The 143,233-nt window shown below is 45.7% G+C and overlaps 7 protein-coding genes and 2 long non-coding RNA genes across 11 annotated transcripts; 4 read left to right on the forward strand and 5 right to left on the reverse strand.

Annotated features, from left to right (window-relative positions):
* Positions 1–24,078: 24,078 nt before the first annotated feature.
* Positions 24,079–33,889, reverse strand: LOC124670867 (receptor-like serine/threonine-protein kinase SD1-8). The gene is made up of 7 exons (XM_047207335.1): positions 33,260–33,889; positions 26,359–26,962; positions 25,954–26,255; positions 25,627–25,873; positions 25,321–25,535; positions 24,508–24,654; positions 24,079–24,384 (listed from the first exon to the last, which is right to left on the reverse strand). Exons 1-7 carry the CDS (start codon positions 33,887–33,889, stop codon positions 24,079–24,081), a joined length of 2,451 nt encoding a protein of 816 aa, XP_047063291.1.
* A 16,785-nt stretch (positions 33,890–50,674) lies between these two features.
* Positions 50,675–56,352, reverse strand: LOC124670868 (receptor-like serine/threonine-protein kinase SD1-8). The gene is made up of 6 exons (XM_047207336.1): positions 55,041–56,352; positions 52,550–52,660; positions 52,315–52,439; positions 51,935–52,151; positions 51,337–51,574; positions 50,675–50,678 (listed from the first exon to the last, which is right to left on the reverse strand). Exons 1-6 carry the CDS (start codon positions 56,350–56,352, stop codon positions 50,675–50,677), a joined length of 2,007 nt encoding a protein of 668 aa, XP_047063292.1.
* A 19,270-nt stretch (positions 56,353–75,622) lies between these two features.
* LOC124669977 lies at positions 75,623–76,180 on the reverse strand. Its single transcript, XM_047206501.1, has one exon. The coding sequence runs from the start codon at positions 76,052–76,054 to the stop codon at positions 75,764–75,766; it is 291 nt and encodes a 96-aa protein (XP_047062457.1). The 5' UTR covers positions 76,055–76,180; the 3' UTR covers positions 75,623–75,763.
* A 688-nt stretch (positions 76,181–76,868) lies between these two features.
* Positions 76,869–82,234, reverse strand: LOC124675005 (diacylglycerol kinase 1). Of its 2 annotated transcripts, none has more exons than XM_047211067.1 (13): positions 82,161–82,234; positions 80,469–80,682; positions 80,227–80,349; positions 80,013–80,141; positions 79,457–79,542; positions 79,100–79,223; positions 78,902–78,950; positions 78,641–78,723; positions 78,443–78,510; positions 78,017–78,094; positions 77,764–77,851; positions 77,551–77,667; positions 76,869–77,479 (listed from the first exon to the last, which is right to left on the reverse strand). In XM_047211067.1, exons 2-13 carry the CDS (start codon positions 80,679–80,681, stop codon positions 77,150–77,152), a joined length of 1,488 nt encoding a protein of 495 aa, XP_047067023.1. In that variant the 5' UTR covers position 80,682; positions 82,161–82,234; the 3' UTR covers positions 76,869–77,149. The 2 variants fall into 2 exon arrangements, with proteins under 2 accessions (XP_047067023.1, XP_047067022.1); XM_047211066.1 differs by lacking the exon at positions 82,161–82,234 and adding an exon at positions 81,764–81,849.
* Positions 82,235–88,333: 6,099 nt separating this feature from the next.
* On the forward strand, positions 88,334–88,959 carry LOC124678814. The gene is made up of 2 exons (XR_006994651.1): positions 88,334–88,384; positions 88,465–88,959. It is a non-coding gene; the product is annotated as an uncharacterized LOC124678814 (long non-coding RNA).
* A 220-nt stretch (positions 88,960–89,179) lies between these two features.
* LOC124670020 lies at positions 89,180–89,851 on the reverse strand. The gene is made up of 2 exons (XR_006992372.1): positions 89,598–89,851; positions 89,180–89,500 (listed from the first exon to the last, which is right to left on the reverse strand). It is a non-coding gene; the product is annotated as an uncharacterized LOC124670020 (long non-coding RNA).
* Positions 89,852–106,056: 16,205 nt separating this feature from the next.
* On the forward strand, positions 106,057–109,861 carry LOC124670869 (protein FEZ-like). The gene is made up of 6 exons (XM_047207337.1): positions 106,057–106,243; positions 106,489–106,790; positions 106,884–107,082; positions 107,164–107,489; positions 109,319–109,399; positions 109,856–109,861. The coding sequence occupies exons 1-6, from the start codon at positions 106,057–106,059 to the stop codon at positions 109,859–109,861; spliced, it is 1,101 nt and encodes a 366-aa protein (XP_047063293.1).
* Positions 109,862–109,984: 123 nt separating this feature from the next.
* LOC124670870 (G-type lectin S-receptor-like serine/threonine-protein kinase At1g11410) lies at positions 109,985–114,769 on the forward strand. The gene is made up of 6 exons (XM_047207339.1): positions 109,985–110,129; positions 112,379–112,572; positions 113,495–113,705; positions 113,816–114,053; positions 114,213–114,363; positions 114,455–114,769. Exons 1-6 carry the CDS (start codon positions 109,985–109,987, stop codon positions 114,740–114,742), a joined length of 1,227 nt encoding a protein of 408 aa, XP_047063295.1. The 3' UTR covers positions 114,743–114,769.
* A 10,038-nt stretch (positions 114,770–124,807) lies between these two features.
* LOC124675713 (receptor-like serine/threonine-protein kinase SD1-8) lies at positions 124,808–130,618 on the forward strand. Of its 2 annotated transcripts, XR_006993388.1 has the most exons (8): positions 124,808–126,172; positions 127,622–127,732; positions 127,842–127,966; positions 128,127–128,343; positions 128,511–128,751; positions 128,831–128,963; positions 129,167–129,537; positions 130,206–130,618. XR_006993388.1 is itself a non-coding variant. In XM_047211789.1 (7 exons), exons 1-7 carry the CDS (start codon positions 124,852–124,854, stop codon positions 129,470–129,472), a joined length of 2,454 nt encoding a protein of 817 aa, XP_047067745.1. In that variant the 5' UTR covers positions 124,808–124,851; the 3' UTR covers positions 129,473–129,774. The 2 variants fall into 2 exon arrangements, 1 of the variants encoding a protein (XP_047067745.1); XM_047211789.1 differs by lacking the exon at positions 130,206–130,618 and having other exon boundaries at positions 129,167–129,774.
* Positions 130,619–143,233: the final 12,615 nt, after the last annotated feature.

A 143,233-nucleotide genomic window follows, 5' to 3' on the forward strand; every position in this document is an offset into this window, starting at 1 on the left:
AAGCAAGGCCAAAGAAGATTGACGAAGGACTTCATCCTTTTCGGCTGCTCGAGCCTCAGCCACCAGCCTGGATGCTTCTTCCTCCTTCAGCTTCCCTTTCAGTCTGGCCAGCTCCTCCTTCAGAGAATCAATCTCTTGGCGAGCCGCGGCAGCTATCTTGACTGCGCCATCCAGTTTTGAGGAGGAAGATTCGACTTCTTCTTGCAGTCGAACTTTGTCAGCCTCTAGAGAAGTGAATCGGGAGGCGAAAACCTCCAAAGAAGAGATAACGCCACGCAGGTCCTTAAGAGAGAAAGAAAAGCAATTAAACAAGGCACGCTCCAAGAAATTTGTATTAAGATCAGAAGAGGACTTACAGAAAAAGGAGCCGCAGTAGCAGCAGTTGGAGAAATATCCTTCCCTTTGGAAAGGGAGGACGCAGTCGATGCTTGAGCCATGGGGGCAGCCTTAGGAGCCGAAGCTCCGGAAGCCACCACGACCGGCGAAACGGCATCAGATTTGGCCTTTTTAGGAGGAGGCTCGATAAAGCCCTCGTCACTGCAAAAGTAAACAGTCGACTGTGGTTATAACAGGAGTATGAAAGATAAAAAAGGGCACAGTATAACTTTCAGAAAGGAACTACTTACATGTCGAAGAGATCATCTTCATCGGCGAAGCCGCCGGTTGATCTCTTCGCAGGAGAAGCTCTGACCCCATCCGCAGCTGCATCAGCAAAAGTATCACGATCAGTGTCGACGTTACGCACTGATCCATCTGCGATACAAGTGTTATCGGCTGAGGAGGGAAGATCAGCGTGGGCAACTTCAAGATTCATCGGACCATTATATTCATCCTCTAAACCTGTTTGATCGGTGGTGTGAAAATCTACGGGGATTGAGGAGCCTCTCCCCTCGAAGTATCATCCGGTGAATCACGTGTATTTTCAGAAGCCATAGGGATCTGGCAAAGAAAAATGACAAGTAAGAACAAAGGTAATCATGCCGGCTAAGCAAGGAGCTATAATAGAGATATGAAAAAAGGAAAATACCCCTGATGGTGGATGATCAACGTCAAGGGGAGCATAAGAAGAGATCAGCGGAATCGAATCTTCCTGGTTGAAGGAAGTAAGACGACGAACTTCATCAATCAACTCTTTTTCTGATAGATCGGCAGCATTAATCCTGGTCTCATCCTTTGGACCTGAGTATAACCACATCGGGTGAACTCGGCCATGACCGGCTGGATTCGGCGCTTCGGGAAAACTGCGGCCACCTCCGTACCAATCATAGTTTGGCCGTCGGCCTCTTTGATTCGAAGGAATTTGGCAAACAATTCTTCGGCTGAGGCCCTTTCGTCGGCTGAGAGGATGTTCTTCCAAGAGTCCTTGGGCTTGGCTTCAGTAACGTCGGCATAGCAAGGGAGTCGACATTCGGGTGACGAGGAATCTTTAACGTAAAACCATTTCAACCTCCATCCTTGCACGGACTCTCTCATTGGGAAATTAAAGTAATTAACTTCTGAGCGAGCAACAAAACCTACTCCTCCGGTGACAAAGTACCCATTACTACTGCTGTATCTTTTCACATAGAAGATCTTCTTCCACAGCCCGAAATGAGGTTCAATACCCAAAAACGCCTCGCAAAGGGTGATGAACACAGCAACATGGAGGATTGAGTTGGGGGTAAGTTGCCATAGTTGGATTTCATACGTCCGCAAGAGATGGAGGAGGAATCCATGAGTGGGGAGCGAAAGGCCTCGATGAAGAAAAGATAAGAACATCACGAGAAAATCCAGCAGGAGGATCAGGCCGAGAGATCGCACCTGGAAGGATCACATCTCCCGCGTCGGAGGATATCAATCCTAAGCTTCGGGACCTCTTTTCTTCACGCTTGGTGACGGTTGAAGCTACCCAGTCCCCAGGTTTGACCATCGAGCCCGACGGCGCTGGCGGCGCCGGAGCTGGGGGAGGGGCGCTCGGAGCGCTCCCCTTCGGAAAGGAAGAGGAGGACTTGGCAGCGGCACCTTCGCTGGAGGAGCCAGCAGCGGCGGCGGTATTCTTCTTCTTCACCATCGCGAGATCTGAGGAAGATTGAAACTGTGGCGGCGGCGCAACAATGGGGAAAGAAGGAAGAAGAGGGAGAATGACGAGGTGCTGCGGGAACCGTGGAGAAAATTGAGAACTTTTTGTCCCTTGGAGATTTTAAGGAGAAGTTAAAGTAAGCACGTGGCGCTTGAGGAAGGGAAGGAACTGACGGCCAACTACGCCCACGATTGCGCGAAAATCGAGGAGCCACCTCGGTCGTTACGCATATAGTGGTCAAGCCCTAAAATACTGATTAAGCAGGGCTAGGGCTAGCTCGTCATGATGGACCCGTCAAATCAGCCTGCAGCAGTTACACGTCAGCAATGACATCATGATTTGGAAGCATTCGCAGGAAACATAAAAAGTCATCGGATGAAGGATTTGAGTCCACGCACGGATTTCGAAGCATCCGTACCTAGACTCGGGGGCTACTCCCATCGGGAGCGCTGACGCACACCCGATAAAATAAAGACTCGACAGAATGAGCAGTCAAAGGGAGAAGGTTTGAGTCAGCACTCGGTTCAAAGCGCTCGCACCCAGACACTCGGGGGCTATTACTCCCATCGGGAGCTCGTGATGCATACCTGATAGAAGTTTTTTGCACTCCAGGATCATGCCCGGGGACTTGATTCTGTGTAGGGTAACGGTGTTTTGCCATCGGCAGTTAACCAAACAACAGTTGGGCACGTCACTCATTATCCTTTGCATAAAGAAAATATATCGGATGACTTATGAAGATCTCGGCAGAGGAAAGTATTCGAGTAGTACAACTTGAGTCTATGCACGGATTGCAAGCATCCGTACCTAGACTCGGGGGCTACTCCCATCGGGAGCGCTGACGCGCACCCGATAAAAAGAAGATGAAGCATAATCAAGATAAACAAGGGCAGTGAAGGAGAAGAATGTCAGGAGAAAACATGCATTAGTCTCTACCCGAATTATCTTCGGCTAGACACTCGGGGGCTACTGACGTGGGCATTACCCTTCGGGTAACCAGTATTGCCCTATCTGGTATTGACAAATTGGAGGCCCATGAAGATACCTGAAGGCGAGATGGGCCACTAGGTCGGCGCATCAGAAGATTCCTTGACGGGCAAGACAAGGAAGCGAACAATCAAGGAAAGATTGGATCTAAACTACTGTAAACTTAGTCGTCCTCGGTTAGGACCCTTGAGACCTGGCCTCCTATATAAAGGCCAGGAGAGGGGCTGCCGAAGAACACGAACAATCTTAGCAACCTTAGCCAGGAAAAGCTTAGAGCTAGGTAACCCTAGCAACAGCAATCTCGACTAGATCTCAGCCGAACTATTCGGCACCCCATTGTAACCCATTATCTTCATAATCAAAGAACAGACAGGCAGGACGTAAGGGTTTTACCTCATCGAGGGCCCCGAACCTGGGTAAATCGCTCTCCCGGCTTGTCTATGAACCGATGTCTCGTGTCAGCCTAAAGGATTCCATCAACCCTAAGCCCCTATCGGAGGGCATTGGCGAGGAGTACCCTCGACAACAGACACGGACCACACTCTATCGTAGAGCACAACATGTCAAAGATACCGAACAAACACGGCGACTCGTCGCCTCAACAGAAATTCCACCACCATCAACTCCTCGCGATGTACTGCTTCAACACCAAAACTTCGTCTGATACAAGGGATTTGGGTTTTCACTCGGGGGGGGGGGGTGTGAGGGGAGGAAGCTACACCTCAACGTCGCCTCCAAAAAGGGGAATGACACACTGTGTCGTCGACATCATGACCGCCACCACCGGTCAAGGGTTTCCCACGGTCAGAGCCCCCATCCTCGACACCACTAGGGCTCAAGCAACAAAGAGACCGCCGGGATCGAGCATCATTCGATTAGGAACAAGACATAGAGGAACAACCATCCTCAGACCCGAGGTAGAGGTCGGGGGATACCTCCACAACACGACCAGTAGCCTCCACCCCCACGCGGTGGAGGGGGATGGCCCACATCACCATCGAGCGCCCCTACCGCCGGTGACGCTCTTGATGCTCCATGCTTGTTTTACACCAATTCATATATGTTTTGTTTACACTTCGTTGCACTTTTACATGATTTCCGGCACTAACCTATTAACAAGATGCCACAGTGTCAGTTCCCTGTTTTCTGCTGTTTTTGTATTTCAGAAAAGTTGTACAGGAATATTGTCGGAATTGGACGAAATAAAAGCCGAAGTCAATATTTTACCGAAACAAAGACGAAGTCCAGAGGGGGGGTCGAAGAGGCGCAGCAGGGTGACCAAACCTGCCCTAGGCGCGACCTGGACCTAGCCCGCGCCTAGGGGTGGTCTTGGCCCACCAGGCACCCTACCGACCTAAATCCTCTGCCTATTTATACATCTTCTCGGGAAAATCCTAGATACTCGAGCCTCCATCCACGAAAAGTTCCGTCGCGGCCGCCATCGCCGAACCCATCTCGGGGGGTTCTGAAGCTCTTCCCGACACCCTACCGGAGGGGGAAATCATCGCCGGAGGTATCTACATCGCCATGTCCTCCTCCGAAGTGATGCGTTAGTAGTTCATCCCTAGACTATGGGTCCATAGCAGTAGCTAGATGGTTGTCTTCTCCACTTTTTGCTTCATGTATCGATCTTCTGAGCTACCCTACATGATCAAGATCATCTTTATATAATCCTACATGTTTGGTTTGTTGGGATCCAATGAATATTGTACACTATGTTGAGATTGATTATATATTCATGACATATGTTATTTGTGATCTTGCATGTTCTCAGTTGCTAGTAGAAACTCTGGCCAAGTGGACACTTGTGACTCCAAGAGGGGATATTTATGCTCGATAGTAGGTTCATGCCTTTAGTTTTCTGGGAGAGTGACTTTATAACTTCTAAGATTAAAGATGTGTTGTTGCTATTAGGGAGAAAACAACAATGTTTTATCTGAGGGTAATTCTATTATTTAGTTTACACACATTGCTTAATGCGATAGTCTGTTGCTTGCAACTTAATACTGAAAGGGGTTCGGACGATAACCTGAAGGTGTATTATTAGTTCTAGACGCATTTGGATTAAGATCTATGTATTATGTTGTAATGCCCATATCAAATCTCATAGTAATCATCTTGTCATGTATTGATCGATATTCTATCAATTGCCTAGCTGTAATTTGTTCACCCAACATGCTATTTATTTATGGAGAGACACCTCTAGTGAACTGTTGACTCCGGTCCTATTTCGTTTACTGATAAATTCAACTACAATCCTATTTTGTTTACTTTCTTCAAACAACTCTTTCCACTCGATACATCTAATCTTTTGTGTTCAGCAAACCTTTCTCCTACTGGTCGATTAAACCTTGATTTCGTACTGAGGGAAAACTTGTTGCTGTGCTCATCACACCTTCTTCTTGGGGTTTCCCAACCGCTTCCACAACAACTGCCAACAAGATTGTCTGGCGCCATCACCGGAGCACCATCAACGCCACCATCATCACCCGAGGCCGCCACCTCCATTGTCAGAGCTTAACCCGATGAGCAGGAGCAGGGAGATCCCCACCGCCATAGTCCTTGGCAGCCGAGCGCGAGCTATTGCCGCTCAGCGGTGGCAAGGGAGAATGGGACAAAAGGGGAGGGGTTGGCTAGTTAGGGGTTTTTCCTCTGCCCGTGTTGCCCCACAGCGGAGTAATGCGGGGGCTATACAAGTTGTCAATTTAGATGACATAAACAGGAAAGAAAATCTCTCTTAGCAAATGAGATCACAAAGCATGCTAAGAGGGAGTTGTGTACTGGGGTTTTGCGGTGTCAGAATTGGTTGTGTGTGATTGTAAGAAGCTTTGTCTGCTTATTTTATACACAACCCAATGAAAACCCAGACTTCTCACAGCATTCCCCCAAAGCAAGAGTTCAAAAAATACCACCAATCTTGGCCGATCAACTTTGATCAGGTCGACGCACGCATGAGCGGATGACCGTCGCACGCGATCGCGCGACGGAGGCCGTAATCCCTCCGGCTGTGGCGGCTGAGCGGCGTCGACGCAAGACCCTCACCCTCGGCGAGCTGCAGGGACTCCTGGCCGGTCGCAATGGAGGAAGCTCCGTTTGAGTTAGCCATGGAGGTGGTTGGATCACCGGAGGCTCCCACCTGGTCGACAGTGGTACAGCGGGGGCGACGCACGGACGATGAGCTGGCGACCGACTTCTGGTCGGACTTTGGGTTACCCACGTCGTCCTCGCGAGTCTGGGAGAAGTCTTCGTCGTGCCGCGCAGGTATGTCACCGTCTGTTTCTTGTAGGAGCTAGGAGGAGCCGGCGTCGGCTTTGAACGGCCATGGTTTGGCTCGGCCGTCCGTGGGAGCTCGCCGCGAGGGTGCTCCATCGACGCGGGGTCTACGCGTGTAGCGGCGGGATAGGGCGGGCACCTTGTGGGGACCTTGCCGTCCTCGTCGTGTCTCACATTCGGCCATCCTTGGGCAGTTCATGCCTAGTTCGGAGGTGGCCGGGCTTCCGGCGAGAATCAAGCGATACAGTTTTGGAAAGGGCGAGAATCGGGAAGGACGAAGTGGTAACTGAGCATGCAGGTGGGCACGCCACGTTGACCTTCTCGTGGGCCGGGCTGGACAAGTTTTGCGGTTCCTGTGGAAGATTCCACGATTCGATCACCTTCCCCACGTGAGTGTTCGCAGCCGACATCGTCACCCGCTTCCGTTGCTGCGTCCGTGTCGTCGCCCCTGGACGCTGCATCGCCCGCGTACGCCGCCACATTGTCGTCGCCCCGGCCGACCTTGCCTTTGTCGTCATTGCCATCACGGGAAGGGTCACTACTTGGTTTGCCTGCGTTGCCCCGAAGTGCGTCCCTGACTTCAAGGGCTCCGTCATCGTCTGCAAGGTGGCCGTCCACGCCATCCGAGTCAAGCTCGCCTCCATCCTCATCGGATTCTCCAAGGGTTGCGCCAAGGTCTTCCTCATCTTCGTCCACCGGGGTCATCCCATTGACGTCCCCGTCAAGTTCGTCACCGTCTAGAGCCGCTGCTGCCCCCTCACCATTGTGGTACACTCCGGCGGCTCCACTTCGGGTTCTTCGGAGGGGCCGGGCACCGCTGCGTCCCTCCTTCGTATAAGTGGTGGCCAGGAGGTCTGTGTTGATGACGGGGCTGCAACAGCAGCAGCCGGGGGATCCCTCCATCCTCGTCCGCCGGGAGGTGGCGCACCTGCTGCTCCTGTTCGTCCCACGGTGCAGGGTGGGATGCTGCTCTATCGGCCTCTGCTCATGGACGGCCCGCTGGCACATGCTGCGCCGCGCCCCATGTGGTTGTGGCTGGCGTTGGGCAGACCATGGGCGGTGCATTTCCGCGTGACTACGCCCCTGCCGCCGGTGCACCATCCAGACCATACTTCCCGCTGCATACGGAAAAACTTCAAGTGGGAGCATGTGTGCTGATGCAGCCGCAGCCGCAGCCGCCGCCGATTCAAAATGCGGCACCTAAGCGCAAGACCAAGAAGAAGAAGACGGCGACACCACCAGTTGCTCAAGGGTTGTCATCGGCTGGTGTGGTCACTCCTAGTTTTGGCCATATTTCAGGGTAGCAACAGAGTATGGGTTCGCAGGGGGGAGGTGCCTCCGTTGCAGAGTCAACACCATATGTATCAGTTCCCATACATTCCGTCTGGGTTTCAGCAGTAGGGCAGTTATAATCCCCAATTCCAACAGCCGCCTGCTCAAGTGCCACCGATGCAGGCCTTATATGCGTCGCCTCCTACTATACAGTCGCATGGTCAGTCTTCAGCTTCAGTGTCGGGGCTTTGGTGGAGAGAGTGGAGCCATCTAGGCCAGTGGGTAAGCAGAAGAAGGGAGTTTGGTGCTTGAAGTGTTCAGATAACTCGCACGCGGCCAAGGATTGCAAGGTGAAACATTATTGCTACATTTGTGACAAGAAAGCACACCGCACAATTCGATGTCCGATTCTGAAGATGCCGAGGCCTTCTGATTTTGTGTCTGGGTCTGGTCTCTTGGAGACGTACTTCACCGCATTCCCAGATTCCGTGGTAAATGAGGATCTTGCTCCGAGTTTATCTCCCATAGCATTGGTTACGGTCACTGGTGATGTGGTTCCGGCTGATGTGGTTGCTAGACAGGTGGCTCGCCGTTGCTCGGATAGTCCGAATTGGAAGTGGGAGGCGGTTCCTCATGTTGACATGCAGCTTCTGGTCTCAGTTCCTTCTTCTGATGATCTTGACAGGGTCGATGTTATTCAGGTGGGAGTACCTTCTTTTAGTTCTTCTAATTCTATTTCAGCGTGGCGGAGAGTGGAGGTCCCACATAAGGCAGAGTTAGAAAAGGTATGGCTGCATGTAGAAGGTGTCCCTCATACCCTTCGACACTTTCTTGAGCTATGGGCAGTTGGTTCTCTGGTGGGCAAGACGATGGATGTTGATCTGACGAGTCTGAGACGCAGGACGACAATGCGGATTCAGATGGCTATGCTGCAGGCCGGGGTCCTTGGAGACCCATCGGATAAGTCACGTCCCATTGCTAAAGCAGATGCTGTGGTCAAGTTCAAGGCCTTCGAGTTCAGTTTTCATAGGGAACAAGCTGATTATGTACCTGAGCTAGACTTTGTTCCTTTGGTCTGGGTGAGGAAGGATGATTCTGATGAGGGAGGGGATGGTGCGGCTGAGGGCGATGATGGTGCGATGGATACTTCCGAGGCTAGGATGGGACCGGACATCATGTCTACTCAGTCGCAATAGGCGGGTCCTGGCACCTCGGCGCCCGTCACAGCTCGCACGGTGGCATCGGTTATTGTGATTACGCCATTTAATCCCAACCCGTAGACTCCCCATGCTGTTGAGGCGGTGAAGAAGCTACGGGCGATTAGCCCCTCGCTGGAGGGTCGGTCTTCGGCTTTGCCTTCTCCTCGGGTGTGAACATAGGCCTTTGCATGTTGCCCTCGATGCTGCGGTTACTGAGCACTCTAGGTAAGATAGACCGGCGCGAGGGCGGATTTGGACCCTAGGAGGCCTGCGGCTTCTTTGGTGGTTTCGTCTTCACCTCTTCCACAGGCAGGGGCCGATGATGTCCGGGAGCAGCGACACCTTAGCGGGGATATGGCTGGACGAGGGGGTCTTCATCACCCGTACCCCCTCGTGAGTCTGCGTCCCCGCCACCTATGCTACCACCACCTCGGACGGTCGAGGGGGTTCTTCTTCCACCTAGCCCCCTCGGTCGGTGGCGCCGGTTGGTGCCTCCGGGATAGACGCGGCCCTGCGTGGAGAGTTCGCTGCGGCGCCTCCGAGCGTAATCCCTCTGGTAGCTTACGACTCTGCTACTTCTCCTCCGGACGCAGTAGAGCAGGGTTGCACACCGAGGGAGGGTACCTGCACTTCCGACGAGGAGATTGGAGGGGGCTCTTCGCCACCACGGGCCCCTCTCCTCGCCGGCCTGCGCTCCCGGCCTTCTTCGCCGAGCCTGGGAGTGTCGACAGTGCCGCCGGTGGAGGCAGCTAGGGGAGGCTCTACCTCGACACATTCCCTCCCTAGGGCTGCATCTCCTGTGCATCCGAAGAAGCCTGTTGGTTGCTATCAATTCTTCTGTATGCCGACGATACAATTATATTTATGGATCATGATTTGGCAATGGCACGTAATCTGAAGTTAATTCTTTCAGCATCTTTCAACATTCGAGCAATTGTCAGGTCTTAAGATCAACTTCCATAAAAATGAGTCGTTTTGTTGTGGCGAAGCCATAGATGATGCCAATATTTATGCCGAGTTATTGAGCTGTGGTCTTGGTTGCTTTCTAATTAGCTATCTTGGTATTCCGATTCATCATCGGAGACTAACTTTGGCTGAATGGAAAATCGTCGAAGAACGACTTTAGAAATGCCTTACTAGTTGGAATGTAAAGCTCCTATCCCTTGGGGGAAGATTAGTTCTCATAAATTCGATACTTACAAATATGGTACTGTATATGATCTCTTTCTTCCAGCTACCCAAAGGAGTCTTGCATCGATTGGATTACTTTCGATCAAGATTCTTTTGACAAGGACATAGTGAAAAAAAAATCGGTTAACAGAATGAAGTGTTGTATGCCGTCCAAAAGATCAAGGTGGACTTGGTGCTCACGATGTAGAAGTTAAAAAGAGGGCCTTGCTAGGAAAATGGCTGGCTAGGTTATTAACGGAGGACGAACTATGGCAACAATTGCTGCGAAAAAAGTATGTAGGTTCAAAGGCGATATCCCAGGTTATTTGGAAACCGGGGGATTCACACTTCTGTGCTGGTATCATGGCAACAAAGAAATACTTTTTCCCGTTTGGATCCTTCTCCATTAGGAATGGGGCGGAGATACGTTTTTGGGAGGATCAATGGTTGGGAACAACCACTCTCCGCGAACAGTATCCGGCCTTGTACAATATTGTTCGTTATAAAGGGGACACCTTGCAGAAGGTGATGGAATCTTCTCCACCCTAGGTAACGTTCAGACGAGATCTTATTGGTCCCCGTCTTGACACTTGGAATGAGCTGCTTCATCGGTTAGATTCAATACAGTTATCTACGGGGTTTGATAAATTTCATTGGAGTCTTACCAAGAACGGTGTTTTCTCGATAGCCTCAATGTATAAAGCACTTTGCATTCCTACCCAACCGATTTTAAATAATAAGTCCATCTAGAAGATGAAGATACCATTAAAAACGAAGGTCTTCGCATGGTATCTTTTTCGAGGTGTGATTCTTACTAAAGATAACCTTGTAAAATGCAAATGACATGGTAGCAAAAATGTGTGTTCTGTCACCAAGATGAGACAGTAAAACACCTTTTCTTTAACTGTCGGGTTGCTAGATCTATATGGTTAATCATTCAGATAGGTTCTACCCTGTATCCACCCCGTAGTATAACCAATATATTTGATACTTGGTTAAATGGGGTGGATTCAAGGTATAAAATGATTATCCGAGTGGGAGCGATTGCACTTGTATGGTCGCTTTGGCTGTGTAGAAATGACAAGATTTTTAATGACATAGATTCCTCTCACTAGTGGAGAAGAGGCCTTTGGACCCAAGCAAATGACCCACTGCTGAACCAAACCGGGTCCACTGCCCCCATTGGACCCGGTTCGTTTCTGCCCAGGACGACCCCACCCGCTGGCGCCTGTCCTGTAGCGGCCTTTGGACCCGGTTTGTCATACAAACCGGGACCAAAGGGTCCACCCGCAGGGCGCGGCAGGCCGTGTCAGCCTCGGGGAACCCTTTAGTCCCGGTTTGTATGACAAACCGGGTCCAAAGGCCCCCTCTGGCTATATAACCTTGCCCCTGCCCAAGTGTGAGCCACACTTAGCCATTTTTTCACTATCTTCACAAGAGGGTGTATTGCTCTCCTCTCTTCTTCACATGCACAAGAGGTGTTTGATGAAATGCTTAAGAGGATTTGCCACTTGAGTTTACACAAATCAATCCACACTTAACTTGCTTTTTTCTTCTTCATCGAGGTTAACAACTTTATCCTTTTCATCTGCAATTGATAAAATGCATGTGTATATATACATCGTGATGTTCGTAATGGTTTTGATCAGCTTAATTATATCATGCGGATGAATCGGCAATGGATGTACATTGACCGACGGTTTGACGAGTTCATCATGCGGGCCTGGATAATTTTATGGCCGTGGCGGAGGCAAACAAACATGGTGGCTTCATGTATTGTCCATGTGTGGACTGCAAGAATACCGTAAATTACGCTCGCTCGAGTCTCATTCACAGCCACCTTCGCGATCCGGTTTCATGCCCGGCTACTATTGTTGGACCAAGCACGGAGAAAGAGGGGTTATGATGGAAGACAATGACGAAGAGGAAGAGGATGATGACGGTTATCCCAATTTCCCGAATACGATGATACTGCGAGAAGGCAATGAAGACAATGAAGTAGAAGATCAAGAGGCACCGGATGAGCCCGCCGATGATGATCTTGGCCGGGCCATTGCCGATGCAAGGAGAGAATGTGAAACCGAAAAGGAAAGGTTGGCCTTCGACAAGATGATAGAAGATCACAACAAATTGTTATACCCAACTTGCGAAGATGGCCATAAAAAGCTAGGCGAGCACACTCGGAATTGTTGCAATGGAAGGCGGAGAACGGTGTCACCGACTCAGGATTTGGAAAGTTGCTGACAATAATTAAGAGGAAGCTTCCAAGGGGTAACGAATTGCCCGCCAGTACGTACGAAGCGAAGAAGATTGTCCGCCCTCTAGGATTAGATGTGCAAAAGATACATGCATGCATTAACGACTGCATCCTCTACCGCGGTGAGTACGAGAATTTGGATGCATGTCCGGTGTGCACTGCATTGCGGTATAAGATCAGACGAGATGATCCTGGTGATGTTGAGGGCGAGCGCCCCGAGAAGAGGGTTCCTGCCAAGGTTATGTGGTATGCTCCTATAATACCACGGCTGAAACGCTTGTTCGGAAATAAAGAGCATGCTAGGTTGTTGCGATGGCACAAAGAAGACCGTAAGAAAGACGTGATGTTGAGGCACCCTGCCGATGGCTCCCAATGGAGAAAAATCGATAGAGAGTTCCCAAACTTTGCACAGGATGCAAGGAACTTACGGTTTGGTCTCGGTACGGATGGCATGAATCCTTTTGGAGAGCAGAGCTGCAGCCATAGCACCCGGCCTCGTGACTCTTTGTATATATAACCTTCCTCCTTGGTTGTGCATGAAGCGGAAGTTCATTATGATGCCGGTGCTCATACAAGGCCCGAAGCAACCCGGGAACGACATTGATGTGTACCTGAAGCCATTAGTCGAAGAACTTCTACAGTTGTGGTCCCTAGCAGGTGTACGTGTGTGGGACGAGCACAAGCAGGAGGAATTTGACCTAAGAGCGATGCTTTTCGTAACCATCAATGACTGGCCTGCTCTTGGTAACATTTCAGGACGAGTCAAACAAGGGATACAATGCATGCACACACTGTTTACATGAGCTCGAAGGTGATTATTTGGAAAAGGTCGGAAGGTCGTGTACCTGGGGCATCGTCGATTTCTTAGGCTTACCCATCCCGTAAGAAAGAAAGGCAAGCATTACAACGGTGAGGCTGATCACCGGAGGAAGCCTCCCATCGTGATGGTGTTGATATATTTGGTATGGTCAAGGATCTAGATGTAATATTTGGAAAGGGTCTCGGCGGACGGTCCATTCCGAATGACGATGCCGGGACACGCGCCCATGTGGAAGAAGAAATCTATATTTTGGGATCTACCCTATTGGGAAGTCTTAGAGGTCCGCTCTTCAATCGATGTGATGCACGTGACGAAGAATCTTTGCGTGAACCTGCTAGGCTTTACGGGTGTGTACGGGAAGACAAAAGATACACCGAAGCACGGGAGGACCAGACAACGTTGGAAAGACCCCAAAAAGCTGCATGAGAGAGTTAAAGGACGTCATTTATCCAGCTACGCTCTTACAAAAGCGAGAGAAGGAAATATTTTTTGAATGTCTTAGCAGTATCAAGGTCCCGTCCGGCTTCTCCTCCAATATAAAGGGAATAATAAATATGGAGAAGAAAACATTCCGGAACTTGAAGTCTCATGACTCGTCACGTGATAATGACACGGTTGCTTCCGATTGCATTGAGGGGCTTCTACCGGAAAATGTTCGACTGCCCATTGTGAAGCTATGTGCATTCCTCAATGCAATTTCTCGGAAGGTAATAAATCCAGAAATTCTACCGAGGTTGCGAGAATGATGTGGTCCAATGTCTCGTTAGTTTTGAGCTGGTGTTCCCACCATCCTTCTTCAATATTATGACACATCTCCTCGTTCACCTGGTCGATGAGATTTACATTCTCGGTCCTGTGTTTCTACACAATATGTTCCCCTTCGAGAGGTTCATGGGAGTCTTGAAGAAATATGTTCATAACCGTGCTAGGCCGAAGGAAGCATCTCCAAGGGCTATGGAACGAGAGGAGGTCATTGAATTCTCGTGTTGACTTTATTCCTGACCTTAAGCCGATTGGTGTTCCTGAATCGCGGCATGAAGGGAGACTAAGTGGAAAAGGCACGCTAGGAAGGAAATCAATGATATGTAGGGACGGGATTTCTTTGACTCAAGCACACTACACAGTCCTACAAAGTTCCACCTTGGTGGCTCCGTATATCGGTGACCACAAGAACTTTCTACGCTCCCAGAACCCGGGGCAGTCGAACGATTGGATTAGACGTGAACACATGTCGACTTTCGGCGGTTGGTTGCAAAAACATCTCCTGAATAACGAACATATTGAAGATCAGTTGTACTTGCTAGCCCAGACACCATCTTCGACTGTAGTGACTTTTCAAGGGTACGAGATAAATGGGAATACATTTTACACGATCGCCCAAGATAAAAAGAGCACCAACCAAAACAAGTGGTGTCCGCTTTGATGCAATAATGAATGAAGGCCCAAATGACACATATTATGGTTACATAGAGGATATATGGGAACTTGAGTATGGACCTTCTTTTAAGGTCCCTTTGTTTAGGTGCAAATGGGTCAACAAAACAGGAGGCGGGGTTCAGGTAGACAAGTTGTATGGAATGACAACGAGTGGATCTCAACAATCTTGGGTATAGAGACGAACCATTCGTCCTAGCCAAGGATGTGGCCCAGGTTTTCTATGTGAAGGATATGTCTACCAAACCAAGAAAAAGGAAACATAAGGAAACAAATACATCAAACGATGAGCCAAAGCGCCACATAGTTCTTTTACGGAAAAAGAAACATCGTGGGAGTGGAGGACAAGACGGACATGTCGGAAGATTATAATCGAGTTTGATGAAATTCCACCCTTCGAGTGAACATTGATCCAAGCATCAAGTTAAATGATGAAGATGCTCCATGGTTACGGCCGAAGAAGATTAATTAAATGATGAAGATGCTCCATCATCAAGTTAATTGAAGAATGTTCATGGCACAAATGAGTATCTCAACATGGCAATCAATTTCCCATTTATTTTTGTGTAATCATGTAAGCTGTATGTAAGATATTAAAAGTGGAGATGCGCCACGGGAGATTTCCCAACCCTTTCCCCAACACTGTTAGATGAGATGTAGTCGTTCAGGGGCTTGGCAAGGCGTATCGATGCTCCTTTTATAGGCACGGCACCTCTTCTACTTTGTCTTGTTCCTTCGACGGGCGTCGTGCGCTACATGCTTTATCTCATCGAGCGGTGCGTCCACCCATGCGTTCTTATCCTGCCGACATCTTTAGTCCCGGTTGTACCCACCAGCCGGGACTAAAGGTTACCCACACGTCCTTATCCCACCGACGGTTTGTTAGATGACACAAAAAGGATCTTTAGTCCCGGTTGTACCCACCAGCCGGGACTAAAGGTTACCCACACGTTCTTATCCCACCGACGGTTTTTGGCGCCACCTTGCGTTCCCGCCTATTTTTCTTCCCGCGCTTTCCACTTGCTTCCCGCCTCCGTCCTCCCGCCATTTTTTCACTATATATATGTTGGCTTGGCCTCCATTTACATATCACATCTAGACTCATATCCGCAAACCTCATCACCAGGTCACATGGCTTCCATCGTATCTCTAACCCTCCGGGAGGCGGAGGCGCTTTGCGCGTCGAACTACCCCTGCCCGCCGGGCTACCGCGTCCCTACCGGCTGGTTGCTCGAGCGTCGGAGGGGTACCGGTCCCTCCTGTCCCTCTAGGTGTGGCGCGCGAGATGGCCATCACGAACCACTACTACTTCGAGCTCACGCCGGAGCAGCGGAGGAATCCCCGGTGGCATCCCGACTACGGCCCGACTTGGGAGAGCTTCTTCATCAATCGGCGTGAGAGGGCGCTCGCCGAGGCACGAGGAGGGCGGCCCGCCTCCTTCGAACTTCAACGAGGCCGGCCGTCGGCTGTGGTGGCGTGACCGAACTCTCCGAGGCGTCATGGCCCACCGTGGCCCCCGCCTGCGCTACCCTCGGTCCCAGCCCACGCGTGCTCTCCCGCCGAGGTTTGACTACCGCGACCCCGATGCCGGCGACGATGATGGCGGCGACTACGACGACTACGGTGGCGAGTACTATAGGGCTAGGCACGAGTATGGCTCGAATGACTCGAACGGTCGAATCCGGCCATGTATCTTAATTAATTTTCGGTTGAGCTAGGCACGAGTACTATAGGGCTAGGCACGAGTACTATCTGGCCATGTATCTTAATTAATTTTCAGTTGAGTTACGTACTTTAATTCCACATGTAATCCGGCGGGAAACTTTTCTCATCATCGGCGTACGCCACAACGACTTTATTGAAAATACAATAAAATAGATAAACAACTAGTCTAGTCGATCTACTCGTCGTCGGAGGTTGTCTCGGTCCAAATGTCGTCCCACCGAGGGTCGTTGTCGGCCCAAGTTGTATTCGGGTTATCGAGCTCGAACACGGCGACGGCCCGACGATGGCGCCTGTTGGACCTGCGTTGTGCCCGGAGGTCAGCGAAGAACGCGGCGGTGTTGTCGACGTCGTTGGGGAACTGCGCCCTCCACGGCGCATCAACTCCTCGTCGTGCTCGGCGATTGCGATCCGGCGCTGCACCCGGCGGTGGCGGCGACGGTCCTCGTCGTCGACGAGGCACGGCGTCGGCGCGAGGAACTCCGCCTCCTCTAGCGATTCGACGTGTGGGAAGTTCATGTCGCACCGTGGCCGCCGAAATCGCCATGCGGCCGCGTCGTAAGCGCGCGCCGCCAGCTCCGGGGTGTTGTACGTGCCGAGGGTGAGCCGGAAGCCACCGGCACGCATCTCGGCGTAGAACCTACCGTTCGGCCGCGCTCGGACGCCACGGAAACCGGACGAGCCGCGACGGCGCGGCGGCATCCCGGCGACGAATGAACGGAGGCGACGGTGGCGTGTGGTTCCGCGCGCACGCGGCGCTTTATAGCACGGCGACGCGGCAAGTTTGGCGACAGGTGGCGCGGGGAAGCGGCGGGGCGTGGCACGTGGAAGCGGCGGCGACAGGTGGCGCGGGGAAGCGGCGGGCACCGGGATCTACACGTCGCACGGCGGTGGCGGCGGGGCGAGGCACGTGGAAGCGGCGGCGACACGTGGCACGGGGAAGGGACACGTGTGGCGGTGGCGGTGGTGGGCAGTACACGGCGGTGGCCCGTACATGGCGGTGACGGTGCTGGCCGGGCGGTGGCGGTGGCGGTGGTGGGCAGTACACGGCGGTGCCGACGGTGGTCGGTACACGGCGGTGGCGGTGGTGGGCGCGTACACGCGGTGGCCCGTACATGGCGGTTGCAGCGGGGCGAGGCACGTGGAAGCGGCGGCGACACGTGGCACGGGGAAGGGACACGTGTGGCGGTGGCGGTGGTGGGCAGTACACGGCGGTGGCCCGTACATGGCGGTGACGGTGGTGGCCGGGCGGTGGCGGTGGCGGGGGTGGGCGGTACACGGCGGTGACGACGGTGGCCGGTACACGGCGGTGGCGGTGGTGGGCGGGCGGTGGCGACGGTGGCCACTACACGGCGGTGACGGTGGTGGCCAGGCGGTGGCGGTGCGGTGGCTTTTTTTCATTTGAAATAAGGCGGGAATGAAATTTTTAAAAAATTGGCCTTTGGACCCGGTTTGTATTAAAAACCGGGACTAAAGGCCTTTTTGCGCGCGCAGCGAAACGCAGCAAAAAGGCCTTTAGTCCCGGTTTGTTTTACAAACCGGGTCCAAAGGGTCTTTGGACCCGGTTTGTAAAACGCACCGGGTCCAAAGGGGGGAGTATAAAGAAAGGACTTCGTCTCCGCGGCGATCAATCCCGCGGAGACGAGCGCCGAGCGCCGCCGAGGCTGCCCAACCGCCGCGCGCCCACGCCGGCTGCCGCCGCCGCCGCCGCGCGCCATCGCCGCCGCCCTCCCGCCGCGCCCGCCTCCGCCGCCGCGCCATCGCCGCCGCCCTCCCGCCGCGCCCGCCTCCGCCTCCGCCGCGCACGTCGGCCGCCGCCTCCGCCACTCCTCCTCGCCGTCCGCCGCCACCGCGCCCGCCTCCGCCGCGCCCGCCTCCGCCGCGCCCGCCTCCGCCTCTCCTCGCCGTCCGCCGCCATCGCCGCCGCCGACCCCGCCGGCCGCCACCGCTCCTCTCCCTCCGCCGGTAAGCCTCCTCGATCCGGCTTTTTTTTTTTTCATTTGTTAGATTATAAAAGAAAGGACTAATTTGTTAGATTATAGTGTAGTTAGTTTTACCCCGCAAAAAAAAAATAGTGTAGTTAGTTTTAGTGAAAATTTAGTTAAAATTAGTGTGTTAGTAAAATTAGTTAGTGTGTTAGTAAAATTAGTGTGTTAGTAAAATTATTAGTTAATGTGTTAGTGTGTTAGTAAAATTAGTTAGTGTGTTAGAAAAATTAGTGTTAGTAAAATTAGTTAGAGAAAAGTTAGAAAATTAGTTAGTTAGTGTTAGTAAAATTAGTTAGAAAAAAGTTAGTAAAATTAGTTAGGAAAAAGTTAGAAAAGTTAGAAAATAGATTCATTTGTGTCGGCGCCGCCCCCCGCGCGCGCCGACGACTTAGACCGTGGCGGTGCCGGTACTGCCGGCGCCCCTGCCGACGCCCCCAAAACAGGGTCGTGGAACGCGGCGTTAGTACAAAAGTAGTGAAGTTTTTTATTTAGCACAATATCATGTTTTTTATTTATATTAGTATACATATATGATTTGTTTTCGTAGCTACGATGCCGCGACGAGCGACAGCCGGCGGGCCGTGGTCCGACTCTCACCGAGGAGATGGAGCGAGATGGGGAGGTCCGGGACTCGGGCTCCGCCGGGGTGGCACTCGGGAGGTCTTAGCTTCCGGGTCGCGCACCTTGGTGCGGAATCCGGGTCCCGTTGTCGACCCGGATATTCTTTGGTGGAGGTCTTATGGGCCACGGTCGTTTCGAGAGGGAGCCGGCCCCGCCGGAGGAGGTAGCTCGGCGCATTGAAGCGGAGGACCAGCACGTTCGCCGTTACATGTACGCGTTAGACAACATGTATAGGACCGGATGGAGCGTTATGCGGGGATCTCATGTTAGCTATGCTCCCGTTGTTGTTCCGTGGCTTTGGGGGCACACCCGGCGCGGCTCGGGACCCGGTCGGCGCCCTCTAGGACCCGGTCTGCGCGGTTGAGTGGTTGTAGTAGTGATTGATATGTATTAGGGTTAAATAAACATGAACCCGATCTATGTATGCATGTAAGCTGCAGTATCCGCTTTCAGCACTATATTATCGATCCTTAGTTAAGAACTACACATATGTAACTCCATTTTCAGTTTTACTGCATTATCCTTAATTTGATCATATGATGGTTCCTATGTATAGCTTGCAGGTCGTTGTAGAAAGCATGGAGAGAGATGAAATTCAAGAAAATTTCATGGAGGAACTCATAGCAAATGGTACTCTGGATGATCGCGACGACGACGTTATTCCAGATGATGGCGGTGACGATGTCACCGCAACTTATTTGAATGACTCCGGTGAGGGAGCGGAGGATATTGAGGAAGAAGATCCTAGTGGCGCCGGTGAGGAACAAGATCATCATAATGGCTCCCGAACTGTAGTTATCACCGAGGTATATAAATTAATTAAGCCGCTGTTGATCGACTAGATGCATTAACTAATGAAATTGTACCGACTATGAACTATTTCTTTTTTAGCCCTCCGGATCGAGCACTTCTTCTGTAAAGTCGAGGAAGCGAGGCCCGGCCAAAAAGTTGGATGACGGTGTTAGGCACGACATCACCCACATCGACAAGGATGGTAAACCGATTGCTCCGAGAGAAAGGTGCAAAGGCATTTATAGCTCAATGCGGAGTGCTTGTTAGGGACCACGTCCCGATCACCGTTCGAGAATGGCACAAGCCGAAGGGACTAGTGCTTGTCTGCAGAGGAAGAAGCTCAAGGTCTTTATATCGATGATGTAGCCAAAAACAGCATTATGAACAAGCTCATGGCACATTTCAACATAGTACCCGAAGAGGGGGTGACGCCGAGAAGGCCAAGATGGAGCAGGCCCTCCGCGAGTTTGGCAAGAAGAAGATGGCCGAACTATTCAAGAGCCACAAGAAAAGATTGCGCCGCCTTATCAAGTTAAAGAAGACTCGGACGGTGAGAAGGTAAAAAGTCAACTGGGACGAATTCGTGAAGTACAGCATGGAGTCGGAAGAATTTTTGAGAAGGTCGGAAATAAATAAGGCAAATGCTGCGTTGAAGCTATATCACCAAATTCTGGGTCCGGTGGATACGGGGCTAACCGTCCTAAGTGGCAGAGCGGCTGAGGCGGAACCGACCGATAAAGGGATCAGATTAGGGACACACGGTTGGATCGAACGGTGCAAGGAGTGGTTCTACGGGATTGGGGGAACGTTGGATCCGGAAACAGGGAAGTGCATCTATAAGAAAGCTCATCCGAAGGTTCCCATTGATGCCACGGAAAAGGCACATAGGGACGTGGAGGCGGGGTTGTTCCAGCCCGAAAGAGAGAACGATGAGCTGACACGCACCCTTGGGAACAAAGAACACGGCGGACGAACACGAGGCACGGCGAGGCTCCGTTCCGTGGAAGTATGGCTTTCTGCGGAAAGGAAGAGATTTCACGATAAAAGCCATGAGAGGAGGAAGGCAAGGGAAACAGGACCGCCTGGCTAACTTAGAGGAGGGTATGAGCACCATGCAAGCCCAATTAACCATGGTAACCCAAGTACTTACATCTCGGATGGCTCGGGGGCAGGCGTAGATCCTGCACTGCTCAATGCCATCGCCCCGCTGCAATCTCAACCACACCGGAAAAGCAGCGTGGCTTCCTCTCGACGAGTGGATAATGATGATGATGATGACCAGGTGGTCGAGCCTCCTCGCTACCCCCGTGGATGATCTCACCGAGAGCCGTCCTTGTGAGCTGCATGTTAAAGTTTTCAACCTATCCTTCAAGGCGGCGGTCGGCATCCTCTTACCTACAAGGTCTTACCATTGCCGTCCGGTCCAAGACGACTTTCTTTGTTGTGATGGTGGATGAAGTGTTGAGAGAGTATGAGGGGTTGGTGCTTGAGCACCACTGCAGGTGAAGATGGGGAAATCAAAGAAGCTGGGAGAAGCCCGTAGAACCACCGTGCAATGGCGGAAGGAGAACATTGTGTTTCCGGGTGAGAAGCCAACAAGCGAGGCCACCTCCGCCTCCTCCGCCACTCGTGCGGTCTCCTCCGCGTGATGATTCTCCTCTGCGCGATGATGATTCCCCTATCCATGACCCGGTCTCCTCCGCGTGAAAATACTCCGCCGCCTCCTCCTCCTCGTCGGGGAGACTCCGCCGCTTCCACCTAAGCAAAAGAGGAAGCGGTCCGCGGCACCTCCTACAGCTCCGAAGAGATCATCAACTCCAATGAGGGAACGAGACTCCGAGTTGTTGCCACATGAGCAGGCCGAAGAGCAAAAGGCGTTTCTTGCAAGCTGCGCCGAAGAAGATGTTTATTCCACCGCAGACAGGTGAAGCACTTTGCCGAGACGAGAATGAAGAGACCTGAGCTGAGAGCTGATTATGACCGCTCTCTTGGACAGTCCTCTAGAGCGATGAAAGAAGCAAAAAAAGTCGCCCGGCTTGGACGAGTAGGACATTCGGGCCGCACCCCACTTCATCGTGGAGCCATATCATGATCCGGAGACGGCATCGATGATCGAACGGGCGGCTAGAGCTCGGGGAGCATCGGTTGAGTACGAAGATTACTATCCAACGGCTCAAGTGGTAAACACGTATAGATACGGATCTGATCTCGTCAAACACTGGCGAGCTCGCGCGTCTAGGGACTCGGATGCGAAGGTTGCATGAATGGTACCGAAAGCCCGTCGAAGAAGTGAAAGGTACCTCACGGTGTATCTTAGAGATGAGCATTACTTCCGGGGGGAAGACGAGATAAACATTGAGTTAGAAGAACTGTTTCAGTTATTCAATCAAGACGCCCTCGACAAAGCTGTCATCAGTTGCTACTGCCTGTAAGTGATTTATTTGTGTAATTAAGTTTGTAGCTCATTCATTTGCACTAACAATTATCCTCATTATATTCTTTGTGTACGCTATACATTTAATTATGCGGAATGAAGAAGCTGGAATACAAAAGAGGCAAGCTCCTACCGCTGGGGTTCATAGACCCAAACACAGTTCATGAAGTTACGGTTCGAGACTTCGCCAAGGACACGAGAGGACAACATCGTAATGTTTTTAGAGAAGCAAGCAGACAAAGAGGATATATTCTTTCCCTACAACTTCAAGTGAGTGTTATATATAACATACATTATGCTTGTGCACCTTCCACTTTATTCTCGTAATCATTGAGCTATGCTTGTGCAGTTTCCATTTTATTCTCCTAATCATTGATCTTCACCTTGGAGTCGTAAACGTCATGGACTCGAAACGTAAAGAATATGCGGAATGGGCGGACATGGCTGCCATCCTCCGGAGGTAGTTTCAATCAATTTCGTATTGGCATCTTCATCTGCTCTAATTCGAAGATATCATCAACTAATCAATTACTCATTTACTCATTATTTTTTGCCGGGCAGGGCTTGGAAACGGTTCATCAATACTGTTCCGGGTGAATGGAAACCGGAGCTTACATTTAGAGATTACCCTGTAAGTAGTACTATATATATAGCTATGTCCGTGAAACTTTATATATGATATTTACTTTCAATACGATGCTTGATTATTAGTTTGATCGAACTATTTTTTCGTAAAGTGTATGAGGCAGGAAAAAGGGAATAACTTATGTGGATACTACGTCCGCACCTTCATGCGTGACATGTCCTGTCCCAAGGGTGGGGATCCCCAAATACACCACACTCGTGTACGATAACAAATTTTCACAATTAATCTTAATTAGTACCATCTATTGTATTGAGTTCCATTCATATATTGATCTCCTTTTTTAAATATAGATGACACGCCTGCGGGACACTCTCATAACAGCGGATCAAATAAAAGCAATTCAAGAGGAAATCGCGGGATTCTTTATTACCGAGGTCCTTACCCCGAGTGGAGAGCACTATCGGAAGATCGTGACGTCGGACGATATTCGTTCGAGGAAAAGTTGTATTGTAAATATGCATGCATTACGTGTACTTGTGTTGACTATGTCGTGTACTCGTTGACGATGTCTATATATATTCATGACGATTTTTTGTGGTTTCTTGAATGATATATATATGCATTGCTGAAACTCTGCCGCGGCAAGGGAAACAGACTGTTTCTCTGCCGCGCGGCAGAAACGCCGGTACAGCCCAAATCTGTGCCGCGGCGAGAAATAGCAATTCTCGCCGCGGCAGAGCAGCTATAGGCCCGGTTCGTACCACGAACCGGGACCAAAGCCCTTCCAGCCGCGAGCTCCCTGGTCGCACCACGTGTTGAGGCCTTTAGGCCCGGTTTATCTTTGAACCGGGACTAAAGGGTACCCCCTTTAGTCCCGCCTAGTTGGTCCCGGTTCGGGAACCGGGTCTAAAGGCCCAAATGGACCGGGCCTATTGCCCCGTTTTCCACTAGTGTCTATCATGCAGGTTATCTACAGATGTACAACTATGCTCCGTTCATGGTCACCGCTTCAACGCTCCGAGGACCGAGACCTATTTATGGAGGTGTCTACACGTTTGGAGAATACGGTCAAAAACTTTATTACCCAACATGGGTGACAGCATAACCGTAGGATAGAAGCCAATGGAATTGTTGACTAGTTGGCTTTTTTTCTTTATCTTTTATGTACTCGTTTCTCTTGGATACTGGATTCATAAATGACTGTGTGCATCTTACCTATGGAGAAGCTGGGTGTAATGTTTGATACTTCGTGTAATAAAGCGCCCTTTATCGAAAAATATACACAACCCAATTTCAAATAAGATGGTAAATTCGAGTAAATCCTTCTTTAGGGAAATTGTATAAACATCCGGGTAGCGTGTTTTACTAACTTCTGGGGTCTACTTGCAGCTTTGAAGACCCGTAAGCAAGCCCAAGGATAGGGAATAACATCAAGTTGCTCTTGTAAATGGGTTAAGGCAATCACTATGTGAGGTTGACCACGGTAGATGGTTCCGAGTCCAGCGACATGCCACCATTACACGTCGGCCCTAGCTGCTGCTCGGGGCCCTTGGGCTGCTCAAGCAGAGAGTCTTTGCTCCTCAGCATGGCCAGAACCGCGGACATGGCAGGCCTATCTCCGGGCGACTGCTGCACGCAGATGAGGCCAATCTGGATGCACCGGCGCAGCTCCGACGAGATGTCGTCTGAGCGTGAGCAACGCCGCGCTGGCGCCACCACCGAAGCGTCCAGAAGATCCATCACCCTATGCTCCTCCCACAGTTTCCACGCCTGCGACAAGTGCAGATGGTTACAACAATGCAGGCCTTATCTTGATGATTTCATCGGTCCTAACTAGACAATACAGTATAATTAATCCGGCGCTCTGCGTATACATGTGTGCTCAATGCTCACCTGAGAAATGACGCTCGGTGCAGCGCTGTTCTTGCGGCCACTGATTATCTCCAGCAGTACCACACCGAAGCTGAAAACGTCACACTTGGGCGTCATCTCGCCGTCCTTGGCGTACTCAGGCGACGCGTATCCCCTGCACCAGTAACTCTACCGTGTTAGGAAAAATACATTTTTGCCGTATTAAGTAGTACCTCCGTTACGTAAGCTTTTTTTAGAGGGAAATTCAATTCGGCTCCCGGGTGCGTATGCTCCCTCTACCAAAAAAACATATTTCGAAATGTCAAAAAATTTGGATAAAAAATTCTACACGTACATCTCCATAATGTATGTGCATTCGCTAAGTTTCACGAAAAACCAATATTTTTTGCGGTCTATGTAAAAAGGATAAACTTTATCTTGTGAAAAGCATTATTTTTAGCACTGAATTTTGTCTTTTTTACACACGTCACATGATAAGTCGATTTTTTATGAAACGACTTTGTGAGCGCGTAGCACATGAAGATGTACGTACAAATTTTTTGTTTCAATTTTTTTAAAATTTAAAATGTTCATAACATGCATTTCAAAATATAGGGAGCATATGCACCCATGTTCCAAAACACCACTCCTTTTTTTAGAAAGCTAAACTAGCTTTCTGAAAAAATTATACTCCCTCCAGTTCAGTATAATTGCTAAAAATGTATGTATCTACATACTAAAACATATCTAGATACATCTATTTTTAAACAATTATTTTAAACTGGAGAGAATATTTTGAAACGTAGCTTAGGTAATAGCATAAATAAGCTAGAGTGAGTGTGCGGGGTTTCTCACGGTGCCTGTCTGGTCCTCATGGAACAGCTTTAGTGTTCCGAAGTCTGCGATCTTGGGCACGAACTGCTGATCAAGCAGTACATTAGACGGCTTGAGGTCTCTATGGACAAGGTTCTCCCCTGAGCCTTCGTGCAGGTACCAGACGCCCTGAGCAATTCCGCGGATAATCTGCAGTCTCTTCGCCCAGTCAAGCGAAGCACGCACGCTGGGTTTACCTATCAATTCAACAAGTTCCCAACCGGTTCAGTCATGACTATTGTCTGCAAAAAATATACCGATTTAGTTGGTAGCACAGATTGTACTTACCAAATATGTACAGGTTCAGGCTCCTGTTCTGGACATACTCATACACCAGGATCCGCTCGTCTCCGTCGTTGCAGTAGGCGAGGAGACGAACAAGGTTCTGGTGCCGAAGGTTGCACACGATCTCCACTTCCCTCGCGTAATGACTCAGGACTCTGCCTGGCAGACACGACGACAGTTTCAGCCTCTTCACCGCGACCTTCCTCCCAGGTAACCCTTCCGCCAGTGGATGATCATTCGGCAGTTGGCCCTGCAAAAGAAAATCCTATTGTATCATGATTCAACGCCTATGTTCCTGATGTGTTGCGCTGAGCTGAGTTGTATTGTGACCTCGTAGACGACCCCGAAACCGCCTTCGCCGATCACGTTCTTCTTGGAGAAGTTTCTTGTGGCATTCACTAAGGTGGCAAGATCAATGGAGGCGACGGCCGTGGAGACGTTTGGAGGCTTGCCTGCTTCGACGAGAACAGCGTCCTTGTTAATATGAACTATCCGTGCAGCACGCAAGATCTTTCTTCTGATATTTCTCCAAATTATCAAGGCTAGACAGAGCAATATGGTCGCGGCCGCGCACACTGTGCATATGGTCGCCATTATTGCCACGCTGATCCTGCCGCCCCTGGCTTCTTCAGCTAAGCAAAATTGCAAAAAAGTTAATTTCACGTCAAAAAAAATATGTCAAATTTGAAACATACATACTTGCCCTGGAACTGAGAATTTGATCCTGTTAATTACCTAGTTCAGATTTTGCAAGCCTAAGGTAGAGATCATGTCCTTTGTCCATGTACCGGATGTCGACGATGTCACCTGACCAAATGATGCATTCATGGCCGGCGGAACCTCCTCGCATGTCGGAAGCGGCGTAGGCCACGCACGAGCAGTTGGCGAGGCACCTCTCCCGGCACTCCTCTAGCCCGATTCCTCCGTCCACCGTCACATTGTGCGTATCCGGGAGCTTCACGCCGTGTACCACCGCGAACCCGTCCGTTGTGTTCGTGTTCGTCCGGTCGCCGGCGGTGCAGTCCAGCGCCACGCTCCGCCGGCACCCGCCGGATGTCTCCCGCATGTACCAAGCCGACTGTGATACGGGCGTGAATCCCTTGACGCAGCTGCAGAATGAAGTGGACGCTGCGCCCGCGTCGCACAGACCGAACGCCCCACACCGGGCGTACGCGTCGCACACATCCCTCGGCGCGCTGTAGAAGGTCTTCCACGCCCGGCTGCTCCAGTCCCAGGCTAGGCGCTGGAGCATGCCGGTGTCGGTGATTATGATTCGCGACAGTGGTGCGCCGGCCTTGGAGTGGTACCCGTAAGTGACCTCGCCGGGGCTGACCGTGACCTGGATGGTTTTGAATTGAGAGAAGTCCATTTTATCCCCTAAAGTTGTTTCAAAGTTCAGTTTATAACCCTTTAATCTAATTTAGTTCAGCATACACCCTTAAACTCTGAAAACCGTTCGGAATTACACCTTTCAACGTTTTGATAGGTTTTGATCCAGTTTTTCTTGCCATGTCACCGGTTTTTCTTTTATCATCCTCTTAGTAAAATACGCACAAGGATCGTCCTATATGCATGCGCGATAACGGAAGGAGTCTGCCTCCTCGTCGCAAAAATAGGATCGGAGTTTGGTCTTCTCCGCCGGCCAACCAGCTCACGGCGCCATCGGGGGCCCCTGCCCCTGCTCAGGCCGCAGCCGACCGCCCGTGACCGTGTCCAAGTCGTCGCCCACCCCTACCTCTTCACAGGTTGTTGCGGCGTCCCCCCGCCTCTACCACTAGGTAGGACTGGGTTAAGCAGCTGCGTTGCCTCCATCCGGTCTTGACGACGAGCTGCAAAACTGCAAACTACTCTATATGCGTTGTCTCCTTCCGTTCTCGGTGAGGAACTGCAAAACCGCAAACTGGTCTATATGATTGTTAGACGTATATATCTATATATTGTAGTTTCTCCATATGTTAGGGGGATTCCTGCATATTTGCACCTGTATATGTTGTGGCCTTTGACCCCCGGGTAATACATCAAGCATATTGCCCTAACATGGTATCAAAGCAAAACTTGGTCCTCTAGTCTGTACGTTGCCCCGGCCGTAGTTGCCGCTCGTCTCGTTCCGGCTGCCGCCCCTCCGGTCGCCGTTTCGGCTCGCCGCCGGCCGTCCGTCGGCCGTCCTCCGGCTGCTCTCCGGCCGCCCCCAGGCCGGCCCGTCCCCGTCCGCCTGCTCCTCGGCCGATTCCCCTTCTTCCCGGCCGCCTCCCGCTACTCTTCTTCTCCACCGATCACGGCTCGCCGCCGACCACCCACTCCTCCCCAGGCCTCTCCCCCCCCCCCAGGCCTCTCCCTTCCTGGCCGCCTCTTCGTCGGCTGTGTTTCGATCGGGTGTTCCGATCCGCTGGTTTTCGATCTGAGTTGAGAAAAAAAAAAAGAAGAAGTGCTGATATGTCTTCCTCGTCGGGCTATGTGGCGATTCCTCGCTGCTCGGTGATCTTTGATGGCGCGAATTATCCTGATTTCGCTGCCTTCATGCGCGTCCACATGCACGGTCTTCGTCTTTGGGGAGTGCTTTCTGGGAGGTCTCCTGTCCGCCGCGCCTCGTTGCTCCTACGACGCCTACTGCATCGACTCCCGTTGCCCTTGCCCCTGATGCTACTCAGGCGGATAAGGATGCAGCCACGAGTGCTGATGATACTGCTCTGGCTGATTATGACCGAAAGGTCCAGGACCACTTTACTGCTGTTGCGACTTACCGGCTGGATCTGACTGACTACACTCAGTGGATAGATGAGGATGCTCGTGGTGCCGCTGTTCTCACCTCCGGTGTTCCGCCTCGGCATGTCGCTGAGTTCATGGGTCTTCCCACTGCTGCTGCTCAGTGGGCTTTTCTTCGTCAGCGCTATCAGTCGTCTAGGGATGCTCTTTATATGTCTGTGGTCCGCCAGGAGCATGCCCTTCAGCAGGGAGATTCTACTATTGATGAGTTCTACACTCAGAGTGCTGCTATTTGGCGTCAGCTTGATTCTTTGTCCCTGTTGTTTCACTATGCGCGCGGATCTGGAGTTTCAGCGCGTTTTTGAGTTCTTGTCGCGGCTCCGTAAGGAGTTTGAGCCGCGCCGTGCACAGTTGCTTGCCCGTGGTCGTGTTCCTCTCTCTGAGGTACTGGCTGAGCTTCGTGCTGAGGAGACTCGTCTTCGTGGTGCTGGTCTTCTTGAGGTTCCCTCTGTGCTTGCTGCTCGTGGCCCTCCTGTGCCGTCTGCTCGTGGACCTCCTATGCCGCCGGTGTCGTTGCGGTCTGGAGCACCGCCGATACTCTCTACTCCTCCAGTCCAGGGCCAGAGTCAGCCTCAGCAGCCTTGTGGTACGACGGCACCTCCCTGCACCTACTGTGGCAGGTCTGGCCACACTATCTCTAGCTGCTGGCAGAGGGATCCCAGCTTACGTCAGCGGCACTATACTCGTCGACAGGCTGGTTCTTCAGGATCTTCTGCTGTTGCGCTATCTGATCAGGACATTATCCGTGGTCTTCGTGGTCTGCTCGCTGCTACAGCCTCTTTCTCGACGGGTACTGTTGGTTCTGTGTCTGGCTCTTCTGGCACCGCGCGACCACCACCTTCTACACAGTCAGGTACGTCATCCCCGTGGTATCTGGGTTCTGGAGCTTCTTTTCATATGACTTCTGCGTCTTCTATTCTTTCTGCTCTTCGCTCTCTTGTTTCTCATGTCCGTGTTATCACGGCTGATGGTACCTCTCTTCATGTTTCCAGTCGAGGCACCCTTTCAACTTCGTCTTTCTCTGTTCCTGATGTTTCTCATGTTCCTAGTCTTAAGATGAACATGTTTTCTGCTAGTCAGCTTACTTGATTTTGGTTGTCGCGTCATTCTTGACGCTGATTCTTGTGCTGTTGAGGACCGCCGTACACATGCCCTGGTTGGAGCTGGCCCTCGCAGCCTTGAGTCTCCGGGGGTCTCGGAGTTAGACTGGCTTCGCGTTCCTTCTGCTGACACTTCATCTGCCAGTTCTCCTGCGATTGCTGCTTCTGTCACTGGATCTTTTCAGCAGTGGCATCATCAGCTGGGTCACCTCTGTGGCTCCCGTTTAACGTCATTAGTTCGTAGTGGTCTTCTGGGGTCTGTCTCAGGAGATGTGTCTTTGCATTCGTGTCAGGGTTGTAGGTTAGGCAAACAAATTCAGCTTTCCTATCCTACTAGTGCGTCTGTAGCTCAGTGACCTTTTGATTTAGTTCATTCGTATGTTTGGGGTCTGGCTCCCTTTCCTTCAAAGGGGGTCATCGATACTATATTTTGTTTATTGATGATTTTTCACGGTACACCTGGTTGTTTTTTATGTACTCTCGCAGTGAGGTGCTCTCTATTTATCAGCGTTTTGCAGCCATGGTTCGTACTCAGTATTCCACGCCTATTCGTGTGTTTCGTGTTGATGCTGCCGGAGAGTATATCTCCCAGCACCTGCGTGGTGTTCTTGCCGAGCAGGGTACCCTCGCTCAGTTCTCGTGTCCCGGTGCCCATGCTCAAAATGGTGTCGCCAAGCGTAAGCATCGTCATATTCTTGAGACTACCCGTGCTACGATGATTGCTTCCTCTCTTCCGCCGCATTTCTGGGCTGAGGTTGTCGCTACGTCGACTTACCTCATTAACATTCAGCCTTCTGCTGCCCTTCAAGGTGGCATTCCTCTCGAGCGTCTTTCTGGTAGCTCTCCAGATTACTCGACTCTTTGTTTATTTGGTTGCGTTTGCTATGTTCTTCTTCCTCCTCGCGAACGTACCAAACTGACCGCTCAGTTTGTTGAGTGTGTTTTTCTCGGATACAGTGATTACTCGACTCTTCGTTTATTTGGTTGCGTTTGCTATGTCCTTCTTCCTCCTCGCGAACGCACCAAACTGACCGCTCAGTCTGTTGAGTGTGTTTTTCTCGGACACGGTGATGAGCATAAGGGCTATCGCTGTTGGGACCCTGTTGGTTGTCGGATGCGCATCTTTCGTGATGTCATGTTTGATGAGACGTGTCTCTTCTATCCTCGCCCCAACTCTGTTACTTACCCGGTGGATGATATCTCTTTTCTTGTTTTTCCGGATGCACCACCTGCTGTCCTTCCTTCACCTCCTAGTTCTGATGCAACCCTTTCGGCGCCATCCTCTCCTCCGTCTAGTTCCCCTAGTAATCCTCGTTCTCCGGCTTCGGATCCTTCCGATGTTGTTCCTTCTTCCTCTTCTTCTGATGAGGTGTCCTCTGCCGATGAGCTTCCCCCTTCACGGCCTGTTCGTCAGCGTCGTGCTCCAGCTCGTTACTTTCCTAGTCAATATGGTCTCTCTGTCGTCTCCGAGCCGACTTCTTATCGGGATGTCGAGCGTCATCATGAATGGCAGCTTGCCATGGCTGAGGAGATCGCTGCGCTTGAGCGCACTGGCACCTGGGATCTTGTTTCTCCCCCTTCTGGTGTTCGTCCTATCACGTGTAAGTGGGTCTATAAAATTAAGACTCGCTCTGATGGATCTCTTGAGCGCTATAAAGCGCATCTTGTGGCTCGTGGCTTTCAGCAGGAGCACGGTCGTGACTATGATGAGACTTTTGCCCCTGTGGCTCATAGACCACTGTGCGTACTCTTCTTGTTGTTGCTTCTGTTCGACGTAGGTCTGTGTCTCAGCTTGATGTTTAGAACGCTTTTCTTAATGGCGAGTTAAGTGAGGAGGTTTACATGCAGCCTCCTGCTGGGTATTCTGTTCCCGATGGGATGGTTTGTCGTCTTCGCCGTTCTCTCTATGGTCTGAAACAGGCCCCTCGTGCCTGGTTTGAGCACTTCGCCTCTGTGGTGACTGCTGCTGGTTTCTCTCCTAGTTTCCATGATCCAACACTTTTCGTTCACACTTCTCCTCATGGACGCACTCTTCTTCTCAATGTTGATGATATGATCATTACTGGTGATGATCCTGAGTATATTGCCTTTGTCAATGCTCGTCTTCGAGATCAGTTTCTTATGACTGATATTGGTCCTCTTCGCTATTTTCTTGGCATTGAGGATTCCTCCACTTCTGATGGCTTTTCTATCTCTCAGGAAAAGTACATTCAGGATCTTCTTGCTCGTGCTGCTCTTGGGGATGAGCGCACGGTTGATACTCCTATGGAGCTTAATGTTAAGCTTCGTCCTACTGATGGTGATCCTCTTCCTGATCCCACCCGTTATCGCCATCTTGTTAGGAGTCTTGTTTATCTTGCTGTCACTCGTCCTGATATTTCTTATCTTGTTCATATTCTGAGTCAGTTTGTCTCAGCTCCTACCACTGTTCACTACAGTCATCCCCTCTGCGTTCTTCGTTATCTTCGTGTTACGATCACTCGTCGCCTTTTCTTTCCCCGTTGCAGCTCTCTCCAGCTCCAGTGCTACTCGGATGCTACGTGGGCGAGTGATCCTACGGATCGTCGTTCACTTTTTGATCACTGTGTGTTTCTTGGTGGTTCGCTTGTTGCTTGGAAGACGAAGAAACAGGTCGCAGTTTCCCGTTCGAGTGTTGAGGCTGAGTTGCGGGCTATGGCTTTGTTGATTGCTGAGGTGACCTGGTTACGGTGGTTGCTTGCAGATTTTGGGGTCTCTGTTACGACACCCACTCTACTTTTGTCCGACAAGTACAGGTGCTATCGCATTGCACGTGATCCGGTCAAGCATGAGCTGACCAAGCATATTGGTGTTGATGCTTTTTATACACGTGCTCAGGTGCATGATGAGGTTGTTGCGGTTCATTATGTGCCTTCAGATTTGGAGTTGACGGATTTCTTTACAAAGGCACAGACTCGAGCGCAGCATGACTTTTTACTCTCCAAACTCAGTGTTGTGGATCCACCATGAGTTTGCGGGGGGGGGGGGGGGGGGTATATATCTGTATATTGTAGTTTCCTCATATGTTAGGAGGCTTGTTGCATATTTGCGCCTGCACATTTACTATATATTGTGGCCTTTAACCCCCTGGTAATACATCAACCATATTGCCCTAACAATGATTACATCCCACAAGTAGTACTAAATGATTTGAATCGATTTGGGTGTGATTCGATTTGGATCTTGTTTTCTAGCTTGTTCAACGGAGGAGCAGGCACGATCAGAGAGGAAGGTGAAGAAGGCACGCATGTAGTACTCCCTCCGTTCGCATTTAATTGACGCGGGACAAGCAGAAATGCTCTACTAGCTAGCCTATATCCTGCGTCAATTAAACAAGAACTGAGGTAGTACAAATTAACGTGTACTCTGAAGATATAGTACATGTACTGATTACTGAATGTTCTGAGATTAAGAAAAAAAAAGGTGATGTGGTAGAAAAACAGGTCAAAGTTAGAGAAAGGGGCAAATCTGAACAGTTTTCAGAGTTTGAGGTTGCATGTTGAACCAAAGTAGACTAAAGGGTTGTAAAATGAACTTTAAAACAAGTTTAGGGGGTAAATCAGACTTATCTCTTTTGAATTTGGTTTCAGAAATATTTATGCAATATCCCAAATGACTTGAATTTAAGCGAAATTCAGAATTAAAGAATTCTAAAATTCGATTTTTAATAGCTGAAATATTTTGACCGATGAACGATTATTTGACATCTACAAAAATGTCTGAAAATCTTGCAATTATTGAACGTGAGAACTCACCTGGTATGTGAACATGTTGGCGTACGACACCATCTCCGGGACGCCGTTGAAGTAGAGGCCGTTCCACGGTCCCGTCCGGTACGTCTTGACGTTGCCACGCCACACCGCGTTCTCAGGCAACCCCTCCGTCTCCGTGCCGCGCCGGTAAGGCCCAGGAGACGGGTCGGTGGGCGACCACCATGACGTGATGTACCACTCAGCACCGGTCCACAGGTTCTTGCCCGTCTTCATGCCGGGAAGCAAGGTGTTCGACGGGTGGTCGAACGACTGCCACAGATGGAGGCTGCTGGCCCTGTCGCGAACAACGAGGTTACCGGAGTCGAGCAGCTCCGCCACGGCGGAAGCACCAGCGCCTGTCTCGTTCGACGACCACATGACCTGGCCGCCTCCGTCCAGCAGGAGTAGTCTCCCGCCGTCGCCGAGCACCAGCACGCCGGAGCTGTCATTGATCGGCCGGTCTCGGTTGGCCACCCAGCACATGGCGTCCTCCGACACGGAGAACCATATCCCGAGGTACCTCCTTGCTGGCACCCCGAGAGAGAAGAAGCCCATGGTGAAGGACCCACCGGCAGAGACGAGTGTGTCGCCGTCGGTGATGTTGCGGCCGGTTACCGCGTAACGAGTGTACATAGGTGTTCCTTTTTTGTTGCGCAAAATCTAATTTCTGCCTGGGCTCTCTAGTGTCTTACGGAGTGCTCACATCTGATGCTCGTTGGATCCTCATCAAACGGCTGAAACTACCCACCTGTGTGCATGCGGGACTAGATGCTTCCCCGCGGGGACCACGTGCACATGCGACCAAAACAAAAGGCGCGGTCGTGCCCATCCCCATCTCCAACTCCCGTGCCCATCTAGCTCATCCCCATCTCTAACCCCTGAAATCGAGCTCCATCGCCACCATCACGAGAGCTGAGGCTGGCAGGGGAGGAACATGAGGCTGTGGCGGTGCGGATCCTACGGCGCCCCCGGCCGGCCCCTACGCGCCCGGCCTCCGCCGACGACTTAACCGTCCCCGGCGCACAGGACGTTCGACGAACGCGCGCGATGCAGGCGGCGCTAGACGTCTGCTTCCGCTCGGCGAATCCACATCGCGATAGCCGGATCGGCGCCCAAGTCTGGCTCCGCTCTTCGCTGAGATCGGCGGCGTCATGAATGGTGTCGGCAACGTCCGTGGCCCGTCCGAGCCCAGCCATGGCCGTGTGGCCACGTGTTGACTGGAGTCACACGCGCAGCCCCGAGCCTGAGCTCCCTGGCTGCGGTACGGCGCCGCCGCCGTTCGCCGTCTCCGGCCTGAGCTCCCACGAACCCAGTGGTCGGCGGTCTGGCGCCTGTGGTCGCTGTAGATCACGTTCATCTGCTGCGAGGGTCGGTCTTGTGCATGATTTTCCCCCTTTTTCTACATGCAAGATCTTGATTAGTAATTTCTCCCTAGGTTTTTAGATGTAACAATAGTGTGTTCCTCCTATTGTTGGATGTACATTTCTTTCTTTTTATACATCCACCTCTGCTATTTTTTACATTCTCAATTGGAATCACAAACATCATTTTTTTTTGGGATGTAACATTTTGTAGTCGACTCCAATTTCTTACATGCCAGGCACGAATTTTTTTTTTCTGGGATGTAACATTTTAGCAAAACTCCAATTTCTTACATTCTAGGAAGGCACGAAAATTATCCAGGATGTAACATTTTGTACTAAAACTCCATGAATTGGAGGAAGAAAAAAGCGGCAGACCAGTTTTTCTCGTGATCGCGTATTGATTGGCACGCTCCGGAAAAAAAAAGTGCATCGCTGCATGTGCGCAGATACGGTCCTGATTTCTCTTTCTGTTAGCTGTCACTTTCCGTCCCGACTTCTATTTTTGTTAGCTGTCACTTCAATTTCGTGGACCACATTCTATTTTGGGTAAATATCCCTTTCAGACAAAGGGAGCACTCTGTAAGACTAACCGGTAACCGGGCACTGTGTAGCCACGTCCTTTTTGTTGAGAAAATTATGGATGTTCCTTGCAATACGAGTCATGAACCCTTCTTTTGCACGCACCAATGTTTCACTTTGGAGGGTGGACTTGGCGCCCAGTGTGGCCTGGCCGCATGAACTCTTCTTTTGCACGTACCAATGTTTGACTTTGGAGGGTGGACTTGGAGCACAGTCTGTTGCCCGTCCACTGTCCACTTCGGGATTCCTCACAAGATAGCTGGCATGTATTGGTTGATTTTTTTTTCAATAAAGGGTGATTTCATTACTCAAAAGATTTAAGTATTACATCCGGCCTCTGCATAACTAAGATGCACACAGCCGCATTCGAAACGAACCGAACCAAATATAAACGACATAGGAAAAGGAAACAGGAAAACAAAACATGACGCAGCCTGAAACACTAAAGGTCTGGAGGAGCAATCCCTAGATTATGCTACCACCATGTAGGGTAATAAAATCCTTCGTCGTGTCCTCCAACCGTGTACACACCTTCGTAAAGAGGTCGCGATCCTCCATACGCAGAAGCGATGACCATGAACGGAGCAAACTGGTGCACCGGTAGATAGCCTGCATTAGAGTAGCATTTTTGTTATTAATAACCTTGTCATTTCTACGTAGCTAAAGCGACAAAATTACTGCAATCACTTCCACCCTAATAAGAATTTTAAACCTTTGATGTACTCCATTTAGCCAATTGCCAAAAATGTTGGCAACGCTGCGTGGCGGATACAAGGTAGAACCCATTTGGATGATTGACCATATAGATTTGGCAAACCGGCATTGAAAGAATAAGTGTTTAATTGTCTCGTCATGATGACAAAATACACACATTTTACTTTGTTGGCAGTTGCGTCTCGCAAGATTGTCTTTAGTAAGGATGACCCCCCCCCCCCCTCCCCCGAGACGAAGATACCATGCAAAGACTTTAGTCTTTAAAGGTATTTTCATCTTCCAAATAAACTTAGTATTAGATACCGGCTCCATAGGTTGGATCAAGGCTTTATACATGGAGTCAACTGAGAATTTCCCATTCTCATTTAGATTCTAGCGAAATTCATCTGGCCCTTGCGTTAGATGGACAGATGTCAAACGCATCAACAGGGCATCCCAAGATGCTTACCTTGGTCCAGTAAGATTCCTTCTGAACGTCGTAGAGGGTGGATAAGGCTCCATAACATTGGCTAAGGTATCTCCCTTATGACGCATAATATTATATAAGGTCGGATATTGTTCTCGAAGAGAGGAATCCCCGAGCCACTTATCCTCCCAAAATCTTATCAGCGACCCATCTTTGATGGAGAAAGAACCAAATTGGAAGAAGTGTCCCTTCGTCGCCATAAGGCCAACCCAAAAGTATGAATCCCCTGGTTTACATGAGACCTGGGATATTGCCTTTGAGCCGACATACTTTCTCTTCAGAATGGTTTGCCAGACCTGTCCTTAGTGAGCAGTTTAGCTAGCCATTTACCAAGTAAAGCTCTGTTCTTAACCTGAAGGTCATGAACCCCGAGCCCTTCTTGATCCTTTGGTCGACACACCACTCCCCACTTAGTTAGCCGCTATTTCTTTTTTGTCGCTATCCCCTTGCGAAAAGAATATTGAAAGAAGATAATTCAAACGATGCAAAACTCCTTTAGGAATTTGGAAAAATGATATCATTGATGACCCACAAGTATAGGGGGTGTATCGTAGTATCTTCGATAAGTAAGAATGTCGATCCCAACGAGGAACAGAAGGTGTTGACAAGCAGTTTCGATGAAGGATTCACTGTAAATGCTCACAGACAAGTATTCAGGGGGTTTTGATGTAACAGATTAATAAAGTACGAGTAAATAAAGTGCGAGAGAAATAATTGCAGCGAGTGGCCCAATCCTTTTTAGCACAAAGGACAAGCCGGTTTGTTTACTTATAATGACCAAACGTTCTCGAGGACACACGGGATTTTAGTCTAGTGCTTTCGCTACATACGGCTAATTAATCTTCATTGTTTTGATAAGTGTTGTGTGGGTGAACCTATGCTAATGTACCGCCCTTCCTAGGACTAATACATACTTGTGATTATACCCCTTGCAAGCATCCGCAATTACAAGAAAGTAATTAAGATAAATCTAACCACAGCCTTAAACTCTGAGATCCTGCTATCGCTCCTCCATCGATATACCAACGGGGCTCGGGTTTCGTCACTCCGGCAACCCCGCAATTGGCAAACGAGTACAAGATGCATTCCCCTAGGCCCATAAAGGTGAAGTGTCGTGTAGTCGACGTTCACACGACACCACTAGAAGAATAACACCACAACTTAAATATCATAACATTGAATATTACTCAACCATACTTCACTACTAACATTTAGACTTCACCCATGTCCTCAAGAACTAAACGAACTACTCACGAGACATCATATGGAACATGATCAGAGGTGATATGATGATGAATAACAATCTGAACATAAACCTTGGTTCAACGGTTTCACTCAATAGCATCAATAACAAGTAGAAATCAACACCGGAGAGTTTCCCCTATCAAACAATCAAGATCAAACCCAAATTGTTACAGCGGTGACGAGGTGCAGCGGTGGAGACGGCGGTGATGATGATGAAGATGATGATGATGGTGATGGAGATGATGTCCAGCTCGATGACGGTGACGATGGCGTCGATTTCCCCCTCCGGGAGGGAATTTCCCCGGCGGATTCCTGCCCGCCGGAGAGCTCTTTCTCTCTCGGTGTTCTCCGCCCCGCAGAGGCGGCTGTGGCTCTTCGCGATGTACCCCTGGAGCTTAGGTTTTCGGGACGAAGACGTACGCGAAGAAAAGGAGGCGAGAGGGGGCTGTGGGCCCCCTCCTCACAGGCCGGCGCGGCCAGGCCTTGGGCCGCGCCGGCCTATGGGGTGGGCCCACCTCGGGTCCCCTCGGCTCCCCCTTCTGGCTCCCTTCATCTTCTGTAAAAATAGGATTTTTCATATAATTTTCGTCAACAGTTGATCTTCCGAAATATTGCATTCTGACGGCGCTTTTCCAGACAGAATCCCGACTCCGGTGCGCGATCCTCCAATAATCATGAAACATGCAAAATAGATGAAATAACATAAGTATTATCTCCAAATATGAAATATATCAATGAATAACAACAAATTATGATATAAATTAGTGATGCAAATTGGACGTATCAACTCCCCCAAGCTTAGACTTCGCTTGTCCCCAAGCGAAACCGAACTCGGTAAACAGGACCACATGTTTATGGAGTGAAGAGTCGATAAATCAAATACGGACAAGAAGCATCATATTCATTCACACAAGACATTCTAGTGAACAACTTCCTCATATAACTCAACTTGAAACAAGTATAAGGTAATCACAAATAAAGGTGCATAAGAAATCATAGTTGGTGATGGCAAACTTCGTTCTTGGTCAGAGAACAATTAACAGATTATACTCATCTATGGAGCAGTGCTTTCATATTAAAGCTTATGGTAAACTTGCATACTCAATCATAGTAATCATTGATAACTTTCAAAGCTGTATTCATTCAGATAAAACTTGTACTAAACAAGGAAGAGTAAAAGACATGATGAAGTAAATCACAATATAATGGTTTGATCACAACAACTCAAATGCTTGCTTAAGATGGAGGGAAATAGGTTTACTGACTCAACATAAAGTAAAAGACAGGCCCTTCGCAGAGGGAAGCATGGATTACTATTTTTGTGCTAGAGCTTTTCATTTTGAAAACAAGAAACAATTTTGTCAACGGTAGTAATAAAGCATATGTGTTATGTATAAGACATCTTATAAGTTGCAAGCCTCATGCATAGTATACTAATAGTGCTCGCACCTTGTCCTAATTAGCTTGGATTAACACAGATTATCATTGCATAGCATATGTTTCAACCAAGTGTCACAAAGGGGTACCTCTATGCCGCCTGTACAAAGGTCTAAGGAGAAAGCTCGCATTGTATTTCTCGCTTTTGATTATTCTCAACTTAGACATCCATACCGGGACAACATAAACAACAGATAATGGACTCCTCTTTAATGCATAAGCATTCAACAACAATTATTATTCTCATAAGAGATTGAGGATTAGCTATCCATACTGAAACTTCCACCATGACTCATGGCTTTAGTTAGCGGCCCAATGTTCTTCTCTAACAGTATGCATACTCAAACCATTTGATTGTGAAAACCGCCCTTACTTCAGACAAGACGAACATGCATAGCAACTCACATGATATTCAACAAAGGTAAAAGAGTTGATGGCGTCCCCGGAAAACATGGTTACCGCTCAACAAGCAACTTACTAAGAAATAAGACACATAAGTACATATTCTTCACCACGATAGTTTTTAAGCTATTTGTCCCATGAGCTATATATTGCAGAGGTAAAGGATAGAAATTTTAAAGGTAGCACTCAAGCAATTTACTTTGGAATGGCGGAGAAATACCATGTAGTAGGTAGATACGGTGGACACAAATGGCATAGGTTTGGGTTGAGGTTTGGATGTACGAGAAGCATTCCCTCTCAGTACAGGTCTTTGGCTAGCAAGGTTAATTAGCAAGCACAAAAGTTGAGGGAAACAAACGAATATACATGTGATAGAAACAATCATGCATCTTTCTTGTAAGCACAAACAATTTTAACTTCAGAATAATAAGCTATGAGCTAACAAGAAAGGAAGACAATGAAACAACTATATATATTTCTCTTTTCTACTTAAACCTCAAGGTGTTGTTGCTATTGACCAATGCTAAGTTTGCCAAAACCAAATAGATTTACTCAATGCTCCCAAAGTGGTACCAATACTAAAATCAAGATCAATCATATAATAGAAATTGCAAACTAAAATAAGGTGTGCAATATGTAAATGATAAGACTTCTCATTAATATTTCATAACGATAACTCACACCAAGGGATACATAGACAACCGACTAAAAGAGAGATACTTCCACACTGCAACCCATCTTATATGATAACTTCCCTACTCATGATATGACACTACTTGATAGTAAAAAGTAAAAAGGTAGTGATGATGTGATACCGCGGCACTCCTCCAAGCTTGGAACAAACCAAGGGGATGCCAATACCGATGATGAATTACTCCTTTGGCAATGGCGGTGATGAATTCCTCCCGCGCTTCTTACGAGATCTCCTTCGACTTCGGTTTCTCAGCTTGGCAATTCTGCACTAAGACTCGAAGAGATTCATTGTTATCTGAAGTTGGCGGTGGCGACCTTGTGATGGGTATCGAGTAATATTCCAGCATTCTACGGAGTCGGTAATTCTCCTCCTGGAGTATCTCCACTTCTCTTCTTAGAGCCCGATATTGACCACAAAACTCATCGGTAGTCCGTAGAGCTTCTTCCAGCACAGGGAAAGAGTCGAGGCCAAGAGCAGGTGGTAAGGGTCCCTGCAAGTTATGAGAGAAAGAACGTCGAGTGTCAACAGATCCCACCAAGATTTGCTTACTCCCAACAGCTTGTTGCTCTTGTTTTGACGACACCCTTTTTACTTCTTCCTTCGAAGGCCCTTTGCCCTTGTTGTCGGAGGCCATGGTGCTCCTAGATTGAAAATAGATCCTGGCAGAAACAGCTCGAAACAAAACACGTCGAGAAAACGATATACGGACCTCCAGGGGTCCGGGGGATTATATAGCAGGAATTTTTACGTCAAACGGAAAGTACCAGGTCGAACCAGAGTCGGAGAGGGGCAACGAGGTGGCCTCCTCACAGGGCGGCGCGGCCAGGCTGGGGCCCGCGCCGGCCTGTGGGGGCACCTCCTCGTGCGCCTCCTCCACTCCGTTTCGATCTCGTAATTTTTCATATTTTCCAAAAACAGCAAAAACATTGTTCGGAAAGCAAATCGCGAACTTTTTATTACCTGTACTGTTACCTATTCAAAGTCGAGTTCTGGCGGACTGTCAATTTGACCTTTGATGAAAGCCTCTGGTGTTTCCACTCGAATAACATCAACATCTACATTATAAGAATCACCTGAGATATAATGCTTGAGTCTTTGTCCATTCACCACTTGCGTGGCATTTCCTTGGAGGGAACTAATTTTAATTGCTCCCGAACGATACACCTCCTCAACAACATATGGTCCTTCCCATTTAGAGAGTAATTTCCCTGCAAAGAATCTGAGACGAGACCGATACAATAGGACTTTATCCCCAATATTAAACTCTCTTTTGATAATCCTTCTATCATGCCATTTCTTAACTTTCTCTTTAAAGAGTTTAGCATTTTCATAAGCTTCACTTCTCCATTCATCTAGAGAACTTAATTGCAACAACCTCTTATCACCGGCTAGTTTAGGATCTTTGTTTAGTTCTCTAACAGCCCAATAAGCTTTGTGCTCTAGTTCTAAAGGTAAATGACAAGCTTTTCCATAAACCATTTTATAAGGTGACATTCCCATGGGGTTTTTATAAGCAGTTCTATAAGCCCATAGTGCTTCCTTCAATTTACTAGCCCAATTCTTTCTAGTTTTATTAACAGTCTTTTGCAAAATAGATTTAATTTCTCTATTTGATAATTCTACTTGCCCACTAGTTTGAGGATAATAAGCGGAAGCAATTCTATGATTAATACCATATTTAGCAAGAGTTTTTCTAAAACCACCATGAATAAAATGAGAACCTCCATCTGTCATAATATATCTAGGAACACCAAATCTAGGAAAAATAATGTCTAAAAGCATTCTTAAAGAGGTCTCACCATCAGCACTTTTTGTAGGTATAGCTTCCACCCATTTAGTAACATAATCAACAGCAACAAGTATATGATTGTTACCTTCTGAAGAGGGAAAAGGTCCCATGAAGTCAAATCCCCAACAGTCAAACGGTTCAATAACAAGAGTATAATTCATAGGCATTTCATTGCGTCTGGAGATATTACCAACCCTTTGACATTCATCACAAGATAAAATAAACTTCCTTGCATCTTTGAAGAGAGTTGACCAATAAAAACCTGATTGTAGAACCTTTTGCGCGGTTCTATCTCCGGCGTGATGTCCTCCATAAGCACTCCCATGATATTTACTCAATATCTCTTGTTGCTCATATTCGGGAACACATCTTCGCAGAATACCATCCACTCCTTCTTTATATAAGTGTGGGTCATCCCAAAAATAATGCCTCAAGTCATAAAAGAATTTCCTCCTTTGCTGAGTCTGAAAAGGTTGGAGGCAAGTAATTGGAAACAATAAAGTTAGCATAATCAGCATACCAAGGACTCGTCTCGCGAGCTCACCTTTATTACAGCCAATTGTTCATTTGGAAAACTATCATTAACGAGAACAGGATCATAAGCAACATTTTCCAATCTAGACAAATTATCGACAACAGGATTATCAGCACCTTTCCTATCTACAATATGTAAATCAAATTCTTGCAACAGAAGTACCCATCTAATAACCCTTGGCTTAGCATCTTTCTTTGTCATAAGGTATCTAATTGCAGCATGATCAATATGAATAGTAACTTTTGAATCAACGATATAAGATCTAAACTTATCACAAGCAAAGACTACAGCTAACAATTCCTTTTCAGTAGTAGCATAATTTCTTTGAGCGGCATCAAGAGTTTTACTAGCATAATGAATAACATTCAGTTTTTTATCTACTCGCTGTCCAAGAACAGCGCCTACAGCAAAATCACTAGCATCACACATAATTTCAAATGGTAAGTTCCAATCAGGAGGTTCAACTATAGGGGCAGTTGTTAAGGCTTTCTTTAGAGTTTCAAAAGCTTCCTTACAATCATTATCAAAAACAAAAGGTACGTCTTTTTGAAGAAGATTAGTAAGAGGCTTTGAAATCTTGGAGAAGTCTTTAATAAACCTCCTATAAAACCCAGCATGACCAAGAACACTACGAATACCTTTAACATCCCTAGGATAGGGCATCTTCTCAATGGCTTCAACTTTAGCTCTATCAACTTCAATACCTCTCTCGGAAATTTTATGTCCCAATACAATTCCTTCATTAACCATAAAGTGGCATTTCTCCCAATTAAGAACAAGGTTAGTTTCTTCACATCTCTGCAAAACTTTATCAAGGTTCCGCAAGCAACTATCAAAAGAATTTCCATAGACGGAAAAATCGTCCATGAATACCTCTACAATACTCTCACAAAAGCCATGAAAAATAGCAGACATGCATCTTTGAAAAGTAGCAGGAGCATTACATAAACCAAAAGGCATACGCCTATAAGCATAAGTTCCATAGGGACAAGTGAAAGTGGTTTTCTCTTGATCTTTAGTTTTAACAGCAATTTGTGAAAACCCGGAATAACCATCAAGAAAGCAAAAATGAGTATTTTTAGATAACCTTTCTAACATTTGATCAATAAAAGGCAAAGGGTAATGATCTTTCTTAGTAACCTTATTAACTTTTCGATAATCAATGCACATTCTATAACCTACAACTACTCTTTGAGGTATGAGCTCATCATTATCATTAGGCACAACAGTCATTCCTCCTTTCTTAGGAACACAATGCACAGGACTAACCCATCTACTATCAGCAATAGGATATATAATACCAGCTTCAAGGAGTCTTAATACCTCATTTCTTACCACATCCTTCATCTTAGGAATTAGACGACGCCGAGGTTCAACAACGAGCTTCGCATCATCTTCCATATTAATGGCGTGTTGGCAAATAGAGGGAGAAATCCCCTTCAAGTCATCAAGAGTGTAGCCAATAGCACCTCGGTGTTTCTTCGATATCTCCAATAACCTTTCTTCTTCAAACTCTGAAAGCTTAGAACTAATAATAACAGGATATATTTTCTTATCATCAATATGAGCATATTTAAGATTATCAGGCAATGGTTTTAAATCAAAAACAGGATCTTCCTTTGGCGGTGGTGTTGTACCTAAATCTTCAACCGGTAAGTCATGTTTCAGAATAGGTTGACGAAGGAAAATTTCATCAAGCTCATCTCTTTCTTCCCTAAAAACTTCACTCTCACTATTCTCCAAATGTTGCTGCAAAGGATTACTAGGAGCAAGAGCAATAGATGCACACTTATCAACTTTAAAATCACTATTAGGCGAATCAATTTTATAAGGAGTTTTGGTAAATTTAGAGAAGTTAAACTCATAAGATTCACCAGCAAATTTAGTCAAAATTTTCTCTTTCTTGCAATCTATAATAGCTCCACAAGTATTTAGAAAAGGTCTACCAAAAATAATAGGACAATATTTACTAGCAGCAGAACCAAGTACCAAAAAGTCAGCAGGATATTTAATCTTACCACATAGAACTTCCACATCTCGAACAATACCAATTGGAGAAATAGTTTCTCTATTAGCCAGCCGAATAACCACATCAATATCTTCAAGTTCACAAGAACCAATTTCGTGCATAATCTCCGTGTAAAGCTCATAAGGAATAGCACTAATACTTGCACCAATATCACATAAACCATAATAACAATGATCACCAATTCTAACAGATAGCATAGGAACACTAGCTTTCCTAGACTTATTAGGATGTGAAACAATATTAGAGGCATCTTCACAGAAAATAATATGACCATCCTCCACATTTTCAGTCACAAGATCTTTAATAATTACAACAGCAGGTTCAACTTTTATTTGTTCTTCAGGTTCTATAGGTTTCTTTTCACTTTTATGAACCGCACTATTTATAACAGAGTACTCCTTCATTTTAGCGGGGAAAGGAGTTTTTTCAATATAAGCTTCAGGAATAACATGATCAACAGGTTTCCACTACAACACATTTATTTATAGATGAATCAATTTTATCTTTATACGGTTCATGATACTTATCAAAGTTCTTCTTTGGCAATTCATAATGAGAAGCAAAAGCTTTATAAAGATTTGCAGCAACTTGAGAATCAAGACCATAAGTAGCACTCATATTACGAAATTTTTCAGTATCCATAAAAGCTTCAATGCATTTATAATCATAATTTATACCTGATTCTCTATCCTTGTCGTTCTCCCATCCTTCGATATTTTCTTGGATCCGATTAAGAAGGTCCCTTTTAAACTCTTCCTTGTTGCGTGTAAATGATCCGTAACAAGAAGTATCCAGCAAGGTCTTGTCTTCAAAAGAAAGTCTTGCATAGAAATTATCAATAATAATATTACCAGGAAGCTCATGAATGGGGCATTTGAGCATTAAGGACTTCAATCTCCCCCATGCTTGGGCAATACTCTCTCCTTCATGAGGCCAAAAATTATATATGCGATTTCGATCTTTGTGAATCTCACTTGGAGGATAGAACTTAGAATAAAACCGGGGCACAATATCATTCCATTCAAGAGAATCCCCATTATCCGATGAATTTATACCAATGCGCCGCTTTACCGGACAGACGATATAGAGAATAGTTTCTTCCTCACTTCATCCATAGCAATACCTGCACACTTGAATAAACCGCATAATTCATGTAAGAACAATAAATGATCTCCGGGGTGGACAGTTCCATCCCCCGTATAACGGTTACCCACTACACGTTCAATAATTTTCATAGGTATTTTGTATGGTATTTCTTCCTTACCGGCGCCTCATCCACTACCTTTGCGGTAGTAGTAGATTTCCCAAATAAACACTCAAGAGAAGATCTCTCCATAATGAATTACAGCAGACAGGCAGAAATAAAATCAGCACAAACGAGTAGAAATTTCCCTTACCAATTCCACTTACCAATAGCGCTCCACTCCCCGGCAACGGCGCCAGTAAAATAGTCTTGATCACCCACAAGTATAGGGGGTGTATCGTAGTATCTTCGATAAGTAAGAATGTCGATCCCAACGAGGAGCGAGAAGGTGTTGACAAGCAGTTTCGATGAAGGATTCACTGTAAATGCTCACAGACAAGTATTCAGGGGGTTTTGATGTAACAGATGAATAAAGTACGAGTAAATAAAGTGCGAGAGAAATAATTGCAGCGAGTGGCCCAATCCTTTTTAACACAAAGGACAAGCCGGTTTGTTCACTTATAATGACCAAACGTTCTCGAGGACACACGGGATTTTAGTCTAGTGCTTTCGCTATATACGGCTAATTAATCTTAATTGTTTTGATAAGTGTTGTGTGGGTGAACCTATGCTAATGTACCGCCCTTCCTAGGACTAATACATACTTGTGATTATACCCCTTGCAAGCATCCGCAACTACAAGAAAGTAATTAAGATAAATCTAACCACAGCCTTAAACTGCGAGATCCTCGCTATCCCTCCCCGCATCGATATACCAACGGGGGCTCGGGTTTCGTCACTCCGGCAACCCCGCAATTGGCAAACGAGTACAAGATGCATTTCCCTAGGCCCATAAAGGTGAAGTGTCGTGTAGTCGACGTTCACACGACACCACTAGAAGAATAACACCACAACTTAAATATCATAACATTGAATATTACTCAACCATACTTCACTACTAACATTTAGACTTCACCCATGTCCTCAAGAACTAAACGAACTACTCACGAGACATCATATGGAACATGATCAGAGGTGATATGATGATGAATAACAATCTGAACATAAACCTTGGTTCAACGGTTTCACTCAATAGCATCAATAACAAGTAGAAATCAACACCGGGAGAGTTTCCCCTATCAAACAATCAAGATCAAACCCAAATTGTTACAGCGGTGACGAGGTGCAGCGGTGGAGACGGCGGTGATGATGATGAAGATGATGATGATGGTGATGGAGATGATGTCCAGCTCGATGACGGTGACGATGGCGTCGATTTCCCCCTCCGGGAGGGAATTTCCCCGGCGGATTCCTGCCCGCCGGAGAGCTCTTTTCTCTCTGGTGTTCTCCGCCCCGTAGAGGCGGCTGTGGCTCTTCGCGATGTACCCCTGGAGCTTAGGTTTTCGGGACGAAGACGTACGCGAAGAAAAGGAGGCGAGAGGGGGCTGTGGGCCCCCTCCTCACGAGGCGGCGCGGCCAGGCCTTGGGCCGCGTCGGCCTATGGGGTGGGCCCACCTCGGGTCCCCTCGGCTCCCCCTTCTGGCTCCCTTCGTCTTCTGGAAAAATAGGATTTTTCATATAATTTCCGTCAACAGTTGATCTTCCGAAATATTGCATTCTGACGGCGCTTTTTCCAGCAGAATCTCGACTCCGGTGCGCGATCCTCCAATAATCATGAAACATGCAAAATAGATGAAATAACATAAGTATTATCTCCAAATATGAAATATATCAATGAATAACAGCAAATTATGATATAAAATAGTGATGCAAATTGGACGTATCAATCATATACAGTACCATATTAGTTAGTACTAAATTAATGAGTACTAATCTTACACTAAGGGATGGCAATTTACCCTTCCAACTACTTAATCATTTTTGCAATCTTTCATCGACATGTTTCCATTCTGCCAACGTCAGTCTCAAAAAATGAATCGGGATACCTAAGTAGGAGATAGGAAACTGGCCCAACCGACAGCCATAAAGTTCGGCATAAAGGTTGGCCTCGTCTTGGTCCTCACCGAAACAGAACAATTCACTTTTATGGAAGTTGATCTTCAGACCTGATAGTTGCTCGAAAGGTCATAAAACCAGTTTCATATTTCGTGCTTTATCAAGGTCATGTTCCATAAAAAGAATCGTATCATCGGGGTATTGAAGGATAGACAACCCACCATCCACGAGATGAGGAACCACCCCTTCGCTTTTCCCATCAGCTTTAGCACGCTCTATCATGATCGCAAGCATATATGGCACTATATTGAATAGAATGGGAGATAGCTGATCACATTGCCTTAAACCTTTTTTTGTATGAAAGTATCTACCAACGTCATCATTGATTTTGATAGCGACACTTCCTCAAATTTTTTTTTAATGAATTAGAGCTCTCTACTCTTCAAAAAAACCTTTGATTCTAAAAGTTTGCTGAAGGAAAGACCACTTAACTTTATCATAGGTTTTTTCAAAGTCGATCTTAAGAATAACGCCACTCATCTTTTTGCGATGTAACTCGTGGATTGTTTCATGCAAGGTGACAACCCCATCTAGGATATATCTTCCTTGCATGAAAGTTGTCTGAGTTGGGCGAACCACATGATCGGCTATAGAATTAAGCCTAGTAGGATCTGTTTTGTAATTTTTTTAAAGCAAATGTTAAGATGGCAGATTGGTCTATATTGTTGAATCCTTTCGGCCTCATTAAGCTTTGGCAATAAAATGATTTCCCCAAAATTAATGCGGAAAAGCTCAAGTTGACCAGCATGAAGCGCACCAAAGAGTTCCATTAAATCCGTTTTTATTATATCCCAGAAGCATGGGCGAAAATATTTGGATGCTGATAAGGAAAAGTCTCGCAGGGGTTAGGATTTTTGGTAACCATGGTTAGTAGAGGTTACGGTCAAATAGAGGATAAAATTCTCAAATCAAATTTAAAATTTAAATTTGATATTGTCTATACATTTTGCATACAATGATTAGAGGAAGAGGAATCAAACCGTCTTGATCAAATGAGCTGGAACATGTTGTTATGGCGGAGGGGAAACATATATTATTTAGTTTCAACTTACCAAACAGTTCAAACACAAACCAAATTCCAATAGACTAAGAAATTTTACACGATAAACTCATTGTCCAGTTGGGGTTCATGATAAGATGAAGTATGATGAGCGGGACACGAAGGATGTCTGGATGGCAGAGCTTCTCCCATTCATCACATTTGTGTCTCGTTCGACGTTGAAGATGAACCCTTGTGCGATCATGGCACTCTTTGACCGATGGTGCCCCGAGGTACTTATTTTTCACTTCCATTGTGGGGAGATGACTGACTTTGCAAGACATTTCAATGATCTTTACACTTCCTATCAAAGGAGATCATGTTTGTATTAACACTAAAAGGGTGAAGTAGCGACTAGAACTGGGGGGGGGGGTGTGTGTGTGGTGTGGTGAATAGGAGCTACCAAGTTTTTATCATTTTTTAATTTTTATGTGGGTTGAGGAAACATAAAGGTGGTTGAGGAAATGTAAATGTGAGCTTATATGAAATGCAAACAAGAACAAGGAAACACACGATGCAAAACAAGTATAAAGGGAAGCGATACGCCCGGAGAAAAGCGCGGAAACGAGGAGAAACAATATGTTTCCTGCACTTCCCTTCACAAAAGGAGGTACGTCTACATTGAGGAGGTGTGGCACCATGAAAGTTTCAACCGCCACAAAAGCGTCACCTTATTCCTCGTACGCACACCACAAAGGCGTACCTACTATTCCACTAAGCAAATCCGGTTGAGGTGGCTAGCCTTTACACAAGGTTGAGGCGAATTCCACAAAGTACAGAGGCCCCCAACGACATCATGAACTAGTCACAAGAATATCTAGATTGAGATGCCCTTCAACAACAAGGATCCCCACAAAAGGAGATCTAGGGTTTCCATGTCCACCAAGGATGAGTAGGGGAATCAAAAAAAATTCTTGGGTAGATATAGCCCTCCTCTTTCAATTCCCAAAGTTTGGATAGATTTGGTTGGCTAGGGAGGGAGATCCACTCGATTGAAGCTCAAGATCTATGGAGTAGAGAGAGTGTTCTTCGTGCTTGCAGATCTGACCTGAGGAGGAAGAAGGCTCCCCCTTTTATAACCCGTACGGGGCCTTGGAGGCATTGAAACGTTAGGGGGGCGGATGATACGGATTTGTTTTCCCTGGATGGTCCCCTCCCCCCCCCCCTCCCCGATGATCTAGGATCGGCGTGAGCGTGTACAGCGCTTGCGGATGATCCGACCGGCCCCAGATATTGGGAACTTTTGGGGCTGGATGTGATTTTTGTCCGCCCCTCAAACAGCAGGAACGCCTAGGAAAGTCTTCAACTGGTTGACGCTCTGATGGTGGAGGAGGGGGTGAGGGGGGAATCACTTCTGGCCCCAAACTTCCAGGGCAACTTCCGGCCCCATTTTTCAGCACTTGGTCAACGCTCTGAAACCGGGTCGGATGAAAATCACTTCTGGCAGGCGTATGGAATTTCCATCCGCCCCCAATACTGGCAGCCATCCCTAGGTTGATTTTGAGCAGAGGGGCCGGATGGTCCGGCTGCTTAGGGGACGAATGATCCGGCCTGGGGAAATTTCAAGGCACATCTTCTCTTCCACTTCTCACATACACTTCTCCTCAACAAGACCTCTTCCACCAATAATAAAGATCAACCATTCAATTCAGAAGAACCATATATTGGACCAATATAAAAAGGTTGGTCGTCGTCCGTAGTGCTAAAATCGAATCCTACACACTTGAGAACATACGGTAAAATTCTTATTCGAGTGTTGTTATCAAACACAAATTCTAAAGGATTTTCTTCAACTATGGTGGTACTAGCTTATTGGTACCGCAGGGTAACCATTTGTGCATAGCTTCTTCACAATATTGAATGTCTCTCTTGTTTGTACTTACATGTTTAAATAAAAATTCTGCCTCATTACCTAGATTAGCTTGCTCACCTAAATCAATTAATAATAGTGTGTGATCCTGACAGAGACTAGGGGTTTTAGTCAATACTCGGTCTAGTCAATACCCTGACAGAGACTAGGGGGTTTCTGTTCCCACTCTAAGGTAGCTAGCACTCGATCTAGATTTTCGTAGGTTTGATTGTCTCATCGGTTGGGCCTCACGTGAATTGACGAAGAGAGAGAACTATTTTTTGTAGGTGCAAGTTCTCAATAGTAGCGTTAAAAATAATGACTGTCTCGTATTGTAATAATTTTTTTCTCGCGGAGCATTAAAAGAAAAATGCCCTTTGTAAGCGCCCATCATTGTATTGTGCTACTTCCTCCGTTTGAAAATGTAAGATGTTGAAGTACTTTTTTTGGTTCACCCTCTTTAGTTTATTTTAGTCTATTTTTAGTATGTAGGTTCACTCACTTTAGGTTATATCTAATCTACTTTATAAGTAGACTAAAACATCTTACATTTACAAACGGATGGAGTACATGACGTTAATGAACTGAAAATAACAAAACGAGCCACGGTGGACAAATACCGTAATACACACAGTAGCAAAACATAGAAGGGACGCTTAACCCAAACAAACCCTCGCCCCTATAGGCATCAACATTTAGAAATTTCTTATGGTGAAAGGATGTATATTTCGTTACATACGGTGAAACTACAATTGTTTGATCAAGACCCGCATGGTCGACGGCAAACAGTTTTGCGGTACCAAAGTCAGCGATTTTGGGATTCCACTCATCATCCACAAGAATATTTCCCGGCTTGAGGTCCCGGTGGATCACACTCTCGCCCGATCCTCCATGTAGGTACGCAACACCATGCGCGATCCCTTTTAGTAATTCTAGCCTTCTTGCCCAATTGAGTGAAGCACGAAGGTTTGTTGCACCTGTCAGTGCAAAATAAGTGTTTGTTACATGTGTACATCTGTTTAGGGTTTTGGTCACTGGTCCCGAAATCCGGTTACCTCCCACCCAAGTAAATGGTCATATTGAGCAAACAGTCTTGAGTTTTTTTTAGCGAGAGCTCGGTAAATGGTCATGCCAAGGAATCTGATATCAAATTTCGGTTTTGAAATTTAGAGCATGTTAAGACTTAGGAACCATTTTGTTGTTTGGAGGGTTAAGTACAAAAAAAAACTTAAGGGTCTAACACACTATATACTGACTAGATTGGAACACAGAGTTTTCTAGACGAGACATTTATTATGAATAAAAAATGATATTGTATTCCTGTAAGTAGTGAGTACCAAATATGTAGACGTTCAGGCTCTTGTTTTGCATGTATTCGTAGACGAGTATCCGCTCCCTGCTTTCACTGCAGTAAGCTAGGAGGCGAACAAGACTTCCATGCCGGAGCCCAGCCATCACTTCCACTTCCCTTGCGAAATCTTTATTGCCTTTTGTGGTTAGCGCCGACTGTTTAAGCCTCTTGACAGCAACTGTTCTTCCTTCCGGCAGCAGGCCCTGGTGATTTTGGAATCTGAGATATTATAAATTGAGCTTGCCAATGGTTGCTTTACTGTAGTATGTTAATGTCTCAGCCAATGAAATTTCTCCATGAAGGATATGGTCATCGTCCTCAGGTATTTCAAAGGGTACAAAATAACCTTTTAAACGACGAACTAACCTTGTAAACGACGCTAAATCCACCCTGGCCGATGATATTACCATTGGAGAAATTTTGAGTGACATCCCTAATAATATCTAGGCCAACTGAAGGAACCGCCATGGTAGGATTGTGAGGAATACCACCTTCAAAAGGAACTTGTGAATTTACGACATTGCATTTACCATGTATTTCTTTTTTTTCTCTTTCATGCAAAATAACAACGAAATTGAGCCATCAGAGCAGCAGAATTTACCAATGATTCGCCTTCTACTTCTCCACCAAATCAAAAAGACGACCAGAACAATCACCACAACAGAAGCTACAGGTGTGGCGACAAGTAGAGTAGGAAACCTTTTACGGTTATCTGTTATCTCAACCAAAGAAAAGGTTAGATTACAAGTCGCCTCAGTACGTATACTCAGAGTCATTCAAAATATTTGAGCAAATTCCGTTTTCAACATATTATTTGAGCTCTATAGCAAAGTTTACCTGGTTTAAAGAAATTTCTTCTCCATTTTACCACTTAGTTGTGTATTATCACACATTTATGCCATTTAACTATTGTTCCACATCCACATGGTATCTGAGTACATTTCAAATTATTGGAAAGTAATTTTTATGCAGGTGAAACCATGATATATTTAAACCGTAGGAGAGTTACTATCTTCTCGACAGAAGGACCAAGATAGCTAGTCGTTGGTAGTACACTCTAGTTGTGCATGGACATGGCTGACAAGATTATGGTCACGCAGTGGCGGAGCCAGAACGATAACCTTGTGTAGTCAGTTTAAAGGTGTGTAGTCAAATATATGTATTTATATTTTTTTTTGTAATTTTGTGCATAATTTCTACCTATGTAAGTAGAAAACTGTGTAGTCATATGACTACACAACCATAGTGTGACTCCGCCACTGTGGTCACGTGCATGTACTACCCGAATATCTCTGGTACCTGCAAGAAGCTACTTTATTTCTTAAAGAGATTATATGTATTATCTTCAATTTAATAAAATCACATCTAGATCACAAAATTTTGTAGAAGTAAAGATCTAGATTACATTATTTTTTCATGTTTTGAACCCCTTCAATTCAAAGTAATTGACATCTTTACCATATTATATATAACTTCACTTTTAATCCTTTATGGTTCCTAAGTGTCACAGATTTCACATTAGAACTTATACTTATTCTTAGGGTGCATTTTATGTGGTGGTGGGGGGGGGGGGGATGATTTAACTTACTAAAGATTTCAAGTTACCGTACAATCAAATTTGTTATGTCAATTTTTAAAGAAGAAAGTAGTCTAGTAGAAGGGATTTCATGTAGAAGACATTATTAGAATTATATTCATTTGAACCAAAAAGGAATCACATTAGTTAAATACTTGTATGTTTTATAAAAAAATGGAGAACAAATTTTCGAGTTCAGAAAAACCATTATATATATTTATTATAATTTATAACATAATAATCCATTGTAGGAAAATGATTTTGTATTTATTTTAGAAAGCATCATAAAGTTAGTTCAAGATGTATTATAATTGAATGTTTGGTAAAATTTTGATTATAGCTCTGCAAATTTGAGGAACAAGTATAAAAATAATAATTTGATGTGACAATGATTGATTTTACCCTAATAAGGGAATTAATTTTATTAGTTTTAAATAGTGAGTAAAGGTGGTAATTATGTACTCCCTCCGATCCGGAAAAAGAGTCGAAGCGGCCATTTTGCAAAAACAGCCTCGTGTTTTCTTTTTTCTTGACCCGCAGTTCAGCTTATCCTCTTTGTCTCTCACCAGCAACAACGGTTGGAAAAAAAAAGAACCAGAAATAAGGAGAGAAGGAGACGCACGCGACCCACCCATCTCCCTCGTTCCCACACAGCTTATCCTCATACTCTCTCTCTCTCTCGTACATCAACCCCACCAAGATCCCGATCCAATCCGCCCTGTCCCCGCCCTTACTCGTCGGCCGCTCAAGCCCTCCACCGTCGCCGGCAGACCCTCCTTCCCCGCGCATCTGTTCGTCCGTCGACGAATCTCTAGCGGCTCAGCTTCCAGCAACTACAACACGTCGACGAGGCGGGAGGCGGAACGGATCTGGCTGGGCCTCGCCGGCGTCGCGCGGTGTGAGCAGGACCTGGACCTGGACCCTGGACGCCCCTCGTCCCTCAACACGATGGTCTCCGCTCTCTCACCGACCGCCCCGATAATAAGCAGAGGATCCACATTTTTCTAATTTGAGAAGGGTTTATTTGTAAAATGCATTTGTATTAACAACCGGACACTTTTTCCGGATCGGAGGGAGTAAGAAAGATATTGGTACCAGATACTCAACCCAATTCCAAACATATGGCCCATAAATTTTGACGTAAGTTAAGATTTTACAATTTGATCTATTATATGGAGAAACATACCTGCGTCCAAAATATAAAATACTCGGTCTACTTTGAGAACTTTTTTTGTGCAAAACTTAGAGAACTTTAACTTAGGTAAAAAACTTATATTTTGTAACGTATATATGGAGTTTAATCAAGATTGTTTTGGGAGTTAAATATTGTAACTTATGTATTCTGTATACCTTGATTGTGGCCGGTGTCGTTGAAGCTGAAATATTATACTAGCTTGTCCAATATTGGCAAGTCTAGTAAATTTATTTGAAGCTAAAAGAAAATTGAAAAATCATGGCAAGACCAGAAGAGTTAGAGTACGTGGATCGTTAGAGGGATAACTTTTGGATTACATACCAAATTCGGATTTTGACAACCTGAGGTAGAGATTCTGCCCGCCGTCGACGAAACGAAGATCAAATATATCATCTTTCCAAATGACGCAGCCGGTACGATGGCCGCCTCCCCTGATGTCCACGGCGGCGTAGGCCAGGCACGAGCAGTCAGCGAAGCACCTGTCCCTGCACTCCTCCAGCTCGACTTCCATGTCCACCGACGCATTCTGCGTGTCCGGAAGCTTCACCCCTGGCACCACCTTAAAGCCGTCCGTGGTCTTCCCGCCGGCACAGTCCAGCGGCGCATCCCGTCGGCACCCACCCGCGCTATCCTTGACCTCTTGCGACGACGGCGTCGCATGCACAGGGCTGAACCCCTCTACGCAGCCGCAGAACGCCGAGGAAGCCGCGCCGGCGTCGCAGAGGCCGAACGGCCCGCATCTTGCGTACGTGTCGCAGGTGTCCCTCGGCCCCTTGCAGTAGGAGCGCCACTCCCCGGTGCCGACGTCCCACACCAGCCGCTCCGTCGCGCCGGTGTGGTTCACAACGACTCGGGTCAGAAACGCGTCGGGCGCGGCGGTGTACCCGAACGTCATCTCCGACGGGCTCGTTGTCACCCGCAGCGGATACTTGTCCGCGAACCACGACCTCTCCGGGACGCCGTTGAAGTTGAGCCCGTTCCACGGGCCCGTGCTGTACTTCTTGACGTCGCGGTGCCACACGACGAGCTCCGGCAGCCCTGCCATTTCCAGCGTGCGGCGGTAGTCCCCCGGAGACGGGTCGTCGGCTGAGCGCCACGCCGTGAGCTGCCAATCACCTCCGGTCCAGAGGTTCTTGCCCAACTTCATGCCGGGCAGCAAGGTGTCCGACGGGTGATCAAAGGACTGCCACAGGGAGGTGTCGCTGCTGCCGTTGCGCACGACCAGGTTGCCGGACTCGAGAAGCTGCACCACCGCGGCGGGGGCGGCCAGGAAGTTTGAAGACCACGCCCGGCGGCGGGAGCCGTCGAGCAGGACGAGTCTGTCGACGTCGTCGAAGATCAGAATCCCGGTCCTGTCGCCCAGCGGCTGGTCGCGGTTGGCCACCCAGTAGACGGTGTTGTTGGATACGGAGAACCATATGCCGAGGTACCTCTTGGTGGACACCCCGGGAGAGAAGAACCCGAGAGTGTAGGAGCCGCCGGCCGAGACGAGCGTCTCTCCGTCGGTGAGGTTCTGGCCCCTCTCGAGCTTGTCAGCGAAACCAGCGGCGGCGGTGGTTTGGACCGAGAGGAAGAAGCTGAGCAAGAGCAGCAGCAGGATGATGTGTTCCAGCAGTTGGCTGGTTGCCATCATGACGAACTCTCCTTTGCACAGCACAGAGATCACGGACCATGGATTTCACAGTGAATAAAACGGCCTCCTCAAAGGTTCGTCAAAGTACTACCATGGTTTTAAATAGCCGGCTATAGCCTTTCAGGAGACCTGCCGCTGCGGCTATGCTCTTTATAGGCTAAATGAGAAAAAATCACTAATAGCCCGCTATAGCCTAATTTAACCCCTGTTTAGCCTCTAATTTAGCCGCTAAACCTTATGTATTTTGCATTTATCTTCTTTTTTATTTTTTATTTCTTGTTTTCAGAATTTGCGTTCAGTATAATTAGATAAAACTTGTGAGTTGAATATCTAAATATTTGTTTGCCTTGAATAGTTAAATAAGTTGTATCACGAATCGTATTTGAGTCATAGTTTTCCTCTTCTTTTGGTAAGATATGATAAAAATATTTTAAAATTTTGAAAAAGGGCTAAATGGAATAGCCCGCTATAACCCGGGTATAGCCTTTTATAGCCTCTAAAAAAATTGCGGCTAAATGAGATAGCCCGCTATTTTAAACTATGAGTACTACTCGAGTTGTTATTTTGACGGTATTAATGTACTGAAGTTGTTAAGCAGGTTGGAGGACTGGGAAGGTAACATTCTATTTTGACATCCATTTAATTTGGTTTGGTAACAGTAGTAGCACGGACCCCGAGTTGAGACAGGCGATCGGCTCTAGGAAAACAGCCGCGTCCTAATCCCCCCTTCCCCTCCCGTGTCCCTCTCGTGTCGTCCCCGCGTGGCGACCGGGGGGAAACCCTAACCTCCGCCGCCGCCGGGCTTCTCCTCCCCTCCCCCCTCCCTCACCGCCGCCTGAGGGCGTGGCCGAGCAAAGCCCGGTCGGCGCCGGCAGCGGCGAGGCCCTCTCGTTCCCTTGCTCGCGAGGGTGAGCGCACCCTCTGGGCCAGGGTGTGGCGAGCCCGTCGGGTGCCACGGCGGCCGGCGCGCGGGCTTGACCCGCTGCCTCGACGCGCGGCGGTGTGGGGGTGGCGCATCCTGGAGGTCGACGGCGTCGGTTTCCCTGGATGGCGCGGGCCGTGGGCGGCGTGGGCCGTGGTCATCTGCCTTTGCAGTAGCGGGTGGAGGCGGCGCCGTGGTGGTAGGTGGTCGGCCGACCTCTGCGGAGGATGGAGGGGCGGCTCGATGGCGGGCTGGCTTGCTGGGAGGCCGGTGGCGAGATGCGCTGCCATGTTGTGCTTGCTACAGGCCGGATCTAGGCCAGGCGGGCCGGGATCTGCCGGCGGCGGCGCGACGGTGTCCTCTTGGCGGTGCTGGCCACGGAGAGGCGGCGATGGTGGCTCATTCTGGGGCGACGCGAGCTGGTGGGCGGCAGACGGGTGGTGATGAGATCCTTGCGTCGAGGTGCGATGGTGCGGGTTGCCGGACAAGAGGAAGGCGGCGGCGGCTACGGCGAGCTTGCGGGCTGGATCTGGGCCTAGAACTGGCCATTGCTTTACGGGCCTTGTTGGGCCCGAGCATTGCGGGCCTTTTTGCGGCTGCCTTTCCTGCGTCTAGCGGCTGGCGTACCCTACCACCTCTGCGTATGGACCTCGTGGGCTCCTATGCTACGGATTTCCGAGGGTTGGTGGTAGAGGGGTTCGGGAGAAATCCTTGCCGGTTAGTCCGACACCGATGCGGTGGCGCCTGCGGGTGTCGCCTTTCCTTCTTGGAGGGCATCGTGGATCCCCGGTACCACCTAACCCCGAGTACCGGGGGAAACCCTAGGTCCAGTTCGCTGGTCCGGGCAGCAGCGGCGTGTTGACGTCGTATTCCTTCCTGAAGGTGCTACCTTGGTACTTGGTGATCCGTGGTGCATGTAGCGTGGTGGAAAATTTCGGAGGGCGTCGACAGTTGCGAAGTGCCATCGCTTAGTCGATCTGCCATTAGCTTCCTTTGTATCTTCCCTTTCAGTTGGGCATGTTTCTGCTGTTGCCCCACATTTTCTCTTTGTTTCTGATCTTGTATGGTGTGGTTGCTTTATTTATAAAGCGGGGCGAAAGACTATTTCGAGGAACAGTAGTAGCACGGTACTTGAAAGAGTTGTTTTTTTTCCTTGGATGAAATTTGTCAAGAAGGTAGAGCACTTCAGTTCTATTAAACGAATATAAAATTTAGCAAAAAATTTCGGGAAGTTGCATTGTCAGCTGATTTCTTTTGTAGACGTGAGTGAGTGACGGAGGGGTGATTGAGCAATCATGGATTTAAGAAATAGGTACCGTAAAAACCAATACAGGTGGATCCAGTCACTGGATCAAAGTGAAAACCTTGACTGGATCAAAGTGGTTCCAGCCGCTATATTATGTCAGCGAAATGCAGAGCATGTCATCAAAAGCTACCACCACGACGATGCAGAGCATGCAGCTAGCGTCCTAGCGATGTACTAGTAGTTTTCAGAGCGGCACCTATGTAACTGATGATGAGATCTTGTCAGGTTTCGATTTGTCAAACCTGTGATCCCAGACCGGTTCAAGTGGGCTTGGAAGGATCACTTCTAAGCACAGAATGATCGCGATGTTTTTTTAAAAAAAAAAGAGGAAACACAGAATTTTGTTCTGTTTTTATTGCGGCTTTGGTTGAATCTTCTCCTTGATAGCAAGTATACAATTGCTTTATTGCTAGATTATTCCTGTTGTGATACATCATGGTTGTTGCAATCTTTATTTCTTTGATAGCAAGTATACAATTACTTTTTTTTTTTGCGAAAGAGATCACAAAGGGAGTTGACCCATGTTTTGATAGCCGGGAATTTGAGCCTGTTATTCATGGTTATCCATTGGTCAAACACAAGTTCATTTCTGTTAAAAAGAAACTAGCATACGGGCCCAGTTAGATTTCTATGGCATGTATATATCATTAGTGATATGGTAGGCAGTTAAGTACAGAAGCTACACCCCCGCAAAAAAAAAGTACAGAAGCTACATACACACGCACACGATCTTTAACGATTTTTGGGCTGTTGGACGAGCGTCTCAGCTCACCAACCTAGTTCAATCGGAGACCAACATGGACTTAAATCAGGCATTAGGACATCTCTCCTCAAAGATTCGAGGGGGACACATTTAGCCTTATAGATCGTTAATGGCTTCCTCCTTGGCGAATATGTTGTCAAATTGACACTATAGGCTCCCGGCCGCCCGCCGTCGATCCATTCCTCCCGCCCGCCTGCCGCCGACCTGTTCCTCCCGGCCTGCTCCACCCGACCCGCTCCTCCCAGCCTGCTCCTCGCACCCGATCGTCCCGGCCGCCGGCTACAGGTCATCTCCACTGTCTCCCGCTCATCGGCCACGCCCAGCTCCAGTGAAGATCAGGATCGTGGTCATCCAGTAAGCAGGGAGACGCCTGCAATTCGATCGGATCGAAGAACTGGAGTTCCGTGGCGCGTGATGGGGCCTGCGCGTGATGGGGCGGCTCGGTCGGATCCTGCGCGTGCCGCCGGCGCATCGGCTCCTCCCTCGCCGGCGCGGCCAACCGTTGGATCCAGATTCTGCTGCCTAGCGGAGGACGAGGATTCTGACGAGAAGTCGCGGGAGACGGCGGAGGAGGCGGCGTGGTCGGTGCTAGGGTTTGAACCAGCAGTGCAGCAGATCGGGCGGTTGCCGGAATTGTCCCTAGAGGCGGTGAGAGAAGACTTCTGGACAAAGATCGGATTCCCGACGTCTAAGTCCAGGGAATGGTCAAGGTCTGCGTCGCCGGAGGTACGTTTTTCGTCGTGCAGGTAGTCGGAGCGGGCAAGGTCTGCGTCGCCGCCGCCGAGGGAGAAGGTCAAGAGGTCAGTGATGAGGGCGGTGTCCTCGTCGCCGGTAGGCCTGCGGCTTTCCCGGATGCCGCGGATGAAGCCCTGGAGAGGCCCGCTTCCGCGTCGTCGAGTCACGCCGGCGCCTGTCTTTGGGGACTTCCTCGCTGCAGCTACGTCACGTCGGCCGGCGGCGATCGCGCCGGTGGATCCTTCGTTGGGGTCTGTTACCTCCGTGGTGCTTGGGGCGTCTCCGACGCTGAGTCGCGTGGTGGTGGAGGCGACGCCGGCAGCTTCGCCTTCGGTGACGGCCGAGGAGCCGGCGGTGCGGCCGTTGATCGCGGCGGGTCTCGAGCCGCGATTCAAACCGGCGGATGCGGCACTGGAGGCCTCCTATAGTGGGCCACAAAGTCGATGGGCCTGGTTCGGTCGGGCCGTGATGGCTGTGCAGAAGGCGCCTCGCTGCGTCCCTATCGACAACAGCATACGATCACGGGAGATCGACCAGGTCCCGTATCGTTCCAGAGTCATCTTCACCGCCGCCGCTCGCCCTTGCGTGGTGGTGGAGGCGACGCCGGTAGCTTCGCCTTCGGTGACGGCCGAGGAGCCGGCGGTGCGGCCGTTGATCGCGGCGGGTCTCGAGCCGCGATTCAAACCGGCGGATGCGACACTGGAGGCCTCCTCTAGTGGGCCGCAAAGTCGATGGGCCTGGTTCGGTCGGGCCGTGATGGCTGTGCAGAGGGCGCCTCGCTGCGTCCCTATCGACAACATGCAGCAGTCGGCCGTGGTGACCCCAGCGTCGGCTGCAGCTGACCACGGGCCTGCTGGCATTGGGGCCGATGCACCGGCCGGCTATGCAGCAGCCGGCCATGTCGCCACCTTCGTCGCAGCAGCCGACTTCGGAGGTCGATACGCAGCTGCACGGTGCGGCGGAGGACGCTACGCTACCGCGCCATCTGGATGCGGGGCAGCGGACCTTGAGGGTCTCGTCGTGTCCCGCGGACGGACCCGTTGAGCCTGTGATACCGCCTCCATGGGCGGAGGGGCAGGCTGATGGGACGAAGGGCGCTTCTTCTTCGACACCCTCTTCCCCCGCGAAGGGGGACTCGCCTGGGGCTGCTGTGATACAGGGGGCTACATCACCTTCTACCCCTGTATCGACGACCTCTTCTCCCTCACCGGCTTGGTCTCCACCGCCCTCGACTTCTCCATCGCCGGTATCCACCCTGCAGCAGCCGCCACCCACGGTCCCTCCTCCCGTTGTTCAACCGACGGTGAGGCGGAGTGGGAGGTACGCTCTTGCGGTGGATGGGGCGGGGCCGACGGATGAGGACGCCATGCAGAGAGCCATGCGACGTAAGGCTGAGAAGAACCTCGACACGGCAGGTACTAAGCAGCCATCCAAGTCGTTTAATTCGTTTTCAGATACTCGTATTTCTTCAAATTTGAGTAGCATAGGAGTTAATATGGGTAGTAGGTCTGATGAGATTTCAGTTTCGGCCAATGTGTTGAGACAGACGGAACTTGACCGTCTAACGGTTGTTCCGAATGTTTCCACTGGGCATGAAACAACGAGTAGTAGACGATGAGGAAGAGGATGACATCCTAGATGGTCAGCTTCTCTCGGCTATTATTGGTAATATTTCAGAAGTCGATTTAGAACACGTGGAGCTTAGTTCTGATCTACAAGCTTCGAACGTGGTTCTCGATCGTCGGCTGGAAAGAAATCTCGTAGATATAGCAAGAATACTAAATCTAAAATAGTTTCTCGATGAATGGCATGTTTCGGAATAGCAGAGGTCTTGGTGACTTGGCTAAACATTCCCACATTGCCGATGGTTGTAGAGATTATGATTTAGATTTCATTGCTATATCAGAAACGGGTAGGCGAAATTTCACACAAAGTTTTCTCGACCGACTGTCAGGCGGGATTAACTTTCAGTGGTTTTCTCGCCCGCCTCGTGGTAGGTCCGGTGGCATTTTACTTGGCGTCCGTATAGACACCATGACCTGTCTTAGCTAGTTCTGATGGAGAGTATCACATTAAGCTCGACATTCAGAATAAAGCAGACGGTTTCACGTGGAGTCTGGTTGCTGTGTATGGTGCCACCCAGGATGCTTTTAAGGCTGACTTTTTACGTGAGTTGGTAAATCTTACAAAAGATAATCCTTATCCGATTTTAATCGGAGGCGATTTTAATTTGTTGAGATTTCCTCACGAGAAAAGTAAAGGCCGTTTCGATGGACATTGGCCTTTCTTGTTCAATGCTGTCATTGATAGCCTTGATTTAAGAGAGGTGTTTATGTCCGGTCGACAGCTTACTTGGGCCAACAGCTTGCCCGAACCCACATACGAGAAACTAGATCGCGTGTTGATGGATACCGAATGGGAAAATAAATACCCTATGGTGTCAGTCCGTGCACTAGAACGTATTGAAAAACTGTCTGACCATGCTCCCATCCTCCTAACTACTGGGAATCCCCGTCCTGTTTGTAAACGGCCGTTCAAATTTGAACTTGGCTGGCTACATCGAGAGGGATTTCATAATATGGTTAAGAAGGTTTGGGAGAGACCGGTCGGGGGCAGCACTCCAATTTTGAGATGGAATAATAAGATGCGGACAATGCGCAAACATCTCTCCGGTTGGGCTGCCCATACGGCCGGTATCCTTAAAAAGAGAAAGCTCGCTTATCAAATGTAATTGATGAGCTTGAGGCTGTTGCGGAGGTTAGACCGTTGTCTACGCAAGAGATTGAACTTAAAAATCAATCAAATGCGCAGATGGCGAGTCTTCTTCGCGAGGAGGAACTCAAATGGTATCAACGTTCCAAAGCTCAATTCATTTTGGAAGGAGGTTCAAATACGCGATATTTCCATGGCTTAGCCAATGGGAGACATCGAAAAAAACGTATTCATTCTCTTATTCAAGATGAAGGGTTGATTGAAGGCCATGAGCAACTCAAATCTTACATTACTAATTATTATAAAGGTTCTGTTTGGTCCTCCGGAGGAAAGCACCTTCTCTCTTAATGAGGACTTAACGGACGATATACCCCAAGTTTCTATGGAAGAAAATGGTCTACTAACCGCACCTTATACCGAGGAAGAGGTTCGAAGGCAATTTTTCAAATGGAATGCAACAAAGCACCGGGTCCCGATGGTTTTCCAGCGGAATTTTATCAAACTTTCCGGGATACGATTAAATCGGACCTTCTAGATTTGTTCGATGACCTACACATTGGACAACTAGAATTATTTCGTCTAAATTTTGGTGAAGTAATCTTGTTACCGAAAGTTAATGAGGCGGAAAGGATTCAACAATATAGACCTATTTGCCTCTTAAATGTAAGTTTCAAGATTTTCACGAAAGTGGCCACCATTAGACTTAATACGGTTGCGGATCATGTTGTCCAGCCATCACAGACAGCCTTTATGCAAGGAAGGAACATCCTTGATGGAGTGGCGGTCTTGCATGAGACGGTACATGAGATGCATTCTAAGAAATTACATGGGGTTATTTTAAAACTAGATTTTGAAAAGGCGTATGATAAAGTTAAGTGGTCTTTCCTACAGCAGACACTCAGGATGAAAGGTTTTTCTCCAGAGTGGCGCGCTCTAATAAATGATTTTGTGTATGGAGGTAGTGTCGCAATCCGGGTTAATGATGACACCGACCACTATTTCCAAACACGAAAAGGGTTACGCCAAGGGGATCCGTTATCACCGATGTTGTTTAACATTGTAGCGGATATGCCGGCTATACTCATAGAGCGGGCCAAGGCTGATGGCCAGATTGAAGGAGTGATTCCACATCTGGTTGATGGTGGTTTATCTATACTTCAATATGCCGACGATACAATTCTGTTTATGGATCATGATCTTGAAAAAGCTCAAAATCTGAAATTAATTTTGGCGGCTTTTGAGCGAGTTGTCGGGATTGAAAATCAATTTCCATAAAAGCGAATTGTTCTGTTTCGGTGATGCCCAAAACGATACGGCTCTGTATACAGAGTTGTTTGGTTGCGGGCAAGGCCAATTTCCTATTCGTTATTTGGGTATTCCGATTCATTATCGGAGACTTACAATCGCGGAATGGAAATTAGTGGAAGAAAGATTACAAAAACGCCTTAGTAGTTGGAAAGGTAAATTGTTGTCCCTGGGAGGAAGATTGGTACTCATTAATTCGGTACTCACAAATATGGTACTGTATATGTTATCATTCTTCATCCTACCGAAAGGAATTCTGTATAAACTCGATTACTATCGATCCAGATTCTTTTGGCAAGGGGACAGCGAGAAAAGAAATATCGATCGGTTAAGTGGAGTATAGTTTGTAGTTCCAAAGATCAAGGAGGGCTTGGAGTTCATGACCTGGAGGTCAAGAATTCAGCTCTTACGGGTAAATGGCTGTTTAAGCTACTTGCGAGGATGGGACTTGGCAAACTATTCTTCGGAGAAAGTATATCGGTTCGAAGACATTATCCCAAGTGGTTTGGAAACCTGGGGATTCTCACTTACGGGCTGGTCTTATGGCGACAAAAAATGTATTCTTTCGCCATGGTACTTTCTCAATCGGGAATGGAGCACGAGATACGATTACGGGAAGATGCTTGGCTAGACAATGCACCCTTAAGTGAACGAGTATCCTGCTCTGTATAGGATTGCTCATCGCCAAGGTGATACCATTGCTACCGTAATGGCTACCTCACCTCCGAATGTGACGTTCGGACGGGTTTTACTTGGACAAAGACTTGTGGCATGGAATACCCTAATTCAACGGCTCGGAGATATTCATTTATCACCTCGAACCGGACGAATTTAGATGGAACCTTCATGTAGATGGTACCTTTTCCGTAAAATCTTTCTACAATGCGATTCTTCTTTCTGACTTACCAGTTGACAACAATAAGAAGATTTGGAAGATGAAGATACCATTAAAAATTAAAAAATTTGGATGGTATCTTCGTCGTGGGGTTATTCTCACCAAAGATAATCTTGTTAAGCGGAATTGGCATGGAAGTACACGGTGTGTTTTTTGTCATCAGGACGAAACAATCAAACACTTATTCTTCCAGTGCCAGTTCGCGAGATCTATATGGTCTGTCATCCAAGTAGCATCTACCTTGTATCCTCCGACTAGTGTCGCCAATGTCTTTGGCAATTGGCTTCATGGTATAGATTCAAGGTTTAAGTTGCTTCTTAGGGTGGGGGCACTAGCAGTTATCTGGGCGCTTTGGCTATGTAGAAATGACAAGATCTTTAATGACAAAAATTGTTCTTTGTTGCAGGTCATCTACAGATGTACAGGTATTCTCCGTTCATGGTTACCTCTACAGCGAGTGGAGAACCGACAACTATTTACGGAGGTCTGTACACGGTTAGAGGCTACGGCGAGGGATACTTTTTCCCTACATGGGTGGCAGCATAGTCTACGGATAGATGCCCCACCTACACTTTAGGCGTTATATGATTCATCGTTCCGATATATATCTCGCCTAGTTTTTATTATTTATCCTTTTGGACTTGAAACAACAAAACGGCTGTGTGCATCCTGGTTATGCAGAGGCTGGATGTAATTGCTTATTAAAGTAATAAAGCATCCTTTATCGAAAAAAGTAGAAAAATAGTTATAGGTAGAAACTTACTAATACCGCATCTGAAAGGCTTACGACGTTGCTATTACTTGTAACGTACGCACAAAAGATGCACGCCACTAGTAAGTGGAACCTAAAGGTCTGTTAGATAGCCCTTTAGGCTTATGGCCTTTTAGATAGCTTTTTTGTTGCTTCCCTCTAGCAACAGCCTTTTATATTATATAATTTTTTGAAAATTATAAATATACACAGTGGAGAAATCCACTGATTTGCCTTAAAAAATGATCTGCTCAGCTCCAAATACTAGTAGCGTGTCAAAACTAGGTATGCTACGTATAAATAGCAACGTGCCTTTTTTCAGCTATGCTCATGATTATATAAAAAAATAGTGGCATGCTATTAAAACGCATTCTACTAGTACTACCAGAACGCTACCAGTAACCATCTAAAAAAGAACGCTACCAGTGGCATAATAGGTGGGTACCAGGTTCCGCCACCAAGGTTTTGGGTGCGCCACCTGTAGTGTTTTTTTTGTACTTGTGTGAAATCGTCAACTTCACTCGAACACCTATGTATGTTGTACTTGGTTTCCCTTATACACCTATGGATGTATTACTGTTACTAGCGGAACTTTTCTTTCTTAGTTTTTTTTTATATTTTTTGTTGTGTGCATCCGTACTGCCATTAGCAGGGACGGAGCCAGGAAAATGACATAAGGGGGGCCAATAGTATGTAAAATTTCTTGGAGGGGGCCATATAGCTAAATTTAGGTGAAATTGCAGGTCAAATCAGCATATTAACAAGGTGGTTTTCAGAAAATTTTCTACCATGAGGGGGGCCATGGCCCCAGCCAGCCCCCTGCTGGCTCCGTCCCTGGCCATTAGGGTGTTGCGTTGTTGCAGAAACTGGGTGTAATTGGTATCTTTTGATATTAATATTCCCTTTATCGAAAAATGAGCCAATTGTTGAATCCTCATTTGCCCCAGCTGATCCTATCGCCTCATCTTGCTCATCTTTACCTCCACCTCTAATGATGCCCAGATGCACCTTAAACAGGTTATTTGTAATCATTGTTTCCCTCAAAAACATCTTCCTGTCCTTCTTGACTCACATGGTAGACTTATACATGTTCACATGGTATACATAACCTTTGCCATGGAAGATTCCTGCAAACCATCCACACATACCAAACATCATGGAGCACCAGTTTATCACCATATTGAGTCTTGAGTCTTGATCTTGATATATCTCCAATGACCATAATGCGCGGAAGCGCACTATCGCCTTGATAGACAACTCCAAAATCAGCAGGCGTGTAGTTTGAGAACCATTCCTTCTCAGACGTCACATCATAAGAGCTTCCTGAATCCAACACTCATACACTTACTAGAACAATTCATTTGCAAAGGCTAGAATTTCACCATGGAATTTGATGCAGATTTTACAGCTAGATTTGCAGCTCCATCAATCTTCTTCCACGTTATATCTATGTATGTTGGTTTCACAGGGTTTTTTCTCCACTATAAACCTTTTCTTTTTATTTTGTAAAAAAAAATTGATTACTTCTTTCCTTCCTTAACAAAAAAGAATCACAAATCTCTATTCTTTTTTGCAACTTAATACCAAAAATTATTTTTGTCTTACCTTCTTTCTTAGGGGTGGAATGAGGAGGTGGGATGAAGGACCGCCATCAACTCTAATTTAACTAGATGATACCCCGCGCGTTGCTGCGGAAATATTTGGGTATAATATTGTCAATAACTGGTTGATATAAAGTTAAAAATGAATAGAAAACATAAACAACCTACTATATGAAGTGTCCTTATACATACTTGAGAGAAAGAAAAATAGAGAGTTATCCATACTTGACATACAGACTTGAGAGAGAAAAGAGTTATCTAACAAAAATGCATTTTGTATTCAAATTGTGCATACAATTCTCATCACAATTTGTAGCTCTTGCCAATTAAAGCGGAAGAACTGAATAAGAAATCATTACAGTTTTGTTACATGCATTTTTCCACGTTCTACATCCACAATTAGCATTTCATGTTCGCTTCCCATCCGTATAGAGATTAAGAACTATATATATTTCTATTCTGAACATACCAATAATCCATCTACTCCAAAATGAATTATCCGTTTGTCTACTCTTGAATGAATCTGAAATGGCGAGTGGAAATGGATTAGTACATCTAGCAAACATCACCGAATAAAAACCAGAATAGAAGTACTAGAAGATAAAGAGAAGCATAAGAGGAATTTTCCAAGGGGATATCATTTTACAATCAAGGTAGATAGCAAATCGTTATAGTTTGGTTACTCGCATGGTATTTTCGTTACGCTTCCACAATTAACAGCTCATGTTCCATTCACAGCTATATAGCTAGAGATAAAACAAACTATTTCCTGAACATACCAATCCATCTAGAAAAATTTATTTGTTTCTTTACTCTGGAGACAATATGAAATGGCAAAGTTGAAATGGATTTGTTAATTGTGGAAGCAGAACGAAAATACCAAAAATGGAAAATGGTTTTTTCCTGCGATAAAATGGAAAACTTCCTACTGCAGCATCGTATGACATCTCAAGATGCACATGTATGCACAATATGGGTACATTATCTCAAACTATGCGACGATGCTAGCCATAACATTGGTTGTTTGGTGTGAAAGCCATGAAACATCGGACCTGATAGCTCATTTTTGAGAAGGTTTTTGAGATATTTGAAATATTACGTGTTTGATATTTTTCCAAGATAGATCTTATTTTTCTGAAAATTTTGATATATTATTTGTATTTTTCTGAGTTAGAATGATTTAGTTATGATTTTTGGAAGATTAATGTGGTAAAATAGAAAATAGCTATGCCGACGGCTTTGCCGTCGGCACAAGGCTGAAATATGTGCCGACGGCAGGCCTAACGCTGTTACCTCGCCGTCATGGAGGAGAGGTTGTGCCGACGGTCCAAACTGTGCCGACGGTTGCCGTCGGCACAGACCTTCCTGTGCCGACTGTTTTCCTATGCCGACGGCTTACTCGCGGCTACGGCCGGAACGGGTCCTGTGCCGACGGCCCCGATATTTTGCCGTCGGCACAGAATCTGACCGTCGGCACCTCGGCGCGTTCCCGTAGTGGTTCATCCAACCAACATCATCGACACAGACCAGAACAGAACTATTTGAAAAATATCCAAGGAAAAACAAAAGAAAATTGAGAGGCATCATATGATTGTCCCAAGCATCTCCTGAACACTTAGATTATTCCAATACATCATCCCGATACCGTACTGACCTGTTCTCCAAAAAGCAATCTGCATATTAAACTATAAGGAAATATCCCAATGGCTAGAGAAAGTGTTTCCTGTAATCCACGAACAAAATTAATTTCAGAGAGAGGGAGATAAGGACCTGGTAGTGGAGGCCCCAACGGAGCTGGGTGTGACCTCTGTAGCAATACTGTCACCTACAAGGCATAGATGTCTAGTGCCCCAGGCAGATGAGGTATATAATGGCTCGGTAGGCCATCAGTCATAAGTCGATGCGTTGGGAGTTATTAAATATAAGTGTGTTTTCATTAGCGGAATGGGTCGGTGAATTATTGCGGTAAACATGGAGATGCAGAAAAAGGAAAATCAGTATATATTAAGTTAATGGAGTACCTGATGACATGGCATGGCTGAATGAGATGAGGGCCAATAGAAACAATTGGGGTGATGTGGAGGGCTTGCATGTTGAGAGAAATCACTTAGTGGGTTGCTCTAATTTAGATACTAGATGATACCCCGCGCGTTGCGGCGGGCATAATGTAGAAACGACATGATGCAAAATCTGCATCAATAATTGGGTGAGGAAACAATTGACCTAAACTGTGGAGAGGATTTTGGTTACCAGTCAATGAAGATAGTAATTTTGAGAAAAAATATCGGTATTTTCACACATGTCCTTAGTGTTAGTAACTGCAATAATCTGACTTGCTGCCACAGAAATAGCATTTTTGGACATGAAAGAATGTTCAGAAGTTTGTAAATCCCCACATATTCTGCACTTGCATATGATGTCACCAATATTGATATAAAAGTTTGTGACGTGAACAATACATGAAGGATTTGGCATGGTACTGAAGCAAACTGAAAATGCCGAAAAGAAAACTATTGCCATAAAGACACATAATGGATTACACTGTGTTATTATGGATTACAATAGAAGCGAGTAAATGCCGTTGATCATCAACTTTTCATGTAAGCAACTACATAAGTAATTTAGGTAGAAGCCATTGCAATCTTGAATTGTTCCATGCGTCCTTGATGATGCACTGCATGTGATCGGAGAAAGAGCACTATAAGAAATGGTAATGCTACTGTGTGCAGGTTAATTATACACTAAACATTTTGATAATTTTTATTGGATATAAATATTGAGCATACCTATGTTATTTTATTTTTTATCCTGCTGCCTTCCTTAGATGTTTGCCGCAACGTTGATGTCTGATACGCTGTTTGAGGATAAACCAATGAGAATGGCGAATGAGATGTATGTGATATGAGGAAACATACATACTCTTGCTTAGGTCGTTTGACATTATAAAATTCAAGTTCTTGAGCTGGGAGATCTTCACCTTTTCCACTCCTGCATGTAAAAATTGCTTTGCTGAAAAATCGCCAACACACTGAACATTCTGGTGATCGATATGAAGCACATGAGAATTTAATAAGTTGATACAAATATTGGTCTGTGCAATAGAATGTTTGAATAGACACACTGGTCCAGACTGCGCACGACGGTGTCGATTATCGCAAGAAACTGAATGGTTTAATTGTGGGGTGACAGCAGGTTGCGACTGACGGCGTGGTCGTCCACGACTGCGTGAGATGGAATGACTACCAGGATTGTTTGGAGTATTTTGAGAATTTTCAGGGGCATCCATCTCTGCAAGCGCACATGGGCAAATGAAAAGAAGAGGCGGTGTTTTTGTAGTCTGTGAACACATGCATTGACGGAAAAGTGCAGGAGATAAAATTACAATGTACATTATAATTAGCCGAGGGGAGGTAAAACATAAAAGGTGCATGTGCTCACAGAATGTAAATTCAAACTTAAGTGAAGAAGTGCAGGAGATAAAATTACAATGTACATTATAATTAGCCTGGAGGTAAAACAGAAAAGGTGCATGTGCTCACAGAATGTAAATTCAAACCTAAGTGAAGAAGATTAGATTTGCGTACCAATGAATCCTGAGAGAGCAATCGGGGAAGGCGAAACTTTGAAATAAACCTGGCGGTTATGCGGTACGAGCAGGCAGAATCGATCCGAGTAAAACCGAGGCGGATCAGCGAGCTGAGGTTAACCTGCCAGATTGTAAGGCATAGTGAGAGTGCGTTGTTGCAGGGCATTGAAAATAAACAAAAGTACAATTTAAAGTAGTAAAACTTATAGCGGAAGGGGTGTTGGTTAGCAACGCTCTTATAGAAATCTAGTTTGCTATAGACTCTGATTGTAACACCTTTATTAAGTAGTGAAATTCCTTTTTTCCTGGGAAAAAAATAGGCCGCCTATTGCAATCACACAAAACAGAGGTATTGACGGGTCTGGTGGTAGAAGCTATACATGAGTGGACGATGCAGGTCATTTCCAATTGCTCATACTCGTGCATCCAGTCCTAGTAGGTACTGCCATCCTAACGTTCCATCCCATACAGAGTTTACCAACTATAAATCGTGTGTGCTGATAACAATGAATTAACATCAAGTTGTTAGAGTATAATAATCTTACCAATGGCCAGCGTCTTCTAGCTTCAGCAATCAGAGCGAGATGCCAAAATATCCCCCAAAAAAAAAATCGAGGGGGCTTCAAGCAACAGATTGGAGGCACCAATAATATCAGATTGGGGGGGAAACCGTGAATGGGATTTCCAGGTGGAGGTCAACCTAGCAGAGTAGGAATAAGTATACGTATGCAGGGTTTGAAAAAAAAAGAGGAATTAGAATGGGGACAGTGGAGGTACCAGCGTGGTGGCCGGCGGCGGTGCTGGCTGCGCGAGCAGGGGCGCGAGTAGCCTGGCGGGTGAAGCGTATGGCAACATGGACTTATTTTTAAGGTCGATTTGGCGGCGGCGTATAATTTCGGTGGAGCAGTTTCCATTGGCGATTATTGGGATTTATGAGCAGTTTCTAGTTTTGATTGCTGTGATGTGAAAGGCGAGGAGCAGGCGTTAATCCACGGCTGTTGAGGAGAAGGGAGGCCGGCTAGGTAAATCGTCGGGAGGAGGGGAGTCGGCTGAGATGTTGATGAAGAGGAAGACGAACAGAGGCGAGGAGCAAGAAGAGAACAGAGGTTACTATTTTTCCGGCAGATTAAAAAGCCCACGAGGTAGATGAGGTGGGCAGCCCAGGAGGAGAATTTCAGCCCATGTCGTTACAGCACTTACGCAGCGAGAAGGATATGGACTACGCAGCGAGAACGGGTTGACAAAAAGGAGGCGACGTGGCTTCACCGTAGGACAGGAAAATGGGATCATCTATTAAGAATAGAAAGATTATAGATACTCCCTCTGTTTCTCAATATAAGCCATATAGTTTTTCGAGAAAAATTCCAGAATATAGGCTTTAGTGCGATACACCACTTGTATGGAAATTATTTTTAGGGATTTGATTATATATTTTTATCTTATGTAAATCCTCTATTTTATCTTGTAAAATATATAGGGTAATCCCACCCAAACCTTGTGTAATTTTCTCTCAATATGCGTTCTTTAATTTCCATGCTAAAAACTATATGGCTTATATTTAGGAACGGAGGGAGTAGTAAAGATGTCAAATTTTCCTCCATAGTACAGAATCTCCATAAGATCGTGCAATACATGCAAGAAAATGATAAAGGTGTAACCTTTTCTACATGTTGAATTTTCGCCCCATAGTAAAGAATCTATTTCTTCTAAAATTGTTCATGTATTGCTTGTACTATTGAATATTGGAGGTCACATTTATATAATACAAGACAATATTTCAGGGAGTTCATAGAGAACAAGAAAGTCTTTCGGGGAATTTAAAGCATCTCCACTCGGGGCCCTAAAGGGCTATGGGGAGTGACGGCACTAAATATAGTGCCAAGCCACCCTATACCCCCGGCCGAACCCAATCCAGGGGGGGAGGGGGGCTCGCGAGGGCACCGGATGGACGCATACCGCCGACTCCCAAGCGTGCAACCGTCAGCGCTTGTCCCCATGAAAACAGACGAATCGAGCGTTCCTCGTGAGCTAACTTTTGGGCCGTTTTAACATTCATACGATGCAGTTTTTTCATGCAACCTAGCCAACCAATCGACCGATTTTCGGCCCAGTAAAATCGAGAAACGCCGTTCCGAGGAACCAAACAGACACTAAGTGTCGTTGAAGAGCTTTTTAAGCATTGATAGCATGAGTTGCGTTGGGAGAATCTTGGCATTCAGAAGGGGGGCAACCAACAGGCGGGTGTCATGCTGGCGATTGATCTTCACCAGGGAAACATCCTAGTGGAGACGAACTGCCTGGATATGGTATCAATGGTGAGAAGAAATAATGTTGATAGGTCTTGCTTTGGTCATGTAGTGGAGGACTTGCGACAATTATTTTCATCAGAGCGTATTGTATCTATAACTAAAATTCCTAGGGAGCAGAATTATGCTAGTCATGAGTTAGCTAGGTTTGGTTTGGTTTATTGGAAGATAGAACTGCTATTTGGTCCCTTGCTGAGTAGTATACTTGGGGATTGTAACAACACTAGTATTTGACTAATACAATCCCTTTTACCCTGCAAAAAAAAAACAGGCTGCAGCGAGAAAACATACTCCAACAGGTTTGTGTGGGATCAGGGCAGACTTCCCTCTTAGCTTGTGTGTAAACACTTCATTGTTCGGATAACGAGGTCAATCTTTTTCTTTTTCATGTGTCATGAATCATTATGTAGGTGGTTTTTGGCCGAGAATTAACTTGTGGTTGGATGGTTAGGAGGACAGTGGCACCTCCAACCCACCAGAGTTCAAATCCCAGATTTGACACTTTGGTGTCTCATAAAGACGGAATATTCTTCAGTGGGAGGCGACGTTCCCATCGATAGCGAGGCGTCTGTGGTGACTTCGTCAATCTCAAGACCTACCGGATCAGTTCTTCGATGCAATATCTTGGAGGTGCTCATAGGGGTAGGGTGTGCGTGCGTGCGTTCATAGGGGCGAGTGTATGCGCGTATGTATGAGCGCCTTTGATTGTACTGTGTTTCGCAAAAAAAATGTGGCTTTTGGCCACGTAATGAGATAAGATAACCTCTAAGCCTATCCTCCCTCGCCTTTTGCAGATAATTTAAAAGAGATGCATTTATAACTTTAGAAGTCATGATTACTAAATATAAAATGTAAAACTCAAAATAATAAAGACATATTTTATGTTTTTTTACCGAACCTACTTACGAATAGATCTATGCTCTCCTGCAAATGCAGCTGAAAAAATATCTTGATGCCCACAAATGCAAGAAATCGATTATAGCATTTCTTGATAAGTAATAAGTGTAGAAGCCGCATGGAGCTGGATATATTAGTTAAGTTAGCAAATAAAAATAGTAAAAAAAATGCATAAGTTGGTAAATTTGTTGTATAAGTTGCTGAAATGTAAATTCATAAATACCTTTTGAAGTTTTACTCTCACTAGATGGAGCCATAAATTAGGTGTACCCGCATACACGAGGAACTAAACCTCTAATGATTTTTCCCAAGGACACTTTCAGTTTTCATGGGCAGTCAAGGGATTGATTTAGACATAAATTACAAACTATAGCATAAATTTTAAGCCCCCTGATCAAGAACACAATCTAAAAATATGACTTCGCCAACAAAGAATAACATGTAGTGGAGCACTAGCATGCAAACAATACTGATGAACTATCTAGGGTTCTATTCTTCACAAACTATGAGAGGAACGATGTCGATCACAAAGGATGGAGATGGTGATGATGATGACGACGTTGTTGGAGATGGAGATGGTCCTTCCTACACCGAGCAGGCGATGGCGGAGGAGATGTGCACGTAGGTGATCCCACATGGTTAGCTATAGTTCTCCTCTGGGGGTGCTCTGGACAACCTTCATCCTCGGTCTCCTCATGCCTCATCCCTTGCAAGAAAAAAACCAAAATATACTTTTAGTAGGTTTTTTTTTGGCAAAACCAAGACTATGGCGGTGAAATAGGAGACATCCAAGGCTCAAGGCTTCTTATCCCTATGTTGGTGTGTCTGGCCTTGACTGGGCTGCCATTTACACCTTGTTGGGCCTAAAAGGTTCATCCTTATCTTGCTGGATTCGCCTAAATATTTCCTAACCGACATGTTTGACCTTGCCCTTTCTCAAAGATAAAAAATACTAATAGAAGTTCTTTCTTCTTCCAATTATTAAATAACATAACATAGGGATTTTTGAGAAAATACCTTAAATCGATGGTGATGAGGATATGACCCTGATAGCCTACCGAGGTAGATCTCGTGGTTGGTCGAGGGTCATGGTATCCAACCGTGGAAGACAGGGTGCGCGGGCATGGACATGGAAGACTCGTGGAAACAACCTGCCCGTCTGATTGGAGCGCATATAATATATGTATTATGCCTTTTCAGCAAGAAAGTCGACCAATTAACCTTATGGATCAAGAATGGAGTGCAGAGCGAGAGACTGCGAAAGAGAGACAAAGAATGGAGGCCTGGCAATGGCAGCTTTGATATCTCGTTCTGGAGGCCTGGCTTGGGCACTACGGGCAATCCGAATTATCGAAGTGCGAAGGTTTTTCGGCACGAAAGCTCAGTGTTTGACACCAGCAGAGGCGATGCATGTGGTTGTATGCTACGAATTATCAATTATGAATTTTATTTGAACTAATTTTCACCTCTTGTATGCTACGAGTATCATGCTTTGACAGAGGAAAACAAATATTTGGAGCTTAATTTCGCGTGAAACATACAGAATTTGCACAAGTTAAGCACTCACAAAACCACTTCACACCACGCGGCTATACACAACTCAAAATATCAAGTTCTGCTAGTACAAGAAAATCAAGTGTTTGGGCCCCAGAAGGAGAGGAACATGACGGTGCGCAGCGACTCCTCCGCCGCCCTCCTCCGCCTCTCCTCCTCGGCCGCCTTCCTCGCCATGGCCGCGGAGCTCGCCCTCCCCGTCCCCGACTCCACCGTCTGTGCCGCGGTCGGCGTCCTGGTCGTCCTCGCCATGGACGATGCCGATTGCTGCTGCGCCCTGTCCTTGACGGACCTGGCGGTGGCGGTGCCCTCCCGCACGGCCTGCGCCGCCCGCGCGCCCACCCTGCTGATCATGTACCTCAGGCTCATCGACCGATCACTTGCTCTTGAGCTAGCTGCTCTAGCACTGGTTGTGGTTGACACGACTGTCTTTGCTTGCTTTGCTTGTTGTGGTTTGGACGAAATGAGGCGCGGTGGTGTTTGTATACTGAGGAGTGGAAGCGGTAACCGTTAGCGTGTTGCAGTACACAGATTGAGTTTCCACGGGCGTGCGCTGTGGTTTTTGGTGGGTTTTCCCGGGAAACGGCGGGCGTTATTAGCCGCGGATAGGGATAAGTCTAGAAGCTGTTTCGCATTGTCACTAGTCATCGGTGCTTATCCTACTACCATTTTGATGTCATCTGTTACGCGCTTTGGCTGTCACGGCTTCAACGGTTTGGTGCTTCGTCGTTAACAATTGTTGCTTTCCATCCAGTAGTGTTTCCATCCAACAACGTACTCCCTCCATGGCACAGATTTTTCTCGCACGTTCTTCAGTGCACAACTTCGACCACTCATATTATATTATACTAAAAGTAAAGATTTAGAATGTGTACACAACCACTAATATTATTACACTGAAACATACAAATTTAGAACGTGTAAATAGTATCGTTGCATTCATCTTGCAATTCACCTTCATTTCATAATATTTATACAAATTTTGTGGACATCTTATAAATACAAATCATGGTCAAAGTTGTAAGTCGTTGAACAGATTTATGTAAAGACGCCTTATATTTTAGAAGAGAGGGAGTATAAATACTGAAGGTACTAAAAAAAATTAAGGTTGGGGCATGGGATGAAATCTATGAAATTCTCAATTGTGTTCTAATACCAATTCCATGAGAGCCAAACAAGTTGATTCTCAGAATCACAAATGGACTCTTTGATTCCAGCCCCAAAGGATGGGGGTCAAAGGATCTCTTCCATGAAAAGAAAAACTGCATTGCTTTGCATGCAAATCCAATACTTACTGACTTTGCAGTTTGCTAACCAATATAGCCGGTCCTACACAATTAAGGCAACTACGGTCCCAAATCACAGGATAATACCAAGGGGCAGTATCACTGACAGCATTAGCAGCTACCATTCTGAAATCTGGATCATATCAACAGGTCGCAGGGCAGGAACCTGGACCAAAACTCAACTAAGATGCGCGATGTCAACCTCATCAGGCAACTTGAAGGTATCCGCCGCCCCAAACTTCTTCCTCCCCTCCTTCCACTCATCCTCATCCTCCAGGCTGTCACTGTCGTCGTTGTCTTCCCCGCGGTGTGACGGTGACGTGGGGTCGTCAATGCTCTTCGACTTGCACGGCTGGTTGGCCAGCATGGTGACCTGGCGGAGATGCGAGATCTCGACTACCACCGTCTCGTCATCCTTGGGGAGGGGCTGCTTCCATGGCTCGCCATCGACCCTCATGAATGTGTGGTCAGCTGCTCCTTTGTGGAACTCGAACCGGATTCTATGAGCCTGGCAGTGAAATTTCCATCAGCAACAGTCAGCCATAATGAATCGACAGGGTACCAGTGTAGGTACTTCACCTGTGCTAGACGAGTCCCATGTCCTTTAGAGGACAGCAAGACGAGCCCATGCCAAGCATCGCGAAAGCCAACAACCTCGATGAGCCCATCATCAACAAAAGGCGCAGTCAGGTCTCTCTGCATATTGCCAGGAAAACTTATAAATCTCTGCCGAAGGAGTCATTATTATGGGACAAGGTGACTATGTAAAGTGTTCCAAGAAGTGAAACTTACGTCTTGTGCTTTCCTCGTGCCAGGTGTTCCCCAGGGGTTGAATCCTCCCGAGAAACTTGGCAAATTCAGACAGATAATTGATCGAATACTAAAAAAGGAGAGAATGATTGTTGATTAATTTTTGGCATCGACTGTCATCCTACATCCAAATCTTATCAATAATGAGAAGCAGAATTCCAAGTGTATGCCACCTCAAGTAGCAGAAACTGGCAGGTGGCAAACTGATTGGAAAAGGCAATGAGGATTTATCTACCTGCTGGGGATTTTAAGGTCTTCCCATCGGCCACCAGGTCTTTTCATGATCTTCACCTTTGCAAGCTGAGCGATGTTCCTGAAAATGGGCGCTCAAAATGTCATATACACATCTGAGGTCAAAGTAATCTTATCTTAAAGCTGATGGCACTCCTTTAAGAGTTCCACCCACAAATGTAAATTGATTGGTACTTTGTAGCTTAATAACTTCTCAAAGTGCTAATAGTTGATAATTAAAAATAGCATGAGCAAGATCAGAAGCACGATGGCTGCATTAGCGACAAAAACTACCTTGAAGATGAGTTCCACCCACAAATGTAAATTGATTGGTACTTTGTAGCTTAATAACTTCTCAAAGTGCTAATAGTTGATAATTAAATATGAGCAAGATCAGAAGCGCGATGGCTGCATTAGTGACAAAAACTACCTTGAAGATGAATGGGTTAGAGAAGGAGCAAACCATCCTTGTTTAAGTCCAAGCTTAGCATATGTACCCTGCACACAAAAATGCATTGCAAGACGTCATATATTCATACATCAAGCAGGTGAGCGCAATTTTTATTTTCTAAATAATCGAAGGAAAATATAAAAAAATATTGTTTTCCACAAAAACAAACAAAAATACCTGATTTGTTAGCTGGTTTTTGAACTTCTCCGGATTTTTCTTCCTTTCAGAGTGGAATCCATAAGACACTTGTGCATCCATTCCTGCAGCATATAAAAGCATGAAGTTCATTTGCTTAAGTTCTTGCAGTGTTCCAAACCCTAGAATAAGCTTTATGTATTTACTACAAAATATATCTTAGATATTATGATTAAGTTTATTGTCTGAAATGGTGCATAGCCCTTGTCTGAAATAAAAGTACTGAGCACAAGCAATTCTTACCCATACTAAAGTAATTCCAAAATCCTCCACGGAATGTGTGGTAACCCTCCTGAACAAAGACATAAGTGCTTAATTAGACTGACAACATTTGCCCATTTCGGTCTATAGGTGTTATTCAGAAGTAACAGTCCATCATTACTATCACATTATTAACCAAAGGGATTAAATATGAATAGTAGCAACAGAAATTTGTCATACCACATTGAGCTCATCGGACCCTGATACACGGTGGAATGCATGTAGTGAATGGGGAAGCTCTAAGGGAGCAATAGGATCACATGGACCTTCCTGTGGAACTCGCATCCTCATGATGATATGCCAACTGAAACAGGAAAGTGCATCTAGATTGAGTGTTTTCTGTCATAAGCAGAATAGAGGATACATTTCACCCATACTTTAAACTGAGCAGGACAACAACAGGAAAGTGCATCTAGATGTGCAAAGAACTGTTTGTGTCAAGATGCAAACATGAGAATAGGAGGACCTATTTTGATTCCAGAAGCATAGACTACAAATAAAGGTAATACTCCATACTATGTATATGTGAGACAATACCTATCAATGCTCATTTCTCCTGCTCCTTTCACTAGCCCAAGGAATGATTTCACTGCCTCTTGGTCAGTAGCTGGGTTCTTCTTTCCCTGCAGTTCAAGTTACATGAATATAAAATACTTATACTTAATTTACTGGTAAACTGATAAGCAAAGGTTATACAAAATCCGGCCTTGTACTGTATGCAGAGCAGCTAAAAGAACATATGGAAGAAACTGACAGATTTACAATAACGATTAACCACTACCAAGTTACCTCTGAATTAAAAAATCTAGTACATTAAAATGAAAAGTTACATTCCTTCAAAGGGCAGCAGTATACAACGAAACAAAGGAAATATAATGTAAACACCAACCATCTGCTGGTCACTACTTATCAAAAGTGTTACATCTATTGGGCAAGCATTTCTTACAATTGGATGTCGTCTAACAAGAAAAGTAGCTCGTGGTATGTTCTTTTGTTGTGAAAAACATATAAGTGTTTGAGTACCAGCAAACATGAAGTACAAAATTAGACATTATATAAATGTGCTCATAATAAAGAATAACCATTAGCATACCCATCCAAATGAAAAAGGAAGGTTGTTTCCGGTTCCCAGAGGCACAGTAGCAACAGGGGGTGGGTGAGAAAGCTTAAGATCACTAACTACTCCAAGCAGCCAACTTGCCGTTCCATCACCACCAGCAACCTGTTTGAAATTTCCGTAGTAAGACAAAGAAACTCCAGGTAAAAGGGCCTTCGTTGTAGATTAGAATCAGAGGCAGGACACTCACAATTAGTCTAAGCTTCCTCTGAATTTCAACAGCAAGAATATCACCATTAGACTTGAGCTTTTCGAAGTTGGCATACAATCTGTGCAGCACCTTATCAGGAGACTCTTCTGAGAGATCAAAGACCTGTGAAAAAGTGAGCAGCTCCAGCCATCAGACCGTGGTATAAAATGCTACTATGCATCACATGAATGCAATGTTTCGACATCAAAACTTCTCCAACAGGCAGCAGCTAGGCCAGGTACCTGTGCTACATTGAGAAGTTCGCGGTACGTTTTGATCAAACCACTTCCAAGTTGGCCACCACTTTTAGAGTTGATGAAGACTACCACAGGACAAGCTGGTGCATTATCAAGGAGGACTGGTTCGGAGTCTGGTTTGAGTATGTAATCTGGAATGTAGTAGTCGGTCAGCGGACCGCATGACTTGGAGCCCAAACCATTAGTACTTCCATCCATCCTGCAACAGTATAATAGAAAATTTAAGTTTACACTATCTCCAGTATTCCACCTAAAAAGCGGTGGAATATTTAGAAGTATCTTTTAGAACTAACTGGCTGGGTCCAAGCCATTCTCAGAGAAAAGATTGCTAAAATCAGCAGTTCATTGAAATTCTTTACGAAATGTTAGAAAACATTGCGAGAATGGAGAATGAGTGAAACAGCAAAAACATTTCGTTATCAACCACAAAATGTAGAGATAAGAAGCAAAAAAAGAAGTCTCAATACCATGTTACAAAAAATTGTAAACTGGAAAATGGCATTCAACGCTAGGACGACATGGGTGGCCTGGTGCCGCATGAAAATTGGCACATTGGATGGGATTTTCCTTATACAGTGGCACTGGGCAATATCACAATTCACAAACACATATGCCTAGCCTAGCGCATCGTATGATTGCCCAATTCCCATGACCATTGCCCTCCTACATGCTACAGTTCAGCATATTTGTGCTTCGGCAATCGGCATTCTAGTGTGTGTTAGTACATCCTCAAGCAGCAAGAAACAGAAAGCGTAATAAAATATGACTACGCACAGAGAACTTTGCAGAACAAAACAAGGGGCGCACTTTCCCCCAAAATAAAATAAAATTAGATACTGTCAAAAGGAAGCATCGGAAAGAAATTCCCCAGCGACAGTGCTAGCGGTTAATCTAAAATGTAGAGATAAGAAGCAAAACAAAAAAAAAAGGCTCGATACCATCTCTAAAAAGTGTAAATTGGAGGATATCACAAACACATATGCATAGCCTAGCGCATCGCATGACTGAGCAATTCCCATGACCATTGCTCTCCTACAGGGTACAAAATTCAGCATCTTCGGGCTTCGGCAATCGGCATTCTAGTCTAGTGTATGTTGGTACATCCTCAAGCAGCAAGAAACAGAAAGCATGATAAAATATGACCACGCAGAGAACTTTGGCAGAACTAAACAAGGGGCGCACTTTCCCCCAAAATATAAAATAAAATTAGATACTGTCAAAAGGAAGCATCGGAAAAGAAATTCCCCGGTGAAAGTGCTAGCGGTTGATCTTGGTAGTACCCAAAAACAATGCCGTGCGCCCATCGCCTTCCCAGCGTCCACAGGCGATCAGCGCCATCGGCAGATTGCGCCATACCAAGAAGCACCCAGGCGTACTACCAGCCGTAGACTGGAATCCTACTGCGATGGAAGAGAACCAGATCCCCAATCGAAAGCCTGTTTCCCACCCAGGCAAGGCAACGGCCGTGCGTGGATCCAGTGAAAGAGGGTGGGGACTGACAAGCACTCCCAACAGCGAACACAGACGCGGTAACGCGGATCGAATTCCGCTCGCGGGTCCCGACCAGGGAGATAAAGTTACCAGCAAGAATGCGGGGACAGCAGGAGGTTTATAAAGGGAGGCGAGATCCCGCGTGGCGGTGGAAGCACGGCAGCCATGGATGGATCTTATGGTTACCTGGTGGCGAGGCTTGGTGGGTTCCTCCCTTCCCTTGTGCGCGTGGCGTGGATTCGATCGGCTGCCCCTGGAGCGGTGGAGTTTGGATTTGGGACCGGGACGGGGACGCGGCCTGGGGGAACAATTAATAGGAGGAAGATGGCGAGCAGAGCAGGCGAGGACGTCGAGGAAAGAGCAGCGAAAGGGAAAGCGACCCCGGCCGCGTTCGAATGGGGGGGAACTGCCCGGCTTGCCCCTGCAGGTCCGGCGTTGGCGTCCAGTCCAGGTCCGCAATGCCGTCCCATTGGCGTCCGTGATGGCAGCCTCACCCACCGCTTGCATCTCCGACTTCTCTTTCTTTTTCTTCCTTTGACATTTCCTTCCATTACTTTAAAATTTGGTGATCTACATTCAGTCTCAGCGGTTCGACACATAGTGACCGGGCTGTTCGCAGAGACACGTTAATGGCGATGCCTCGTCTACCGAGCGACCGTCGCCCACATCTACAAACGAACTTAATAGCGATGTCACGTGTGTTGTGGCCCTCGGCGTATATAAAGAGAGGAGTGCGCTTGGCTGCCTCATCTCATCTCCTCCACACAAACCCTAGCCACCCCACAATCTCCACCATAGCGCCACTCCCCACAAACCCGCGAGGGAATCCATGGCTGGTCCAGATGGCCCGCGAGGTAGTCAGGGCCTGCTTGCTGGAGCAGCATCACCTCGCCGCTCGTCGTCGCCTGCGCCGTCGTCGTCTTCGCATGAGGCGAAGTGCTTCGAGTTCATCCTCTACATCGACAAGGACCCCATCGGCATCAAGCGGCTGCCGAACAAGTTCGCCGAGTTCGTCGACGGTGCTGAGTCGGTCGAGTTGCAGATGCGGGAGGCTAGATGCAGTTTATGCCGGTGGCATGTCGAGGTCTTGTTCAACGGGCAGGGCAAGATGTACCTGCACACCATGTGGGACAAGTTCGCCCGCACCCACAACCTTGAGGCCGGCTACCTGTTCACCTTCCTCTACGAAGGAGACAACGAGATGATCTTCAAGGTGTTCGACATGACATCCTACCGCAGGCACTACCACACCGACGAGTCCGGTAAAGACACCGACAGCTAGTGTTGTTCGAGTGTTTTTTTCTTTGCAGTGAAGATGGCCACCATCCAATTGAAGCCACTAGTGTAGGTTCTTCCTGCGAATCGAAAAACAACATGGCACTCTCAGATCTTGTGGATTTTGCAGTTTAGGTGTCTGAGAGTGTTCTTTCTTTGCAGCGCAGAAGGCAATATCTAACCTAGTTAGGTTTCTCATTTTTCAATGTTCCGACCATGTTTCAAACTATGTATTAATTTGTGTAATATTTTTATCTATGTTTAAATGAAAAAGGAAAAAAATAGGTAAAAATATTATGCGTTGCGCAGTCGGACGCGTGGTAAAAACCGACCATTTTCGTTTCCGAATCGACGCAACCGAACGCGCGTAATTACCTTCGGCGTCCGATGCGTCTTCTCGTTGGAGATGCCCTAAAACGATGTCTCAAGATATGCATGTACCTGACACATTTTAGTGTGTAGATAGTATAAACTTAAACAAATTTGAGTCATCATTTTTTGAAGGGAATATATTTTCTTTCTTATTACTTCAGCTTGAGTATAAACCAGACGAAATTATATTAGTATTACATATGTAAAAGTAAATGTGGTACCCTATTGTAAATCGTAATACGTTAGCAAACGGCGCTCCCAATAGCGTGTCTAGCAACAACGCTATTGGGAGCGCATGCATATCAATCATGCAAAAAAAAAATCTTTGATCATGTTGGCTTGGGCTAGAGTTCAAACCCCGAGTTTGAATTATGTTGCGATGTTTTATACATGTCCTTGATTTTTGACTTGTCATCTTTGATCATGTTGGCTTGGGCTACAATCTTGGTGGCACCAGTTCTTTTCCCTCTCAATTTTGAGATTCTTGTCTGGTTTCTCCAAGAAGGCCTTTCACCTCTCATTATACTTTTGCTCTCACAAGATCGAGTTCAATGAGACCTCAACAAGGCATGTGGCAATTGATGCTTGCACCGCCTCCAGTGATGCCACTGCATTCCTTGCTTCCTTCGCTATCTTGTTCCCGGTTGGGCTGTCCATCCAAATCAACAACACTTCCATGACCACCCTTGTTGAGACTCCTCCGAACAATGGTACATTCGTGCAAATTTGGATCGAGTCCTTATTATCATTGTTGCCTCGATACACGCTTATCCATCAACGGAGTAAACAATAACATGGTGGTACGACCGTTGCCATCGGCGGCGGCATGGTGGTATTTCCACGCGATGCTGTGGTAGCCCTTGAATCTGGCTTTGTGGACGGTGGCGTGGTGATGGTTGTGGTATGTGAGAGGCGGTAACCGTCGTGGCCACCGTCAGCGGCGACATGGCGGTAACCTTCACTTGGCCACCGTCGTTGGCGACGGCATGGTTTTAACCATGTAGGTGTAGCCAGTGGCAGCGCCGACCTTGTTGTGTTATGCCGAAAAAAAATCTATCTTAGAACTCGTTTGCAACACGCAATGCGCCAAGCAGATCGGTAAATCTATCTTAGAACTCGTTTGCAACACGCAATGCGCTGCTTCAGGTACTCTAAAGCTTGAAAACGCAAAGGATGTCTCAGTTTTAGCATTCTGCTCTACTACATTTGTTTAACCTGCGTTTGCTGTCCTTTCCCTATCATCTCGTGATGATTTTTCTCACGGAGCATTGTGTTTATTCTGGGGAAGGCAGCGTTGCTCATATAATTGACCTATCCCAACCACTCCAACTCAGCCGCGACACTATTGAAACAAACACAGGCGCAATGTCACACAAGGTTCAACGAATCATAAGACTTCAACTCAACAGGCAGTCCATGGAAGAAGAAGAACCCAGGTCCAACGTGAGAGTAGAAACATGCCCACCCATCAACGCTAATCTAATCTAGAAGCAAATGGCTTGGGCGGCGAAAACTCGTGCGCGCAGAAGCTCGCAGCGACCGATCACGAGAGCAGCCATTGAATTGCTAGTTGGTAGAAATACAATACAGCGCATACTTCTACTAGTAGCTGATTCGGGTGGGAAACAGTCCAATTTTAGTTAGGACCACCATCACAGATCACACTGATTCCTGAATGTGGTAAGTCCTGACGACGGTGGTAGCCACCGCGGCACCACCGGCCGGTGGCAAGTGGACGACGGTTGGTGGCGCGCGCGGCGAGAAACGGGACGGATTCGTCCGTGGAATCTCCACTTGGACCCGTGGGTCCGCCGCGGCGGATTCCCGAGCTCCCTTCACCCTTGTCGTCTACGTCGGGCTCCGGTCTATTTCCGTCCATGGGCTGACGGGGACGCGTACGAGTGCAGCGTTCGTCGACTAAAAATGGTGGAACCGTGTGACGCATGCCCGTAGAGATACGGTGGGCAGCGACGGGTCCTGGAGAGGATGCTTAGCCGCGTTAAAGATCCGCACGCGCCTCAAGCATTGGAGACATGGCCGTTTCTAGAATATTTTTTTTTCATTTCAAACAAATTAGTGAAAAATAGACTTGATATGCCTAATTGTCGTGTTGATGTCAAATCTCTCATGCTCCTAAATATGCTCAAATGTAGGGATGGAAATGGAGCAAAAGATTTTCCACTTTTTTTTTCATAGAAAAGCGAAATCGAAATGGAAATACTGAAACGGTGACAGAATTCTCCAAATAAACGAAAATTTGGTGGAAATGGAACAGCGTTTTCCGATGGAACATAGAGGGAAATGGAATTCCCGTTTCCGGGTAAAATGGAATTTCCGTTTCAGGTTTGATGTGTGTATATCCAGTCTAACAAATCAAGTTACATGACCTTGTCAAGCAATCCTTTTATACATCCTTGGAGGCTTCCATGGTCCAGCCTTCCATTATTCCCTCGTATTAGAGAACAAGTTTGTTAATTCACTTCAGTGCTTGATTCTTTTAGTTTGCATGATCCAATGTTTTTTTGTTGTTCCGGTGAATATATGTGTTGCTCCGTTTTTGCATCGTACTCGATCTGTATCTGTTGCCGACAATATCTCTTTTCATATTTGTTTTTGGAGACTCCGTATTTGTTTTTGTTTCAATATGGTAATATGAAAACATACGTGGCACCACTCAGTTCCGTTTGTATCCACTCTCTTTTAATCCCTACTCAAATGGCTACAAACTTAACCTCCTCTCCTAGGAAGAAGCTGTGTACTCCCTTCATACCAGTGATCTAAAGACGTTGGGTCCTTATTGCTAACGACACAACAGATGCCACGTGGTCCCAAGATGAAGCGGTGTTTCCTCTTTGAGTTCTTTTGTGGTACCCTCAAATGAATTACAGCCATCAATTTCCGTCCATCCAATGGTCTAAAAAGATTCATACCACAGTCCAAAATTGGAGAGGTATGTTACAATACCTCTGAGAAATTTCGCCCTTCAGAAAAAAAAACGTAAACGGGCCCAGTCCAATAGACAAGCCCAACTCAATAGACTTTCCAGAGGTCCAGCCCCAAGCGATGTCAGCATGAGCTCCTCCTTCCGTGAGTTAGTCGTCGAGATGGTTGGTTCGCCGCCGCCGCTCTCTCTTTCTCTATTCCCCCAACTCCGGCGCCACCGGCTGCTCGCCCCATCCAGAAAGCGTAAAGTCCTGATGTAGATTGACCCCCTCCGTCGTCCCCTTCCCCAATACTGTCCTGATGTAGATTGGATATTCCACAAACATTTTAAGTGCGTCATCATGTTTATACTAATTAAACAAGGGTTGGAGTTTAGAGATGATGTTTAGATAATAAGAGCCATATACCTCCACCTACAACAACAAGGTCTTTCTAGAGGGAGATGAACAGGACCACCTCTAGGAGTAGCAGATGAACTTCACCTTGCCTAATATTTTCTCTTGTATTTGATTTGGTCGACAAACCGGCCAGTCGAGTGGATTAAGAATTTCATATTGAGAGCTACTTTCAGTTAGCTCAAGTACAAAAATTCACGCTTGGTACTTGTGGTTGGGCGTCTCCTCAAGATTGATCGGCTAGTTATCCATGAATCCATAAGATAATGAGCCTAACTAGCAAACCGTCAGAAAAATTGCTAGTTCAATCAGTCAACCGTGTGCTAGCGAAAATGCTAATCTGATCCTAGAAACATCGGGACATTTTTTTGTATTCTGGGAAACTAGTAAAACACCAAGTAGATACAACAAAGGACCAGGGTACAAAAGTAAGTTAGGCAATTCAACAGAACAAGAATAGCTCTAGGCTTGCGCATCTTTACAAACGAGGTCCACTGTTGCTGCGCCATGTCCATGGCGGACCTGGTGCTGGCGGCGCCCTCCTGAACGGCCTGTAAATAGCCGTGTAGAACTATCTAGTTATTCTTCAGCTCCACAAGTGCAAGCGTGTCAAACGCAATTTCGAGTAGACTTTGTGTCAGTTAATTATTTTGCTTGATACCTGTTATTTTATCTTTCATGTATATTCAGTGAAAGTTCCTTTTTCCTGACATAATCATGTACTACAGGTTTATTATGCGTGTACACCGGAGGAAGTGCAGCAGCATTTTCAACCTTGCGGAACTGTCAACAGAGTGCCGATCTTGATTGACAAGTTTGGACAACCAAAAGGCTTTGCTTCCGTGGAATTTCTTGAACTAGAAGCAGTTCAGGAGGCTCTTAATTTGAATGAATCTGAACTACATGGTCGTCAGATCAAGGTTAGAATTATGCATTGAGCCTCGAGTTTCCAGTACCTTTTTGAACAATGTCTTGCTCTTGAATTAAACTCAACCTTCACTCGGCTCAACAGGTTTCACCAAAGAGGGCCAATGTCCCTGGGGTGAAGCAGCGTCCACCTAGTGGAGCATTTAATCTACATTGGATACCTTTAGGCCTTGTTTACTTCTCTCGTATTTTTTTCCCCAATGGGTATGGGGATGGGAGGGGATTTGGTGTTCACCCAATCCCCTGAAATACCCTTCCCCAAAAATACACTACTATGATGGAGAGTTTTTGATTTAGGAAAAAAATGTGGGGATGGGAGGGGATGGGAGGGGATATCTCGGGATTATGTCGTTCAAAACCGGAGAAGTAAACGGACTAGTGGGGATTTTCCGGGATACGAAATAATCCCCTCACATCCCCATAAATACCCTAGAAGTAAACAAGGCCTTATAGTAGATTATATGGGTTACCGTATTTCCCACCGTACGGTGGTTGTGGGTGAGTTTTGCAGCATTTGTACAACGTAGATGTCCAATTGTATGTTCCTTGTAACTCTCATCTTCTTTGTGCCCTTTCAGGAGAGTTCCCAGAGTCCGTCAGCCAACCCGCTAGAGGCCTTACTACCGAAGTCGGACGTTTCATGAAGCATTATGCCAACCATAGTCGATGTGCGGAATAATTAGTCTACATGCCGTTTAGATGAATTTCTGTGCAGCCATGGCCAACTTAGGTTCTTCAGGGCTAATTTAATGCAATGTCACTCAAACCTCTGTCCTAAAAATTGAATCCTCTACTGTATATATTCACTCAAATCTCAGTCTAGTGATCCAAGCTTGTCTATTTTATATGATGCTTGGTAGGAGTTGGATATATGTCTACATGTTTTTTAGAACTATAAACATTTGCTGGGTTAATGTGCAAGATCGGCTGATTCAAACTCTGTTGGCATTTTCCCGTTGCTAGCATGTGATGTAAATTTTTGTTGGGCCACTTTCATAATTTCATTTCTTCGACCTGGAGGTTGAATACAGGGAATACTACTGTTCAGTTTGTTAAAATACTGAAACCACTCTATTCACTCTTGAGATACTGAGTTGTAGTATTCCAAGTTTTCTCCTGCCAGCTCTATTCTGAATTTACTTGTTATAAACTGGGTTTGATTGCTGAAGATTTGGAAAACAACGTCATTGTTCTGATACAAATAAGATTAGCAAGGTTACACTTGCTGAAGCTGACGCAAGGTTTAACAGGCTTGTGGATTCACGTTAGAGAGCCACACACACTTGCATCAGATAATTAAGTGCAGCGGTGCTTCAGGGTTTGCACTTGGCAAGCCCCGTCTTAATCTAGCATCGGACAAATTAATAAACTGTACAAACAAAAACAAAACAAGGTGGGAGGAACCGCTAATCATTTTGTTTAGAAGCACAAAAGTGAGCACGAATGCAAGATTCAAATCGGGTGATCTATGTGCGCTGGAAAGTTGTTCAAGCTTAGCTAAGGCTCTTTCTCCTTAACACCAACCATTCAACTAAATTATTCGGCAACAATTGATACATGATTTCGTTCCAAAGACCAGCCATCAAGGTATTCACTCTGCTCCATTCTTCTTGCCTTATGAAGCCATGCCCGTGAAGCCACAGAGAACAATAGCCGTGTTAGGTAGGGGCATGCAAAACCACAGGAAAACGATAGATCAGACTAAGCTTACCACGGCCTGGAGATGATCAATTTAAAGTAACACCTTCATGTTGACAGTCAAAAGCAGGTTTGACCTCTTCAGCTGGTAAAATGGGTGTCTAGGACCTAAGGACATAACCGAAAATAACAGACAAATTTAGCAGTCTCCAATATCAAAAAATAATAGCCAGACAAGGGAATGGAAAGCAGCTGAAGATGAACCGACCCCATTATCTGGTTGAGGAAGTAAATTAGAATAATGAAGAACAAACTGAAAAGGATACGAAAAATCTAAATCTCTAGATTTCTAACCCATCCACTGATTGACACAATCCAAATCTGAAGTTCTCTAGTCCAATATTCAGAGAGGGTGATTGGTGGTTTGAAGTTTCTAAGATCAAATAAGGGGATTAGAAATTTGGAGATTCGACTCGATTGTTCACCTGTTTAGTGTAAGAGATCCTCTAGTTGACTTGATTTCATTAGCTAGTTCTGTTTTTTAGTACTAAATTTCCGAATATCATTTGTTCATTCGTTTCAGGAGCTTCTGAACATCTATGCAATCAATATTTCCTACATGCATTCATATTACTGTTTTTATCTCCGTAAAACCAAGGTGTTGTGGTTCTTAGCTAAACCAGTAAGAAAAATAGATGAATAGATGATTGTATCCAACTAGGTGGCTGCCTCTTGGTAGTGTGCTGCATTGATTAAAAAAAGTAGAACCATATTCACTTCAGATCGACAAGGAATAGAGCAATAAGCTACCTAGACTCGGCTTCGACCTAGTTGCGGCGGCGTCGACATCGATGTTGCAGCGGCGTCGACCTGGTTGGCCGTGTCCACCTGGTGGCGGCGGCGGTCGCCCGTGATGTAGGACGGGCACGGCCGGGTGGCTGCGTCGCTGGCCGACGATGCAGGATCGGGCCTATCGGGTGGCGGCGGCGGTCGCCCTCGACGGAGATGCTGTTTCTGACTCGCGAGCTCGGCTGCCGGCGGCGGTCGCCTGCGTTTCTGGCTCGTGTCCTCGACCTTGAGTTCCATCTGATCCAATTGTTGGGCCGGGCCAGATAGTTTTTTTTTAATTACATATATTTTGCTGGGCTGCTGGGTCTAATCTAAGTCGGTAAATCCTAACCGTTGCTCAAATCATACCTCTCTTCTTCTTTTAAGGAGTGGTAAAAGGTAGTACTGTAAAAGAAGCCTTCCTCTTTACCTAGGCCAAGACTGAAAGCTGAAATGCTAAAAGTGTCACAATGTGTTACACAATCTCTCACTCCATATATTAAGATACAAGGTTCAACGAATTACAGTCCTCAGTGTCACGCCGAGAGGATGGAATCCTGATGAACACTAGGGTTCATCGGAAAGGGGAAGGAAGAGAGATACCACTCGGGTAAGGGATTACAGTTCTGATCCAGCATGCCTCCTCCCGTGAGACGATTCGACCTTAGCGAGCTGGTGCGGCTGCATCAGCGATGCTCCGTGGGCTTCTGGACTTGGCTTTGTTTGATGGGCCTTCCTGATGACCTGGCGTTGTGCTGTCCGTCTCGCCACCTTGAGTGCCTGGCCCAGATGGTGGGTCGTCACACAATGCCTTAAATACTTCTCGTGGGATGAAAAATGGTCGAATAGATTACATGAGGAGCTGATACTCACCCTTCAATCTTCTCCTTTACACCTTTTTTTTTCTGATGTGCCTTTGTTATAGACGTGACAAGCAAATAAAGAAGAACGAAAAGAAAATCGGAGAGATAGAAGATTTAACGTGGAAAACCTCTCGAACACAGAGGAGAAAAAACCGTGGGCACCAGCTAACAAATACTTCACTATACCGGGAAGTGTTTACAAACGCTGTGGGTTATCTTATAATCTGATAAACCCTATCCACCTCTTCTTCCCAAGCCTTCGGCAGCGGCCTCAAACCACTCGTTAGAAATTAGCCTCCCTTCAATATGAATTTGGATCACAACATAACAATCTTGTTGAGCTAGCTCATCATAGGTTTTTTATTTTTTAGTCGTTGTTCTTTATTTTTCATTATTATTCATTTAGAAAAATTTGCTGCATGACATGCTTATTTTTTGGTGTTTGCTGAAACATACCACCCAATTACGTCTTTGCGAGGTACCACTACAATTCCATGACACATTTGCCAGAACACAATACATGGCTAAAAACAGAAAATTTTGCACTTTTGCCACGATAACCAAGCTATGACTAGTTTTCAAGACAAAATACAAAAAATTCCATTTTTAACCACGTGGGGTATTCTGGCAAATGCCCCACATAGTTGTAATTGTACCTAGCATAACAAAGATATAATCGATGGTATGTTTCGGTAAATTCTAGAAAATGTGTCTTGTAGAAAATTTCCTGATTCTTTTCTGTTTTATGCTTCCATTTTTCTTTATTTTTTATATATTTTATTATAAATTCTGAACTAGATTACTGGACCAAATAGAAGTGCTAACTAAACAACCCACCAAGTGGTGCGTCTCCGGTGGCTTCAAGGTGACCAGCAGCGACGGATCTTCGCCTGAAAGGGGTGTTCGGGCGCTCTCGCCCTGTTCCTCGGCGGCGACGCCTTGAGGACGCCGTCGTGTGGTGGCGGAGGCACCTAGGGACTCGATTGCTTTCCTATCTTTAGTTCTAGGGTGTTTTTTGTATATTGGCATGCCTTATCCTCAAATTATAGGTTCTTTAGAAGTGTTATAAAAGGGCCTGTCTCCAAAGTTATACTACCTGCCATTTGTTTGCAATAGATGTTTTACCGGAGTCTTCCAGACCCCTCATTTGTGCAAAAAAAAAAAAACAGCCCACATGCACTTTCATGGGTATGCCTCCCGTAGCAATACGCCACCACAACACGCCGTTCCCTATTCGCCGCTCAATGCGGGAGTGATTCGCTCCCGCTCAAGCGACGGACGGTGTGGGCCGGCCCATTAGCGCCAGCAGGTATGGTTTTTCCCTTTGTTTTCTCCTTTTTTCGGTTTTTCTCAGGTTATTTCGGTTTTTGATGGTTTCTTTTTTATTTTTTCTGCATTGGTTTGCTGATTTTCGAAATATGTTCAGATTTTTTTTGCTCTGATTTAAAATGTTTATATTATAAATTTGTTCAAAATCAAAATTTGTTTAAATTTGAAATTTGTTCAAATATGAATTTTGTTCAAATATGAATTTTGTTCGATTTAAAATTATTTATTTTTAAACTAAACAATTGTCAAATTTTGAACATTTTTCAATTTTAAACAATTTTTATGTTTGAACAATTTTCAAATTTGAACATTTTTTAATTTTGAACATTTTTTAATTTTGAATTTTGTGATCCGAACTTTTTTAGGTTCAAACATTTTTTAATTCGAACATTTTTATTTTACAACTTTTTTAGATTTGAATATTTTTTAAATTTAAACATCTTAGATCTAAACTGAAAAGAAAGAAAAGGGAGAAGCAGTACTTTTTGTTGGGCCCAGGTTTGGAGCGGCCGACCGAGAACCTCTTCAGGCGGAGCATACGCTGCCTCCCACTTAAGGCGGAGAGTAGGCGCTCCCCCACAACACCCACCAAACTAGCCCACTACCAAACGCATTTTCCGGGAAAACCTATACACCGACCAGGTCGGTGGCTACCGGCCACCGCACACCCCCTAGTCGGGTATGGGCCAGGCCCATTAGTGTCTGTTTAGCCTGTAGCAGTTCGTTTTTTCTTTTTCTTTTTTCTTTTTTTTTCTGGTTTCTTTTTCTGTTTTCTTTTTTCTTTTTTCGGTTTTCTTTATATTTTTTCAGATTCGAAAATTTCAATTTTTAATTTTTTTTCAAATTTAAAAATGTTTAAATTCAAAAATGTTCAAAATTGAAAACCGTTCAAATTCGAAAATCATTCAAATTCGAAAACCGTTCAAATTTGAAAACCGTTCAAATTTGAAATTTGTTTAAATTCGAAAATTGTTCTAATATGAAAATCGTTCAGATTCGAAAATTGTTCAAATATAAATTTTGTTCAAATTCGGAAATTGTTCATAGAGTAAACTACATTTTTGTTCAAATTTAAAAATGTTCAAATCTGAAAAATGTTTATATTTTTAAAAAGTTATTTCTTTTTAATTTGAATTTTTTGAATTTTGACTAATGTTCAGATTTTTTTAAAATCTTTTAAAAAAGAAAACAAACAACATAAAACAAAAAGAAACGAAAAAGAAAAAACGAATTACCTGATGTTGGGCCGCGGTCCAGCTAGCTACCCGGGAGCGCGAGGGAGCGCGAGGGTGTGCGGCATCCTCTCAGCGCCGACCAGGTCGGTGTCGAGGAGCTCCCCATTTTCCCGTTGCCACTCCCATTACATTCCATATAGCTGGGCCGTCCAACCATAGGCCCGATCCGTTAGGCTGGACAAAAAAAAACTTTTCCCAGGCCGTGCGCGCGCCGTGCTCGAGCGGGTGTGCGGCGGCGTCCGACTGACACACTGACACCCCGGGGAGGGGAGGCGGTTCGGCGCCGAGTATCTCGCCGGCGATAGGCGGGAGAAATCTACCGTCTGCAAGAGCGACACTTTGACCCCCGAGGCCTCGATGGGACCATTCCCCACTGCTGAGATGCTCCGAGTTCCAGCTTCAGCCTGAGGCAGGGAAGAGCAGTTGCAGATTCACCGTAGGTAAGTCAGCACCACACCCTACGCTCGGATTTTCTTCTTCTACAGACCGGTGATACCAAATTCCTTGTGACAAGTGCCAAGGCAATGTACAACGGAATTGCTTCTCAATTTTTACTCCCAGTTCTTTTAAAGAATATAAGCCTAGCAGTCATGCCGTAGGTCATTAGAGCCCAGCATCGGACCCCATCCTCGTTTTCCAGTTTTGGGCGGAAAAAATGGCCAGTCTAGACACTGTATCGGATCTCATATCAATTTTTTTTCCGGGCCATCCAGTTTCACGCCGCGGAAACTCCAAGTTCCCGGGCTGGCGAGGCTGTGCAAGCGCGAACCTCATCTTCTCCCCCGTGTTACCGCGAAGGAATATTCAGCTCCTCCCTTTCCCGCTTCCGCCCCACCAACCACTTCGATTCTGTCGCCTCCGCCCCTCTCCGGCCACCGCAACGGCGCATTCACACCGAGATGGAAGCCGTCAACCCGCCGCTGCTTGCGGGCCAGGCCACACAGCGCAGATGGACTCCACCCATCGCAGCCGGATCTAGCACCGCCACGGCAGCCGCCACCGAGGGGCTCGTGGTCGACGCCCTGCAGCAAGCTGCCCTCCCCAACAGCAAGTAGAAGCGGCTGGGGCAGCACGTCGTCACCCTCCCTCCTGCACCAGCTGCCCCTCCCGCTCCGACCAAGCGGGTGAAGCGGCCGGGCAACAAGCCACCGGCGCCGAAGAAACCCGCTGCGAAGAAGCCAGCCACAGCCAAGATGGCGTCGTTGACAGCTTTGACGGCAGCGATGGCGAAGGCGCCATCGGCGTCGGCTACTGCGCACAAGGTGGTCGACGAAAGTCCCGCCGTTGATGTTGCGCCGGAGTCGTACGTTGACATGCTCAACGAGGCGTCCGTCGACATTGATTCTCCGCCGCTTGGGGATTACGACTACAACGACGGCTTGTAGGAGGGACTCGAGGGCGATGAGTTTGGGGAAGAAGATGACGCCGGCGGCGACGAGGAAGATGACTTGGAAGAGATAGAAGAGGGGGCGTTCGATGGGGCGGTGGCCAAGGCGAAGGGCAGAGCGATCCGGTCTGGCAACTACACCGAATTTGAGGACGTGATCTTGATCAGTGCTTGGGAGGCGGTTTCGATGGATGCCGTGACCGGCACCGATCAAACCGGCAAGAGGTATTGGCAACGCATCGAGGACAAGTTCTTCCAATTGATGCCACCTTTCTCTTCTACTCCAATCCGCTCCTACCGTTCACTCCAAGGCCGATGGGATAGCATCAAGACGGCGTGCAACCGGTGAGCCGGTTGCATTGAGGGCGTGAGGAACTCGCCACCGAGCGGCACCAACGCCGGCGATTGGGATGCTATCGCGCAAACAAGGTATAGGGAAATGGTCGGGTTGAAGGGCAAGCCATTTACATTCGGTCATTGCTATACCCTTCTTGACCACAATCCGAAATGGAAGTTGAGGGAGCAAGAAGCGCCACCACCGAGGCATAAGATTGTCGAGTTGGAGGATGTGGAAGAGGATGATGTGCTTGAGACCAAGAAGAACAAGAAGAGGCCAGATGGAGCAAAGATGACCAAGGACAAGATCAAGAAACAAGGAGAGGCCGCAACATTGTCTCTCAAGATCGATGTTATGGTCAAATCCAAAGAGTTGTTGGTGATGAAAACTTTGGAGGCAAAGAAGGAGATGATGGAGACGAAGAACAAGGAGAAGGAGGCAAAATGGAGCATGCTCCGGGAGGATGTAACGCGCAAGGCCGACATCGAGGAGAGGAGAGCACACGCCGAGGAGAACCGGGCCATGACGGACCTCATCGTGGCAGAGAATGCGACAATGATGATGTACCCGGCTGAGATGGATGAGGCCCGTCTTGAATGGTGGAATCTTGCGAAGACGGAGATCTGGGCGCGATGGAGGGAAGCTGCACGCGCTGCCATGAATTCCCGAGGTGATGATGCTACGGCGAGTGGTGGTGCCCATGTCGATGCGCCGGCAACCGGCGGTGATGCTTGATCATTCTCCTCCTTGATGATGTGATGTTTGATCCTCTTTTGGTGCCGTGTTTCATGTATGATTGAGTACTTTGAACAATCTATTTGCATGATTATGTTGGTACATTGAGAATTATTGGATGATTTGCATAAACCCTGTGTTTCCGGTTTTGTTTGGGGGCTAGAAAACCGTCGCGCAGCCCAAACGCGGCCGCGTTTGACGTGTTTGGGCTGCGCTGCGCGACGGTTTTCCAGAGTGCAAAACAAGTTTGGGGGGGCCTGGATATGCGTATTTGGGGTTTGTGGTTTAGGGTGTCTGCTAGAGATGCTCGTAGGGACCATGCAGTTTGACATGAGGAGGGAGGCAAATGGGGTAAAAGGACCAACATAAACCTATTTTTATTCCAAATCTGCCCTTTATCTAGTTCACCAAATGCTTCTGTTGGAAAAAGACGCATTGTTAATTGTCAATGCAAAAGGCGCAGTTTCCTCTCTGACTTATGCGAAATGCAAATTGATTAGAGTGTAGGATGAATTGTCATCATTGTAGTGTAGGGTGAAATTTCGACACCTGAAGAGGTACATCATAAAGCAAATATGTGATTCAATGGGTTCTATCTTCATTCTTGCATGCATCTGAGTTATTTTTATTTACCTGGTTTTCTTGGTATGTTATCTTTGTTCATTCTCAAATTCGAAATGAGCAACCATAACTATACGTTTCCAGTATGACACTGTTGTTGAAAGTTTCCCAAGGATGCTATTTTTCATATTACAACAATCGCAGGTTCAAATTTTACCAAAGCCTTTCATGTATCAGCTTCATATCCGTGGCAGTAATCTCTGATCAATAATTGACAGTTCCATTTGCGTAAATGCATACTTAGTTTTCTCCCTTAATTTTTTCGGCGAACTCTGGGCACAGGGAAAATATAAGGACCACAGAGGGTCATTGAAGACACTAGACCATATTTTAAACTAATTAATTGAAGGAACTGAGTTCAGCATGGTTGTGTCAGCAACGAACAGTTTCAGTGACAAGCTTGGTGTTGGTGCATTTGGTCCAGTTTACAAGGTAGCGTCATTCGAACATTTCATCCTCTTTTAAGAATATTATTGAGTTTTGTATTCAGTCTTGGTGATGTATTTAGATCATTACTTGACCAATATTAGTTAATATTACTTCCAGGGGATACTACCAGATGGCGAACAGATTCCTTTCAAGAGATTGTCAAGCAGCTCCAGTCGGGAATTGGAAGAGTTGAAGAACGAGGTGACTATTCTATCCAAACTGCAGCATTGAAATTTGTTTAGGGTTCTTGGTTGTTGCGTTCATGACGAAGAGAAGATGTTGGTGTGCGAATACATGCTTAACAACTGCCTTGACTCCTTTCTCTTTTTGGGTAAGTTCACATTTGGTTATTGCAATTCGGACGGTGTGTCTCCTAACACAAGAGACTCATGTACATGCATGTTCGAGACAATAAATTGGACAGTGAATTTTGGAGTAAGACAGTAATTGAGATTGTTTGCTAACTTCTTGTTGCTTTCATGACTACTACTTGGTTGGGAATTATGGTACTTCTTGTTGCTTTCATACCTAAAGGGTTATGTACCTTCATCATGATTCCAGGCTTAAAATTATTCGTAGGGACCTCAAAGCAAGCAATGTTCTGCTTGATGACGACTTCAACTGTTCAACCCCAAGATATCTAACCTTGTCATGGCATGCATTTTTGGTGAACAATTTACTCACCAAATTGATGGAGTCATGTAAGATTTCTTTTTCTCTTTTAGTTACTCAGTATAATTGACAGGGCATGGTAAAAGAAAAAACCTATAATGTAAGACGAATTGTCAAGACTTAATTCTACAAACTTGTGTCAGTATTTATCATTTCTTATAGTATTAATGGCCTAAGCATCTCCTAACTTATTCACTTCAGAGCAAAAGAAACACCCTCATTAGCGGTAGTTTGAATTGGCACCTTGGATAAAAAAAAACTATTTTCCAACCGGGCTTCCACCCCTTTCCATTGCAATAACGGAAATAACAGAGTTCAGAGTTTTACAAACAAGAGGAGAGGGGGTAGGGAACAAGGGAAGCGAGTTGGGGCAGTATCAGGAAACCCACTGCGGATGCTCGCCGTCGAACATCCGCTATGGGACGAAAACCTGATACCACAAACCAAGGTTCACACACTACAACCGGAGAAGGAAAGTCTAGATAACAGAGCTGGCAACCTAGGAACCACAAACAAGACTTGATCAGGGAACCAAAAGCAAACATCTTCCAGCAGCAGCGCAGTCGATATATCATCACCCTTCAGTAATCATCAACATCGGCCTGGCGGAGACGTTGGCAAAAACTGCCGCAGCTTTGTGCATCATCTTGGCAGCCCCTCCAGCAAGACATTCTTTATCAGCACCCTTCTGTAGCCCTGACCAGTATAACAACAAAGAAATAGAAGCGAAAATGATTTCGTTAGGCGATCTCAGCTTATGTTTTTCAAAAGTCACTTTATTCCTAATGTTCCAAATGGCCCAACAGTTTGCAGCAATAAGAATCACAAAGAACCTTTCCATGTTAGGAATATAAGAGTGTAACCAAGCCATGGCTTGCCAAAAGGAATTAGGGACACAAGAAACACCCATAGCCTCTCCCAGGACGCCCCAAACAATTTTAGAAGTGCTGCAGTTAAAAAACAAGTGATCATTTGTTTCAACCTGATTGCAAAAGGAACAGAGCGGAGAACCATGCCATTTCCTTTTCCTCAAATTTTCCCTAGTAAGGATAGCATCTTGGCAAAGTTGCCACATAAAGATTTTGATCTTAAGAGGCATTTTTGCTTTCCAAATCCAACTATTATGGGACCCAGCCAAATCTTTTTCAAGCCATCTGTAAATAGAGGCTGTGGAGAAGATAGCGTTTTTGCTTAAAGACCAAGAAATTTTGTCACCTTCAGTAGAGAGGGATAGAGAGCGAATCATCACCATAATGGAATTCCACTGATCAAGTAGCTCACCATGTAGCCGTCTACGAAAGGAAATAATAGGATTTCCATCATAGCAATTCTTAATAGTACAATCCTGCAACTGGCAGATGTCAAAAAGCGCAGGGAATTGCTCGCAAAAAGGAAGGTTTCCATTAATGGGGTCTTTCCAAAGCCTGACAATATTTCCATTATTTAAAATAACCTTTCTCCCACTAAAGTAAATGTCCTTGATTTTCAAGAGATCGAGCCTTCCAACAAGGGGAATCATTGAACCTGGTTTTAACAGTGGCAATAGTTTTGTTTCTCATGTACTTAGCATAGATGATATCCTGCCAAAGGCCCTTTTGGGTTTCAAGCTTCCACCACCACTTACAGAGGAGGCTTATATTTTGTTTCCTCAAATCTTTAACACCCAATCCACCTTTCTTTTTGGATCGGCAAACCCTTCCCCATTTTACCATATAGTAACCCTTTTTCTGCTTTTTACCATGCCAAAAGAACCTTCTTCTATGTTTGTCCAAGCGTTCCAGGAAAGTTTTGTTGAGGAGAAACATTGACATGATGTAAGTAGGTAAGTTAGAAAGGCAGGCATCAACTAAGGTTAGTCTTCCACCTGAGGAAGCGGCGCCACCCTTCCAGGCGTCCAACTTTTTAATGGATTTCCCATCTATGAAATCAAGGTCAGAATTTTTTAAGGTACGGTAAGACACAGGCATTCCCAAATATTTCATAGGCAGAGTTCCCACTTGGCAGCCAAACATTGAGGAATATTGATCCGCGATGATATTATCACCACCAATAAGGAAGAGCTCACTTTTTTGGAAATTAATCTTTAGACCCGACATAAGCTCGAAGAGGTATAAGAGGAGTTTAACGTTCAAGGCCTTCGCAAGGTCGTGGGAAAAGCATAAGATCGTATCATCGGCATATTGCATAATGGCGACCCCTTTATCAATAAGATCAGGGCAAAGGCCAACAATCAAACCATTCAGCTGAGCCTCAAGAACCATTTTAGTTAAGCATTGCACAGCGGAATTAAAAAGGAAGGGGGAGAGGGGATCTCCTTGACGGACTCCCTTAGCGCTCTAGAAATAGGGGCCCAAAGTATTATTGATTTTCACCGAAACCGTACCATTATGAAGAATTTGCTTCACCCTCTCACACCAAAAAACACCGAAGCCCATAGCTTCCTGACAACTAATGAGGAAGTCCCAGTTTACTTTGTCGAAGGCTTTCTCGAAGTCCAACTTCAGAATAATGCCAGTATGTTTTTTAACATGGGTATGGTGCATTAGTTCATGCAGTGACATAATGCCATCAACAATGTTCCTTTTTTTCATAAAAGCGTTTTGATGAACACTAATGATTTTATTAAGGAAAGGTTCCACCCTGATCGTTAAAACCTTAGTAAGGAGCTTGTAAATACAACGAAGGAGACAAATGGGACGATACTAGCTAATTTTATCCGCATCCGAGATCTTGGGCAGTAAGGTTATTATGCCATAATTAAGCCTTTGAACATCAAGCGTGCCAGCATGAAAGGCAGTAAACAAATTCATGATGTCAAATTTGACAATATCCCAACAATGTTGGTAAAACTCGATGGGAATATTATCAGGACCAGGGGCTTTATTCTTTGCCATAGAGAAAAGAGCGTCTTTAACCTCCTCAACAGAAAAAGGTCGACTTAGGATTTCATTGTCCGTAGCGTCTAATTTTTCATGGGGTCCCCAAATGCCATGATCAAAATGGAGTAGATTACCCGGAGCCGGGCCAAAGAGACTTTTATAGAAGGAGGTGGCGTGCTCAATGATTTTTTCAGTACCCTCAATGTTAATCCCATCATTTTTTAGCGAGAAAATAGTGTTTTTCCTTTTGCGACCATTGGCAACACGATGAAAGTAACTAGTGTTTAGGTCTCCTTCTAGGAGCCATTTCTCATGCGACTTTTGATACCAAAGGCGTTCTTCATCTGCATAGATTTCCATCAACAGGACACAGATATTCGTTTTCCTAATACTCAGACTAGGAGGAAGCTCCTGATCTTCCTCAAGGGATTCAAGCGAGGCTAATTCCTCTTTAAGCTCAAGTTTTAGCTTCTTAGTATGACCATATAGATTCGAACCCCATCCTTTGAAGAATTTTTTAAACCTTTTCAGCTTGATATTTAAAATATCAATAGGGTCAGCACTAGAAACAGATTTATTCCAAATATTCTCAACAGAGGGAAGGAACTCCTCATTTTTGAACCAGGAAACATCAAATCTGAAATCTCTAGACTTAGTTGCTATAGCTGGCATGTTGCCAGAGTCAAGGAGCAAAGCATTATGATCAGATAATTCTCTAACCAGCTTTCGAACAGTAACCAGGGGAAAAAGATCTTCCCAATCCGGTGACATAAGAATTCTATCAAGCTTTTCAAGGGTTGGAGAAGCATGCTTATTAGACCAGGTATACTTCCCCCCATGCATATAAATTTCTCTCAAGCCTAGGGTGTGAATTATAGAGTTAAAAAGATCGGAGGAATGAGAGTTAACAAAAGCGGTATTTTTTTCCCCACCATGCCTCAAGATGTTAAAATCACCTCCTACAATGTAGGGCATAAGACTATCATGACAAAAAGAGGCAAGCTCAGTGAGGAAATCAGTCTTGTGTTCCTCATGAGCAGCCCCATAAACAACAATCAAGGCCCAATTGCATTTCTTTACTTTATCCCAAAGAACAAATTTCAACATGAATTTTCCAGCCTTAAACGCACTCACATCCAGGGAATCAGATTTAACTCCACACAAAATGCCACCAGATTTACCAATCGAAGGAGTCCATTTCCAGAAATAATGACTAGCAGGGTCCAGATTTCTGAAAAAGTTCATTTTATAGTCTTTTTTCATAGTTTCCTGAATACCAATGAAATCCAAAGAATAATCATTCATCATATCTTTGATACAGGAAACCACACCTTTTTTTCCCACACTCCTACAATTCCAGAAACAACCTTTCATTTAAAACGATTGGGTTTAGTTTTTTTCCTGACAACTCTACCAGGAGCATGGGTAGATTTGCTGCCAAGAAGATCATCAGCGCATTTTTGACTTCTAGTTGTTGGTCTAGAGACCACCACCACCGGTTTCTTTCTAGCAAATTTGCTCTTTCTACTTTCAACTACAGTATAGGAATCATCAACATCAGAAGAAGAAGCCCACTCCATCGAGAGAGGAGTGGCATCACCAACATTATTCTCGATAAACAAAACAGATGAAGGGGATATTTCCACATTGTTCTTACTAGACAGGTCATTTCTAGCAATTTCAAGATCTCTAATCATGTTAATAGCAGAGAAATCATTATCAGGAATTTTAACCCCCATTTTATAAGCCTTAAGCATCAAAGCATTATCAGAAAGAGCAGCGAAAGAGTTACTGGAAGCAGGGTTTTGGGGAGGATCATGAGTACCTTCAAGATTCCTTTTCTTGGAGACATTTGCCATCTTGTCCATGATATTCACATTAATCTGCGGCTGGAGTCTTGAGCTACACCGTGTCGGTGAAGAATCAGGGACAGTGTAGTCGGAGTCATGGATTTCTTCAGGAGAAGCGTCAGGCGATTGCACAACATAAGCTGGTGACCCAATCAAAGGGGAGTTTGATCCATCAGTGACCTCAGCAATGGAAGGCAGCGGAGGCCAAGCATCATGTGAGAGGGTGTAAGTGTGGGGCAGCAGCATGGATTGTACAGCGTCATTACCCTCATGAACAGGCGCATGCAGATTCTGAATAAAAGAACAGGGGACAAGCCAGCTATTAGCCGGAGCAACTGTACCAGAAAGCTTAGAGGCTTCATGTTCCCTCGCCATCGACTCGATAAGCAACTCATCTCCACCTGGACAGTCATCATCCTCAGACTCATGCTCCACATCACTTTCCTGGACAACATCTGAGACCCCATGATTCCTGCCATGCCCAACAGTTTCAGTCTGACTGCTGTACACTTGATTTTCAGAGGATTCTTCAACAGTAGCAGATCTCTGTTCCACTCTGGCTCTTTTGGGCGAGGGAGCACCCGAATCGCCAACAGTAATCGTAGCATCTTGCTTAGGAGGCCCTCCCACAACGACTTTGTCTATCTCATAGAAGAAATCATAGAAGTTATCTCCGAGGCAACCCTCAGCAGAATTGGGAATGAGATCTACTTCTCTACAGCCCACCAGAACTCTGACATACTCCGGCTTATGTAAAGTGGACGCATCCATATCCAAGGAAACCCCCACCAGAGACCCAACATAGAAAACATTTTCTTCGACTCGTTTGTCCAGCGGAATGTTACTGATTCTAACCCAGGCTTTCTGCAGGGGAGCCTTGGCTCCAATGGAAGCATTCCAAGCAGTCAAGCGGACAGTTGCATCCACAGTTTTGAGGTGCATAGAGGAGCCATAGCACACCGCACGTTCCACTTCTCTGGGTGTAGGAAATCTCATAATGTACTGATTCGGCCCAATGGTTCTGGCCGTACACCTCCAGGAATCACCAAAGATGATGTTAAATTCATGCTCAATCTCTCTGGAGGTTGCATTCCCTTCTGTCACAGTGATCACCACACTACTGGCTCTCTCTTTAGTGTTTTTTGCAGTGCTATGATCAGGCATGTAAAAGAAACCTCTACCAGGAGCTTGGAAACCACACATAGCTGGAATACATTCCCAAGGAAGCACCACCTGACAAATTTGCGAAATATGGCCAAGACGCTTGCAACGCTCACAGCGAATGGTAGGACAGCGAGCAGTGTAGTGACCTCTGATATTGCAATTCAGACAAGGAGGATCATCAGATGTTACCGGAGGAGTAGGCCCAGAACCTGGAGCAGCAAGCATGCCTCTGGCAGGGGAATTTGCCTCCTGGCGGCGCTCAGCGCCACGCGCCGCCGCCTCCCAGCGATCACCGGAGTGATGAGATCCTCCGGAACCCCGCCCCATGTTGTTGGACGAGGTTTGAGCCACCACCTCGTCACGCTGCCAGACATTTCTCCCCCGCCCTCTGTTGCCTGTAGGAGCACGATTCCCTCTCCCCGAGAAACGTCCGCCACCGTCACCCATCAGAGCCTGAGGAGGAGAAGCGGCAACCTCAGCAAAGGAACGAGAATCACCGGCCACTTTACCGTGCCACCAGCCAAACGAATCAGAGGAGGGAGTGGATTTAGGAGGCGGAACCCTAGATGCGGACCAGAAATGATCCAGGAGAGACTCGAGATCTGACCAGGGGGCGGCGGACCTGGAAGATATAGGGAGGGGATTAGGGTTACCTGACCCTACCTGCCAGCGGCCACCATTAGAATCCGTCGGCACAGAAATGGAGCTCGGACACGTGTGGAGATCCTGCGCCATGGCGACTGTAGCTCGTGGGCTGAGGCCCAGAAGCTGCGATGACTCCTGAATGCCCAGCACCGAGGTAGGCGTTGCGAGGATCCCAGGCTCCACCGTTCGTGGCGGCGCGGCCCATCTCGCCCACCTCCCCGGATCGATGTAATGCCCGCCACGCGGGCGATCTCCATCAGGAGGACGCGAGGTCGGTGGCGGCGAGCATCGAGTCTGAACCCGAGGAGCAAGGCGCACGTTCGCCGGAGGGAAGAGCTCGTCGATCGTCAACGGGAACGGCGGCGCGGGAGTCGCCACCGCCGTCGCGGGAGAAGACGAGACAGGACCCATCTCCTCCACCGTTGATACATATCTGTAGATAGACATGATTTGGCTGCATACTGTCTGATAAAAAAAAAACTATGTATTAGGGTATAAGAATTTGACTTTTTGTACACATGTTCATGTCCATGTTCTACGTGCACATGTAAATTTTCATCTATATGTCAGAATGAGAAAAGAAAGCCCTTATGGGCTTCAGGATATCTATTCAACTTGTGATGTTCAAACGGTTGTAGTAATATTTATTAAGGACACATAACCTTATGGAGTGTGGAACGGGTCACAGAAGCAATTTTAAATTTTTCCATGTAGAGTGACTAGCATGCTCGCGGTTAATCAATTTGACTCACCTTGGAGCAAATTGGACTGGCTTTCCGCCATGGCAACTCAAGCGATTAAAAATTTAATCTGCAAAGAACCTTCTTATCGGACACTCACTAGCACAGTCACCCATGCCAATTCATAAAGAAGTGCAGAATATTTACATTGGTAAGGCCATCAATATGTCGCGGTCAGTAATCAGTTCTAGGACTCTCTTTTCAGACGCACGCGCGCACACGTTTAGGTTTAGACTAACTTAATCTAATCACATATCAACATTATTTTATTTTATTTTATTTCTTTTGCAAAGAAAGGAATAACTTACCAATATGCATGGGTGTTTATGAAGCCGAAAATGCTCAAGTAGAGTGTCATAATGTATGGCAGCAGTACATTTTAAGTTTTTCATTTATCCGTGAAGGCTAAAGATGGAGTGGAACTAAAACTAAATCTAGAATGCAAGTGTTGTACAATCTAATAGTTTTGACCGCTCTATCGTATATATTCTAAGTGTGTGCTGAAAGTGACTGGCACTCCCTTCATGCTGCTCAGCTTGTCTTAGTTGAGATACTGATCCAGCATTAAACAAATCATGACAGCTTTCAAAGAGAGAAGGAATAAACGAATTATTAAATGCAGAACAAAATCCTTCAGAACTTTCTGCCTGTGAGCCTCGTATATAAGTACACCTGGTGTTTAATAGAGTTACATCGCAAGTGGTTGTCTTCACCTCAGCAGCTTCATCCCTAGAAGCCGTTCACTAGCTTACCGAACAGGTGTGTAATAAGTTTGTGACCAGTTGCAAGGCTGCAGAGGGTTCATACCTTTGTTAGATATGGAGGGAGGAAATGGTGTCAACACGGACAAATCAGATGAGATCATCATGCCTGGGTTTCGGTTCCATCCTACCGATGAAGAGCTGGTTAGTTTCTACCTGAAGAAGAAGATCCAGCAAAAGCCTATCTCCATTGAGCTCATCAGGCAACTGGACATCTACAAGTTTGATCCATGGGATCTGCCAAGTAAGCTCGAAGCCAACATCTCCCTGTTTTCAAGGAGAGGCTATGAATTAGAATCAGGATGCCAATTCAACATATGTTGATCTCATTGATCTAGTTAGGTAGGAACAAGGACATTCAGCAGTCCACTAGAAGTTCAGCTGAAAGAAATCAGTACTACCAGTATATATTTTCTTTTTTTTTGTAAATCTAACCTAGGTGGGTCAGCTTGTTGCAAAGTCTAACTTCACGTCTCTTCTGAACGGCAGAGCTTGCAAGCACCGGAGAGACGGAGTGGTACTTCTACTGCCCAAGGGACCGGAAGTATCGTAACAGCACAAGGCCGAACCGAGTCACATCAGCCGGATTCTGGAAAGCCACAGGAACAGATAGGCCGATTTACTCCTCCGAGGGCACTAGGTGCATAGGCCTGAAGAAGTCCCTTGTCTTCTACAAAGGCAGAGCCGCACGAGGGATGAAAACCGACTGGATGATGCACGAGTTTAGGCTTCCTTCCCTTGCCGATCCATCATTTCCAAAGAGACCGGTCGACAAGAACATCCCGCTCAATGTATGCATTTCAATTCATATTACCTTTGTTATAGGGCAAAATTGAAATTGCTATATCAAATTCTAAAGGGCACTTCTCTGTCCCCGCAAACAGGATTCTTGGACCATATGCAGGATCTTTAAGAAGACCAGCTCGATGGCTCAGCGGGCACTGTCTCACATTTGGGGGACTCCAATGCCTGGGGCAACTGGGCAAGATCTCTTCTCTGGGATGCAATCGGTGCAAGCTTCAGATTTTGTTTTTGAGAGCTCCTCCCGCTCAGTGCAAGTTGCAGCAGCACCAGCAAGTCAGTTCATCACCAGCAAATGCGGCTTCCAGGGACAGCAGCATTTTCAGAAACCCAGCGACACACATGATGGCTCTTCATGCAAGGTCATAAGCTTCAACTGCAGTCCATCTATGGAAGTCCAGAAAGGTCCCATCTTGCCATTCCAGACACAGCCATCGCAGAAGACAATGCACGCTAGCGACCCACAGTTTGGGAAGCCTGAGCATATTGTGATTGATTCTTCTGCGGATCTAAACGCGGGCATGAGCTGCGGGAACCAAGAGTCATCGACGATAAAGACTGGGAATACCTTCAGCTTGAACAATGAGTGGGATGCACCAGGGAGACTCAACTTCCTGTTCGAGTTAGATGCAGAATCTTCAGATGACTGGAAGTGCGACATACCATGGGAATCCTTCCTTAGCCCAACCGTGTCACAAAAAGGGTGAACTTGTTGTCAAGATTTTTTTTATAGACTTTGGTGAAACACATGTGAAAAGTAGACACAAGAAATAGACAGCTGTAGGTTAGGCCTATCTCGTTATTATTCAGATCTCTGGACACAAAATATGTGTACAATGTGGTGTTCACTCTCCCTAGTGATGTTTGGGCCTAGGTGGACCCACTTAAATGATGGCGATAAGGAATAACATCACTTCGCAAAGGAAGGAGTTGAAGACCAAAAAAATGGAGGAGAGGAATGAGGCAAGGAGAGAATGGCTACCACTGATGAGAAGGGCCGCTGCCAAGGAGGGGCAGGCTGCCACCGCAAAGATTTAAGAGAAGAGGGTGGCATCGAGGAATTAGTCAAGAGATTAGAGAATGAGCATCAAATCATGTTCATGGACCCAAATGATCTAGATGAGAAGGGCCAGGCATATTTTAAACTTTTCCGCTATCAAATATTAATGACAAGAGCCAAGAGGGTAAATGGATGCCCATGGAGGCAATGGTGGCATTGGAGACATGGAAGTCGATGATGGTGATGCCAAATGGAGGCGTGGCAGCATTTGAGAGCTCTTATGCATTGATCATGTTTATGTTCTATGTACTTTCGTTATTTTGATGATACACTTTGTTTGCGATTTTAAGATTCAAGTTGAACAATTGTGTATTATATGTACTCCTACTATATTTTAGTATCTAAAGGTTACTATTTATGTGGGAAATGATGATGAAAAGTTTTAGTTATCATGGGTAGAATTTTTTTAGTTAGTTTGAACGCAGTGGAGTAGAATGTTTCATTGAAGTGATTTTTGATACTCCCTCCTCCATAAAAAGTGTCGAAGAATTTGTACTAATCTAGTAAAAAGTTTATGTTAAGTCACCGATATTTATTTTGGATAGGAGGGGTAGTAATAACAGTCTTATTTCAGTTAATTGTTTTTGAGAATATCTTATTTCAGTTAATAAATATCAATCTAGCATTTTTTGTAAAGATTGTTGACGTATGTTCCGGCCTTTTCGAGTCTCTGGGCTATAAGCACAGGAAGCAACTAACCAAATGAACAAGAGCGCGTTTGGTTGCTCACATCCCCCTTGGCTCGCATCGGGCTAGCAATTTTCGGCTCGTTTGGTTGCCTGGGCCGAGCCTGGTTCGGCAGTTTCCAGCGGTGCAGGCAAATCTCCACGCCCGCTGATGCAAAGTGGGATCTTCGGCGCACGGGCGGAGACGAGAATGGAGATGGCGGGAGCTGCGGCGCGCATCGGTGAAAAGCGAAAAGGGGGGCGGGAAGGATTCCGTCACCTCCCGCCACTCGCCATGGCCTATTTCTACCCCCTCCTCCACTGTCCCCCCCCCCCAAATTTCGAGCTCTTCCTCCCGTCGGCAAGCAGGTAAGAGGCGCACGCATCTCCGGTCGGCGACGGTTGCAGCGGCGGCGGCGGTGAGTACATCTGGGCTACCTCCTGGTCCAGCGCATCTTCACCTTCGGCCATGACTGTAAGCCATCCCTTATCCCCGTACCGCGGTGATGTTTAGATCTAGGTTAGGACTTGTCAGATGTTGCCTAGGGTTTGGTCTTGTAGTAGGGGTTAGTCCAAAATGTGCTCACCTGCCATGATCTTGCTAGGATTCGACATTTCCGTATGCTACTGCCATGATCTTGCCTAGGGTTTGTTTTTGAACCAGGGGTTAGTCCAAAATGTGCTCACCTGCCATTATCTTGCCTAGGGTTTGTTCTTGTAGCAGGGGTTAGTAAAAAATGTGCTCACCTGCCATGAGTTTAGCCAGGCACTTGTTTGCGTTGGGGACTCTCAGATCCCTTCCCAAGTTCCGGATTCGCAGCCCACGTTTGAGTCGAAGGTCACCCCTCTGCCGGTGTCTGACCTGGTGGCTCAGGTAGCGGCAGAGGTGGCGGCTAGGCTGGCCACCTCTGAGAAAAACAAGAACCGCATGGAAGTAGAGAGGGCCTTGTTGAAGACCGGGCAGGAAAGGAATGCCACCATGAAATGGCTTCCTTTCATGTCCAGCTTCGTGTTGGAGAAGATGTGCGGCTTGATCCGGAGCGGAGTGAGAGCCGACAAAGGCTTCAAGGAAGTCCATCTCAATGCTGTGGCGAAGGGACTAGCTGACCACTGTGGTGTGACCGTCTGCTCCACTCAAGTGTACAACCACCTGAGGAAATGGAGGCAGAGGTGGCTCACCATTAGCAGGCTCCGCGATCTAAGCGGTGCTCAGTGGTGCGAGGATACCAAATGCATCGTCCTTGAGGGTGAGCACTACTGCGGGCACGTCGCGGTGAGTACCTCACTAACTCAGTCGTCCTCACTAACTTTCTTGATCAACCACGAGCAGAACTAACATGTTTGTCCCTTCGTATCGTAGGATCACCCAAAGTACACGGAGTTCCTGAATGTGCCCATCGCCAACTACGACGAGATGCACACCATCTTCTCCTTCGGCCTCGCCACCAGGAAGTACGCCATGGGATCCAGTGAGCCCCTGGGCTCGCATGCACCACCTCCTGCACCTGAGGATGCTGACAACCAGGAGTCCGACACGGTGAACCTCGATGCTGACAGGCCCACCGACGCGCCTGAGAAGCCGATCGCCGGCAAGAGGAAGAGAGGTGCCTTCGCCGACGACGAGCTGGTGGCCTTCACCAACATGACTGTTGCTGTGAAGGAGGTCGCATAGGCCATCAGCGCGAACAAGCCCACGGACATGCACCCTGGCCTATACAATGCGGTCATGGAAATGCTTGGCTTCACCGAGGATGATCTGATGGTCGCCCTCAGCCACCTCGTCGACTATAAGGCCCAGGCTTCGTCGGCATGATCGAGCCACACCGCATCCTCTGGCTGAGGAACTACCTTGGCAAGTAACACGACAAGATGAGGTGGTATATACTAACCCCTCAGGTGATGGTGAACTTTGCGGTGTTAGGATGAGACACCCACTTTTGTCGTGGTGGTAGGATGACACCACAGTAGTGTAGGATAAACTTTTGATTGACTTTTGGAATGATATGCATGTCCCTGTTAGTTTTAGATTTGTTGGCAACACTTGTCTTGTTCTATTGCTCATGTCTGAATTGCTTCATTGTTGTGATTGCTAACTTCTTCTTTTGCCATGCTAGTGGTATGTGGTGTTTCGCGGCCGGGTTCGAGGAATCTACAGCTCATGGAGAGTCTGTCAAGATCAGGTCAATGGCTACTCCAACAATAGCTACCGAGGATATGCAACATTGGGCGGAGGCACAGCAAGAGTACCTCAGCTTCCTGCAAGAGGAGCTGCAGGAAGATCATGCCATCGATGAGGCAGTGCCATTAGCACAGCTGCCGCCGGAGGAAGTACATGCTCTACAAGGAGCACCGCCGGAGGAAGTACATGCTCTACAAGGAGCACCGCCGGAGGTACGTCCCAGCCGGGTGAAAGATTACATCATCGCCTTCCTCATCGTGGTGATCGTCAGGATCTTCTTCTTCTGAGTGGTCTCTGATCGTATGTAAGATGCCATGGCATGGTAATCTCACCATATTTGAATTGTGGTAAGGATATGGACTTGTGATTTGAGCAACCAAACTACAGATTCCTGTTTTCCCGCGTGCAAGATGGGCTGGAAACGGGCAACCAAACGATGGGGCTTGGGTTCCTTCTCCGGCGCGCAAAAGGGCTCACAGACTACCAAACGACCGGCCAAAAGTGGCCCATGACCCGTTCGCAACGCGCAATGCGGCCCATCTCGCTAGCGCAGTCATGCAAGGAATTGGCCCAGGCAACCAAACGCGCCCCAAGTCTCTCTGGGCCGTACAAAGACTTGGCCAGCTAGACTAGTCAACGTTCTGGGGCTGTGTTCTCCAACCCAGCGACGCAGCTCGGCATGCTCGAGGGTTGGGCGGTGGCAACCGACTGAGGCTAGTCATAGTGGGAAGTAACTTAGACTAGTAACATATGCTATGTTACTATTATAAGTTACTACCTTCATACGGATGTGCCGTAACGCTCCAAAATATATACGCAGTATAAGTTTGACTAAAGCGATCCAAGTTGTTTGATGTTAGTTGGTTGCGTATGTATGTCACTGTCTAGTATTCCTCTTAAGCAACCATTGGCATCGAACCCTCTCTTTTTATGTACGTCTTCAGAAACCGTTCATTTGCAGGTGTCATGGACAGGCAGTAGCACCTTGCAATAGTCAAACCTTATTATCATAAACAAGTGCTGAGCTCCCCAAGAACTTTGACCAGATGGAAGATTGGAACATGTCAAAGAAGCAATTGGCTATTATGATATCACAATTCGTGCAGAATCATAAGGGACTTTTCTAATTGTCACCTTATCTCCATCTTGTTGGCTGAATGCTTCCGTTGAAAACTGGTGCACTGTCAAAATGTCAATGCACCGGCTTGCGAAAAACGCGCTATCTCATCTCTGATTTGTATTGTGCGAAGTATAAGAACCAAATTGATTCAGTGTAGGGTGCTGACTTTCCAATTCACATCATGATTTTCTGCATAGTTCGACACCTGAAGAAGTACATCATAAAGCAAATAGGTGATTCAATGGGTTCTAACTTCTTTCTTGGCTGCATCTGAATCATTTTTCTTTACCTGATCTTTTTTTTGATATGTTATCTTTGTCCATTCTCAATTTTGAAATGAACAACCAAAACTATCAGTTCCCCATATCAAACTGTTTTATAAGTTTCCAAAGTATGCTGTTGTTCGCGGTATGACAATCCTAGGTTGAGATTCCACAAAACCCCGTCGTATATCAGCTTCGTTTCCGTGGTAGTAGTTTCTGATCAATAATTGACAGTTTAATTTGGATAAATGACTAGTTATTTTTCTCCTTAATTTTTTCACCAAACTGCAGTCACAAGGAGAATTCAAGGACCAGCAAGGGTCATTGAAGAAGCTAGACCATATGCAGATGAGAACATATTTGAAACTGATGCATTGAAAGGGGAATTTCTGAGCTCACCTTTAATTGAGTTCAGCATGGTTCTTTTGGCGACAAATAATTTCAACGACAAGCTTGGGGCTGGTGGATTCGGTCCAGTTTACAAGGTGGGGTCATTTAAACTTTTTATCCTTTTTTTTTTCCAAACGACCCACATGGGATCAAATTTTCATTACCATGGCGATAACGAAAATACAGGAGTCAGGTACCAAAAGAAAGAAAAGGGAGATCGTCGCCTAATGCTAACGTTCAGAGCGAATATTACAACCAAGGAGTAACTTTATACAGAGAAACGACAACTGGGGTAACTTGGAGATCATCCTAGCACACATAACAGAAACGGCTCCTTCAGGATGTTGTTGGATCATCACGCTTATCACCAGAATCCTTGTCCTCCAGGCGCAGCTGAGTACTACGTCCAGCATTCCTCGCAGATGGATTCCCCTCACCTGCCGCAGCAGCAAGGCGCAGAAGCCCATCAGCTCCAGCACGAAGCTCCAAAGCATCTTGCTCCCCATGAAGACCTGACCAATATTGCATGAAAACAGCAGCGTAACTGATGATGTCAAACGGAGAACTAATTAGCTTTTTTTCAAAACAAGCTTTATTTCTTAGTTTCCAAATGGCCCAGCAAATAGCAGCCAAACCAGCAATCTGAGTATTGCGGCTAACTCGAGAGAATTGAGGGAACCACCAGAAAAATTGGGAGAAACTCCCAGGTCGAGTAGGAGCTTTAATAGCAGTGGCTACAGCACTCCACACAAACTTGGCAGCAGAACAGCCAAAAAAGAGGTGAGTGATGGATTCCTGTTCATTACAGAACTGGCAGAAGGGGTCCCCAGGCCAATTGCGTTTAAGCAAATTATCTTTAGTGGCTATAGCATTATGCCAGATCAGCCAAAGCCATATTTTGATTTTTAAAGGAATTTAAACTTTTTATCCTGTTCTAGGAATATTATTAAGCTCTGAATTGATTTTTGTTATGCATCTAGATTGCCACTTGACCAGCATAGTTGATAATACTTCTAGGGGAGATTACCAGATGGCCAAGAGATTGCTATCAAGAGGCTGTCAAACAGCTCTAGTCAGGGTTTGGAAGAGTTCAAGAATGAGGTCACTGTTCTATCCAAATTGCAGCACCGAAACTTGGTTAGGCTTTTTGGTTGCTGTGTTCATGGAGAAGAGAAGATGCTGGTGTATGAGTACATGCCTAACAACAGCCTTGACTCATTTATTTTTGGTAAGTTCAGATTTGGTTCTTGCGATTGCAACAGTGTGAATCTTTTAGCAGTAAACCAGTAACTGAAATTTTTGGCTGACATCTTGATCCTTTCATGGAAACTTTATTAGATGAAACTAAAAGACCATTGTTGAGTTGGAAACTGAGGTACAATATTATTCAGGGAATTGGGAAAGGAATACTGTACCTTCATCAAGATTCTAGGCTAAAAATCATCCATAGAGATCTCAAAGCGAGCAATGTTCTGCTTGATGATGGTTTCAACCCCAAGATATCTGACTTTGGCATGGCTAGAATTTTCGGTGAATACCAACTGCAAGCCCTTACCCATCGAATTGTTGGAACCTAGTAAGTCTCCTTTTCTGTCTTGTTTGGTCAGTGTAAATAAACAGGGAACACATGTTGTTTCTCATTCAGATCATAGAGTTTAATAGCCTCGCTAGTTAGCAATTCAGCATTAAATACGTTCCTGGCTGGATGCTTATGTTTTGAAATCTGTGGATGTAGTGGCTATATCTCCCCGGAGTACGCAATGGAGGGTAAATTCTCTGAGAAATCGGATGTTTTCAGTTTTGGTGTGTTGATCCTAGAGATTGTGTGTGGCCGCAGGAACAGCTCCTTCAGTGATAACGAATGGTCAATGAATCTCGTGGGCCACGTAAGAAGACAGTCTTCTCCAACTTAAAACTTAAAACAACATATTAACAGCTCTCATGCATTCAAACATCCATGCTTGGCTCCAATTTCAGGCATGGACGCTGTGGACGAAAGGCAGCGTCTCGGAGCTGATCGATGCACTGATGGGTACCACATACTCTTATGACGAAGTCTCCAGATGCATTCAGGTGGGTCTCCTGTGCGTGCAAGAGTTACCAGCTGAGAGGCCAAACATGTCTCTGGTGCTCAGGATGCTGAGTGGTGATGTTGCACTTCCCGCTCCGAAGCGAGGTGCATTCTTCGTTGGAAGAGCCCCTGCGGATGACAAGGATACAGAATCAGGGAACCACCTAACTTACACTGAATTGGAAGGCAGGTAGAGTGCCATTGGCTCAGCTTGCAGAAATTTGTACCTATGGTCTATGGATTATCAACTTCGTGTGTGAATGTCACTGTTTGATTCCCCTTAGTGCAATTCGAAACTTTGCTTGGAGCTGCTATTTTCGATACGAATTTACCTGTAGTTTGTGACCTGCACGCTATTTGGAAGCTGATTGCATATACATCTGTATGTTATTGGAAAACGTTTCTTATCGTTTTATTTCAAAGATTATTGGAACACATTATTTTGAACACATGAATTTACCTGTGGTTTTTGACCAAGCGCGCTATTTCGATGCTAGTTGTCAACTGTGACTTATGGGCCCTGGTGGTTCCCAGTTATCAGAGGCAGCTTCTTAGACCATGTTAAAGATGCTGTACTTCCTCGAGCCAGGGTGCAATTTCACTTCTACATCTCAGAAGTTATAACTGTAATCCTAGTATAGATCCCCCGGAAAAAAAAGTATAGATACATTTCTCCATGTTCACTTGCAGCATTATAATTGTGTGTGTAGTATAAAGAAAAATATGAGAAGAAAGGGAGTGATGTTTTGGCACATGGGAGCATATGCTCCCTTTATTTTGAAATTTTGAAATGCATGTTAGACACATTTTGAAATGTTAAAAAATTTGAAACAAAAATTTCGCACGTACATCTTCATGTGCTACGTGCTCAGATAGTCGTTTAATGAAAAATCGTTTTGTGGTGTGGCGTGTATAAAAAGGACAAAATTTGGTTCTAAAACAAAGACTTGTCACAAGATAAATTCTTTTTTTTCACGTAAACTACAAAAAATATCATTTTTTCGTGAAACTTGACGAATACACATATATTGTGGAGATGTACATGTAATTTTTTTTTTGTTAAAATTGAGTTCCTGGGGAAGAAAGAGTTACATAGTTACAAGAGATAAGTGTATTTTCATCACTCAACTATTGTTTAAGTTAGACTTCGCTCCGCATCATTTTGTTGGGTGTAAACTTTTCACCTTGAAATTACCATATCTACTATGTACTTTGCTGTTTATGAATTATCCACTTGTGCTATTTGTTAGAGACATGATAATTATGCATTGCTGCAATCAGCTGTTCCTCTGGAAACTGTTGATGTCATGTTTTGGATGACTTTTCATTATTGGACCGTTGTTATGACCTTTTTTGGAATTATTTTTATATTTTTATACGTGAAATGTAGGAAAATCTATACTGTCCAAACTCAATACCACTGTAAATTCCATAGTTTGCACATCCACACATGGTTTGGAATTGGATGCTACCCTTGATTCCAATATCCAAACAACAACTTCGACATTGGATGCCATTTCCAATACCACACAGGTATTCCAACCCAAATCCAGTTACGTACTTGAATGGCTACATCGTACCAAAGCATGACATGTGTTTCTTGCTGAAATGTCATGAGGCCTACCTTAGTGGCCACCTAATCATCCACTGCATTGCCAGGGGCACTTGCGTTGTGCATCCTCTCTCACCATGGCTCACTTGGACCAGGCAACATCTGCAAGTACTTGCTCGATCAAACTATGTGGTCTAACCCTATCTCAATTAGACATAGCATCCGCAGCAAACCAACATGGAACCATCGGTTGGTAAGCAAGGCTTGGCTTTGGAGAGGGTTTCTAAAGGTAGTTGATGCCCTCTAAGTATATAGCAAGGAGGGAGCACATATGAGTCAAGCTTGTTGATAACACCATGCGGTCTGCTGATGTCGTCGCTCGAGCTAAGGTTTGTTGGCATCTAGAGGTAGCCAGGGTTTGCGCGGAAGAGTTGAAGAGGTGGGACCTAACAGCAGGGGCGGAGCCAGGATTTGACCATAGGAGGGGGGGGGGGGAGGAAGAAAACTATCACCGAATAGTATAGAAGAATTTTTTTAACAAAAACAAACGACACATATAATACAATATAAGATATCTCAACTATAGCACCACTGTCAAAATGTGACAAATCATTTATCTTTTTCCTCATCATGAAGATTTTTTTGAAAAAATAAATTGTACATTCAATTCTTCTCATGCTATTTTCTGCTCGATCAAATAAAATCCTAACCAACCAGTGGTATGCATGGATTGAACTGTAATTCTAACACACGGCATTCCTTAGTCAGCGAGATTGAATAGTAAATACACAGCATAACGTAGTCAGGCGAGATTGAATTGTAATTCTAAAACACGGCATACCTTTCAGGTGAGGTATAGTATAGATTGCAGACCAGCGCCAGAGTACAGCTTACCTTAATACGCGTGCTGCGCGAAGCGATGGAGCAAGTTAGCACCTAGGCTGCCAGGCCACATCCCGGTCTGATCACAGGTCGTACTAGATGATTCCCCGCGCGTTGCTGCGAGATTTGTAAGTATGAAATTTGGTTGTAGGAAAGTAAAAAAATCAGGGCTAATATACATTACACGTTTGCAGATGAAATAAGGAGTGACTATAGTATACTTTCCATATACATGTATTATTTTGATCCACTAAGCTACATTTTTCATTTACATAAAGAGTAAGGGATACAAAGCCTCTTAATCCGCTTTAGTAGCTTCATCGGCTCCCGGCGTCACCTGCAAAATTATGATTGGTGCAAGTACTCTGAATCATACTTCATCATAGTATATCATATTTTAGCCAAGAAAGCACGAATGCACAAAATAAAATATAAATAAATGATGGTATAAGCACACCATAGTAATTAGGCAATGGCAAAATCAACAGTTAATCTCACATTTGTATCATCCAAGCAATATAGCAAGAGGTTAAAAAAAACAAAATGGTGCTTGCTTTAAGCTCCAGCTTACCAAATTGGTTTCAAGCTATATCTCATTAGTACACGATCGTGACAATGTAAGTTATTTATAAGTTTAAAAAAATATGTAAGTTAATTTAGTATAATTTTCAGAATTAATACTAAGAAGTAAGCATGGAAGTGACAGTGTATGGTATAATACATGCACCTTAATCAAATATACGTCTAAAGTCCTGTATGAAATATAATGGTTGAGTGTTTCTTCGGCGAGCCTGTGAGTGAAGAGGACTATCTAATACCAAAAAAAGAGGAGCACATATTGATATATCTAGTAGTGCAATAACTTTCTATGCAAACTGGGTTGAAGTTTGGGAGTGTCTACCATTAACACGTAGCTATGTGCAAGAAATACTTTATGCAAATTTGGAGGTCTCATGGAAAATAAGGAACCTACAAAGTCAAAAAGTTAACACATGCATCTTTAAGCAGTCTATCAAATGATTATGAGAGACAAAAAGACAATGAAGCTCTTGCCGCTATATCAGAAGTTAAAGACAATTTTAATCTGCAGATGACCAATACATTATACTGAAAAGATATTTTGTCGATTACTAATCAACAATTGCCAACCATCAAACAGAATGAGTATTCATAGGACATGCTTGAGTCACAAAAAGAGAAACATGCGTTTGAAGGCACTCAAATTTAGGAGCTGCACGGTGGAGTGGGTCGTGAAATGTGGAACCCTTGAAGCGGATACCTTTTTGGTGAATCAGGCCAGAGCTTCCTCCTCGTTGGTGAATCAGACCAGAGCATGTGAACCACGAGAAGACACGAAAAGGAGAGGACAATTACTACGACGGCGTAAATATTCATTCCGATGCTTGAAGAAGGGGACGGCCAGGACACCGAGCTGCCGTGGAGAGAAATATGAACCGAGCTGCCGTGGAGACAAAATATGGGGACTGGAGTTGGAGCTTTCCACTGCTTGACAAGTACGATCAGAATCAGATGTTATATAGTGCTGGACTGCTAGTGCAATCCACCACCGGTTACTCTTCTTGGATAACTTGAATAGGCACAAAAATATCAATCAATGCCTCCATTTCTCGTGTGAGTGGTATGTCAGTGGTACCTGAAGAGATAAAGGCAATGGCGTTAATCCGAGGAGACGAAAGGCAATACTGCAGAGGATGGCACATGAAAAAAAAACATTACTAATAATGTTTTGCGGATTTTGGGGGTTGAGGTGGCAGAGTTGAGGACATGTGGCAGCCTAGGATTGCTTAGACATGCTTGATGAGGTGGATATCTTGCATGTCAAGAGAAATACCTTTAGTGGGTTGCTCCTATTTAGATATTATAGATATGTAGACGGCGAGGAGCGGGGCGGAGGCGTGGTGGCGCCCTAGCAGGAATACCAGCAAGAGGCAGAAGGGGATGTATCACGTACTTTCTTAGATGATCGATCATCTGCTAATTTCAATGGACTGAATCCTAATGGACATGTAGTGAGCAACTTCATCCAGTAAAACAAGGCAATACAGGGAGATGGGCTAATGGGCTTTACTTTGCAGAACATTGAATCAACTAAGTATGGGCTAATCAATCAAAAAACCAAAACTGATCCCGGGTGCATATGCACCCGGTATGTAAATTTTTTAAAAAAAGTTTCTCATGTAGAGAGAAATGTTATATGAAGGCAGGTAAAGTTTTAGATAAAACCGACAGTTTTTGTGTCTTACATAAAAAAAGCCAAATTTTGGTGCCTAAAGTAATCTATTTCTAGAGTCATTTTTTATCTTTTTTACACATCACATAAATCATGTCGATTTTCGTTGAAACAACTTTGTGAGCACGTAACATGTTAAGACATACACGAGACATTCTTTTTGTAATTTTTTGACATTTTTAAATATGTTCAAAATACATTTCAAATAAAGGGTGCATATGCACCCGGTGCAGAAACACCATATCCTAATCAATTACCTATCTTCCCGGGCCATTAGCGCATATATACCTATATACTACTCCCTCCGATTCAAGGAATAAGGTGCCCTCGTTTTACATGTTTTTTTGTTTGACCAAGAATGAAATCAAATATATAAAAATTGTTTGTATGAAATTAGACCTTGATTGTTCCCCTCTCCCATCTACAGTAGAGAGAGGAAATTTTGTGAGCGAAACCAGTCTTCCCACCTTGCTCGCCGGAGATTCGTGGTCTCCTCCTCCTCCGACGGCCGCTCCAGCGGCGGGAGGGTGGGGAAACCATGGATCATTGCTTGCATATAGTGTAGGGTTAGGTTGGGTCCCGGTCGCGGCGGCTCCGAGGCGGTGAAGTTTTCGGCATGATGTTTGGTGTCGAGGCTCTTCCTCTCCGGCGACGGTGTTCTTCAGAGCCTCTTCGTCAAGCGCTCGACTTCCCCGAGCTCGGCGGTCTGTGGATTCAGCGAGCTCCTCGTGCCCCATCCAGATTCGTGTAGGTGGAGGATCCGGTGGTTGAAGATGAAGGCGATGATGATTTCAAGATGGTTGGTGTCGTCGGCGACGGTTCCAGGCGTAGGATCCACAGATCCGGTGATCGGCGACTTCCCGGCTGCCATCGGGCTGGCTTCGATCCAAGGCGGGTTGGGAGCAGCAGCAGCGGCGCGCCACTGATAGCTTCTGGTCGTCGGCATCGACGGGATCCAAAAGGACTTCTTTGTAATTTTGCCTTTGTTTTTGGATCTTTCTGTAAGAACGGAGTACTAATATCACTGTCTTCTTCCGCAAAAAAAAGGCTTCATTAGAAAGTGTTTTTCAATACGGATCCAACTATACTAATTACATATAATATAATCAAGAGTTTGTTGCTCAATTTTTATGGTCAAAGTTCGTCTTAAAATACGCGTGCGCCTTATTCCTTGGAACAGAGGTAGTATTACGAAAAGCTACGGTGAAACCTTGAGGGGGGCGATCCATTGGGGGGGGGGGGGGACCCCTGCTTGCCCTGCCTGCACCCCAATAACCATGTCCAACAGATGCTTCAACTCACTGAAAGACTTCCCTATTTTGTGTGAACTTCCTAGGACTTCCTCTGTGAACTTCCTGGGAGACTTTCTCATTATCTCTAAATGTAACTATCGATTTTCAACCCCACATGCAACACATGAATCTTACAAAAAATAAATTATTTACTATTGAGGAAAATTCAACATGTATAACTGGTGATAATTTTATGATTTGCTCTATGCATTGCACCGTCTTATATAAACTATTTACTATCTCTTTTTCATCTTGTTCTTATTTTTGGCTTCCTTTTATTTCTGTTGGGTTTCATATCTAGCATACTCCAACTTAATTGGGAAACAGGCTTTGATATTGTTGTTATTGAAAATTCAACATGTGCCTAACGGCCTACCACATCTCAAAGCAACTATATGAGAAATACATATTCTTTCAAAAAGGGGAAAACCCTGGCCTATGCACACAAACCTATGAGGAATACATGATTACACCGATATAACCGGTAACGAATCTAAATCTAACCGGATCAGTATGCTAGTTCTTTTAATAGAAGTGAGCTTGTCCTTTTTTTTGCGAATATGACATTGGCATTAAAAGAAACAACGAACAATACAAAGCACTTCAAAAAAACGAAAATTACAACGAGATCCTTGAGAAGCCCTTCATCTTCAACCTCCAGATCTACCATCCTCCCTGAGTCGGCTTAACGTTGTTGGTTGCGGACGGGAAGTCGCCGAACAAGTCAAGAATACCACATACATTCCGAAGACGAAGAAGAAGGATGAACTCTCGCTGAAGCGCTCCTTGACAATCCTAAGATCCCCACAGACGAAAACCTCGAAGACGACACCACTCCCACAAGCCTCTCGATGTTGCCGCCGAGATGGGGTTGAAGCCGAGGAGACCTTATTGCACGGGGCGGCGCCAACTGAACGCCGCCCCTACAAACTTTGACTTAAAAACGGAGAACGGAGCCACAAAATAGGGGGTGGAGCCCTCCCGTCGACGAAGACCGCGATCCACCGCATCCCCATGGCCCGAAGGCCACAGAGGCGGGGCAGATCGACGGCGGCGCCGGCAGGAGACGAGGAAGACCTAGACCGCTTCTGTCACGAGAGCCTCAAACAGACGTAAACGAGCAACCAACTTATAGTTGAAGTGAGCTTGTCCTTGACCAACGGATAACCGTGACCAACAGATGCTCAAATTTCTGTCTATCAAAACTTGCGTCAAGTCTCTATGAACCTTTCTTTTTCATTGCGATCCAATGCTATAGGTTGCAACAAATCTAACAAGACAGAAATTCTTTAGTAATATGAAGGAGGAGATTCAAGCGATGTCACGCCAAAAACAGAACAAAACCTTGGTTAACTTTTTTTTCTGCAATAATTCTGTGTAGATTGACAGGGACCCCCCCTGAACAGGTCTTGACTGTAGAAGGATAGAGAGGGGTTTGGCGTAATGTGTTGGATGTTGTATTGCGCTTCATGAGCGAGTATATATAGGGTACAAGACTTGGAGGCTAAGAAGCTCTCCTAGAGATAAAGCAGGAGATGAATGACAAATCCTATACAAATCCCGTGACATCTAATACTACCTAATATATCTCTAACACCCCCCCGCAGTCGTAGCGGTAGCGACGTGAACAAGAGTAGCGTCGCGGACGGTCAGACTGGAGAAGAAGCTGGTGAGGCGCAGGCGAGGTGGTAGCCCTTTGTGCCGATGTCGAGGTAGCCGAGAGCGTGGGTGCTGCAACCTTGGTCGAGGGAGCCGCGCGAGGGATTGCCGTGGTCGATGTCGTGGGCGGGTGCCGGTGTCGATGTAGCCGCAAGCGTGTAGTGCGCGAGGAGAGTGACGGAGACGCGTCGAGGCAGTCGTGGAGGTTGTCGATGCCGAAGTCGATGCAGTCGGAACCGTCGAGGACGAAGTGCAACCATAGTTTTGCCAGAACCAGGCACACGTCGGGGACGAAGGCATACTTCGGTTTTGCCAGAACCGAGTACACATAGAAGAAGTCGGTGACGCGGTCGAGGCAGTCGTAGAGGCGATGCCGAAGAAGACGTTGTCGAAGCCGATGAAGACGAGACGTCCGGCGCGAGTTTGCCAGACTCGGGAACGTGTCGGGGACGAAGGCACTTCCGGTGTTGCCAGTACCGGGCATGCGAGGGTAGGGAACATTACAAAGTGCGCGCCATGTCGGAGTAGACTAGTAGAAGAGGTCTCGACGACGGGTGTCGGAGAAGAGGAGCAGGTGGTGTAGTGGGGGAAGAGGCGAGTCTCGACGACGGGTGTCGGAGTAGAGTAGCAGGTGACGTAGTCGGGGAAGAGGCGAGGACGCTGGCGGCGAAGCTGTAGTGTACGAAGACGTAGAAGGCGGCTAACCCAGCGGTGACCAGGGGTGGTCATGCTGGACGCCTAGACGGGCGTTGCGGTGGTCGGCAAGCTCAGCGCGACCTGGAGCGGTTGGCGAGCCCAGTGGCGACCTGGGATGGGGGCGCGGCGGTGGTACACGAAGTAGGCGAGGAAGACCCAGCGGCGTGACGAAGACCATGCGCAGACGGAGGCGACCCGCGCCGAAGGGGCGGCGCTGTGGTGGCCTCGGACGTCGATGCGCGGGGGACGGCGAAGTAGACTGCGTGCGGCAACGTCTCGGCCCGGGGGCCGGCGTAGCTGCAGGGCGCGAGTCGATGCAGCGGCGGGAGGCCACCAGCAACGTACACGCCTTCGAAGGCGCGTCGGAGGCCGGTAGCATGGACCAAAGGCGGCGGCGCTGCGGCCCGAAGGGGCGACGCAGCGGCAGCCCGTAGCTCGATCGGTGGTAGGCGCGTGCTCGGGGACGTGCTTGGCGAAGACGTGCGCGCGGTCGGTTGATCAGACCGACGGCGGCGTTGTATGCGCCATGGCGTGGACGACGTGCCGCAGATTGGAGTCGTTGGCGACGTTGTCAGTGATGTCCCGGGCGATGACGACGAAGACGGACCAGCGATGGAGACCGCGCGGGCGAGACAGCCTGCTGCGTCGCACGTAGGCGTCCCGTGTGTGACGTGTGCGGCCGTGCCGCGCGGTTGATGAAGATGGCCGGTGCAGTCGACGCAGAGGTTGGAGTAGAGGCGCGTGATGACGACGTCGGTGGGCGACTCAATCCGATCGATGATCGGCAAAACCAAAAAAAGAAAACGCCGGTCGAGCGACCGGCGGAGCAAAAAGAAAACCAATCTACGGATTGGAAAAAAAAAGACTCGAGGGCAGCGGATCAACAGATCGGCGGACGAACCCTCATACGGGTTGCGCGGCCCCCGGAGTAGATCATGGCGATCGACCTCCCCGGGGGAGGCGCGGCGCGGAAGCTTGGGCGGCGGCTAGGTTAGGATCGGCGCCACTCTGATACCATGTAGAAGGATAGAGAGGGGTTTGGCGTAGTGTGTTGGATGTTGTATTGCGCTTCATGGGCGAGTATATATAGGGTACAAGACTTGGAGGCTAAGAAGCTCTCCTAGAGATAAGGCAGGAGATGAATGACAAATCCTATACAAATCCCGTGACATCTAATACTACCTAATATATCTCTAACATTGACAAACCGGCATCTTATAGGATCTGATCGGAGAGTATCTTCAGTTGCATACGTGTCACTTAGAAAACTTCGTCGCCGCATGATTGGCATCCCGGCGGGGGTAGCGACTGATGACATGCTCTGCATAACTCTGGGATAATTGCCACATCAGTACACCACATGCCCCGGCCATGGTAGTCAGCTTTGATCCAGTCTACTGCCTAGAACCACTTGTATTGTTCTTCAAGGAACCACCCTCCTTTCAGCCTATTTCTTAACTGCATGATTGCTCTATCACTCCTCTGTCACACTCGCAGACATCTGCAATTCAAATAAATCAACTGAGATTGCAACTTCCAGGAAATTTGGCATACTCTCTTGACCGGCGAAGTGGAACTGTTCCTATTTTACTGGTTCCCGTTCCAGTTTCATTTTGTTCAACAATGAGGATTTTCTCTTGGTCTAGCTAACAGAAGTTCAGTGCTCTGCTGTCATCTTGACGAGTTGCGTGAGAAATAAAAGAGGATAAACTATTCCAAGTATCATGCTACTACTACTATTAGCAACCAAATTAAACGGATGTCGAAGTAGAATGTTATGTTCCTGGTCCAACCAGCGTAAAATTTTCAGTACACTGATACCGTCAAACAAAGAAAAACTCCAGTACATCGACCCAGCTGCATCGACCAACCTTTGAAAAGGCTGTCCCCTCGCTCTCAGTTCACTACATAGCATACCTAGTCAGTCTCCATGAGCTCTCTGCTGTTCAAGCAGTGCTAACAAGTATCGCCATGGCGGCAACCAACCAACTGCTTGTACACCTGCTCCTGCCGCTGCTCTTGATCTGCTTCCTCCTCCTCTCGATCCAAACCTCCGCCGCCGGTGGTTTCACTGACAAGCTCGAGTGGGGCCAGAACCTCACCGACGGCCAGACGCTCGTCTCGCCCGGTGGCTCCTACACTCTCGGGTTCTTCTCTCCCGGGGCGTCCACCAAGAGGTATCTCGGCATATGGTTCTCCGTATCCAACACCACCGTCTACTGGGTCGCCAACCGCGATCAGCCTCTGCCTGACAAGTTCGGCATGCTGGTTTTCAACGAAGTCGACAGCCTCGTCCTGCTCGACGGCTCTGGCCGGACGGCGTGGTCTTCAAACTTCCCGGCCGCCTCCGCCGCGGCGGTCTGGCTTCTCGAGTCCGGCAACCTGGTCGTGCGCAACGGCAGCAGCGACATCTCCCTGTGGCAGTCGTTCGACGAGCCCTCGGACACCTTGCTGCCCGGCATGAAGCTGGGCAAGAACCTCTGGACCGGAGGCGAGTGGCAGCTCACGGCGTGGAGCTCCCCCGACGACCCGTCTCCGGGGGACTACCGCCGCACGCTGGAAACGGCCGGGCTGCCAGAGCTCGTGGTGTGGCAGCGCGGCGTCAAGAAGTACCGCACGGGCCCGTGGAACGGGCGATACTTCAGCGGCGTCCCGGAGGTGTCGTGGTACGCGAACAAGTACACGCTGTGGGTGACGAAGAGCCCCTCGGAGATGACCTACGGGTATACCGCCGCGCCCGGCACGTCCCTTACCCGCGTCGTGTTGAACTACACCGCCGGCGGGGTGGAGCGGCTGGTGTGGGACGCGGGCACCGGGGAGTGGGTCTCCTACTTCAAGGGGCCGAGGGACCCCTGCGATGCCTACGCGAGCTGCGGGCCGTTCGGCCTCTGCGACGCCGGGGCGGCGTCGTCGGGGTTCTGCGGCTGCGTCGAGGGGTTCAGCACTGTCGTCTCCGCGTCGCCATCTGCGCAAGAGGTGAGAGATAGCGCGGACGGGTGCCGGCGAAACGCGGCACTGGACTGTGACGGCGGGAAGACGACCGACGACTTCAAGGTGGTGCCTGGGGTGAAGCTACCGGACACGCAGAATGCGTCGGTGGACATGGGCGTCGAGCTGGAGGAGTGCAGGGAGAGGTGCTTCGCTGACTGCTCGTGCTTAGCCTACGCCGCCGCGGATATCCGAGGAGGCGGCGACGGTACCGGCTGCGTCATTTGGAAGGATGCCATCCTTGATCTTCGTTTCGTCGACGGCGGGCAAAATCTCTACCTGCGGCTGTCAAAATCGGAATTTGGTATGTACTATACAGATTATCCCTGCGCCACATACTCTTGCGGTCTCTCGCCTTAATGTTTTTCATTGTCTTTGTCTTGCAATATGACTAGACTTTAATCTCCCTTCAACTAAATAATGAAAGTATATACAAGTTACAAAAATCTATAATCATGGTTCTGACACGTACCTAGCAAAATACTAGTCAAACTTGAAAAGGTTTGACTCTTAAATTTCGGAACGGGAGTGAGTATTTCCTATCAGTAACTTTCCTACAGAATTTTCAATTTTTACCATTTATTCTTGATGCTAAAGTAAAAAATATTGCCTGCTTTAAAAATCAAGTCTCTACGTTTACATCGGTAGCTTATTATTCCATATGTACTCTATTTAACCAGTTTCCTCAATCCACCCCATGCCCACAACTAAAAGGCATGTGGCAAAAGTCTTGGAAGAAACACCGCTAAATATAAAAAACCATAAATAAAGTAGTTCCATTGAACTGAAACATATCTCAGTCATGTAAAGTTTAAATATGGCGTTGCTTATTCCAAAAATTTGCATAGCCATAATCTAAATTGTTCGAATAATAGTTGAAATTCATCTAGAACACTTGCTAAAAAAATTCATCTAGAACTGAAGACGATTGCTAAAAAGATTATTAATATTTTTCCTCCATAGAATCTCAAAGTTTATGTTCTAATTTACAAACAAATACATATTTTGATTTTTATAAAATTCAAAATTATTCTAGTATTTTTTGTAAAACTAAAAAAGTGTTTAATTCAATCTTTTGCATGAAATCCCTGAAGTAGTTGCCATGAACCTTCATTTTTCAACAAAAAAACCATACCAAATTATTTTTTTGACATTTGAAAATATTAATAAATTAAATTAACATCAACAATTTCACCTCCATAATATGCATGCCATGAAATTCAGTGTAACTTGTACTATTAAATTCTTAAGACTATTTACAATAAATGACTAGGGTTCAAGTTAACTTTATTTTTCTAACAACTAAATTATACTATTAATTTAAGTTAAATTTAAAATTTGAATTCAAGGGATAAAAACATAGATACATAATTCAACAGATTCAGTTCACAAACATTTGTTGCAAATTTCACTCATTTTGTAAATGAACTAGGTGTGATTTTTTTTCAAATTTGAAGAGAAATTGGATAATTATTTTTTCTAGTATAAATGTACCAAATAACCACATGGACTAGAGATGCGGGCATGATGTGTCTTTGGTGGGGGAAAATAATTTTTGTAAGAAAGTGATAAGACACAGCTAATGGATACCATGGAGAATAAATTTCCTTAAATATCTGAATTTTGACAATTTGACAGAAGTAAGGAATGGAATTTACTCAAATATAATTTGTATCACTCTCAATTTTTTTTTGTATGACTCTCAGTATGTATAATGCTAAATTGCAGTCTAACATTTTTTATTCCATAACAGATGACTCTAAGGGGTTCCCTACACTACTTGTTGCCACCCCTATAGCTTCTGCTTTTACGATTCTTCTGGTACTCTTTGTGGTTTGGTGGAGAAGGAAGCGTCGAGTCGTTGGTAAATTCTGCCCCGGTGACTCAATTTCGTTGTTATTTTCATGAAGGAGAAAAATGGTAATACATGGTATATGCAATGTCTTAATTAAATCCACGGGCTCCTTTTGCAGGTGTTATTCCTCATAATCCTGCCATGGCGGTTCCTTCAGTTAGTCTAGCTATTATAAAGGATATCACTATAAATTTCTCTGATGGCAATATGATCGGCCAGGGTGGATTTAGTGTCGTTTACAAGGTTCGTGCGTGTGTATGTGCCTATTTTGTACTCTTCGATAAAAAAATGCATTAATGACCATATCCTTAATGTAAAAGTTTCATCTGTTAAGACATTGACATAGAGAAAAACAACCATCGGCAAGCTCAGTTTCTAACATGCCAAATTCCAAAATCACCAGGGGAAGCTGCCGGAAGGAAGAACGGTTGCTGTCAAGAGGCTTAAACAGTCTGCGTTGACCACAAAAGGCAAGACAGATTTCGTGAGAGAAGTTGAAGTCATGGCTGGGCTCCGGCATGGCAGTCTTGTTCGTCTCCTTGCTTACTGCAACGAAGGCAAGGAGCGGATACTGATCTACGAATACATGCAGAACAAGAGCCTGAACGCCTACATATTCGGTACTCCCTAGTTCCTCAATTAAAAGAATATTCTAATTCTTATAAAAACTAAAATGTGATCCAAAGGATACCGTGTATGGTGTGCTAGCCCTTATGAAAAAAGAAAATATTTCGTTATGTTACCGTAATAGTTGTAGGCATCTAAAACACTTATTTGGTACTAACAGGTGCGGCCAAACTTCGTGCGTCACTGAACTGGGAAAAAAGACTAAAATTATTACACGGTATAGCGCATGGAATTGCGTACCTACACGGAGGATCAGGCGAGAGTGTGATCCACCGTGACCTCAAGCCTGGAAACATTCTTCTAGATGGCGAGTGGAATCCTAAGATCGCCGACTTTGGCACTGCCAAGCTATTCGCCGCGATCGATCAGGCGGGTCCTGATCAAACAATTGTGATTTCACCGTAAGTTCTAAATATGCATCCTCCCCACAAGAAATTGCATGGGTTCGATATGTACCTAACATTGTTGAATTCCGTGAAGGGGGTATGCAGCTCCGGAGTATGCACGGGGAGGGGAGATGACCCTGAAGTGCGATGTCTATAGTTTCGGAATTATCCTCCTGGAGACACTCAGCGGGGAAAGAAACGGTGCCTTGCACAGGCTCCTTTCGCATGTAAGTTTGAAATACATCAGAAAATCCTATTTCTTCGACACCTAATATATGCATGACCATCCTCGTACAATTCGTGCACATTGATATTGTCGTTTGGACACATAATCTCTAAATTGAATATTCTTCTTCTGGAGAGGACGTAAGAAACATTATAAAAGGTGCTATGTACTGATCAGATGAAGCTCGGCGATTCATTTTGGCAGGCCTGGGGATTGTGGGAGCAGAACCGGATCGTGGAGCTTCTTGACACGACAATGGTGCCACTTCCTGAATCTGAGACAGAGCTATTGTCCGAGCTAAAACGGTGCATACAAATAGGGCTCCTCTGCGTCCAAGAGACGCCCGGCGACAGGCCAGCCATGTCGGCAGTTGTGTCCATGTTAACGAGCACGACGTCCCATATTGACTGGCCCAGAAGGCAGGTGGATAGCAGAGAAGCCGTGGATTCAAATTCGTCTCGTGGGCTTAGGACCGATCTCTTGAGCTCTACTACAACTGATCTGACGTAAACAGCATGTGTCGACCGGTCGAGCTTGTCCAACTGTTGTTGCCTGGCGATCACTTCAATTTATTGGTAGGAATTGACGAATTGTCCCCTACAATGTTTTCGGGGTGAAGTGTGGAGTAAATCTCTATACTTTCTTACTATTTTGCACACTGCGGTGATTGTCACCGGTGGCTTGCATTGGTATTTTACTAATTGTCAGTTCTCGACTATCATAGTTTACCTCACTTACAGTAAAAATTCATTAATTAGATAGTGAGCAACATGTAAATACAATCTTAGTTTCTTTTGAGAAGGGTAACACCCGGTTTCTGCATCAAACGATGCAAATAAGCTGTATATTTTGTTTGGCTTATCTTTGTCAGATTTATGTACTAAAATTATTAATTATGATTGCAATGCTAGTGAGTCTAATATTTGACATTCACAACTTTGTCATATAACATTTAAGTGCATCACGCGGCTATTCAATATAAATTTAATTCCAAAATTTACTATTGTCAAGAATTTCAAGTGTTAAGTACTCCATCCATTCTGAAAAACTCTACATTATGGGCTGAAAATTTGTTCTGAAATACTCTATATTTTAGTTTTTAGTTAACAAGATCACAGAAAATGAAGCGGTCCTCGTTTATCTATTAGATGTTACTATTTCTAATGTAGCTTGGATTGGTTGTTTATCTATTTAAGTAGTACTAATAAATGTAGTACTAATTTGTTTGATTTTTTGCTAAAAGAAAACGGAGGAAGTATGTGTGCAAGCTAGGCAACCTCGCAAGTTTCACAAGACTGCGGAGGTAAGAGATTCGGCACCACTAAAACTCATGCATTTAGATCTTTGTGAAATGAATGACGAGTTGATAAATGGTGGAAAGACATGTTTTCTGACTTTAATTGATGACTCCACTCGATATTGTTATGTGTACCTTCAGAAATCTAAAGATGAAACTTTTAATCACTTCAAAATCTTTAAGAGATCCTTTGGTATCCAACAATTCATCTCGAAATAACGGAACTCATTTGGCAATTCCACATGTATGTTGTTTTACTGTCACAGAATTCTAGCCTCATTTCATTTGCGGATTCCACCAAAATGACGTCAGACCTAAAGTTGATTCCCATCTCCGATCCATCATTTGGAAATCTACCTTCTAAGAGCAACTCTAGCAAACCCCCCATCCGGCGGTACCGCATAACACGGATGAGGTTAACCACATCGGGTTTTTGTCTGCAAAAAGCGATGCCACAGAACATATGACCATAAAACGGGATATGCTTTTTTATGGTTTATTGAGAGTGCCAGTGTGAACACTTTCTCTCACTATAATTTTTTTTGACAATCAATACCACATATATTCATAGTAATAAATAGTACATGGTGGAGATACACGAGCTGACTCCATCAATTACAAAATAAAGTCTAAAAGGTACTAACAAATCTTTGAGGTCTTCAAATTTTTCCTTCTTCCAGAACATAATCTTGTACTCTTCTGAGGACAGCCAAAGATAGATAACGAACCATAGACCTGTAAATACCGACGAAGGTTCTCCCATAATTTTAATTTGAGCCGCAATGCCAAGGCTGCGTGCACGCACGCAACCATTAAAACAGTCATTCAACATCGGCAAGAGTACCAACACCAGTATGTCAGGGAATAATAACCGACTAGCCTTGTTCATATCGATGGAGAGCCAAGAATACGAATCACCATTGTCGAGGACGTAGCAGTCGGGACAAAAACTGCGAGGATAATCCTCCTCGCGGCAACAACGACAGAAGATCCAAAATCGATCTGGTGAAGCAAGATCTGAAGGCCCATACCTAGAGCATTGTAATCTTTCAACACCATCATTGACGTCGGGAAGAAGACCTCGTCATCGAACAAAAGCCCGAAGATCACTTATTGCAGACGATGCCATCTCCATTGAGGGAAACCAACAAGAAGACGACTACCAAAATCCTAACATAATCAACTGAAAACACTACTTTTATTGAAAACTCCATGCATAGATCGGGTTCCCCACTCCTCGCGATGCCGGCGAAGCCGACTGGAGGAGAGGGAACCGATATATGGAGGAGGCTGAAGTGGAGGCGGCTAGGGTTTTGGAGAGGTGATACGTCTCCGACGTATCGATAATTTCTTATGTTCTATGCCATATTATTGATGATACCTACATGTTTTATGCACACTTTATGTCATATTCATGCATTTTCTGGAACTAACCTATTAACAAGATGCCGAAGTGCCAGTTCCTTTTTCTCGCTGTTTTTGGTTTCAGAAATCCTAGTAACGAAATATTCTCGGAATTGGACGAAACGAAGACCCAGGGGCCTATTTTGCCACGAACCTTCCAGAAGACCGAAGAGCATACGAAGTGGGGCCACGAGGTGGCGACACCACATGGCGGCGCGGCCAAGGAGGGGCCCGCGCCGCCCTATGGTGTGGGCCCCTCGTCAGGCCCCCGACTCTGCCCTTCCGCCTACTTAAAGCCTCCGTCGCGAAACCCCTGATGCAAAAAACCACGATACGGAAAACCTTACTGAGACGCCGCCGCCGCCGATCCCATCTCGGGGGATTCTGGAGATCTCCTCCGGCACCCTGGCCGGAGAGGGGATTCATCTCCCGGAGGACTCTACACCGCCATGGTCGCCTCCGGAGTGATGAGTGAGTAGTTCACCCCTGGACTATGGGTCCATAGCAGTAGCTAGATGGTTGTCTTCTCCTCATTGTGCTTCATTGTTGGATCTTGTGAGCTGCCTAACATGATCAAGATCATCTATCTGTAATACTCTATGTTGTGTTTGTCGGGATCCGATGGATAGAGAATACCATGTTATGTTAATTATCAAGTTATTACATATGTGTTGTTTATGATCTTGCATGCTCTCCGTTACTAGTAGAGGCTTGATGCGTGTAGTTGACACGTCCGTTGGGAACCCCAAGAGGAAGGTGTGATGCGCACAGCGGCAAGTTTCCCTCAGTTAGAAACCAAGGTTTAATCGAACCAGTAGGAGTCAAGAAGCACGTTGAAGGTTGATGGCGGCGGGATGTAGTGCGGCGCAACACCGGAGATTCCGGCGCCAACGTGGAACCTGCACAACACAACCAAAGTACTTTGCCCCAACGAAACAGGTGAGGTTGTCAATCTCACTCGGCTTGCTGTAACAAAGGATTAACCGTATTGTGTGGAAGATGATTGTTTGCAGAGAAAACAAGTAAAACAAGTATTGCAGCAGATTTGTATTTCAGTATTAAAAGAATGGACCGGGGTCCACAGTTCACTAGAGGTGTCTCTCCCATAAGATAAAAGCATGTTGGGTGAACAAATTACAGTCGGGCAATTGACAAATAGAGAGGGCATAACAATGCACATACATGACATGATAAGTATAGTGAGATTTAATTGGGCATTACGACAAAGTACATAGACCGCCATCCAACCGCATCTATGCCTAAAAAGTCCACCTTCAGAGTTATCGTCCGAACCCCTCCAAGTATTAAGTTGCAAAGCAACAGACAATTGCATTAAGTATGGTGCGTAATGTAATCAACAACTACATCCTCGGACATAGCGCCAATGTTTTATCCCTAGTGGCAACAAGCACAACACAACCTTAGAACTTTCGTCACTCGTCCCGGTGTCAATGCAGGCATGAACCCACTATCGAGCATAAGTACTCCCTCTTGGAGTTAAAAGTAAAAACTTGGTCGAGCCTCTACTAGAAACGGAGAGCATGCAAGATCATAAACAACACATGTATAATAACTTGATAATTAACATGACATGGTATTCTCTATCCATCGGATCCCGACAAACACAACATATAGAATTACATATAGATGATCTTGATCATGTTAGGCAGCTCACAAGATCTAACAATGAAGCACAATGAGGAGAAGACAACCATCTAGCTACTGCTATGGACCCATAGTCCAGGGGTGAACTACTCACTCATCACTCCGGAGGCGACCATGGCGGTGTAGAGTCCTCCGGGAGATGAATCCCCTCTCCGGCAGGGTGCCGGAGGAGATCTCCAGAATCCCCCGAGATGGGATCGGCGGCGGTGGCGTCTCAGTAAGGTTTTCCGTATCGTGGTTTTTCGCCTCATGGGTTTCGCGACGGAGGCTTTAAGTAGGCGGAAGGGCGAGTCGGGGGCCGACGAGGGGCCCACACCACAGGCGGCGCGGGCCCCCTTGGCCGCGCCGCCATGTGGTTTGGCCACCTCGTGGCCCCACTTCGTATGTTCTTCGGTCTTCTGGAAGCTCCGTGGAAAAATAGGCCCCTGGGTCTTTGTTTCGTCCATTTCCGAGAATATTTCGTTACTAGGATTTCTGAAACCAAAAACAGCAGAAAACAGGAACTGGCACTTCGGCATCTTGTTAATAGGTTAGTTCCAGAAAATGCACGAATATGACATATAATGTGCATAAAACATGTAGGTATCATCAATAATATGGCATAGAACATAAGAAATTATCGATACGTCGGAGACGTATCAAGCATCCCCAAGCTTAGTTCCGCTCGTCCCGAGCAGGTAAAACGATAACAAAGATAATTTCGAAGTGATATGCCATTATAACCTTGATCATACTATTTGTAAACATATGTAGTGGATGCAGCGATCAAAACAATGGTGATGACATGAGTAAACAAGTGAATCATATAGCAAAGACTTTTCATGAATAGTACTTCAAGACAAGTATTAATAAGTCTTGCATAAGAGTTAACTCATAAAGCAATAAATCATAGTAAAGGCATTGAAGCAACACAAAGGAAGATTAAGTTTCAGCGGTTGCTTTCAACTTGTAACATGTATATCTCATGGATAATAGTCAACATAGAGTAATATAACAAGTACAATATGCAAGTATGTAGGAATCAATGCACAGTTCACACAAGTGTTTGCTTCTTGAGGAGGAGAGAAATAGGTGAACTGACTCAACATAAAAGTAAAGAGAATGGTCCTTCAAAGAGGAAAGCATCGATTGCTATATTTGTGCTAGAGCTTTTATTTTGAAAACATGAAACAATTTTGTCAACGGTAGTGATAAAGCATATGAGTTATGAAAGTTATATCTTACAAGTTGCAAGTCTCATGCATAGTATACTAATAGTGCCCGCACCTTGTCCTAATTAACTTGGACTACCGGATCTTTGCAATGCACATGTTTTGACCAAGTGTCACAATGGGGTACCTCCATGCCGCCTGTACAAAGATCTAAGGAGAAAGCTCGCATTTTGGATTTCTCGCTTTTGATTATTCTCAACTTAGACATCCATACCGGGACAACATGGACAACGAGATAATGGACTCCTCTTTAATGCATAAGCATGTGGCAACAATTATTATTCTCATATGAGATTGAGGATATATGTCCAAACTGAAACTTCCACCATGAATCATGGCTTTAGTTAGCGGCCCAAAGTTCTTCTCTAACAATATGCATGCTCCAACCATGAAGGTGGTAGATCTCTCTTGCTTCGGACAAGACGGACATGCATATCAACTCACATGATATCCAACAAAGAATAGTTGATGGCGTCCCCGTAAACATGGTTATCGCTCAACAAGCAACTTAATAAGAGATAAAGTGCATAAGTACATATTCAATACCACAATAGTTTTTAAGCTATTTGTCCCATGAGCTATATATTGCAAAGGTGAATGATGGAATTTTAAAGGTAGCACTCAAGCAATTTACTTTGGAATGGCGGATAAATACCATGTAGTAGGTAGGTATGGTGGACACAAATGGCATAGTGGTTGGCTCAAGTATTTTCGATGCATGAGAAGTATTCCCTCTCGATACAAGGTTTAGGCTAGCAAGGTTATTTGAAACAAACACAAGGATGAACGGTACAGCAAAACTCACATAAAAGACATATGGTAAACATTATAAGACTCCATACCGTCTTCCTTGTTGTTCAAAACTCAATACTAGATGTTATCTAGACTCTAGAGAAACCAAATATGCAAACCAAATTAGCAAGCTCTAAGTATTTCTTCATTAATTGGTGCAAAGTATATGATGCAAGAGCTTAAACATGAGCACAACAATTGCCAAGTATCAAATTATCCAAGACATTTTAGAGTTACTACATGTATCATTTTCCAATTCCAACCATATAACAATTTAACGAAGAAGAACTTCGCCATGAATACTATGAGTAGAGCCTAAGGACATATTTGTCCATATGCAACAGCGGAGCGTGTCTCTCTCCCATAAAGTGAATGCTAGGATCCATTTTATTCATACAAAACAAAAAAACAAAAAACAAACCGACGCTCCAAGCAAAGTACATAAGATGTGGCCGAATAAAAATATAGTTTCAGGGGAGGAACCTGATAGTGTTGTCGATGAAGAAGGGGATGCCTTGGGTATCCCCAAGCTTAGACGCTTGAGTCTTCTTAAAATATGCAGGGGTGAACCACCGGGGCATCCCCAAGCTTAGAGCTTTCACTCTCCTTGATCATATTGCATCATACTCCTCTCTTGACCCTTGAAAACTTCCTCCACACAAAACTCGAAACAACTCATTAGAGGGTTAGTGCATAATAAAAATTCACATGTTCAGAGGTGACACAATCATTCTTAACACTTCTGGACATTGCATAAAGCTACTGGACATTAGTGGATCGAAGAAATTCATCCAACATAGCAAAAGAGGCAATGCGAAATAAAAGACAGAATCTGTCAAAACAGAACAGTCCGTAAAGATGGATTTTATTAGGCCACCAGACTTGCTCAAACGAAAATGCTCAAATTGAATGAAAGTTGCGTACATATCTGAGGATCATGCTCGTAAATTGGCGTAATTTTCTGAGCTACCTACAGGGAGATAGACCCAGATTCGTGACAGCAAAGAAATCTGGAACTGCGCAGTAATCCAAATCTAGTACTTACTTTTCTATCAAAGACTTTACTTGGCACAACAAAACTTAAAACTAAGATAAGGATAGGTTGCTACAGTAGTAAACAACTTCCAAGACACAAATATAAAACAAAAATACTGGAGTAAAAACATGGGTTGTCTCCCATAAGCGCTTTTCTTTAACGCCTTTCAGCTAGGCGCGTAAAGTGTAACTCAAGTGACATCGAGAGATGAAGCATCAACATCATAATTTGTTCTAATAATAGAATCATAAGGTACCTTCATTCTCTTTCTAGGGAAGTGTTCCATACCTTTCTTGAGAGGAAATTGATATTTAATATTACCTTCCTTCATATCAATAGTAGCACCAACGGTTCGAAGAAAAGGTCTTCCCAATATAATGGGGCAAGATGCATTGCATTCAATATCCAAGACAACAAAATCAACGGGGACAAGGTTATTGTTAACCATAATATGAACATTATCAACTTTCCCCAAAGGTTTCTTTTTAGCATTATCAGCGAGATTAATATCCAAATAACAATTTTTCAATGGTGGCAAGTCAAGCATATCATAGACTTTTTTAGGCATAACAGAAATACTTGCACCAAGATCACATAAGGCATTACAATCAAAGTCTTTGATTCTCATTTTAATGATGGGCTCCCAACCATCATCTAGCTTTCTAGGAATAGAAGTTTCAAGTTTTAGTTTCTCTTCTCTAGCTTTTATGAGAGCATTTGTAATATGTTTTGTGAAAGCCAAATTTATAGCACTAGCATTGGGACTTTTAGCAAGTTTTTGCAAGAACTTTATAACTTCAGAGATGTGGCAATCATCAAAATCCAAATCATCACAATCTAAAGCAATGGGATTATCATCCCCAAGGTTGGAAAAAATTTCAGCAGTTTTATCACAAGCAGTTTTAGCAGTTTCAAGTAATTTTGCGCGCTTTGCACTAGGAGTAGAAGCATTGCTAACACCAATTATTTTATCATTGATAGTAGGAGGTGCAGCAACATATGAATCATTAGCATTGCTAGTGGTGGTAATAGTCCAAACTTTAGCTACATTTTCCTTTTTAGCTAGTTTTTCATTTTCTTCTCTATCCCACCTAGCACGCTAGCTTCAGCTATTAATCTTATATTCTCATTAATTCTAACTTGGATGGCATTTGCTGTAGTAACAATTTTATTTTCAATATCCCTATTAGGCATAACTTTCGATTTCAAAAGATCAACATCGGAGGCAAGACTATCAACTCTAGAAACAAGAATATCAATTTTATTGAGCTTTTCCTCAACAGCATTTGTTAAAGGCAGTTTGTGTACTAATAAATTCTTTAAGCATGGCTTCAAGTCCAGGGGGTGTGTTCCTATTATTATTGTAAGAATTCCCATAAGAATTAGCATAACCGTTACCATTATTATAAGGATATGGCCTATAGTTATTACTAGAATTGTTCCGATAAGCATTGTTGTTGAAATTATTATTTTTAATGAAGTTTACATCAACATGTTCTTCTTGGGTAACCAATGAAGCTAATGGAACATTATTAGGATCAACATTAGTCCTATCATTCGCAAGCATAGACATAATAGCATCAACTTTATCATTCAAGGAAGAGGATTCTTCAACAGAATTTACCTTCTTACCTTGTGGAGCTCTTTCCGTGTGCCATTCGGAGTAATTAACCATCATATTATCAAGAATCTTTGTTGCTTCACCAAGAGTGATGGACATAAAGGTACCTCCAGCAGCTGAATCCAATAAATTCCGCGAAGAAAAATTTAGTCCCGCATAGAAGGTTTGGATGATCATCCAAGTAGTCACTCCATGGGTTGGGCAATTTTTAACCAGAGATTTCATTCTTTCCCAAGCTTGAGCAACATGTTCATTATCCAATTGTTTAAAATTCATTATGCTACTCCTCAAAGATATAATTTTAGCAGGGGGATAATATCTACCAATAAAAGCATCCTTGCATTTAGTCCAGGAATCAATACTATTCTTAGGCAGAGATAGCAACCAATCTTTAGCTCTTCCTCTTAATGAGAAAGGAAACAATTTTAATTTTATAATGTCACCATCTACATCTTTATACTTTTGCATTTCACATAGTTCAACAAAATTATTGAGATGGGCAGCAGCATCATCGTAACTAACACCAGAAAATTGCTCTCTCATGACAAGATTAAGTAAAGAAGGTTTAATTTCAAAGAATTCTGCTGTAGTAGCAGGTGGAGCAATAGGTGTGCATAAGAAATCATTATTATTTGTGCTAGTGAAGTAACACAACTTAGTATTTTTAGGGTTGGCCATTTTAGCAATAGTAAATAAAGCAAACTAGATAAAGTAAATGCAAGTAAACTAATTTTTTTTTGTGTTTTTTTGATATAGCAAACAAGATAGCAAATAAAGTAAAGCTAGCAACTAATTTTTTTGTGTTTTGATATAAGTGCAGCAAACAAAGTAGTAAATAAAATAAAGCAAGACAAAAACAAAGTAAAGAGATTGAGAAGTGGAGACTCCCCTTGCAGCGTGTCTTGATCTCCCCGGCAACGGCGCCGGAAATTTGCTTGATGCGTGTAGTTGACACGTCCGTTGGGAACCCCAAGAGGAAGGTGTGATGCGCACAGCGGCAAGTTTCCCTCAGTTAGAAACCAAGGTTTAATCGAACCAGTAGGGAGTCAAGAAGCACGTTGAAGGTTGATGGCGGCGGGATGTAGTGCGGCGCAACACCGGAGATTCCGGCGCCAACGTGGAACCTGCACAACACAAACAAAGTACTTTGCCCCAACGAAACAAGTGAGGTTGTCAATCTCACCGGCTTGCCGTAACAAAGGATTAACCGTATTGTGTGGAAGATGATTGTTTGCAGAGAAAACAAGTAAAACAAGTATTGCAAGCAGATTTGTATTTCAGTATTAAAAGAATGGACCGGGGTCCACAGCTCACTAGAGGTGTCTCTCCCATAAGATAAAAGCATGTTGGGTGAACAAATTACAGTCGGGCAATTGACAAATAGAGAGGGCATAACAATGCACATACATGACATGATAAGTATAGTGAGATTTAATTGGGCATTACGACAAAGTACATAGACCGCCATCCAACCGCATCTATGCCTAAAAAGTCCACCTTCAGAGTTATCATCCGAACCCCCTCCAAGTATTAAGTTGCAAAGCAACAGACAATTGCATTAAGTATGGTGCGTAATGTAATCAACAACTACATCCTCTGGACATAGCGCCAATGTTTTATCCCTAGTGGCAACAACACAACACAACCTTAGAACTTTCGTCACATCGTCCCAGGTGTCAATGTAGGCATGAACCCACTATCGAGCATAAGTACTCCCTCTTGGAGTTAAAAGTAAAAACTTGGCCAGAGCCTCTACTAGAAACGGAGAGCATGCAAGATCATAAACAACACATGTATAATAACTTGATAATTAACATGACATGGTATTCTCTATCCATCGGATCCCGACAAACACAACATATAGAATTACATATAGATGATCTTGATCATGTTAGGCAGCTCACAAGATCTAACAATGAAGCACAATGAGGAGAAGACAACCATCTAGCTACTGCTATGGACCCATAGTCCAGGGGTGAACTACTCACTCATCACTCCGGAGGAGACCATGGCTGTGTAGAGTCCTCCGGGAGATGAATCCCCTCTCCGGCAGGGTGCCGGAGGAGATCTCCAGAATCCCCCGAGATGGGATCGGCGGCGGCGGCGTCTCAGTAAGGTTTTCCGTATCGTGGTTTTTCGCCTCAGGGGTTTCGCGACGGAGGCTTTAAGTAGGCGGAAGGGCAGAGTCGGGGGCCAGACGAGGGGCCCACACCACAGGGCGGCGCGGGCCCCCCCTTGGCCGCGCCGCCATGTGGTTTGGCCACCTCGTGGCCCCACTTCGTATGTTCTTCGGTCTTCTGGAAGCTCCGTGGAAAAATAGGCCCCTGGGTCTTTGTTTCGTCCAATTCCGAGAATATTTCGTTACTAGGATTTCTGAAACCAAAAACAGCGTAGAAACGAGAACCGGCACTTCGGCATCTTGTTAATAGGTTAGTTCCAGAAAATGCACGAATATGACATAAAATGTGCATAAAACATGTAGGTATCATCAATAATATGGCATAGAACATAAGAAATTATCGATACGTCGGAGACGTATCAAGGCTCTGGCCAAGTTTTTGCTTTTAACTCCAAGAGGGAGTATTTATGCTCGATAGTGGGTTCATGCCTGCATTGACACCTGGGACAGTGACAGAAAGTTCTAAGGTTGTGTTCTGCTGTTGCCACTAGGGATAAAACATTGGCGCTATGTCCGAGGATGTAGTTGTTGATTACATTACGCACCATACTTAATGCAATTGTCTGTTGCTTTGCAACTTAATACTGGAAGGGGTTCGGACGATAACCTCGAAGGTGGACTTTTTAGGCATAGATGCAGTTGGATGGCGGTCTATGTACTTTGTCGTAATGCCCAATTAAATCTCACTATACTTATCATGCCATGTATGTGCATTGTTATGCCCTCTCTATTTGTCAATTGCCCGACTGTAATTTGTTCACCCAACATGCTTTTATATTATGGGAGAGACACCTCTAGTGAACTGTGGACCCCGGTCCATTCTTTTAATACTGAAATACAAATCTGCCGCAATACTTGTTTTACTCGTTTTCTCTCGCAAACAATCATCTTCCACACAATACGGTTAATCCTTTGTTACAGCAAGCCGGTGAGATTGACAACCTCACTCGTTTCGTTGGGGCAAAGTACTTTGGTTGTGTTGTGCAGGTTCCACGTTGGCGCCGGAATCTCCGGTGTTGCGCCGCACTACATTCCGCCGCCATCAACCTTCAACGTGCTTCTTGACTCCTACTGGTTCGATTAAACCTTGGTTTCTTACCGAGGGAAACTTGCCGCTGTGCGCATCACACCTTCCTCTTGGGGTTCCCAACGGACGTGTCAACTACACGCATCAAGCAAATTTCTGGCGCCGTTGCCGGGGAGATCAAGACACGCTGCAAGGGGAGTCTCCACTTCTCAATCTCTTTACTTTGTTTTTGTCTTGCTTTATTTTACTTACTACTTTGTTTGCTGCATTATATCAAAACACAAAAAAATTAGTTGCTAGTTTTACTTTATTTACTGTCTTGTTTGCCATATCAAAAACACAAAAAAATTAGTTTACTTGCATTTACTTTATCTAGTTTGCTTTATTTACTGTCTTGCACTCTATATTAAAAATACAAATTTTTTTTTTAGTTACTTTTGTTACCATGTCTAGCTCTGTACCAGCTACTTCTTCACCTGAGGAATTAGTTTTTACTTTTAAACAAGGGGATGAGGAAAGTTTTAAGGATGCTTGGTCTAGAATTTTTACTTCTTATCGTAAAACCGAACCTCAAATGACTCTAAGTTTGCTCCTTAGTAATTTTTATTTTGGTCTTATGATTCGCTATAGATATGCCTTGGATGCTCTAGTGGGAGGAGATTTCCTCCATTGTAATGGGGATCAAGATTTTAATGCCATAAAGAAGTTGGTTGCATCACATGATTCATCTAATAATTTTGATTCAGCCCTTATTAGCATTCATAATAGATTAAATACTCTTGAGACAAGTGCATCTCGCTTAAATGAAAATTATGGATACATTCGTAACCGTCTTGATCAAGTTTTAGTGAACTCTGAACCTTCATTGTGGAAACCAACTATTAAAATTGTCATAGGTAACCAAACTCTTCGTGCTAATTGTGATATTATGACTGAATTTTGCCTAATGCCTAAGGGGATTCATAAATCTTTGAAACTTTGGGAATTCACTGAAGGGGGAGAAGGAATAACTCTTATTGATAACCCGATTATAATTCCTAAAGGGATAGCTGCGGGTGTGCATACAACCATTCTTGGGATAACAATATCCGTTGATTACCTTGTCATTGAATGCGCAGGAACAGGACAAATCACACTCGGAAGATCCCTGCTGAAATTATTGGGAGCAGTCATAGACGTGAGAGAAGGCACCATAAAATTCACCTCTACACCCGGGGGTAGTCATATATTCCCTAAGCCAAAGAGTAAGGACAAGAAAGGTAAGGGTAAAGCCCAAGGTAATGTCAATACTCCATCTCGCGATAACACTTGAGTTACACTTTCTGCGCCTAGCTGAAAGGCGTTAAAGAAAAGCGCTTATGGGAGACAACCCATGTTTTTACTCCAGTATTTTTGTTTTATATTTGTGTCTTGGAAGTTTTTTACTACTGTAGCAACCTCTCCTTATCTTAGTTTTGAGTTTTGTTGTGCCAAGTAAAGTCTTTGATAGTAAAGTAAGTACTAGATTTGGATTACTGCGCAGTTTCAGATTTCTTTGCTGTCACGAATCTGGGTCTACCTCCCTGTAGGAAGCTCAGAAAATTAAGCCAATTTACGTGCATGATCCTCAGATATGTACGCAACTTTCATTCAATTTGAGCATTTTCATTTGAGCAAGTCTGGTGTCCTAATAAAATCCATCTTTACGGACTGTTCTGTTTTGACAGATTCTGCCTTTTATTTCGCATTGCCTCTTTTGCTATGTTGGATGAATTTCTTTGATCCATTAATGTCCAGTAGCTTTATGCAATGTCCAGAAGTGTTAAGAATGATTGTGTCACCTCTGAACATGTGAATTTTTATTGTGCACTAACCCTCTAATGAGTTGTTTCGAGTTTGGTGTGGAGGAAGTTTTCAAGGATCAAGAGAGGAGTATGATGCAATATGATCAAGGAGAGTGAAAGCTCTAAGCTTGGGGATGCCCCGGTGGTTCACCCCTGCATATTATAAGAAGAATCAAGCGTCTAAGCTTGGGGATTCCCAAGGCATCCCCTTCTTCA

This window comes from Lolium rigidum, chromosome 7 (assembly GCF_022539505.1).
Source record: "Lolium rigidum isolate FL_2022 chromosome 7, APGP_CSIRO_Lrig_0.1, whole genome shotgun sequence".
Taxonomy (NCBI): Eukaryota; Viridiplantae; Streptophyta; class Magnoliopsida; order Poales; family Poaceae; genus Lolium; species Lolium rigidum.

Coding starts and splice junctions, on each gene's coding strand:
- LOC124670867 (XM_047207335.1), bottom strand. CDS start 33,889: ATGTACACTCGTTACGCGGTAACCGGCCGCAACATCACCGACGGCGAC. Junction 26,963..33,259: donor CCAACATGTTCACATACCAG/GTGAGTTCTCAC, acceptor AAAACCATCCAG/GTCACGGTCAGCCCCGGCGA. Junction 25,536..25,626: donor CCTGAACCTGTACATATTTG/GTAAGTACAATC, acceptor TTGAATTGATAG/GTAAACCCAGCGTGCGTGCT.
- LOC124670868 (XM_047207336.1), bottom strand. CDS start 56,352: ATGATGGCAACCAGCCAACTGCTGGAACACATCATCCTGCTGCTGCTC. Junction 52,661..55,040: donor GTTGTCAAAATCCGAATTTG/GTATGTAATCCA, acceptor TTGAGATAACAG/ATAACCGTAAAAGGTTTCCT. Junction 52,440..52,549: donor AAGTAGAAGGCGAATCATTG/GTAAATTCTGCT, acceptor TTCCTTTTGAAG/GTGGTATTCCTCACAATCCT.
- LOC124675713 (XM_047211789.1), top strand. CDS start 124,852: ATGGCGGCAACCAACCAACTGCTTGTACACCTGCTCCTGCCGCTGCTC. Junction 127,733..127,841: donor AAGGAAGCGTCGAGTCGTTG/GTAAATTCTGCC, acceptor CTCCTTTTGCAG/GTGTTATTCCTCATAATCCT. Junction 128,344..128,510: donor CCTGAACGCCTACATATTCG/GTACTCCCTAGT, acceptor TGGTACTAACAG/GTGCGGCCAAACTTCGTGCG.
- LOC124670869 (XM_047207337.1), top strand. CDS start 106,057: ATGGAGGGAGGAAATGGTGTCAACACGGACAAATCAGATGAGATCATC. Junction 106,791..106,883: donor ACAAGAACATCCCGCTCAAT/GTATGCATTTCA, acceptor CCCCGCAAACAG/GATTCTTGGACCATATGCAG. Junction 107,490..109,318: donor AATCCTTCCTTAGCCCAACC/GTGTCACAAAAA, acceptor GGGGACTCTCAG/ATCCCTTCCCAAGTTCCGGA.
- LOC124675005 (XM_047211066.1), bottom strand. CDS start 81,837: ATGGCGCAATCTGCCGATGGCGCTGATCGCCTGTGGACGCTGGGAAGG. Junction 79,543..80,012: donor TTCCTTTTTCATTTGGATGG/GTATGCTAATGG, acceptor CTTGAACTGCAG/GGAAAGAAGAACCCAGCTAC. Junction 78,951..79,099: donor GGTCCGATGAGCTCAATGTG/GTATGACAAATT, acceptor GTCTTTGTTCAG/GAGGGTTACCACACATTCCG.
- LOC124669977 (XM_047206501.1), bottom strand. CDS start 76,054: ATGAGCCTGAGGTACATGATCAGCAGGGTGGGCGCGCGGGCGGCGCAG.
- LOC124670870 (XM_047207339.1), top strand. CDS start 109,985: ATGGGATCCAGTGAGCCCCTGGGCTCGCATGCACCACCTCCTGCACCT. Junction 113,706..113,815: donor CCTTGACTCATTTATTTTTG/GTAAGTTCAGAT, acceptor AAACTTTATTAG/ATGAAACTAAAAGACCATTG. Junction 114,054..114,212: donor CATCGAATTGTTGGAACCTA/GTAAGTCTCCTT, acceptor CTGTGGATGTAG/TGGCTATATCTCCCCGGAGT.